The 137788-nt window shown below is 42.8% G+C and overlaps 6 protein-coding genes across 13 annotated transcripts in view; 2 read left to right on the forward strand and 4 right to left on the reverse strand.

Moving 5' to 3' along the window:
* Window positions 1–4004: 4004 nt before the first annotated feature.
* Window positions 4005–22628, reverse strand: zdhhc8a (zinc finger DHHC-type palmitoyltransferase 8a). 2 transcript variants are annotated; one of them, XM_036977466.1, is made up of 10 exons: window positions 22275–22627; window positions 9094–9215; window positions 8623–8780; window positions 7833–8005; window positions 7584–7686; window positions 7371–7462; window positions 7147–7279; window positions 6904–7018; window positions 6129–6241; window positions 4005–5673 (listed from the first exon to the last, which is right to left on the reverse strand). In XM_036977466.1, the coding sequence occupies exons 1-10, from the start codon at window positions 22376–22378 to the stop codon at window positions 4594–4596; spliced, it is 2193 nt and encodes a 730-aa protein (XP_036833361.1). In that variant the 5' UTR covers window positions 22379–22627; the 3' UTR covers window positions 4005–4593. The 2 variants fall into 2 exon arrangements, with proteins under 2 accessions (XP_036833361.1, XP_036833362.1); XM_036977467.1 differs by lacking the exon at window positions 9094–9215 and having other exon boundaries at window positions 22275–22628.
* A 734-nt stretch (window positions 22629–23362) lies between these two features.
* On the forward strand, window positions 23363–24385 carry LOC110522932 (alpha-1A adrenergic receptor). Its single transcript, XM_021601370.2, has one exon. It carries the CDS (start codon window positions 23363–23365, stop codon window positions 24383–24385), a length of 1023 nt encoding a protein of 340 aa, XP_021457045.2.
* A 3223-nt stretch (window positions 24386–27608) lies between these two features.
* Window positions 27609–46786, reverse strand: LOC110523774 (nuclear pore complex protein Nup155). Of its 2 annotated transcripts, XM_021602779.2 has the most exons (34): window positions 46528–46785; window positions 45792–45949; window positions 45489–45626; window positions 45144–45240; window positions 44965–45035; window positions 41316–41408; window positions 38811–39074; window positions 38640–38713; window positions 37081–37172; window positions 36854–36951; window positions 36575–36742; window positions 36391–36491; window positions 36015–36185; window positions 35778–35888; window positions 35507–35687; window positions 35279–35344; window positions 34996–35140; window positions 34755–34821; window positions 34557–34672; window positions 34303–34409; window positions 34007–34140; window positions 32619–32810; window positions 32285–32423; window positions 32036–32171; window positions 31755–31908; window positions 31469–31573; window positions 31180–31334; window positions 30875–31004; window positions 30646–30759; window positions 30409–30529; window positions 29860–29970; window positions 29459–29595; window positions 29133–29239; window positions 27609–28939 (listed from the first exon to the last, which is right to left on the reverse strand). In XM_021602779.2, the coding sequence occupies exons 2-34, from the start codon at window positions 45931–45933 to the stop codon at window positions 28801–28803; spliced, it is 4176 nt and encodes a 1391-aa protein (XP_021458454.1). In that variant the 5' UTR covers window positions 45934–45949; window positions 46528–46785; the 3' UTR covers window positions 27609–28800. The 2 variants fall into 2 exon arrangements, with proteins under 2 accessions (XP_021458454.1, XP_036833363.1); XM_036977468.1 differs by lacking the exon at window positions 35279–35344 and having other exon boundaries at window positions 46528–46786.
* A 1045-nt stretch (window positions 46787–47831) lies between these two features.
* Window positions 47832–98416, reverse strand: LOC110523775 (nipped-B-like protein). 4 transcript variants are annotated; one of them, XM_021602782.2, is made up of 47 exons: window positions 98060–98416; window positions 84860–85010; window positions 73644–73809; window positions 73372–73472; window positions 71915–72026; window positions 71620–71774; window positions 70630–70764; window positions 70084–70229; window positions 69816–69906; window positions 68894–69418; window positions 67438–68742; window positions 66905–67027; window positions 66551–66742; window positions 66038–66106; window positions 65857–65946; window positions 65531–65631; window positions 65340–65426; window positions 65004–65235; window positions 64534–64685; window positions 64361–64441; window positions 63623–63723; window positions 63335–63467; window positions 63157–63239; window positions 62693–62825; window positions 62035–62178; window positions 61840–61926; window positions 61520–61743; window positions 61201–61303; window positions 60988–61086; window positions 56584–56730; window positions 55877–56011; window positions 55641–55739; window positions 55442–55495; window positions 55063–55171; window positions 54799–54935; window positions 54429–54569; window positions 54060–54308; window positions 53865–53955; window positions 53531–53704; window positions 53043–53233; window positions 52768–52875; window positions 52443–52643; window positions 52158–52304; window positions 51646–51983; window positions 51306–51480; window positions 50522–50716; window positions 47832–48915 (listed from the first exon to the last, which is right to left on the reverse strand). In XM_021602782.2, the coding sequence occupies exons 2-47, from the start codon at window positions 84921–84923 to the stop codon at window positions 48553–48555; spliced, it is 8088 nt and encodes a 2695-aa protein (XP_021458457.2). In that variant the 5' UTR covers window positions 84924–85010; window positions 98060–98416; the 3' UTR covers window positions 47832–48552. The 4 variants fall into 4 exon arrangements, with proteins under 4 accessions (XP_021458457.2, XP_021458456.2, XP_021458459.2 ...); XM_021602781.2 differs by having other exon boundaries at window positions 66905–67084; XM_021602784.2 differs by lacking the exon at window positions 70630–70764.
* A 3880-nt stretch (window positions 98417–102296) lies between these two features.
* Window positions 102297–113591, reverse strand: LOC110523776 (excitatory amino acid transporter 1). The gene is made up of 10 exons (XM_021602785.2): window positions 113043–113591; window positions 111929–112081; window positions 110879–111016; window positions 107378–107582; window positions 107210–107252; window positions 106110–106381; window positions 105184–105417; window positions 104712–104906; window positions 104447–104581; window positions 102297–103235 (listed from the first exon to the last, which is right to left on the reverse strand). Exons 2-10 carry the CDS (start codon window positions 112065–112067, stop codon window positions 103031–103033), a joined length of 1566 nt encoding a protein of 521 aa, XP_021458460.1. The 5' UTR covers window positions 112068–112081; window positions 113043–113591; the 3' UTR covers window positions 102297–103030.
* Window positions 113592–130839: 17248 nt separating this feature from the next.
* Window positions 130840–137788, forward strand: part of LOC110523777 (ran-binding protein 3-like) — a 19786-nt gene continuing 12837 nt past the window's right edge. Inside the window, exon 1 of one of the 3 annotated variants that reach the window (XM_036977469.1) lies at window positions 130840–131319. In XM_036977469.1, the coding sequence (XP_036833364.1) occupies window positions 131109–131319 (211 nt within the window). In that variant the 5' untranslated portion in view covers window positions 130840–131108. The remainder of the gene's footprint in view (window positions 131320–137788) is intronic. The other 2 variants (XM_021602788.2, XM_021602789.2) reach the window with 2 other exon arrangements.

Raw genomic sequence — 137788 nt, forward strand, 5'->3', positions numbered from 1 at the left:
AGTGAAAAAAGAGACAAATATTAGACTAAATGATGATAGTCTAATTAGCACTTGCTCAAATGCATGGACATGCTGTGTATTGCTAGCTGTCCCCCTCAATGACTTGAATCTTACAGTAATAGGATGGCTTATGAACGACAGTTTCAAAACATACAGATGAAAATACAAGGGGGACAGCTAGCAATACACAGCATGTCCATGCATCCCACACAGATACACAGCATGTCCATGCATCCCACACAGATACACAGCATGTCCATGCATCCCACACAGATACACAGCATGTCCATGCATCCCACACAGATACACAGCATGTCCATGCATCCCACACAGATACACAGCATGTCCATGCATCCCACACAGAAGCACTGCATGTATGGTACGTACAGTACATTGTACAGTACAGTAGGGGGATCACGCGCTCAAATGGACTCGCATTCTGTCATGCTCAGCGTTACATTCCTCCACATCCATTCATTCCCACGTTCTCTCTATCACACAGACACATTCCCTTTCATCCGTTCTAACCCCCCCACCCCCCCCCCCCCCCCCCCCCCCCCCCCCCACTGCCCCCCAGCCACCTCTATGAAAGTCTGATGTGACCGAGGCTAATTCATTAGCAGAATTAACACGGAGGACCCGCGGGCTTCACAACCCAGCTAGTTTAATGAGCAGAGCAGTTAACATCTAAGGACAGCTAAAATACACTATTATAAGATGTGCTTGTAACCAATGAGATTCAAGTAAAGTGGAATATTGCTGTTGACACAGCAGCAGCGTAGTCCAACTAAATTGAGCCACATCTGGAAATACCAATAAAGGTCAACAGTGAGCCGTAACATGGGACAGTGATCTATACTCAGTCACTGGTGTTGGCCAGTGATTACCAATCTTTTTTGGTTATTGTACCACCAACTGAAGATTGCTCTGCCCGGAGTACCTCTGAAGTATCCCCTCATGTGTATTTTACCAGTAAACCTATGGTCTCATGAGTCTACTCATGTACCCCATAGTACCCTAGGTTGGGAAACACTGATGTAGGCTATGGCAGGACCAGGCAACTAAAATAAGAAAGGGTCGTATATCTGGGGCTTGAGAGAACCCGTTGGGCACAGACGTCAATTCAATGTCTATTCAGCGTTGGTTCAATGTCATTTCATTTAAAACGACGTGGATACAATGTCGATTCAATCAGTGTGTGCCCAGTGGGAAGGAGGTTTTCCAAGAGTGGAGCCAGTAAGCTTGAGAGCCTCTCCGCTCCGACTACTAATAATACTGTGCCCGACGTGCTGTCTTCCAGTTAGAGGTACCTGCAAATCAGAATAATCCACAGAGAAACAGGAAAAGGAACTTCAGGAAAGGAAATTCCCCCGACGCAGACAGTCCAACAAAGGGCAGAGTGAATGTTGAAGTTCTATAGATAATATATGAGATACAAGTCTCTTTGAATTGTGATAAATAATGAATGTAAACCAGGGCGCCCCAGAGAGCTGAACTACACAAGGTGTTATGATTTATACTGGGCCTTCCTGTCAAGTGTCACCACAGGAAACGCTTCATCATAAACAGCCCAGGGAGGAAATGAAACGCTTCAATGGCACGGGAAATCTGAACCTGGCAATCAACAAGGCACTGATGACCCTGATGGATGGGGCATATCAATTAGGAGGAGAGTGTGTGTGTGTGCGTGCGTGCGTCTGATGTGAGTGTGCATGCATGCGTGCATCTGATATAACTTTATCACCATTGGTGAGCCAAACATAACCACAACATGGTGTAAGATAGCACTATTCTGACACCAGAATCTGCTGCACTTCACATACTCAACGAACCACAAACCCTCCTCTTCACAGCGGCCCTCCTAATTAACATTTTACCCCAGGCTACAGAAACAGTGAGGAGAGAGAGGGAGGGAGAGATGGGGGGTAAGAGAGAGAGAGAGCGAGTGAGAGAGAGAGAGCGAGGGGGGGGGGAGATAGAGGGAGTGGGTGAGAGATGGAGAAAGAGAGGGAGAGAGTGGGAGAGAGGGAAACGGAGTATTAAAACTACATCAAAACCAGCATCTCAGAGGTCTGCAACTGGGCCAAAGTTAAAAACACACATGAACAGAACACCAAGATGAATATTTGATCAATGGCCTTTAAAGCGGTCCCATCACTAGACTTCAGACGGTTGGAAGTGTCATGATTCCTACAAGCTGGGTGAAGATCAAAAGAGCTCGTTCAGACTGAATAGACACAGTGGGGTCACGGTTGTAGAGGGCGTTTCAAAAAGAAGGGGGGGGGGGGGGGTCAATCCAGGAGGAGAGAGAGAAGAAAAGGAAGATGAAAGGATGCCCAGAGTCTGAAGAACGGTAGAATTTTACATTTCAAAAATGGATACGTCAAATGAAGGGTGGAAAGACTTCAGTCATTAGTGAGACAATAAGCTATTTGTTATGTGATCTAACCTGAAGAGATGAATGGTCATGAATAGTGCATTGTTTGGGACTCAATACATGGTCTGTGATGTCATAAATGGAATGAGAGAAAAGGCCGGTGCCAACTGCAGAACCATAGAAACTGGAACATGACAGCAGGGAGGGGCTGCTGTTAACCACGGCTGTTCCTTCATTTAGTGTTTTCTGAGTACCTAACTTCTGTGTAAACGGTTGTTGATGTTCTCTGTACTTCTCACTACAGCCCTGCAGTTCTGGAATGATGTCTCAATCTCTCTGTGTCTATGGCAACGATCACTGGCAGTCTGAGAGATATCACCGCATCAGAATGCTGGTGCAGCACACAATCTCAGTGGAATTACCTCAATAGCGAAGGCTTCATTTATGTAAGATATCCAACACATACTTCTCTGAAACCCATAGCTGAGCGCAGCGAGCCTCCCATCAAAAAGTAGGCCTAGAGGATTACCTTCCCACTCATTTGGGTAGGTTGAATCCCCGAGCTGACAAGGTAACAAAGTCTGTCGTTCTGCCCCTGAACAAGGCAGTTAACCCACTGTTCTCAGGCCGTCATTGAAAATAAGAATTTGTTCTTAACTGACTTGCCTAGTTAAATAAAGGTCAAATTAAATATACTCTTTGAATGGAATTTTCTTTATTCTACTCACAGCACCTCAAACAAGTCCACTAGGGGGTACCATTTCATCATACTATTCTGAACGAAAGCTGACCTGAGCTCAGTTCCTGCACCTTGTGTCAAAGCGGGATCCAGGTGGAGCCAAGCTTCAGTACCTCGTAGGTCAGAAGAGAAATCTTGGATAAAAGTAAGCTAAACCAAGGTTATGGGTTAGGGTTGTGTTTAAGGCTAGAGTTAAGAGTTGAACTGGGATGTGGACTTGAAGCTAGTGTTATTAGGCTAAGGCGCCCCATACTAGGCTCGGTTTGCTCATAGCAGAACTCGGCTAGGCGAAGTGAACCTCTTTGCCTCACATACTTCTTCGATTGAAAAACGATAAAAGTAGCACAATTACTGTTAGTCCTCTTGAGACCCCGTAGCAACAACATAGCCAGTATACACTTCCTTAAAATATTAAGAATGAATCTAAGATAAATCAAGAAATATGTAATTAATTTGGATGTTTTCGACCGAGGAGGTCTTAGTCGCACATTTTACCATCTAACTAAGATATTTTGGTATTTCTCAAGTCGTCTCAAAGTTGAATGACAACAAACAATCCCGCCCATAGTTCCCACTCTTACTAGGAGTAGTACTGTTGACCAATCACCGATGAAGGGGCGTAGACTTCGGCTACCGGACTTCGACTTGCCTTAAGAAAAACATTTGTGCGCGAACAGCCGGGGGAAAAAACAGCTGAACACCCAAACGAACTAAAACGTTACCAAATGTAATCATCATAAATGCGCAAACTGCTTCGCTTGGGAAGAATGCGACAGGCTTTATGGTTGTGGATGAGCCTAGGGTTAGATTTGAAACAGGATGTGGACATGAAGCTGGTGGCAAGAACGGATAACAATAACAGATCATAAATAACGGAATGACAACAGCTTAAACAGAAAAAGGAACAAAACAGTGACTTTTTTTATTTGTCAAAACAACCACAAAATATGACTAAAGCATGATTTCTACAGACGCAAAATAATAGAATGTCCCATCATCATCACATAACATTATTTCTCAAAAGCATTATCAAAACACATAAACCAACAATAAAAGATCTGTCCTCTGTACATGTCTGCTGTTCTAGTTGAGTTCATTGATTCCTCCGACTGCATAAAGAGGCACAACTGTCTGCTAATTGGCCACTGTCCTGAGATATCTGCATATGCTGTTGGTTATCACTCACTCTATATTCAACACACACCCTTGTCTACCTAGAGGTCCAAGTGCAAATATCTGTACAAAATGATTCCCATAACTGCATGTTGATGTCCTCTCAACTCCCACACCCTCCCACACACTGACAACCCACACAGACACACTTACACAGTGCTGGGAAGTTGTGGATATACAGGCTAACACTGCAGAGTAGTGTGGTTGGCTGCATACACCCTCCAGGAAGACTCAATAGTTCCTATTTGGGGGCACCCAAGGGTGCTGAGTGCTTTCCCTCCATGGCATTGGTGAGTAAGGGGCATTACGGGGGGGCATCTGGGGGAGAGGCAGAGGAAAGGGTGCTGGGCAGTGTGGAGGAGGAGGAGGATGAGGGCTGGGCCTGCCTGTTTGGGGGGAGGTAGGCTGGGGAGGGGGAACGACCCTTACTCTGCAGGCTGCTGCTGCTCTGCAGGGGGGAGCTGGAAGTCCTGGGGGCTCGGGTCAGAGAGGATGACGAGGCGCTGGAGAGGGGCGACCTCGTACCCCCGTACCCCAAAATACCAGTGCTCATCAGGAACTCCCTGGAGCCGTATGCGGGCGGGGTGGGGCCGCGTGACCCTGGGAGGCGCATGCTGTCTGCAGGGAGGCTGCATCTGCTGGGGATGTCGTACAACCCCATGTCTGGGCAGCCGTACAGGGCCTGGGACCTGGCCTGCATCCGCAGCATCCTGTCCCTCTCTTCCATCTCCCGCCTCTCCTGAATGGAGACCATGATGGTCTTGGAGAGGTTGTCATAGCGGACCGGAGAGGCCTCCCGGTGGATCAAGGCTTGCTGGGAGAGGTCCCTGTGCATCAGGGCCTGAGGGGAGAGGTCCCGGGAGGTGAGGGCCTGAGGGGTGAGGTCCCGTAGAGAGGGATCCCTGGGTGAGGTGTCCCTGGGCTGGGGAGATTGCCTGGTGACCCCCATGAACACAGGGCTGTAGGTGTGTGGAGGGGGCCGCTGCAGCACACTGCCTTCATGTCCCAGGGTCATGAAGTGCGAGTGGTAATGAAGTGGGGGTCCCCCTCGCTGGGCCAGGTAGTGGGCATCACTTGAGTTCACCAGGCTGTCATAGGAGAGGCTGTTGCGGTTGGACAGGGGGTTGTGAGGGGGGAACAAGCCCGGAGATACCTGATGGGAGATCAGACCCTCTGGGTACAAGACCGGCAGCTTGTTGTGGTGGCGATAGGCGTGTTTGAGGGTGAGGGAGCGGGAGTTGAGGGTGAGAGAGTTGAGCTGGAGTGGAGCGGACATGGGACCGGATGGGACGGCTAGGTGCTGGTCCAATGTGCCCAGGATGAGTTCTGATGACAGGTCATGACGTCTACTGCTGCCCCCTTGCTGCTCTGGTGCCACAGCCACCTAGACACAACCACAACACATAACAGACTGTCAGAGAGCTCTCAGAACACAACACGGCCACAACAGTCTGTTAGAGGGTCGACAGAACACAGAATCACATGGCCAGTCTGTTAGAAAGCTCTCAAAACACAGCACACAATCATGATCTGTGGAAACGGCTCAAAATGCAGCACACAATCACGATCTGTGGAAACGGCTCAAAACACAGCACACAATCATGATCTGTGGAAACGGCTCAAAACACAGCACACAATCATGATCTGTGGAAACGGCTCAAAACACAGCACACAACCATGATCTGTGGAAACGGCTCAAAACACAGCACACAACCATGATCTGTGGAAACGGCTCAAAACACAGCACACAACCATGATCTGTGGAAATGGCTCAAAACACAGCACGATAAATCCACAGTGTATCTGAATGGTGTCAGTGCTGTGAATGATATGACTGACCTGATGGACAGGTGAGGGGGGTGGTGCCTTAGATGTGGACTGCGGTAATGGCCTGAGCTGCTGCAGGGTCTGCCCAGAGGAAGGGGTCACTGGTTTGGGATGCAAACCCCTCTCTGGAATCCAAACACAGATGGAGAAGGAAATCAATATTTAACAAAATGTGAAATATATTACCATAATGTCTATTGGGATTTGTGACTGAACTAATCCAGAGAGAGGCAGTGACGTGTCTCATTAACATATAATGCAAGTCTGTCCTCAGAATCACCTTAATTAGCCAAAACATTTGCATAAACAGGAATTTGACTTGGTGAAATGGTGCTGCCACAATTAACAGAATATACAGACAGACGATAAACAGGATATACAGACAACAGACGTAGAAGCATAGTTTACACAAATCCATACGCGGTAGGTATTCTACGTACACTGTAAACTAAGAACTGCGAACTTCACTACAAACACTAAACTACATTCTGAATCAGGCCGGCTCGAATATTCAGTAGCTCATCACGGGTGAAACTTGGTTGGAAATCCACAAGTAAACAAACAAAGAAAAACCAATGAAGACACAAGCAGCAACAAAAACCATGGCTGCCTCTCTGTTGAATAATGTGGCCACCAGGGTGCAGTAGGAGAGCAGTGAGGGACAGCTTGTGGGGTTTCTGGACCATTTTGAGTTTCTTCATGATCATTTGCTCACGTTCTCTATAATATGAGGTGCATAAATACAGGTACTGTCTCCCTGGTTGTCAGATTACTAATGTGACCCTACCTTCAAGTGTTGCTAGGTGTCTCCTCAGCACGTTGGGGTCTGGTTTGGGGGGCAGAGGTGGTGGGGTGTCCAGACGTCGGATGTCTGGCTCTTCCATACCGTCAGTGGACGGGCGCTGAGAGCGGAAGAGAAAGCACTACTGTTAAACATATCTGATCTGCTGATGAAGTTAGTTAAATACGGAGGCTTTATGTGAATCTGGGATGTTCCCTTCTGAGGGTATTTTGGGGTGGACAGACTTACTTTATTTTGGTTATCATGACACTGGATGCCATTATCCTCAACCTTAATAATTGGTATCTGTCTGTCAGTCTCTGGTCTCAGGAATGGAGGAATGATGCGAACTGTTGATTTCTTAATGGGCCTCGCTGTATACCTGGTATGGTCCAAGCAAATAGATAAGCTAATGAGCTCCAATACGCTATGTTAAACATGATGTTTACATAAAAACGTCAAATGCTTCTTACTTTGGAGAAATGGGACTGCATATGAGATACTCCAAGTTGCCACAGCAACCTTGTGTGAAAGGGTTGACCCCTCCTTGAAACTTCCCAGTGACCTGTGGAAAAGAGGGCAACAATTTCCTCATTAAAGTGAGGACTCGACCTAGGGCGGCCTCATGTATTCCAGAATCTTTTATCTAGTCGTTTAAAAACATGAGCTACACAGAGGCGTCTGACCTGTTCATTGGTGGTTCGGCCCCTAGACACCAGGTAGAGGTGGAACCCTGTGAGGCCCAGGACAGGAATGAAGAACAGACCTGATACGCTCATCACCACCAGGCTAGACACAGCAGTCAAGGAGACTCACGGACTCTCTGTAGGGACCTTTAGAAATGAATTACCATGATCATACTGCACATACTGTATGAACACACACACACACACGCACACGCACATAGTACACAGAGTTTGTTCAAGGAAGGATACGTGACAGTACAGTGCAGCTTCCATAGGTCTTCCAGATGGTGTAGGATGTAGAGCAGGCCACCGGAGAGCACGCCCACCATGTGCAGCGTGAGTGACAGGAGAAACAGGAAGAAGTAGCGGTAGTTCCGCCTCCCGATACAGTTGTTCACCCAGGGACAGTGGTGGTCAAAGTCCTGCATGCGGTTATGACACGATGAGACACAGCATTAGATACAACATTCCATCCCTCTGAGAATTATGACAACACACTGTAGTAGCCTACTTTACATGACTCTGTCCCAACATTGTGCATCCCATTCTACAAACAGAGTGGTCTAGCTAGCCACATCCACATGGGATTGATCAATCTTGGCCAGTGGAAAGACATTATCAACAGAAGTCAAATATCATCCAAGTGTTGATAGGCACTGAGCTGTCTAAATATACCTCAGTGTACACACAGAGATTGTCCCAACCATTTTCAAATCTCATCTCTCTCCCCGCTGCGGGGACATTAAGGATCGGGGGAAAGGGATTAACCTGATTAATGTGATCTCTCTCTTCCTCCCCCTCTATCCCTCCATCATCTTCTCCCACCCACCATTACCCTACAGCCACACACACTATTGATCCCCCTCCTCAGGCACCTCCTCCTCCCTCCACCATCAACCACTACCCCCCCTCCCACCCCAAAAACCTGTCTCACATCCACAACTTCCCCCTATCCACCCCTCCCTTCCACTATCCGCCAGCCCTGGCTTGTTCTCCCTTTCCCTCTATCTCCCTCCCTCCCTCTCTCCATCCCTCCCACCTCTACACAGTGGTCACAGACACTGCAGTGGGAGCATCGTGGAGGTCTGTAGAAGTGGCAGGAGGCACACCACTTCATCCGGACCTGGACACCCTTCACGTCCACGTTCTTGTAGAGCGGGGCGCGGAAGTCATCGTCCTTGTCCTCGTCCTCATTAGCTGAAACCCAAACGCACAGCTCGACATGAACTATAGGTCACCGGCACAACACTGGGCATTGGGTAACACAGGATATTCTTGTTTTTATTGTAATGTTTGTCCTGTTTAGTTACACTATAGTGTACAGTAGTGAATAGACCAGTGCAGGTTTTCTGTTCTACCTGATAATTCATTGCACCCACCTGGTGTCCCAGGTCTAAATCAGTCCCTGGTTAGAAGGGAACAATGAACAAATGCAGTGGAACTGGCTTTGAGGTCCAGAGTTGACTTCGATAGCAATAGTGTATAATATAGTAGTTATAGTGTAACTAACCCATGGGGAGAACACCCGCATCCATAAAGGTTGCCATGGTGAAGTTGGCCAAGACAAAGAAGAAGAGGATGCCACTGCATGGTGGCACGTAGATTGACACAGTCACTGCCAGCCACGGGCACCTGGGACAGAGACAAGAGACCTGAAGCACAGTGGACTCACAATACACACACAACACAGTAGTTTTGCAATACACACACATTACACTCATAGTATAGACGTAGAACATGCACCGTAATATGTCTAGGTTGAATTGGTTGAAAGGGGTATAAATCTCCCTCAGGCTCAGTGTAGGAATCAATCAAAAGGAATCGTCAAAATGATTTGGTTCCTCGGCAGGGAAATTTAACTACACTCGGCGACGCTAAATTCAGATTGATGCCCAACTTCATGGCTTTTTCTGGATATGTCCACAGGGCTTATAGAAACCATCACAACCATCACTGTCATTATGCAAATGTGGTTAAAACTGGAGAATTTGATTTGGTGAGAGGATGCTATGATTATATCTCCACAGTGTGAGATGAAATAAAGGCTGTGTAATCAGGTTTACTGACGGGGACACAGGGGAAGGCACGGTGGATTATAATGATTAAAGGTCGGCATGAGGAGCCTATACAATATCCAATCATTTTTTTTATCTGTATAGATTTGAGTCCAAAGCCATGCTGCTGTGGTGATTTTATCTTCACTTGAAAAGTTTACAGCAGAACGGGTTTCAGCATTGGACCGCTTACATTATCACAACTGGCATCATGTCATAATGGCATAATGCTCCTACTTCCTGTCGGTATTTGATGTTTAGGGGCAACAACAGCAGAAGTGTGGTTTACCATTGAAGTGCAGACTGTGTATTAGTGAGCATGGCCGTAACAGTGACTGTAACAAGACCGTGATCAGGGTGAAACAGATACTGGGTGGATTCCCCCCCCCCACACACACACACACACACACAACCCAAACCTGTCTCCCCACAGTTGCAAAGGTGAAGGGTCAGGAGGTGACGAAGGCAGAACGTATATGTGTGAACCCCAATAGACTGACCGTGACTGTGAACACCGTGAAATTGACAACATTTTGAGTCAAGAGTCTCCTTTCCCCAACTCCAGCCCAGCCCAACCTGGCGCAAGCCCCCCAACCCCCACAGAACAGCCCCGGGAAGGATGAGCGCATGGGGGAGAGTGGGGTAGCATGGGGGAAGGGTGGTTACCCCCAAAGGAATGCCTGGTAATGCCATGCCAGCTGCAATCTCAATAATCCCAGGATTAGGGACTCTGGATTACAGCCCACTCTGCCAGCCCGCGATGGTGGAATCCTCCCATCAGACGACAAGCACACAGACCCTACAGCCTGCAGCACACAGCACAACACACAGCCCAACAGAACCTATTCCATTCCTTTAGGATAAAGGAAACCATACATATTCCATTACCTATACAGCTACAACAGCTGCCTTTACAGACAAACAGCCTTCATAGGCAAATACAATACAGTTCTGTACAGTTCTGATCTGTCAGAATAATGCTCCTCTTGAAGGATTTACTTAATTGAAACATTAACACTAAATTGTACTACTGAGTAAATCAGATTAATGAGGGGAACAGAACAGTGGTTCCCCCACAGCTGGAGGTGGGGATTTATATCTTAAGTCCTCTCTGAAGCAAAGTTTCACTAAATGTGTTCATGTTTGAGATGTACTTAAATTGTCATAAGAGAGCTAGATTACATGGATATGTGCAATATACTGCACCCCTGCACTACCCAGAGTCCACACTGTACTCGTCCCAGTACACTGAATACTGTACTAGTCCCGGTACACTGAATACTGTACTTGTCCCAGTACACTGAATACTGTACTAGTCCCGGTACACTGAATACTGTACTTGTCCCAGTACACTGAATACTGTACTAGTCCCGGTACACTGAATACTGTACTTGTCCCAGTACACTGAATACTGTACTTGTCCCAGTACACTGAATACTGTACTAGTCCCGGTACACTGAATACTGTACTTGTCCCAGTACACTGAATACTGTACTTGTCCCGGTACACTGAATACTGTACTTGTCCCAGTACACTGAATACTGTACTAGTCCCGGTACACTGAATACTGTACTTGTCCCAGTACACTGAATACTGTACTTGTCCCGGTACACTGAATACTGTACTTGTCCCGGTACACTGAATACTGTACTTGTCCCAGTACACTGAATACTGTACTAGTCCCGGTACACTGAATACTGTACTTGTCCCAGTACACTGAATACTGTACTAGTCCCGGTACACTGAATACTGTACTTGTCCCAGTACACTGAATACTGTACTAGTCCCGGTACACTGAATACTGTACTTGTCCCAGTACACTGAATACTGTACTTGTCCCAGTACACTGAATACTGTACTAGTCCCGGTACACTGAATACTGTACTTGTCCCAGTACACTGAATACTGTACTAGTCCCGGTACACTGAATACTGTACTTGTCCCAGTACACTGAATACTGTACTAGTCCCGGTACACTGAATACTGTACTAGTCCCGGTACACTGAATACTGTACTAGTCCCGGTACACTGAATACTGTACTTGTCCCAGTACACTGAATACTGTACCTGCACGTCTAGCCACTCTACAGTATAAATAGGGAATATGGATGAAGTTGGTTGATTCAGGGGTAACTCCCAGTCAGTCTGCATGGTCTGGAGCAGTGTTCATGTATCTGCATAACCCTTTCACCATCCTCCTCTACCAGCAAGGCCAATGGGCGGTGGGGAAAACAAGGAGACAAAAAGGCAATTAGGAATAGGTATACTGTCACTGATTATCTTTTCAAAACTCATTATTTAGATGGTCAAATCCTCTTCCCCCTCACCCATCTGTCAAATAATGGATCTATCACAAGAAAAAAAAAACGGTCAAAATGAGCACAATATGGAAGATAATGATATTGCGTTCAAAATAAGCAGAAATCAGTCAAACTCATTTGGGCTGAGTGCGGAGCGTAGAGGACACACCAGATAAGGTGGAGTGCTCTAGAAGAGGGTCGATCCGCGACTGCCTGATTTCTTATCAACGGGATTATTTCTGTGGGTGCCATTGCCTTGCCGTCCGGCCCATCATTGGTTTGTGACCATCTGGAGCACAGCACAGGGAGAGTTCATTATGCTGCAGTGTGGCGGTGCAGGCAGACAAGCCCCTGCCTTGCGCCTAATGAAACAGACAGCAGAGCTGTATTAAATCATCCAGAAGGGTAAGCTGCTGTTGAGGCTGTCCAATCTGCACACTGCCCTGCCTGAGTAAAGCACAGTAGTGGGCAGGCTAGTCATCACTACCAGTGTCTATCGCATCGGCAGCAAGCAGCAAGCACAGAAGAGCATTAGAGAGGCTCACAACTACACTCTCAGGACAAAAAAAGGGTTCCAAAAGGGTTATGTATGGCTCCTAGAAACATCTCATGGATAGAAAATATGAGTGTTAGAAATGCTGAATGACATGCGATCATAAGCCCTTAGGAATGTATGACCGGTCTTCAGCTTCAGCAAACACTGAATGAACACATAACACTGTTATAACAGGGTTCAGAGAGAGTGCTTCCTTGAACTATTAAAACTATGGGCTTGAATATCAGCTATGTATGTCTACTTAAAGGAGACATACGTGTACATATTACATCATTGTATCCAGGGATCGATGCGTATGCGGGCATAAAATAAACTGTTTGTTTGGGGAGGAGTGTTATTCTATAAATATCTGACCCACTATGGGTGTGTATCACATCTGACATCCTCCCCTCTGCACATGGTTGCATAATTAACTCAGGAAGGAAGTAAAAGGTCAAGAAGGCTTCTCCTTTACAGAATTGTGTAGCATCTCAGCTACATCAAATCTTGACATTAGCCGGGGAAGATTGTTACGAGGAAACACCCTTGAAAGAATCTCTGCTTGTAATGGTTCACTTTCGTAGAGTAGTAGACTGCTAGTCTTTGCATGTCTTTTGTGAATTGTCCACAGTAACAGTACTTAGAGAGAACAACGTAACACAAACACAATCTGAAGGCTGAGATGACAGTTTCCGTTTTAGCTCAGCAATGCGGCTGTTTATCAGGCGAAGGATGACCAAAGGTTCCTACTTTCAGTGGTCCCCCCCTCTTGCCAACTTCACAGGAGGGTTTTTGTCATGATATTGAAAAGTGTCCTAAATCTTGCATAGACCAGTTTGTCAGTTTGTCTGTGAGTCGTGTACTTTGATACATCAGAGTAACTGCTGGAGCTTACTCTCCATACTAACAGACTGGGGTTGCATTTGGGCACTTTATTTTGACACGCACATACTCTAAGTAACAACCTGAGGGACCACGAGGTCTGACTGACATTCACTTTGGACTCCCTGCAGCAGCATATAGCACCAAGGACGAATCAAGGTCCCTTTCCCTCAGAAGGACCCAGGTAGGGTTGCATTTGGTCGAGATAACGACAGAATCTGGCATCTGTCCATCACTGCTTTTAAAGAAACACAGACATCGTCCTTGCTGACAGAGCAGACAGGCAGACAGACACAGACAGACAGTCCTTCTCTGAGTAAAAGGCTGTCTAACAGTGATGTAGGCCTACATATGATGTAACGGCAAAATATTGTCCCTACAGATTCCATTTCTTCTGCTACTGCCAACGTGGAAGGGCAAACAAACGAGCATGTGTGATTGGGCTGGAACGCTCTGTTTCAACATGACCTTATCTTTGAAGAATGGCTGTCCATGGAATAGAAACTTCAGACATAGTCTATTTTATCATCGTGAAACATCTCTCAGTGGGAACGTTTTCGGGAATGTTCATCATGTCTCTTGTTGGCGATCTTCAGACAAACCTGCAATAACAGCCACTTGTCCTGGAGCAGTAGAGCTCTAGGGGTTTGTTCTCTTGAAGTGTGGAAGTTCTCTTTACAAATGCAGATACAAGTCTATTGATCATTGATGGAAACGGACCACTCACTTGCCTGGCCGCCAAAGTCATGCTACCCACATACAGCAGCATCCATCATCTGATGGCAAAAACCAACACAGAATCTCAGGGATTATCGGAAGTTGTGAAAACTTTATTTTTTTTATACTTGGGGAAAAAATTATTTTGTTACATTATTTAAGCAAAAAAAATACTGTTTGTTTTTGGAATTTTCTAAATATGTATTATATTATTAATTTGCATGTCAGCTCTGTGCCAGGAAATGCCCTTGTCCAGAACAAAGGATCCCAATTTCAAACTGCCCCCAAAAGTGTTTACAACTTTTAAAACGGGCTAAAATGAATATTCACTGAAAAAGGATCTCATGTAGTTCCTTGCAATAGCCCTCTCTGACTTTAAGGAATATGTTTCTCAAAACTGTGATTCCTAAAAAAATTGTCCAGAGCGTTGGTCAACTCTGTCAGATTTGTTCAAAATCGTAAATTAATTTTAAAAAATGTGTAGGGTCAGCTATAAGAAGCCCTTCCTCATCTTTTAAAAATCCATTGTAGATATCACATGCTCACAACCATAACCTGTCAACTTCATCTAACTACTAACTACTATTACTTCGCCACTATGGCCTATTTATTGCCTTAACTCACTTAACTTACCTCTCATTTACACTCACTGTATATAGACTTTTTGTTTTCTTTTGTTCTACTGTATTATTGACTGTATGTTTTGTTTATTCCATGTGTAACTCTGTGTTGTTGTATGTGTCGAATTGCTATGCTTTATCTTGGCCAGGTCGCAGTTGCAAATGAGAATTTGTTCTCAACTAGCCTACCTGGTTAAATAAAGGTGAAATAAAATAAAATAAATAAAAAATTAACATAGAATATGACTTTTGGTTCAAATATGTTCATTTTAATTAGGTTATAGCAACTGAAGAAAAACAACATTGCTATGTAGTATAGCACTTGAATAAAGAAGAAAAATAAGCAATTTGTCAACTCCGTAAAACATTAACTCAGTCAGATTTTTGTCTAACGTCTGATAGAAGGGTTGGGCCAACTGCAAACACTGATGGCCACTAGATTATCACCAATTGACGCATCGATTTACCGCTCCATAACACGGATGTCGGGGGGTTCTTTTAGTTCTGATCGCAACCAACACATTTCAAGATGATTTCAGCCTCTTATCATCAGAACATTTTAATCTAGCTATTTGAGCAAAGTAAGGGCGATGTATCTATTTGACAATCATTCAGTACGACTGAAATAAAGTATGTCCTTGTTTAGCACGGCAAATTGACTGTGGAAATTTACCGGACATGTTGTATGATTGGAAAACTAATGTTGATGGTGAAGCCTACTTATTGTTTAAGTCATTCCAATTTATGTAATCCATTAAATACAACTGCCTTTGATTTTTTTTTTTAAATGTGTCTGATATGGTCATTTCTTATCAAGATCGAGGGTAAAATATCCCTGGACAGGCCATACTGTGTGACTAAATCAAGTAAATCGTGATTGAGTTATATATATTTTTTTTTATCAAATGAAAATATAGTTTACAGCCTAGATGTATTTTGAATGGCATATACTATTTTGGCATTTAATGTGAAACGTTTTGATGAAATATAGGCCTTTTAACACTACTACTTCTATACTGAACAAACATGTAAACGCAGCATATAACAATTTCAAAGATTTTACAGTTACAGAGTTACAGTTCATATAAGGAAATCAGTCAATTCAAATAAATAAATGGGGTTTAATCTATGGACTTCACATGACTGGGAATATAGATATGCATCTGTTCATCACAATTACCTTAAAAAAAAGTAGGGGCGTGGGTCAGAAAACCAGTCAGTATCTGGTGTGACCACCATTTTCCTCATGCAGCGCGACACATCTCCTTCTCATAGAGTTGATCAGACTGTTGATTGTGGCCTGTGGAAAATTGTCCCACTTCTCTTCAATGGCTGTGCGAATTTGCTAGATATTGGCGGGAACTGGAACACGCTGTCGTACAAGTCGATCCAAACATGCTCAATGGGTGACATGTCTGGTGAGTATGCAGGCCATGGAAGAACTGGGGCATTTTCCGCTTCCAGGAATTGTGTACAGATCCTTGCGACATGGGGCCGTGGAAGAACTAGGACATTTACAGATTCCAGGAATTGTGCACAGATCCTTGCAACATGGGACCGTGCATTATCATGCTGAAACATGAGGTGATGCCGGTGGATGAATGGCACGAACATTGGCCTCAGGATCTCGTCACGGTATCTCTGTGCATTCAAATTGCCATCGATAAAATGCAGTTGTGTTTGTTGTCCATAGCTTATGCCTGCCCATACCATTACCAGACCGCCACCATGGGACACTCTGTTCACAACGTTGACATCAGCAAACCGCTAGCTCACAGAACGCCATAAGGTTGTGAGGCCGGTTGGATGTCCTGCCAAATTCTCTAAAACGATGTTGGAGGTGGTTTATGATCAATTAAGATGACATTCTCTGGCAACAGCTCTGGTGGACATTCCTGCAGTCAGCATGCCAACTGCATGCTGCCTCAAGTCTTGAGATATGTCTGGCATTGTGTTGTGTGACAAATCTGCACATTTTAGAGTGGCCTTTTATTCTCCCCAGCACAAGGTGCACCTGTGTCATGATCATGCTGTTTAATCAGCTTCTAGATATGCCACACCTGTCAAGTGGATGGATTATCTTGGAAAAGGAGAAATGCTCACTCACAGGGATGTAAACAAATTTGTGCACAAAATTTGAGAGAAATCACCTTTTTGTGCCTATGAACAATTTCTGGGATCTTTTATTTCAGCTCATGAAACATGGTGCTAACACTTTACATGTTGCGTTTATATATAAATTCTGCCTGTTGGTTACAATCAAGCCGTTGTGTTTTTGTTGGGGATTGTCAAATGTATCATCCATATTTTAAGTAATGTTTGTATTTACATACTCTGTTTTGAGTATCTGTTGTCACCTTGAGCAGTTGCTTGTCAACTCCTCACTGATTGCTAATCATTGTCCTGAAATATATGCTTAAACTATTGAATACTTTGCTGTGCTAGAAAAAAATATATAATGTTTGCTTTATAAACCTTGTTTTAATTTCTTAATCTACAAAAACATGCCAAAATGCTAACGAAATTAGCCCTGGAGCATTATACAGTGTTCTAAAACAAAACAAAACTATTTGAATAAGCTAATGTTAGAATGAAACAATCAAGGCCTTTAAACACTTGTTGTACAATAAATATAAAAATGAAATGCCTTTTATGGTGTCTGATGGAGTTGACATAAATCTAGTTAGGTACACTTTATGAAAACATGTTTTCATTAGGAGGTTGTTCCTTTACATGGTATGATAGCTGATACTTTGGTTTAAAATATACGTATTTCAAATGTTGTTATTATGAAGAAGAATATTTGTGACAAATGTTTACTGTCTCATCTTTTAAGAATTCCTGATTTACAATCCCAATTAAAAACATCCCCAGAATCAGTCAACAACAGTGGGGCGCCAAGATAATAACGCAATAAACAAGCCTACGCGAAGAGATTCGATTGGCATAGAACTGAGTCACTGACACTTAGCAATTAAACTTCAACAGCAGCAGCTTCATCAGCAGCCAAGAGTTACAATAAAATGGAATGAGTTTACTTTTTTTTACGCATTCACTTATCAGATGATTCATTGTATTGTATTTCCCATAAAGAATTCTAGAATTCCTCATTCCAAACAGCATGTGAATTGGGGGTATGCAGTAGGCATGGCCATGTCAGTTCTTATAATCAGTTGTTATATTCACTGTTGACACTTTCAGATACAAGATACATATAACAGTTCAATGACATGTAAATGACTGAAAACTGTGACTCTTCCATGCTAAAGATTCAGATCCTACCCTACAGAGCCATAGAGGATTACACGTCTCTCTTAAGCCCAGTGTCCATAAGCTCCTTGTCTTTGAACAGCAGGGAGTAAAAGAATAGCAAGGATGTCAGTATGAAATCACTCTTTCCAGACTCTCTTACAAATCATTGGATAACCCCCAGCCAAGTCAGTGGCTTTAGTCCAAATCAACCCAGTCAGTACAGTATAGTACATTTACAACTCAATCCACTGTGGCCCACTTTCTCTTTCCTCACATCAATGCATAATCACGTCACTGAGGATATATCGTTCTAAAATATTTCAGTTAATCAGAAGTGCATGTACTCTAGTACACTTATGCCAAGTTCCCACCTGAGAATTACCCCAGTGTTTTACCCAGAAGGCTCAGACTTTTCTGTTTCCATCTCCACAGATGGCCTCAGTGAACATGCTTCGATTTTAGGGCCAAGGCCCGGCACTTTTCAGCTGCCATTTACATAACAGTAAGTGTGAGCATGAGTTAACATCTTTCTATAGTTAACACCTCCTCATCGAGCGACTGTCTTGATGATGCAGAGGTTGTTGATTCTGCCCTTTACAAGTCATCGATAGTTTACTCCTCCCTGCTCGCCCCAAGTCTTCAGTCACCCCTCGTTCCACAGATGTGGGAATCAGGAGGCATCGATCAGAAGATCGGGATACTAATTGGAAACTTCTCATCTGCTAGAGGATCCACTTGAAAAATTGCTGGTAAAACCAACAGATGTGGAAACTGGGACATATTTGTCTACAGGGGTCAGTATAGAAGTACTGTTCAAATCAAATCAAACTTTATTAGTCACATGCGCCGAACACAACACGTGTAGACCTTACAGTGAAATGCTTACTTAAGAGCCCTTAACCAATAAGTTAAGAAGTTAAGCAGTTAAGAAAAATGCCTACAAAAAATAAGATATAAATGTAACAAACAATTAAAGAGCAGTAAAATAACAATAGCGAGGCTATATACAGGGGGGTACCGGTACAGAGTCAATGTGCGGGGGCACCGGTTAGTCGAGGTAACTGAGGTAGCGTTATTAAAGTGATAATTACAGAGTAGCAGCAGCGTAAAAAGGGGGGGGGGGGGGGGGGGGCAAATACTCTGGGAAGCCATTTGATTAGATGTTCAGGAGTCTTATGGCTTGGGGGTAAAAGTTGTTTAGAAGCCTCTTGGACCTAAACTTAGCGCTCCGGTACCACTTGCCGTGTGGTAGCAGAGACAACAGTATATGACCAGGGAGGCTGGAGTCACTGACAATTTTTAAGGCCTTCCTCTGACACCGCCTGGTATAGAGGTCCTGGACGGAAGGAAGCTTGGCCCCAGTGATGTACTGGGCTGTACGCACTACCCTCTATAGTGCCTCGCGGTCGGAGGCTGAGTTGGAGTAGTTTGTTGGGTGATGTGGACGCCAAGGAACTTGACGCTCTCAACCTACTCCACTACAGCTCAGTCGATGACAATAGGGGCGTGCTCAGTCCTCCTTTTCCTGTAGTCCACAATCATCTCCTTTGTCTTGTTCACGTTGAGGGAGAGGTTGTTGTCCTTGCACGAGTGAACAGGGAGTACAGGAGGAGACTGAGCATGCACCCCTGAGGGCCCCCCGTGTTGAGGATCAGCATGGCGCATGTGTTGTTACCTACCCTTACCACCTGGGGGCGGCCTGTCAGGAAGTCCAGGATCCAGTTGCACACCATAGTGCCCTCAAAGCTTAGTGATGAGTTTTGAGGGCACTATGGTGTTGAACACTGAGCTGTAGTCAATGAATAGCATTCTCACATAGGTGTTCCTTTTGTCCAGGTGTGAAAGGGCAGTGTGGAGCGCAATAGAGATGGCATCATCTGTGGATCTATTGGGACGGGATGCAAATTGGAGTGGATCTAAGGTTTCTGGGATAATTGTGTTGATGTGAGCCATGACCAGCCTTTCAAAGCATTTCATGGCTACAGACGTGAGTGCTACAGGTCAGTAGTCATTTAGGCAGGTTACCTTAGTGTTCTTGGGCACTTAGTGTTCTTGAAATATGTTGGTTTTACAGACTCAGACAGGGACTGGCAAGTGAAGACACTTCAGCGCATGCTCGGAGTACACGTCCTGGTCACACAGTCGTCCGGAACAGCTGATGCTCTCATGCATGTTTCATTGTTACTTGCCTCGAAGCGAGCATTGAAGTTATTTAGCTCGTCTGGTAGGCTCGTGTCACTGGGCAGCTCACGGCTGTGCTTCCCTTTGTAGTGGTATGGTGGTACAGTGGGACTATTCACCCAGGCGCTATTAGCAATCTCTGGGATAATGTTGAAAATGTTGTTGGTGGTATCCCAACAACACGGTAGTGATTCTCACATGACTAAAATGTTGTTTTGAGAACACAAGTACGGTGGGATTCGGGAACCTGTGTAGCTTTAGCCGACCCAGTCTGATTTCTAACTGACTCCTGACTCTAAGCTCTAAGCATCATTGCCCTCTGGAAGAAGATAAAGGGATTAAGGAATCAATGTTCACATACACTCAGAGGTGTGGTTGTGTTCATTATATTTTGAGTCATAATAACATATAATATAATGACGTTTCCGGATTAGGATGCAGTTATATCAACCACTGAACCACATTAATCATCCGAACATTTGAGTTTAGCCTAACAAGAAAATCAGCCTTAGACATAGGCCTAATAGTTAAATAGCCTCTTAACTCACATAGTCCCCATACCAAATTCATATAGCCTACAGTAGCTTATATTAAGAGGATCAACATGATATTAGGCAATGACATGTAACTACTAATAGACAGCTTTGGGTACAGTATTGTTGAACTGTTTAATGAATAGTATAGCATATTGATATGTAATTAAAACTACACCAGAATTTCACAAAAGGGACTTTTTTCAACAACAAATATGTGTCATATTTCACTTCTGTCAGATTGAATGGCAAAAAAACACTGTTCTAAATTCCGAATGTGAAGTTTGCCTTAAAATGTTTATGGGTCGTTCTTGAATTACAGTGGAACTTGGACATGGCATTTTGGACAAAATGTACTTAATTTTTCTTTATTTGATTTGGGTACATCTTCCCATTCTAAATCAACTAATATGGTAGCTTAATGATCTTAAAAAGTGTGTACCTTTATGACAATGTTGTGACATCTGTAGGAGTAGTAACACCAATGATGGTAACACCAATGAGACATTTGAGGTAAATTAAGATTTGCTGAAATGGAGGCCACAATGCTCAAATCTAAGTTCATCAATCCTGTACTTAAGTGATATGATTAATCATTTTTCTCACAATGATATTTCCCTTCATTTAAATGGACTAACCCCAAGTTGGGGCAGGCAGGTAGCCTAGTGGTAAGAACGTTAGGCCAAACAACCGAAAGGTTGCTAGATTGAATCCCGAGCTGACGAGGTAAAAATCTGTCGCTCTGCCCCTGAACAAGGCAGTTACCCCACTGTTCCTAGGCCGCCGTTTGTTCTTAACTAGTTCAATTAAAAAGTGACACTTTGGATTTTGACACTGAATGAATTAACGGAATCCTCAAATGTATGATATATTTAAAGGGTGTGATTAGCTAATCATTTCCTTTAATATAGACCACTCCCTGAAAAAGAGTTTGCCACTGGAGAGAATGCTCAAGGTTCTTGTAGATCTTTGTAATGAGTTATTTTCAAGGTGGTAACCCCAGTGACATAAAACAGAGGGTCACACATTATACTGGTAAAATAATTGGTATTTCAATAGCCTTCTTTGTTTTGATTCATCTATACAATATATGACATACTTTTGTTCACTTTCTAGCATTCAAATTCCCAAAGCATGTCACTACAACTCCCCTACTGTGACAAGCCTGCTCCTAAGTACTTTAAATAATGCATCGACATAGAGGGTTGCAGTATGAAGGATTTTAATGATGTTTTATCATTTATAAACAGTTCAATATAAACCAAAACGTGTATTATCTGTGTTTATTTGTAATTTTCAAGTGTGTTTCATGGTTGCAAAGGCAAGGGATTCAAATGCCAAATCAATTAAAAAACGACCCTTATTCTACACAGTGTGTGAGCGACAGGACCTATTTTATCGTAAGCTTTCCCTAGAGACAACTTTACCGTTTGGAGCAATTGTGCATGCCCATTGGATCTGATACTTCATAGGCCTATATACAGTATATGCAATTCAAATATGTGGACTTGGCCTAGGCCTACTTTAGATATGGAATATAATAGTTTCGAAAAGGTAGGCTACTTTCGTGTCTGGTGTCAAACTACATTTTCAAAAGGAGGGATATCGTCAACTTACGTAAAGACAAAGAATAAAGTGGTGGACCCGACGAGGAGGACTGCAGCGGTGGACACTGGAATAAACGCGCTGGCTTTAATTCTTTCACTGCCGCTGGTGGGCATTCTGTACTTTCCACAAACATCAGCAGTTTATTCCAACGAAACGATTACACCGAGATACAATAAATGATCCATGATACGACGTATTCCCACTATGTTCTGTCCTGAGTCTCCATGGATTAAATGCAACAAATCCATGGTCAAAAAGTCCAACGAGCTGTGCCCGTCTTGGAAATCCCACCGTACAGGACTGGGCCGGACCAACCACCAACTCAGCGAAGCGGCTCTTGATTTGATAGGTGGGGCTATCGCCGGGGAAAGGTAGCTTTGGGACACAACATCGGGAGTCTGTCTATTGGTTGGACTCCGTTTAAAGGAGGATTTACGTGAACTACACCATAGCAGAATAGACTCAATTGTGGTGTATGTTTTCAGTGCTAAATATTATTTTGACTATTTAAAAAAAAACGTATTTCATGTCATAGCCACACTCTTGATTACAAATGTTATTTGCTTCAACATGGAAATGGATCTGTCATTAGAAATGGACAATAATGTTGCTCTATAGTGACAGATAAAAGTATATAATGTACAAATGTTGAATATTCTAACGACATAAATATAGGTTATTCAAACCCTGCTCCTTTACAGTGATCCAAGTTCAGTTTGGTTTTTCGCTTCTGTATTGGGATACTACAAGTCTCTGGCAGGGGCGAACTGTCCATCTGGCATTTTGGGCAAATGCCAGAGGGGCTGGTCCATTTTTAGCCCAGTGGGCCTGTCTAACTTGTTTATTTTTAATTATCTGGCTGTTGATGGGGGCCTCAACAATTAAAAATTGGCCGGTGTGTTTGAAATGCCAGGGCCGGTTTCTGGTCCCAGTCTCTAGTGCTGACCAAGAACTGAAGACTAGATATGTATGGCAAATGTGAGGTTAAGTCTCTAAGGATTTGTTGAGAGGTTGGGCCTGGCTGTAGCATGATATTAACATCCCTTATAAATGTTGAGCCAAATAAGGCTCAGACATAGATAGATGAGCCAGGCGTGATGGATGCAACGGAGTGGATCGAAGCCTTCATCCGAGGGCTGATGTGTCTGCTCGGGATCCTGGGGAACAACTGGCTTTGTCTCCGTTCTCTCCCCGGACCCAAGTCCAGTCTCCGCACCAATGAGGTCCTCTTCATCAACCTGGCCGTCTCCAACCTCATCACCAACTACCTGGTGGACCTGCCCGATACCATGGCTGACTTTGTTGGCTACTGGTTCCTGGGGGAAGCCTACTGCTGTGTGGTCCAGTTCTGCTCTGACCTGTCAGAGACCAGCAGTGTCTTCTCCACCTTGTTTATTTGTGTGTTCTGGCACCAGAAGCTGGTGGGCTCTCTGAAACGCGGAGGAGCTCCAATCCAGCTGGATAGCCTCCGTCTCGTAGCCTGTCTCCTGGCTGGCAGTTGGACAGTGGCTGTGGTATTCAGTGTTCCACAATTATTCTTTGTCCGGTTGGAGAGTGGTAATGAGAGCCACGATGACTGTATAGAACTCTTTCCCTCCCAAACTGCAAGGCAGACCTATGAGCCGTTGTATCTGACCTTCGCTAACGCCCTCCCCATCACTGGTATAGCGTTTGCTAGCATCCAGATTGTGATCACTCTGCTAAGGCACCAGGCACATATCCAGGGCCTGACTTCGGATCATCACAAGGGGACAGCTAATTCTTTACCTAACAATGGACCCTCAGTTGTTCACAGCTCGATCAGTTCCCCCCTCTACCAGGTCGAGATTGGGGACAGCATAGTCAGAGCTCCACCCGATCTGAAGAGGTCCTCTCAGCCTCCAGCTAAGCCCAGCCCAGGGTCAGGTACTCAGGTGAGGGCAGCCAAGAGCGTGGTGGCTGTGGCCACTGTGTTTGTGGTATGCTGGGTGACCCACCTGCTGCTGATGATGGCCAGCAACATCCACACGTCCTCCTTGGTGTTGGAGCTGGCCAGCTACATCGGATCCTCTTACACCTGTATCATCCCCTACATCTTCCTCTATGGAGTAAAAAAACTGTCTTTCTCCTGCAGAGGGTAGCTAGATACAGTCATACACTCATTTTCTATTGAGTGGTATCAAACCAAGTGCTTTGTATAATTGTTGCTATTTTTTAAATTTTATTTAACTAGGCAAGTCAGTTAATAACAAATTCTTATATTCAATGACAGCCTAGGAACACTGCCTTGTTCAGGGGCAGAATGACAGATTTTTAACCTTGTCAGCTCAGGGAGTTGATCTTGCAACCTTTCGGTTACTAGTCCAACACTCTAACCACTAGGCTACCTGCCGCCCCATATGTCTTCAGGACATCTGTGTTGCCTGAAAATAAATGAAATTAGATTGGCATATCGCCATGATTTCATTAGTGTAGTTATACTAGTGTAGACACAAATTCAGTATATACACCATCACGTCTGGGTGAATATCAGTGAACTCCAACGACTCTCTGACAGATCGAGCTAGTGATGGTGACAATTAGAAGTGTGTTTATGATGGAAATGTTGTCAACCCTGTAGAATGTTAAGTTACATAAAATACACTATAGATATATACTCACACATTACTTTGATGTTATTGATTTGCTATAATATCTTATATAAAGTTTGTGTTAACAAGCATTTCAACTTCGAGTTTGATTTAAGTGCTTCATGAACTTGGGAAATCAATGCTGCATCTCTGGATTCAAGTCTGCTTTAATTGTTTTGTTTCCAGCACATTAAAATCAAAGGCCCGTGCCTGAGTAATTGGAGAAAAGCATCTCAGCAATTATTGCTAAGTTGCAGAGACAACAACCAGCCCTGGGGCACAATTATCCTCTATTAAGGGTAATTATTCCAACAAAAACAACAGGCACACAACAAAGTATGAACAACCCTCTACAATGGGGTGTCTGTTAATGGTCAACAGTACTATGAGGCTGTGTGCTGTGGGGCCTTCTGAAATTATTCAGACCCCTTTGACTTTTTCCACATTTTGTTACGTTACAGCCTTATTCTAAAATTGATCAACCCCCCCCCCCTCCCCATCTACACACAATACCCCATAATGACAAAGCAGAGTACTTACGTAAATATCACATTTACATAGGTATTCAGACCATTTACTCAGTGCTTTGTTGAAGAACATTTGGCAGCGATTACAGCCTTGAGTCTTCTTGGGTATGACGTTACAAGCTTGGTACACCTGTATTTGGGGAGTTTCTCCCATTCTTCTCTGCAATTCCTCTCAAGCTCTGTCAGGTTGGATGGGGAGTGTGGCTGCACAGCTATTTTCAGTTCTCTCCAGAGATGTTCAATCTAGTTCAAGTCCGGGCTCTGGCTGGGCCACTCAAGGACATTCAGAGACTTGTCTTGAAGCCACTTCTGTGTTGTCTTGGTTGTGTGCTTAGGGTCGTTGTCCTGTTGGAAGGTAAACCATCTGAGGTACTGAGCACTCTGTAGCAGGTTTTCATTAAGGATCTCTCTGTACTTTGCTCCGCTCATCTTTGCCTTGATCCCCACAGCATGATGCTGCCACCAGCATGCTTCACCGTAGGGATGGTGCTAAGTTTCCTACAGATGTTATGCTTGGTATTCAGGCCAAAGAGCTCAATCTTGGTTTCATCAGACCAGAGAATCTTGTTTTTCATGGTCTGAGAGTGTTTATGTGCCTTTTGGAAAACTCCAAGCAGGCTGTCATGTGCCTTTTACTGAGGAGTGGCTTCCGTCTGGCCACTCTACCATAAAGGCCTGATTGGTGGAGTGCTGCAGAGATGGTTGTCCTTCTGGAAGGTTCTCCCATCTCCACAGAGGTACTCTGGCGCTCTTTCAGAGTAACCATCGGGATCTTGGTCACCTGCCTGACCAAGGCCCTTCTCCCCCGATTGCTCAGTTTGGCCGGGCATCCAGCTCTAGGAAGAGTCTTGGTAGTTCCAAACGTCTTCCATTTAAGAATGATGGAGGCCACTGTGTTTTTGGGGACCTTCAATGCTGCAGACATTTTTTGGTACCCTTCCCCAGATCTGTGCCTCGACCCAATCCTGTCTCGGAGCTCTACGGACAATTCCTTCAAATTGGTTTTTGCTCTGACATGGGACCTTATATAGACAGGTGTGTGCCTTTACATATTATGTCCAATCAATTGCATTTACCACAGGGGGACTCCAATAAAGTTGTAGAAACAGCTCAAGGATGATCAATGGAAACAAGCTTAATTTCAGGTCTCATTGCAAAGGGTCTGAATGCTTAAGTAAATAAGGTACGTTTATTTTTTTTATAACTTAACAAAAATCTTAACCTGTTCTCGCTTTGTCATTATAGGGTATTGTGTGTAGATTTCTGAGGATTCTTATTTATTTAATCCATTTTAGAATAAGGCTGTAACATAACAAAATGTGGAAGGTCAAGGGGTTTGAATACTTTCCGAAGGCACTGTATACACTCAGTGGTCAATAAAGTACACCACTCCCTTAACGAAAACGGTTCACTCCTACAGACAGTGAGTCAAAGCAGGCAGACAGGCATCCAGTTACTGTTTGATTTAACATCAGAATGGGCAAAACGAGTGACCCAAGCAACTTTTAGAATGGTATGATTGGTGCCCGGCGCACTGGTCCAGTATTTCAGGAACGGCTGTCCTCCTGGGCTTTTAACGCATGACAATGTCTAGTGTGTCCTGAGAATGGTGCCAAACAAAAAACATCCAGTCAGCGGCAGTCCTGTGGGCGAAAACAGCTCGTTGATGAGAGGTCAAACGAGAATGGCAAGAATCGTGCAAGCTAACAGGCAGGCCACAAACAGGCAAATAACAGCGCAGTACAAGTGGTGCGCAGAATGGCATCTCGGAACGGACAACTCGTCGGTCCTTGTCACGAATGGGCTATTGCAGCAGACGACCACACCGGGTTCCACTCCTATCAACTAAGAACAACAAGTGGCTCCATTGGGCACACGATCACCATCACTGGACAAAACATGACCTGGTTTGACAATTCCCGGTTCCTGTTGCATCATGCTGATGGCAGTCAGGATTTGGCGTAAGCAGCATGATTCCAAGGCCCCATCTGGCCTGGTATCAACACTACAGGCTGGGGCCGGTATTGTAATGTTTCTGGCAGACGTTAGGTCCCTTGATACCAATTGAGCGACATGTCCATGCCCTGAATAATTCAGGCTGTTGTGGAGGCGTCTCACCCAGTACTAGATGGATGAACTAGATACACTGGACAGTTTATATCACAACAGGACCCATACATGGATATCTGTGAACATTCACTTGTGCAAAGAGTTCAAATCAAAGTGTTTATTTTTTATATACTGAACAGGTTGCAAATTTTATTATACATTTTTTTCCAATACAATCTTAAACAAAAAAACTATGACAAATTGAAATTATTCTATGCATGTAAAATTGGCTTATTTGATAAAATTGCTCACTGCAGGCCTGAGTTCTCAGAGTAAAACGGTTTGAACAGCACCCTTATACAAGGCATGGATCGAGGATTTCGGTCTCATCCCTGAAATCTCAGTTGAGTACAACACTCATACAGTCAAATAAATGCCATTTAACTAGTCAGCCAAAAGCAGACACACTGATTAAGGTGTTAAGTCATTCAGAAAAATAAGAAATACTAACAAAACATGTCAAAGTAAGGTTAAGTTATTACAAACCTTTGGCAGAGAAGGCATTCTTAGCATAATGTAAGGAGTACCAATATTTTACTCTGTATTACAGAGGAGGTTGAGTGGTACAGAAAGCCAAATACTGTCAGCTTAACAGTCTTCTTGACATCTAAACAGTGGGGGGGGGGATTAATCTGGGTTTAAATGAGTGGAGTGATTAAGACAGCGTCCTCAGCTCGCATCAGAGGCTAATGTCCATGGAACAAATACTTAGGCCTGAATCATGGCAGGCATGTAGAAGGAAAGACACTCATGAATGATATCAGCACGATATCCAGCCATCATGTAAGTGCATTTCTCCTCTACATACGTACATTCTATATATTTTACCCACATAAGTACAGTAACTCCATATGTAAATGACAATCCCATCCCTGTAAAGTATTGTCCCCTAATTCTGTGTGTGACAACAGTTCATGTTTACCTAACATTCATTTGTGAAACTAATGCAATTCCCTCAGACAGACACCAATAAGTTGTCTTCACTTCTAGGCTTATGTCACAAAACAAATGCATACTGTACTTATAAAATAAGTTAAAAATAGGATGTAAAAAGTCTGAAGACAGGGGTGTAGTGAGCTGGTCAATAACCCCTTCATGAGAAATGCGGGGGTGTAGTCCTTTGCGACGCAACTGCAGTCTGAGAGACCGAACTGTATTCTCAATATCACTCCACTATCAAAAACCAGCCAGAACAAGAGATATACAGAAGAGTTATGTTATTCAGAACTGTAAACCGGTTTCATTCTGTCTCTTTACTTGCTGATCTTCCTGTGACCCCTGGGAACCTCCTCAGTGAACTTTCTCCAGCTTGGCCTGCAGGGCCTTGAAGTTGCCGATGGTGAGCCGCAGGGTAGAGTTAGGACTCAGGGACTGCAGCTCCACCAGGTAACCACAGATGTTATCCAGACACACATTAGTGAACCGCCGTCTGACAAGATGGGGAAGGAGGAATAGGAGTTAGACGGAGTGTATTAGATAAATTAGAGATACATTTTAAACATGTTTACAAACAATAATTGTCATGACTACGTACGTATACGGGTTGATATGTTTTCAAATGAGAAGCACGGCCTAATGAAGAGAGCAGCGACGGTTAGCACACGTGGTGATTGGTTAGTTACCGGTCATATGTTGGTACTCTGCTGGGGTCCTCTACGTATCCTGACAGCAACACATGTATACACTCTACCAGGTGGAGAGGTTTCTTCAGACGCTGCCAACACGGATCCTGGGTGACACAGCCACAGTTCGAGACATTCAGTCTTTTAAGGTCGACAGAACCTTATTAATTAATCAAATAATGCTCAAGTTGAACAGGTGTAAAATATGATTTTATAATAACCCTTTATTATGAAGAGTATCTTTATCTATTTGTATCCCAAAACTGCCAGCAATAATTGCCCCTCCGGGATGAATAATGGTCATTGAATTTAATTGAGAGACATACCCGTGTCTTGAAGAGTTGGTCGTAGACCTCCAGCAGACGGGGGAGCTGTACTCCTATCTCCTGCATGGTGAAGGTGACAAAGCCCACGTCCCAATTCAGATGACACACCTCCTGCTCCAAAAACTTCACCAGGAATTCTGGAGACAAGACAGTGGAAAAGTACTGTACATTAAACAATTTGCCCATCTCTGTAGTTCAATGGTAGGAGACAACCTAGGACAGGTGTTGGTGGATAATGAAGCAATTACAGATGAAACGTCCAGACCCTATAGACATAACACCTTAGAGACATACATGTTGACATAATGAACTGCTAATGTAATTACACTCAGTATGGATGTCTTACATAGAGGACAATCAGAGAATTGGCTGAATAAATTAAATTAGGCATGTGGTTTTACCTAGTGGAAAGTATCTGGGTGTTCCGGCGTAGATTTTCCCCAGAGACACCAGTTTGAGACTCAGAGCTCTCATCCTGTCAGCTGGACTCATGGCCACACTGTCACCCAGCTCTGGAATAAAGGACAAATAACAGAATTCAAGATGTAGGTTGTTTATCTACTTACCCAGAGCCAGATGAACTCATGGATATCATTTTTATGTCCGAGTGCAGTTTGGAGATGATTGAAGCTAGCATATTGTTAGCGTGGCGCAATTCCGTGAAGTCTCCCGGTACAGTATCCAGCTCCTCTCAAAAGCAGGGGAATAGACCTAACTACTCCAAAACTGAGTGGTAGGCCATTTATAGTCTTACAAAGCTATACATCTAGATAGAATCTAGTTTTTATGATCAGAGAAATTAACATATTGGTAAAATATTGAGAACTATGTATAGCTTTGTAAGACTACCCGTAACCAACCACCCAGTTTCTGAGTAGTTAGGTCTATTCCTTAACTACTCAAGAGACAAACACGAATGGATAACGTCAGGAGCACTTGTCTGTACACACCTTTCTCCATGATCTCCTGCCACAGAGAGTGCACCAGGATGGGGTCAGAGTGACCAGCACAGTGGATGATGGCCAGTTTGCATTCAGACAACCGGAAGTGATCTGCAAACTCCCCATACAGCTAGACAGGAGGACAAAGGACAGGGGTATTAAAACATTTACTGTATGGGAGGAAAATGTATTACCAAACAGAACTATTGGAGTGAGGGGCAATGTTAGATATCCATGCACCGTTACCTTGGTGATGTCCATAAGCTCGGAATCCAGTTGTGACATGGCTCCCTGTACAGAGGGATGCTGGGAGTAACGTCTGCTCAGAGTCTCCTGGATCTGGACCTGAATACGCACCACCTGGGAGGCAGGACCAACAATATCAGCTCGAGTTGACAGAGCACAAATCTAAACCTTGTCAAAAAGGGGCCAAAACCTAAAAATTCAGCGAGGAGTTATTTCCCCTCCCCCGTACCTCCATCTTCTCCTCCAGCTCATGCAGGAACTCCCCTTCAGCTCCTTGAGCAGAGATGCAGGAGGAACTCTTGGCTGACAGGATGGCCCTGGAGATGTACTCCAGCCTCTGCTTCAGGGAGATCTCAGTACTGCACACAGACAGACACACGTATAATATGTTCGCACTCCCTTTTAACGTCGCTCAGAATCTACATGAATGAGGCCATTTTCATATGTCAGTGGTAGCGCCGGGCTCTATCACTGAGTCACACAGTGTGTGGAAATGGCCCATCAAGACTCAGGGGGGGGCCTGTTAGATCGTACCTGTGCATGTCAGCGAGCCTGGCCAGGACGTGAGCTGCCTTGCCAAAGCTACGGCTCTTCTCATAGTACCGCCACAGCAGGTCCATGTTCCGCACCTTACTCTGGTCCTGCTTGATCATGTGCATCAGGTGTTCCTCCAGGTATGGAGAGTTCACCTGGATAGAGGACAGAGAGAGACGATAATAAACCACAATGAAAGATCAGTGTAATGCAATATACTCATCCACTATAAAGTACAGAACCAGGCATCTCAGGCAGTGACTGTGGAACAATGCCAGAAGGTTCTTACCTCCAGAAGCTTGTCGGTGAGGTCAGCCTGTATCAGCCAGTTGTAGAGGGCTATGTGGAAGAGTTCATCCTGTGACCTCTGGGCCAGACCAATGACCTGCTCAAACTGCCGGATAGAACGAGAAGATCATGAGACAGCTCATCCATAGCATGAATGAATTGAGGGCAAAATCTTTGGACCTAAACATTTTCAGCCTTATACTAAAAAAATAATGAAATTATTATTTTTGTAAACAAATTCCTATTATTGTTATTGGGGGTTACAGTCTCCTCCACGCAGCACTTACGTGGGCGGTGGCATCCTCATTACTCAGCATGTTGGGGTCAGAGGTCATAACAGGGGGTCCTGGCTGCTTAGGGACACTGGGAGACTGAGGAGCCGCTTTACTCTGGTTCACCAGCTCCTGCATGGTGTCTGTGATGCACTTATAACATGACAACCTACAGGAGGAGACGAGGGGGTGGTCAGTCTGTCAGCACAAGGGAGAAAATAAAAGGGCCAGGACGTCCCTTAGCAGATATCTATTACCACAGTCTCATGATCAACGTGAACAGGTGGTTAAGTTACCTCTCCTGGAAGGCCAGTGCTCCAGCCTGGTCCTCCTCTGGTTCTCCGTTCTTATAGAAGTGAGGTCCCAGCCTCTGAGGATCCTTCTTATCCGCTGCAGTCAGGCACAGCTCAAGCACCCCCTCATAAAAACGCACTGAGAGAGAGAGAGGAAAAACACACTTAGCATCCCATCCACACTAAGCATGAAGAGTCAAGGACATTTCAAATAGTATTAGTGTGATGGCCAAGGTGTGTGTGGAGCCTTACCCTGTCTGTACTGGGAGCAGACCAGTGGCAGGTCTGTGTGTTGGCTAATCAGCTGGTAGAGTTGTAGTGACTCTCTCAGTGTTCTCTCCTTATCGATCTTAGTCTGGATCTGTCTGGAGCCCTGCAGCAACTCATTAGCCTGGGAGGGACAGAGGGAGGGGGAGATGTAGTTCTGAGATACATTTGTAAAGGGAAAAAGAGGACCGAGGAGGCAACAGTGGATGCTATCAAACTTTGCCCAGGGACTGCAGATGGGAATTAACCTTGTAGTCAAAATCGGATGGGCATCTTCCCTGTCATATAGACAATAACACAGCGCGTGTTTGTAGACTACCTTTGAGCAGACGCTGTCGTCGCTGCTGTACAGCAAAGGACAGATGTCTCTAAGGTGGTTGCTGATGGCGTCGACAGAGGCGGAGTCTTTGATGTAGACGTTGATGAGGGCTGTGATCAGAGCTCCGGTCAGCTCTCGACCCCGGATCACCACGTCCTTAAAACTCGCCCCCTTCATCTGGTCCTGGAACTCCTATTACAAGTCCCACACGGGTTACAAGCAGGAGACAAGGGAGACATCTTTACAAAAGACTTCAGAAATACACCTTCCTCCATATTGATTTGGACAGTGAAGCTAAAATGTAGACATTTGTCTCTATACTCCAGCATTTTGGATCTGAGATCAAATGTTTCATATGCTGTGACAATACAAAATGTCACCTTTTATTTGAGGGAATGTTCATACATAGCAACAGCTCTGGTGAACATTCCAGCAGTCAGCATGCTAATTGCCCGCTCCCTCAAAACATCTGTGGCATTGTGTTGTGTAACAAAACTGCACATTTTAGTGGCCTTTTATTGTCCCATATCATTTGAGAGAAATAAGCTTTTTGTTCATATGGAACATTTCTGGGAACTTATATTTCAGCCCATGAAACATGTGATCAACACTTTGCATGTTGCATTTATATTTTTGTTCAGTATAGTTAAGTGTAGTATTTGGTCCCATATTCCCATCATTCCTTAACTGCATCAAGCTTGTGACTCCAAACGGTCTTGGATGCGTTTGCAGTTCGTTTTGGTTGCATTTCGGATTATGTTGTGCCCAATACAAATTAACGGTAAATAATGTATTGTCATTTTGGAGTCACTTTTATCGTAAATAATAGATGTTCCTGAACACGTCTACATTAAATGTGGATGCTGCCATGGTTACGGGTAATCATGACTAATGATGAGTGAGAAAGTTAGAGGAAAAAAGACCATACCCCACCAAAACGCTAACCTCTCGGCATTACCAATAATAGGGGAGGTTACCAATTTTGGGGGGAGACTAGATACCTAAAGTGCTTACATTTGTAAAAGGTTAAACAGATATCTATTAAAATACCCTCTAATGAACGGTGGTGACATGTTGTACTGTCACCTCATTTTAAACATTTGATCTCAAATCCAAAAATGCTGGAGTATAGACACAAATTTACACATTTTAACTTCACTGTTCAAATAAATACAGAGGGGAGTGTGTGTTGATGATTAACCAATTAGATGAATTAGTCTGACTGACAGCACAATGTAATCCTGCACATCCTGAATATCCAGCGCTGGTTTCACGGACAGATTAAGCCTGGTCCTGGATTAAAAATCTATCCCAACGGAGAATGGACTAGGCTTAATCTGTGTCCGGGAAACCAGTCCCCAGTGAGGTCATTGGTGCTGGAAGCTTACCATGGGTAGTTCAGAGATGATGAGGCTAAACTGGTGGTCACACAGCAGCTTCCACAGTGCCAGGGTCTGACAGGAGCGATGCACCAGCTGCTGGATACCCTGCAGGGACATCTTCTCATAGGCCTGAGCCTCGGCTGTGGACAGGGAAGAGAGAGAAACCGTAGTCACAAAGTACAGAGACCACAAAATATAAGTATAGTGTTTTCTCATTGGTGTTAGGATTCTACTCCAACAATGCGGTCATTCTAGTTGCTCGTGGATTTGGAATGGCAGTTTAACATCCACACATTACTTACTGTGGTACTTCCTCTGGAGTTCCTGCTGGACCTGCTGAGAACTGGCTCCTCCATCAGGCCGCATGAAGCCCAGCAGACGCTGCTGCAGATTGGCTGGAGAGCTGAAACTGCAGATGCGTGGAGTTCAACATGCAAATCAAATACTATTTATTTCACTAGATGACCATAGAAGTGTGGATATATAGTACCTCCCATAAAGCAGCCAGCCCAGGTCTTGGCCATAGGGAGAGGCAGGGTCCAAGGCTCTGTCTTACCTGGCTGCCCCCAGAGACGAGGGGCTGAACTGGGAGTTCTTATCCAGGAAGTCCTTCAGACCACGGAGCTCCAGAAGAACTGACTCCAGATCAGATGAGCTGGCTGTGCTCTCCAACTGGGGCAGAGAGAGAGAGATTGATCATCCTCAAATTAACTTGCAAAGGAGGACTATAATATGCTGTTAATGCAATACTCACAATACTGACAGCCTGATTTCCTTTACTGATGGTCTTCTCAACAGCAAGACTCCCGTCCCAGATATTACTGTTAATCAATAACGTTCACAAGTTAGTAAAGCCACTCAAGTCATGCTATAAGTGAAACATATGAGTAATGTCTCTCAGTCCAGTACAAAGTAAATTTATTTTTTTAAATGCATTTCCCCGAGTCTGGAAGTGAGACCTGAGTACAGTACGCTATCCAGGTGAAGGGACTGACCCCATTATGCGTGCAAAGTAGACACTGATGCCATTGTGCTTCCCTGAGAAGACCACCTCTGGCCCAGAAGACATGCCAGTGATGGGGGCGGAGGGCATGGGCGTGGCTGGTATATAGGGCGTAGACACACTCTGGGGCATCATACCTGAGAGATTGTTGTCAGGGCACACACACACACACACACATTAAACACTTGAATGTTGTTAATATTCAGTGGGTGAATGTGTTGAGTACTGTCGATGGGCAAGGCACTCTGCAAAAAAAAAGAAAAAGGGCTGTGTACCTGGAACAGGCGTTGCTAAGAAACTAGGGTTATGCATTGGACTGCTACCAACCGGCATAGGGGACCCTAAAACAACAGGCAGGCAGGGAGTAAGACAAGTGATGAGCAGTCTAATTGCAATGCACTGTGTAAAACTTATACAGGGGATTTTGACTAGGGCATTATTGCCATGCTCCAACTAATGGGAATTTGGCTTTAAGCAGAAATCCTGCCTCAGATGCGCCTCACCTGGTACAGGAGAGCCGAACAGAGCGCCGACGTTGCTAGGAGCAGAATGAGCCGAGGGGAACCTCATCTGAGCCTCTCCTCCATACCTGAAGAAGGCTCTGGTGGCCCACTGAGACACCTCTCTGTCGCAGGCAGCACTGGAACAGGCTACTATCAGAGCAGTGGCACACGCCTGCTCCTCCTGAGGTGAAGAGGGTTAGATCAACACAGAAATAAAGAGTGTGTGTAGCAGTGCTTGCAGTAACAAGACAATGAGTAATGAGATTCATACCCTGTGCAGTTTGAAGAAGCGTTCGACTTCTTCACTCTCTCCACCAGTACCGCTCACCAGTAGGTGGCGCAGCTGGTCCACCGGCCGCAACTTGTGGAAGATGTGACTTCCCTGGAAAACCATAAATAACAAGCCGTGTATAGACGTTTGTTCACAAAATGACAGACAGGACTGCACAGGTTTCATTGACCGTGTGAATTTACAGTGCCATACTAAGCCGTGAAATCTTGACCGTACCTTGGCAGAGAGAAGGATAAATTTCTGCGGAGGGACATTGTGTTGCTGCACCACGACAGGAGAGTCAGTGAGGGGAACCTGATCCTTATTCAGGGGGGTAGAGATTTTAGGTGCCTTCTCCTCCTTGATGGCACAAAGCGCCCAGGAGTGGCCATCTACATTGGACATCATCTGCAATGATATACACAGACAATATAACTTTAATGCTCTGAAGCCAAACAAATACTACATTTAAAAAGAAACTAAATCATAGCATATGCATTGCAAAGTAAGCCGGGGTTTTGACTACACATATTAGTGTGTCTAATTTCAACTCCAAAGCAGATGGGGTTTTACATCTCTAATTAACTATGACCCTCACTCCCTCAGCTCCCACCTGAGCCTCCATCAGGGGTTTCTTAAAGGGGAAGGAGTCGTGGTTGATGCACCACAGGATGTCACTGTCCTCAGTCTCAGACGCTGCCATCAGGAGAACTCCTGTAGGGATTAACACCAGAGACACACGAGTAAACCTTTAGGTTTATTACAGGATAGCGTATAGACTGCAGAGTGGCTTTTACCTTTGCTGTGCAGAGCCTTGTGGACCTTGGCAGGCTTCTGCAGGGTGGAGGACGCAGAGAAGCCTGGAGGCAGGCGGACATGGACCAGAGCAAGCAGACAAGGGCGTGCCCCTGGCTGCTTGGCATGTGGTGGGGCAAAGGGAGCGGTGCTGAAGTAGAGACGCACTCCTACAAGCAGAGATAGAGACCTACATAAGGTCTTTGTAGATACTTATTCTGCAATGAAAATAATGTCAGTACGGCCTCTATTTCCTCTCCCATGTCAGTCCGTCTCCTTACCTGCATGAGTGACAGCCAGCAGGTGGCAGTCGGACGACTCCGATCTGTCTATCACAGAGATCTGAATGATGGGTTTAAACACAGAGCGATCTATGGTCCTATAGGGAGCGATGTAAAAGAACAAAGAGATTCATTTTGATTTGTTCTTAAGCAGTGATGAGCGTTGACCATCTGAACCATTCACTAGCACTCTGGATTTAACCAGAGGTGAGGAGTAGCTGACAAACCTGGCAACGTTTCCTGCTGCAGCCACAATGGAACTCTGTGACATGGCCGCCACACGGCTCATACCCTGCCCATCTACACCCAGATCATACACCTGGAACAGACATCATCAGCTTTTAACTCAAGGTCCTAATTCAGCGTTTCCCAAACTAGGGGTCGCAACCCCACGTGGAGTCGTCTGATATGAAAATGGGGTCGTGGGAGAATTTCCAAAATCCAGATTTTTTTGCGCATTCAAATGACTTATCGTCATTGTATCTCAAAATCACTGTAACGTGGTTAAACTTAAAAATCTAAATGAAAACTATTCAAATCTAAAACTCAACCAGAGTACCCTTAGATCGGGCGGAAATGAGCTTGTAACTCAAGGCCATCAGACTGTTAAACAGCCACCACTAACATTGAGTGGCTGCTGCCAACACACTGACTCAACTCCAGCCACTTTAATAATGGGAATTGATGGGAAATGATGTAAAATATATCACTAGCCACTTTAAACAATGCTACCTAATATAATGTTTACATACCCTACATTATTCATCTCATATGTATACGTATATACTGTACTCTATATCATCTACTGCATCTTTATGTAATACATGTATCACTAGCCACTTTAACTATGCCACTTTGTTTACATACTCATCTCATATGTATATACTGCACTCAATACCATCTACTGTATCTTGCCTATGCCGCTCTGTACCATCACTCATTCATATATCTATATGTACATATTCTTTATCCCCTTACACTTGTGTCTATAAGGTAGTAGTTTTGGAATTGTTAGCTAGATTACTTGTTGGTTATTACTGCATTGTCGGAACTAGAAGCACAAGCATTTCGCTACACTCGCATTAACATCTGCTAACCATGTGTATGTGACAAATAAAATTTGATTTGAATCGGAATGATTCAAGTGCAACAGTCAAGTGCGGCCTTTCGAGCGCTCAGTGGACATATGCTGCAGACAAAGCATTGACGGGTCCATCACGGAGGAGTCTCTCTCAGAGCGTTAAAACTCATGGTACCCTTTGCCAGCTCATATCTGTGTGAAGCTGGATTAATTGCTCTCGTCTGCATTAAAATCAAATATTGACCCAGGTTGGATGTGACAGCAGAGATGAGGTGCGCACTGTTGACCACGCCCCCTGACTTTCAGCAGCTCCAATGCGACATGAATCAAGCACACCGATCTCATCAGTGGTGATGAGATAGGATACATTATGTCAGTTCAATTAGCAATTGGCTGTTATAGGCCCAAATTAAAAGTATGTGTTTGTGTGTTGACAAGACAATCAGAAATACTGTTACAATGTTTTGCAATTGACTGCAATAGTCCCAAATAAAAAAGTAAACACTGGCTGTTAATCACATCGTTTTGAGAATTTTCAGATATCAAAATGGGGTCGTAGATTAAATAAATTTGGGAACCCCTGTTCTAAATAGTACAACTTTTTGAAATGTCTGACAAAGTTCTACCCAAAACATCATCCTATTCAACAAATAAGCATATTGATATTTAATACAGTGCTACCATTCAAATAGTTGGGTTGTGTACCTGTAGAACCCCCTTCTCTGAGCGGGTGAAGAGTGTGTTACGGGAGTTGTCAATGGCAATCTGCACTACCGGGTCTGTGGGGCACCAAGATAGAAAAATAGTCAAATTCAATTCAAGAACTAGAGCACAAGAAAGTTCCAATTCCACAAGGAGCCTCTGAACTATCCTTACCGTCCTCAGAGAAGGAGAACTGGAGCAGAGAGGGGACTAGGAAGGACAGGCTGCTTTTGGAGTGGTTAATCTTCTTACAGCGTTGGCTGAACCAGCCTGCCTCGGCCTGGTAGGCTACCTCATACAGGCAGCCATCTTTCCCTGCCAGGAAGATGCGGCCCAGGTCGGTGGAGGTGATGGCCAGGAGGTAGGTGTTGTCTGTGGGGATGGAGTACAGCGGGTCTGGTAGTAACTGCATCCCTCCAGACATGCTGTCATTCAACCCTGATAAAGAGAGAGAGAGGGAAAGAGAAGTTGAGAGAGAGTAAATCAATTTCTGAAGTAGTCCATTGTGGGTTAAAGACGTTCCAGTGATTTTTATACTTTTCCTGTTGAAAAGCGATATCCCAGGTATAAATACAGTAAACACACAGACACTAAAGGGCAGTGGTGGAAAAGGTACCCAATTGTCATACTTGAGTAAAAGTAAAAGACAACTTTATAGAAAATTACTCAAGTAAAAGTAATCCAGTAAAATACTACTTTAGTAAAAGTATTTGGTTTTAAAGTACAAATCATTTCAAATTCCTTATATTAATAAAACCAGACGGCACCATTTTATTTTTTATTTAACCGATAGCCAGTGGCACACGCCAACACAATTTACAAACGAAGCATGTGTGTTTAGTGAGTCCGCCAGATCAGAGGCAGTAGGGTAGGGCTGGGCGATATGGCCAAAATATATCATGGTATTTTTCAAATTTTTGACGGTATGACGGTATTTTATGTTTTTGATTAATAAAAGCTCTAAGTTGGCTTTATGAGTAGAGCGTGACAACACATATATTCTAAAGTATTTCAAATGGGCCTTTCTCCATTCTGATTGTTTTATTCTGTTCAATTCAACTTCAACTTAAAATTATTTCCTGCATTTTCTGCACTCATTTGAGATCATTTCCACACTGCCACTATATGGGCAAAAATACTAGGCTTTATTTAACCAAATGTCGCAATTGCGATTTAGATCAAAACCCTTGGGTGAACTTTTGGAATCATGGTAATATAATTTTTTTATTATAATTGTAGTTAGAATATAAATAATGGTGGGCACTTTGAATAGTGTTGTTTGACATGACAACGAATGAAAATGACTTATTGTGACATAGGTAGGAACCAAAGTGGTGTTCAGTGTTTCCTAGGGACCCTATAATCTTTGGCTACATTAAATCTTTATTCGTATAGCCAACATTTTCATGCTTCACCTATTCCTTTTTGATTTAGAAGATACTGTTGGACAAACATGCTGATTTAAGCCTCCACCAGTACTGGTATCAGGCTGTATTAGCCAGCTACGTTTGCTCTGACTCAGTACTTTTGTCAGCTAGTTAGCTAGCCAGCTAACACGATTTAGCTTAACTTGGTAAGGAAATACTAGCTGTTTGCAGATGTAAGAAACACAAACACGGCGTATTACATTTAACAAATCAAACATTAAAATACCGTTATAGAAGGTAAAGTAAAAACCCAAACTGGTCTGTGCATAAATACCAGTATATAGTCAAATACAGTGTACCGCCCAGCCCTACAGTAGGGATGACCAAGATGTTCTCTTGTTAAGTGTGTGAATTGGATAATTTTCCTGTCCTGCTAAGCATTCAAAATGTATTGAGTGCTTTTAGGTGTCAGAGAAAATGTATTGGGTAAAAAGTACATTATTTTCTTTCAGAATGTAGTAAAAGTTGTCCAAAATATAAATAGTAAAGTAAAGATAACTACAATAGTAAAACATACTTTGAATTACTGCTTAAGTACTTTACACCACTGCTAAAGGGTAAAAATATATGTTTTAATAGTGTTCAGGCAACTGCAAAATTCAAGGAGTAGGGCATTCAAGCATTTGGACTGATGGTGAATTTGTGATGTCATCAGCCTCCCCTCTTGCTTGAGGAACAATAGAGAACAAAAAAGGAAAAGAGCACCCCCCACTTGTGCCATGTCATGAGGATACACGGAAGACCTATTGAGATATCCCTTTAACAAATGGCACACTTTGGGATTTTGGCAATGAGGCCCCTTTATCTACTTCCCCAGAGTCAGATGAACACCTGGATACCATTTTTGTCTCTGTCAAGTATGAATGAAGTTAGAGGTAGTTTTGGGGGCCAATGCTAACTAGCATTAGCACAATGATTGGAAGTCTATGGGTATCCACTAGGATGATTAATTAGCAATTCCACAAGAGCTAGTTAGCAACGACACTAAAACTGCACGCAGACAACGATGGTGTCCAGGGGTTAATCTGACTTTGGGGGAAGTAGATAAAGGCCTCATTGGCAAAATCCTGAAGTATCCTGTTAAGTAAATCAGGTGTCAAATGAGGTGAAATGGAGACTGGAGTAGGACTTTAATACTAATACCAACAACACAAAGATAAATCTAAACCAAATCAACCAATTTCAAAACTGTATGTCGAATTGATGACACCGGGTTGTGTGCTTCAGGTCTAGGAGGATCATCATTACTCACCTGCTTGAGCTTTAGGGAAGCTGAGCCCCAGGATCACTACATCCACAGGAGTGGCTAGGACCAACAGGAAGTGGATGTGTGGCTGGAAAATCCCTGTGGAAAGAATTAAGTAATTTGTTCTCTCCCAATGCAGCCATTTTTTTTATTATCTCAATATCAAATGATATTTGGGTAACAATTAAGTACCTTACTCTTAGATTTTTGACCATTTTAAATTGAAAACAAGACACAAAAATAGCTTCTTAGCAAAGAGGAATTTATCAAGCAAGAATGTTTCTAGGACTGTCTGGGAGTGGTCTGTTTTATTAGGTACCCCACCCTGTTCACAAAAAAGGCTCGCTCCTACAGAGTCCATGAACCCATCTTGCCTGCTGTCATTGGTACATGCTGGTGGCGGTGGTGTAAGGAATGTTTTCCTGGCACACGTTCGGTTTCTTGATACCAATTGGGCAACAAACACATTGTAGAATCCATGCCCCAGAGAATTCAGACTATTCTGGAGGCAAAGGGGGGGGGGTCTGACCCTGTACTAGATAGGTGTACCTAATATCTATGCACAGTATAAATCAAAGGTTTGGACACCTACTCATTTCAGGGTTTTCCTGTATTTCTCACTATTTTCTACAGTAGTAGAATAGTAGTGAATACATCAAAATGATTAAATAACACATATGGAATCATGTAGTAACCAAAAAAACTGTTAAATAAAAAAATATGAGATTCTTCAAAGAAAGTCCCTTTATCTTGATGACAGCTTTGCACACTCTTAGCATTCTCTCAACCAGCTCTCTGGTTACAGCCTCATTCTAAAATTGAATAAATTGTTTTAACCCCCCATAATGACAAAGCAAAATTAGGTTTAGAAAACGTTGCACATTTATTACAAATTTAAAAAAAACGTCAATATCAAATTTACATGCGTATTCAGACCCTTTACTCGGTACTTTGTTGAAGAACCTTTGGCAGTGATTACAGCATCGAGTCTTCTTGGGTATGATGCTACAAGCTTGGCAAACCTGCATTTGGGGAGTTTCTCCCATTCTTCTCTGCAGATCCTCAAGCTCTGTCAGGTTGGATGGGGAGTGCTGCTGCACAGCTATTTTCAGGTCTCTCCAGAGATGTTCGATCTGGTTCAAGTCCGGGCTCTGGCTGGGCCACTCAAGGACATGCAGAGACTTGTCCCGAAGCCACTCCTGCGTTGTCTTGCCTGTGTGCTGAGGGTCCTTGTCCTTTGTCACAGTCTGAGGTCCTGAGCGCTCTGGAGTGGGTTTTCATCAAGGATCTCTTTTTACTTTGCTCCGTTCATCTTTGCTTTGATCCTGACTAGTCTCAAAGTCTCTGCCACTGAAAAACATCCCCACAGCATGATGCTGCCACCACCATGTTTCACTGTAGGGGTGGTGCCAGGTTACCTCCAAACATGACACTTGGCATTCAGGCCAAAGAGTTTAATCTTGGTTTCATCAGACCAGAGAATCTTGTTTCTCATGGTCTGAGAGTCTTTAGGTGTCTTTTGGCAAACTCCAAACAGGTTTTCATGTGCCTTTTACTGAGGAGTGGCTTCCGTCTGGCCAGTCTACCACAAAGGCCTGATTGGTGGGGTGCTGCAGAGATGGTTGTCATTCTGGAAGTTTCTATCTCCACAGAGGAACTTTAGACCTCTGTCCGAGTGACATCGGGTTCTTGTTCACCTACTTGACCAAGGCCCTTCTCCCCCGATTGTTCAGTTCGGCCGGGCGGCCAACTCTAGGAAGAGTCTTGTAGTTCCAAACTTCTTCCATTTAAGAATGATGGAGGCCACTGTGTTCTTGGGGACCCTTCAACGCTGCAGAAATGTCTTGGTACCCTTCCCCAGATCTGTACCTCGACACAGTCCTGTCTTGGATCTTCCAGACAATTCCATCGACCTCATGGCTTGGTTTTTGCTCTGACATGCACTGTCAACTGTGGGACCTTATATAGACAGGTGTGCCTTTCCAAATCATGTCCAATCAAAAGAATTTACCACAGGTGGACTCCAATCAAGTTATAGAAACATCTCAAGGATGATCAATGGAAACAGAATGCACCTGAGCTCAATTTCGAGTCTCATTGCGAAAGGTCTGAATGCTTAAGGTATTTGTGTTTATTATTTTTAATACATTGCTAAATTTAAAAAATAAAAAAAAAACAGTTTTTGCTTTGTCATTATGGGGTATTGTGTGTAGATTTCAGAGGATGTTTTGTTATTTAATCCATTTTAGAATACGGCTGCAACGTAACAAAATATGAAAAAAAGTCATGTGGTCTGAATACTTTCCGAAGGCACTGTATACTAGAGGTCGACCGATTAATCGGAATGGCTGATTTCAAGTTTTCATAATCGGAAATCGGTATTTTTGGGCGCCGATTTTATTTTTTACACCTTTATTTAATCTTTATTTAACTAGGCAAGTCAGTTAAGAACACATTCTTATTTTCAATGACGGCCTAGGAACAGTGGGTTAACTGCCTGTTCAGGGACAGAACGACAGATTTTCACCTCGTATGCTCGGGTGATCCAATCTTGCAACCTTACAGTTAACTAGTCCAACGCAATAACGACCTGCCTCTCTCTCGTTGCACTCCACAAGGAGACTGTCTGTTACGCGAATGCAGTAAGCCAAGGTAAGTTGCTAGCTAGCATTAAACTTATCTTATAAAAAACAATCATAATCACTAGTTAACTACACATAGTTTATGATATTACTAGATATTATCTAGCGTGTCCTGCGTTGCATATAATCTGACTGAGCATACAAGTATCTGACTGAGCGGTGGTAGGCAGAAGCGTAAACATTTATTCAAACAGCACTTTCGTGCGTTTTGAAGGCAGCTCTTCATTGTGCGTCAAGCATTGCGCTGTTTATGACTTCAAGCCTATCAACTCCCGAGATGAGGCTCGTGTAACTGAAGTGAAATGGCTCGCTAGTTAGCACGCGCTAATTGTCGTTGTGTTGCTGGTTCGAGTCCAGGGAGGAGCGAGGAGAGGGACGGAAGCTATACTGTTACACTCGCAATACTAAAGTGCCTATAAGAACATCCAATAGTCAAAGGTTAATGAAATACAAATGGTATAGATGGAAATAGTCCTATAATTCCTATAATAGCTACAACCTAAAACTTCTTACCTGGGAATATTGAAGACTCATGTTAAAAGGAACCACCAGCTTTCATATGTTCTTATGTTCTGAGCAAGGAACTGAAACGTTAGCTTTCTTACATGGCACATATTTTACATGGAACATAATGCACTTTTACTTTCTTGTCCAACACTTTGTTTTTGCATTATTTAAACCAAACTGAACATGTTTCATTATTTACTTGAGGCTAAATTGATTTTATTGATGTATTATATTAAGTTAAAATAAGTGTTCATTCAGTTGTTGTAATTGTCATTATTACCAATAAATACATTTAAAAAAATGGCCGATTAATCGGTATCGGCTTTTATGGTCCTCCAATAATCGGCATCGGCGTTGAAAAATCATAAATCGGTCGACCTCTACTGTATACACATACAAAAATCACATTTTTGATTGCACTGGGCCTTGAATCCAAACACCTACAGAGCTGTTGTAATTTTAAATATAGGAAACACAGCTCAGGTGAAAGTGTGTTGCCATTTTACCTGCTTTAGGTTTGACCAGCCCCACGGACAGGATGGTTTCACTGAGTCCGTCAAAATATGCAACGTCCCCCCTGTGGAACAAAGTGATGACAGTGTCCAATGAAAATGGGTCCATGTTTACTGCTCCTGCAATGTTTTTTTGAACAAAATAACTTAATTTATGAGTGCTTGGTACTCACCCATCCTCATAATTCCACATAAAGATATCGTTGTCAATGGTGAGCCATGCTCGACAGATTTCAGGAAAAACTCCCATCATACAATTGCACTGCATATCTGTTAGGGGAAGGTTAAGGACTAGGCAGCTTTTCTGAAATGGTGGTTAGTTTTACACAATTCACATAATCTGGCACAGACATTTCTGAGTTATATGGGTGAGACCTGGACAGTTGGACACAGCTCCCTCTGTGTATTCTGATTCAGAAGGGTTGGGTTCAATGCAGAAGACAATTCAGTTGAAGGCATTCAGTTGTACAACTGACTAGGTATCCCCCTTTCCTTCCCCTAGTCTCTGAAAAGGATACGGCTGAATTGTTCCACCAGCTCAGGGGGTAGGGGAACCCTTCGGACTGCACTGAGCTCAGGAAGGTTTGGCACGCTGATCAGCCCAGGTCCCTGAAGAGGGTAGTCCATGTCTGACCCCCCAGACAAAGATGGCATGTCTGCAACACCGAATGGGGAGTGAACTAAGCCCTGAGTTGTGGCTGTAGCCTCCCTACGCACAGTAAGCTGGCTACAGCCAAAATATCAGGGCTAAAGTGTCTTGTGAGATTAATTGATATGACAAACTTGAACAACATGTAACCTTGCACCGCCAATTGACTTACTGTGTGAGGGGACATTAAGAAGCTCTGAGAGGTCAGGGAAGCAGCGGTCATCCTGGAGGTGTCTGTCTATGAGCCGGCCAGAGCTCTCCAGGGCTTCCGCAAGGGCAGCAGCAGGACTGCTGGGTCCCAAGGTGGACGGCATGTTTGACACTGTGGGACTGATGAGATTCGCATGAGAAGATGAACATATCATTTCAGCACCACTGTGACGTCAGCCGTGGTCAAAATCCAACCACAAACAAACCAGACTGTCACCGCAGGTGCAACTTTACGGCCAGACATGTCCCCTAACTTGCAAACTATACGACAGATGAAAGGCAGTACGGACATAGACGGTTGATTATATGGCAAACACAGAGAGTAGCCAACTAGCAAGCTCTATTTAGCCTGTCCAACCCCGTCACCACGTTCTGCAATGACTCTGTAGGTAGTTAACGTTGGCGAGCTAACGTTAGCTAGCCAATTAAGTTAGTTACACACAACACTTTTGTTTATCAAAATAAGGCTGGTGGAAGTTATAAAAGTACGTGTGAAACTAACTTGTGAAACTGGATGAGTTAGCTATCTAAACTAGTTATATAGTAGGTTAATAGCACATAATAGCACATCTTGCTAACACTAAAATTGCTAAAAACGCGGGCTAAACCCTGTTTATTCTAAGCTGCGAGCTAACGTTCGCTAGCTAACGTTAAGTTAGATTTGTTGAATAACGTTCGCTACTTTTCTTACAGCTTACCGTACAGAAAGCAGTCCGGACGTAATTAATTGTTAACACAATGTGTGATAAGCTAAATATTCTAGTCTTCGGTGTAAACAAGTGTAGCAGCTAGCCCGCCAGCCTCATGACACTTTTGAACAGGGTGAAAGGTTATAGGATGTACTTCCTGTGTAATTTCAAATACGCTTTAGAAGTACATTTCTACATGCTCTCTACACTAATGGCATTTGCAAAGGTGTTGAACTTTTCATAATATTTCGTTGCCCAGACTAAAACGACTGGCCTTTTCACTTTTTTTTCAGCCGATAGAATCTGTTCTTGCAGCACAACGGACACTGTAATTACAATTTATGTCCACTAAGAAGCGCCAGCGTATTAACTATAGGTTTGGACATGGTACACGCATACCAGTTGAAGTGCTGAACGCATGTGCGAAATATCCAAACGCCTCTCCTTTCGGGCAGAAACAGAGCGCTCTGATTTTGGGCGGCAGATAGCATGGCGGTTAGGAGGAGCGTTGGGTCAGTAACCGAAAGGTTGCCAGATCGAATCCCCAAGCTGACAATGTTAAAAGCTGTACTTCTACCCCTGAACAAGGCCGTTAACCCACTGTTCGACGGACGTGGATGTCGATTACTGCAGCACCTCTCCGATTCAGAGGGGTTAGGTTAAATGTGGAAGATACATTTCAAAGCATTCAGTTGTACAACTAACTAGGTATCCCCCTTTCCCTAATGAGCTACTCCCATTACTTTTTTAGCCTGAAACAACAACAAAAAACAGCCTGGCATTCAGCACTTGACAGATTTGTTGGGACAGGCAACAAACGGTTTCTTTACGGCACAAAACCATATTTATATTTTTCTGAATATTAATTTTCTTATGCGGATCGTCCATCACGTTCATAGAGTACATGGTTATACTAAATCCAGTTCATTACAAAAACTGTCAGTGGCATACAGAAACAAGATAACAGATGGATTCACCACTGCTTTTTGCAAGGCCCTCTCTGAAACTGAGTTGATGAGCGATGGATTTGAGTTCTCGGAGTTGCAAACACCTAGGTAATCAAACACCGTGGACAACTAAATTACCACAAACCCAAGACAAAATTGACCATATTACAATTCTACTACTAGGGAATCAAAATACTGTAGCCCTTTCCATCATCCTGGACCTTCCACCTATAATATCAAAAACTAAAACAGAAAAGAACCAACAAAAATGACAAACAACAAATGACAAGTTGACAACAGATACTACATGGTGGCGCACCATCACCATGAAAATAATAAAATAAAGTCAAATGCAAACGAGACAAGTAACAAAGAGAAGTAAAAAAATTTATTGCAGTATTTGCTCCGCCAGAAGTGCTGGGGATGCCTTTTAGTTCTCTTGGGTGACCTAATACATCAAAATCTAAATTTACAAAAAACTCCCCTGCATGTAGGCCACATATACTGCATGCTTCGCTTTCAACCGAATAAATTATATCCAAGAGACTCCATTGTACAGCATGGGTAAACAAAAGGGAATAAAACAAAATAAAAAGGTAAAAGTTTTAAAAGTAGCTTCCCTGGAAACTAAGCTAAATAAATCCATCCGGTGCTAGGTTAAACTCCAAGAACACTTTATTAAGAACATTAACAGACTAATTTTCAACATTCACTTTGTTTATTTTTTTAAACAGAATTTTTGTCAGCGATATAAACATTTTTGTCATTTTTTTTTGTTAAACTATGATACAGTGGGAAAATCAAACAACCGAGTTTGCTGCACAACAGCGAAGGAGCTCCCACACAATGTTTTCCAAACATTTCCTTCTTGTGTTTTTTCTGTTTAACTTAAACATATCCTGGATCCAGATTAAATGTTCATCACAGACCAAAAGTTCACAATACTTGCTCTCTATCTCGTGCTTACATTTCATGTTTTGCGTGTCTGTAGTATTTTTTGTATTTTCTGTATTAGAAAAACGTTGGTTCCTCATAATAGAGTTTGGCTGCAAAGAGTTTATCTGTCTGAGAGTAACCGTAGAGTCGATTAGGAAGTTCCGTCCTTGGCTGAGTACAGTGACCGTAAAGTCTGCACCACTCTGTTCGTCAGCTTGTGTGCACTCGTCAAGGGTATTTTCTTGTAAATAATGTCAGACTCCTTGATAGTGTCCACCCAAGGCACAGTTTTGCGTCCGTCCCGTTTCTTAGCCTCAGCCCAGACTCCAGAGTAGGACCCAGCCATCCAGTGCACCCTGTAGCCCGTGTTGGTCTTCTGGATGACGCGGGCGATCTGTGGCCGGTCCTTGTACTTGGGGCAGCAGAGGGCGATGACGTCCATGGAACCTACCGTCTCGTTCATGTGACCTGATGCCTCCGCAGAGTCGCCGTGCTTCCTGGATCTTCGTGACGACTGAGGAAAGAAACAGCAGTGTTACTACAACACCCAGCTAACTACTGCACCGAGGTCAGTGAGAGCAGATACAGTGCCTTCAGAAATTATTCACACTCCTTGACATTTTCCACATTTTGTTGTGTTACAGTCTGAATTTAAAATGTATTAAAAGTAGTTGTCACTGGCCTACACACAATACCGCATAGTGTCAAAGTGAAATTGTGTAATTAGATTTTTTTTAATTCTTTTTTTTAACAAATTAATTAAAAATGAAAAGCTGAAATGTCTTCAGTCAGTAAGCATTCAACCCCTTTGTTATGGATAGCCTAAATAAAGTCAGGAGTAAACATTTGCCTACCAAATCACATATTGAATGACTATCTCATCTCTGTACCCCACACATACAATTATCTTTAAGTTCCCTCAGTTAAGCAGTGAATTTCAAACACAGATTCAACCAGGGATGTTTTCCAATGCCTCGCAAAGAAGGGTACCTATTGGTAGATGGGTAAAAATGTAAATAAAATAAAAACATTGAATATCCCTTTGACCATGGTGAATCACGCATAGGATGGTGTATCAATACACCCAGTCAGGAAGGAAATTGTTCAGGGATTTCCCCATGAGGCCAATGGTGACATTAAAACAGTTACAGAGTTTAATGGCTGTGATAGGAAAAAACTGTGGATGGATCAACAACATTGTAGTTACTCCACAATACTAACCTAATTGACAGAGTGAAAAGAAGGAAGCCTGTACAGAATAAAAATATTCCAAAAGATTCCTCCTTTTCGCAACAAGGCACTAAAGTAATACTGCAAAACCTTTGGCCAAGCAATTCACTTTTTGTCCTGAATAAAAAGTGTTATGTTTGGGACAAATCCAATACAACACATTACTGAGTGTGTACCACGCTCCATATTTTCAAGCACAGTGGTGGCTGCATCATGTTATGGGTATGCTTGTAATCGTTAAGGACTGGGGAGACTTTCAGGATACTAAAGAAACGGAATGGGTCTAAGCACAGGCAAAATCATAGAGGAAAACCTGGTTCAGTCTGCTTTACACCAGACACTGTCAATAACAAAAAATACAAGGCCAAATCTACACTGGAATTGCTTACCAAGAAGATAGTCTATATTCCTGAGTGGCTGAGTTACAGTTACATCTACTTGAAAATCTATGGCAAGACCTGAAAATGGTTGTCAAGCAATGATCAACAACCAATTTGACAGAGCTTGAATTTTTTAAATAAATAATAATGGGAAAATGTTACACAATCCAGGTGTGGAAAGCTCTTAGAGACTTACCCCGAAAGACTCACAGCTGTAATCGCTTCCAAAAGGTGCTTCTACAAAATATTGACTCTTATGTAAATTAGATATTTCTGTATTTAATTTTCAACAAACATGTTTCCACTATCTGGGTGAGAAAAAAAATCTATTTAATCCATTTTGAATTCAGGCTGTAACAACAAAACGTGGAATAAGTCAAGGAGTATGAATACTTTCTGAAGGCACTGTAGGTTTCAGTAGCCAACATGGCAGTCAACAGTCTTCTAAAAAGTTATTAACAGGGACAATAACAGCTGTAAGACAGCTGCAATAGGCTGCCTGGGGCTCACCCCTGGGGTTTTCTCGTCTCCGTCGCTCTCGTCGTCGTCCGTCTCTATAGGAGCCTGGTGGTGGTTCTTGTGGTCCTGATGGCTGGACCCTCCCAGCAGTGAAGTGATGGCTTTGTTTCTGGCGTTAGCGCTGGCCGACGCCTCACCTTCCTCATCCTCTTCATCAGGGTCCAAGTGCTCCATCAGTAACTTGAACTGAGAGAGACAAGAATATTAACCAGTCTGCTGCGCTCAGAGACAACACTAAGTCACCTTACTGCAGGGATCATCAACTAGATTCAGCCGTGGGCCAATATTTTCTTGAGCGGATGGTCGGAACATAATTTCATATAATTTGGAGACTGCAAATTGACCGCAAGAAGCCCAAAAAGATATCACATTTGACTAAAACAATAATTTCAAACCTTGCTTACATTTTATATGATCACATGTCTATTATGCGTGGGAATACTTGGGAACAAATTTCATAAATTAAAATAACTTGGAGCTGATTTCCTGGTGTTTTTACAGTCTTATGTCCAACAATAAAACATGAAAAAAATTGGGAGGGTTTAGAAAACTTTGGGGGCCAAAGTTGCCAGTTGGCAAACCCTGCCTTACTGCATAACCCTTTTATAAACGACAAAAATAAACCCCATCTGGCTCAATTCCGTTTCAATTGAGGAAATTCAGGAAGTAAACAAATTTCAAACCCAATTTTCCAAAATTCCATTATTTCCTTTATACGACACAAAACAACTAAAGAGACTTTCAGAAAAAAGGAAGCGTGAGAGTGATCTCTTACATCTAGGTACTGTTTGACGATCCTCCTCTTGATGTCGTAGGTCAGTTCAACATTGGCCAGGTCAGAGGTTAAAAAGTCCAATGTCTGACGTGGGCTGAAGTGCACGTGACTCTTCCTGTTCACAGCCTTCTCGTACACCTTAGCCGATTCCGTCGGAGAGTACTTCTGGATTTTACTACATGAGCGGATGAAGAGGTTAAGTTTAGGTTATTTCTTCATTAACTGAGAAATTGGCATGGCAACATAAAAAGACAGAATTATTATCAGTATCATATTGTGATGTTCCTAGCTCGGTCTTGTCCAGTGAGACGGTAAGGTGAGATGTTATGTACTGACGTACCTGTCTGAGAAGCCATAGAGGTTCTTTAGGTGCTGCTTGAGAACCAGCAGCAGAAGGATACCCTGCGAGGCGTTGGCAAAGTCCAACAGCGGGATGGGGTTGTCAGGCAGACGCTGCATCACCTTGTCCAAGTCCTCCATCTCCAGATCAGAGTCAGAGTCAGACTCCACGTGGGCCTGGGCCCGGTGTTTGGGCTTCTTGGGCCTGTGGACCACCTCATCGTCACTGCTGTTGGAGCGGCTGCTGTGACGCCCCTCTTCCTCAGAGTTATCCTCCTCCGAGTGGTACTTCCTCTCTTTCTGCTTCTTCTCCCGCCGCCTCGGCTCTTTGAGAAGGGACTGCAGAGAGGACAGAGGAGTGAGTCAGTCATTCACAACCAAACAAAAGCTAGTGTTGGGGATTATTATAGGGTATAAAACCCACTATAGCTTGTATGTCTTTAAAAGTCACATTATAGGTTGTGTTTTTACAAACCACGTGTGGCTACGTGTGATCTTGTGTGCATGACCTACCTCCTTGAAGGACTGCAGCAGGTTGCTGCCGGACACAGACAGGGTGATGTCTATGTGGTGCATGATGAACAGGGGCTCCTCCTGGCTCTGGTAGGGGAAACAGGCCAGGTTGTCTGCTATGTACAGGAGCATGTTTACCTCCATCTTCTGCAGGGGGGGAAAAGTCACAATAACAACGATTACCTTCACCAAACTCTTACATTTGTCTATCTGTTCATTCTGTCTATGTATACTGCTATAATACTGATTCTTCACAATGTGTATCTAGGGGAAGGAGGGACTCACCGAGCTGTCATCAAACAGGTTGAGCAGTGAGATGAGGAAGGCTCGCCGGTGCTGCCGGTTGGTTCGGACCATAGAGAAGAGGTGGGCGCAGAGGGCCGATGTGGTCTCGTCCTGCCGGTAGCCACGGATCACCGTACCCTTAGCTGACCAGATAGCTTGCTGTACCTGGTAGGACATCTTCATCCCCGCCACAGCCTTCATCTGGACACACAACCAAACACAATGCATTATAGACATTGATAACATACAGTAGATAATCACACTACCAGCCTGTTGAGAGGCCAGGCCGCTCTTTCTACCCCAAGACCGGCCCACAGACACTCACATGGATGAAGCCGGTGTACTTCTTATCAATCTCCACCAGCTGCTGGTCAGCCTTGTTCCTCATGGTGGGCTCTGGGTCCGTTCCCATGGCAATCAGGTAGGGCACACACTGAAAAAGAAGATGGATCAACAGCAGTTACAAAACTGTTGACAACAGTGATGCTTTTCTCCATTATAATCACACATGTATTTTTTACATGGCCAGAGTTTAGGAATGACTTGTCTGAGAAGAGTAGCCCAATGGTATGCTGTTTGGGTTTCTGAAGTGTTATGTACCTGCACAGGATGGATGAGGCCCTGGTTGAGCGTCAGGGCGATGACGTTGAGGGCAAAGTGTCGTACGTTGGACTGTGTGTGGAAGAAGGCCTCCAGCACCTGCTTCAGGTACAGCTGCATGATGGAGCTGCTCATGCCTGACGAGATGTCCCCCATCTCCTTCAGGTCCTCCTGCTTCGACAGCTTCTTCCCTGCAGACGCACAAAGGCGAGAACCATTAGGAACCCTGAGCCTGGTTCAGTCGTATGGAAACTAGCCACTAGACATCATGGAGGCATGCACCTAACTAACACACCCAATATCCTGTGTCCCATTTAACACTTTATTATATTGCTGTGCTTGTGTGTTTTATTTGACCTGTATTGATGTGAATAAATGAACTTTTGCTTGGACCACCAATATGAACATGTATACACTCTATTTTGTAAGTTACTTTGGATAAGGAAATGGAATATATTAGATTGAATAGACGCAGAGGTGAGACTCACACTGTTGGTCGGCCTCCTGCATGCGAGAATCCTCCTCCTGCAGGTATGTCTGCAGGTTCTTCAGCACCTGGATCTTCAGGTTGACGGAGCTCTTCCTGTCCGACAGGATGCCGTTGTACAGAGTCTTTACATCCTGCATGAACATCAGCCCTGGGTACTGGATGAACTGGAAGCCTGGAGAACGGAGAGAGGGGGATGGGGTGTAAGAGAGAAGGAAAAAGATATCAGCCCAAGCACCGAGGAACCAGGGGAACAAAAGCCATTGGTGGTGGATGACAGAAGTTTGTTAGAACAACTTGTGGTCTGTGCTAGGGTGAAGTAAGGTTAGCTTTACCTAGACCAATGATGGCCTTGGTCTGAACTTCCTCATCTTCATGTTTGGTGAAGTACAGCAGAAGTTCCATCACTTTGTCCTTTATCACAACCTGAAGGGAAAAAGCAACAGTGACCGACAATGCATCAAGTATTCAGGTCTTTAAAAATACCCAACAATACAAAAATATATCTCCCTTCTATTTCCTGGCTCTACCTTGCTGGGCCCCTTGAACTCCTCCTGGTCAAAGTCAAAGTGGCGACAGAGCGCCCCCACAGTGAACAGCGAGCGCAGCAAGGCCGGTTTGTTAGCAGCCAGAACAGGGTTGTTGCAATCCTCTGAGTGCTGGGTCTTCAGCTTGGTCAGGGCACCATAGTAACGGTTGAAACAAGCCCAAACAAACTTGTAGTTGTGAGTGACCCGGTTCACGACAGCGCCAAGACAGCTCACACAGTGTTGCACAACCTGCGGAAAAAAAAGATGACAGAACAACTAAAAACCGGTCCTTCACATTTGATTTGGTTTCTTCACGGTTATTTTAGCATTGAACCTGGCTACAAGCTGTAGCCTTTACTAGAGATGTACCGTCATGCCGTATTTGATGGTGAGCTTCATCAGGTCTTCCTCTATGGTGGTGAGGAAGGTCTCAGAGGGGTGCTCCATCAGAGGGATAACCAGCTCCAGGATCTTGGCCACGTTACAGATTACCATGAAGTCACTCTGGGTCTGAAAACAAGATCAAATTCATATTGATACAGTCACAGAGATTTCTAATGTGAGAGAAAGCTTGACCTGTTGGTCATGTTGTTGTATAAAACGTGTACCGACAATAATCAACCACTAGATGGCCCTAGAGCGCTATGTAAAATCAGGTGGCTAATTTTTGCTTGAACTTTCTTACACCGGTCTCAGTGTTTCAACAAATTGAGGAGAGAAGGTTTGCATGGATCCTTACGTTGCACTTGGTGGTGAGGTAAGGCTGCATGGTCATGGCATGTTTGACCATCAGCTGGGCTCGATTCTTACTGAACAGGAAGAGGGTGGTGATGCAGGACACCAGACGATTGGAGTTCACCCCCTTGTTCTCGATATCTGAAACAGAAACACCGATCCTTCCTTCAGTCTCAACTGGACTTTCTATCATATCATAAATCAACAGTACATTGATGTGTCAGGATAAATGGCGATTCGCAATCTAAACTGTGAGTGACCTCCATACCAGCGAGAGACTCTTCGTATTTGAGGATGTGTTCCACTAGATTGTCCACCAGCTGAACGCAGGCCTTTCTGGCTGGTTTATAGGAAGCATCTTCCTCCGTCTTCAGCAGCTAAGTAAGGGGGAGGTTTTGAAGTGAGGCACACAACGTAAATCTTTCGGGAACCTGTTTGTAACAGCTCTCACAAGAGAAAAGTGATATATATGAACAAGTCACAGTAGACCTGGAGTAAACAGCATAACTTCCCCCTGTGCTTAAAACTTTCCACGACCACGAATAAATGGGACAACAATGAACCTGAGCCAATGCGAAAAAAGTTCTGAATGTGACTCGAGGCCAACTACCACCACGTAACACACGACGACAACTGGAAATACTCACGTTTTGAAGCAGCTGCTCAAACCAGTCATAGCCTGTATCTTTGCATGCAGACACCTAGGAAAGATGATGTCATCAGGTCAAGACATGTCGAACAGGCAACCCTCAAATACAGACTGAGATGTACATTGGAAAGATGTACATTGGAAAGTTATTTGACAGTTTGATAGTTGTGTACTCAGCTTTGAGCCCTGGAACTCACCACGTCTGTGATGTTGAGGATCTTACGGGTCATGGCGTCTTTATCGTGATTGGGTGTAGGGGTGAACCAGAGTTTCTGGAAGGTCTCATTCACAAGTTTCTGAAGAAGAAGGTGGGGCAAACTTTGAAATTTGCACGCAAATGCGCACACGACGACAGGTAACGTTCTGCAGCCCTGTGAAGTATCCATCTGCAAATGAAACACGGACTTTATTACAGACGCAGACGAATACACACCTTGATGCCCTCCTCGTCGTTGACCCTGCGGATCATCTTGACACACATCTCAGTGATCTTGTTGAAGGTGGGTTGCTCCAGACAGATGTCTCTCAAGATCTTGATCACCCTCTTCCTCACACTGATACCCGTGTCCTAGAAACAAGAGTGGTGCAATGAGGTCAGATGGGAATGCAACATCCACCATATATTTACACATTTTCACTCCAGGGCTACCTCTGCCTTACAAGCGATCATGATATATATTATCGAAAATAAATGAAACATTAAATAAATAATGTCATATTAACAAAACGACAATCTGAGTTACTTTCGTTGAGTAGAGGAGAAATGATAGCTGTTCAAATGCATTGTGTTTACGTTTGAGAAGCCTGCAGTTCTCCAGCAGAGCCCTGGGTGGCAGTGTGGAGAAAATAATATTACCTTAGGTGAACTTTTACACTTGGAATGAACTCTCAGCTAGAGGTGGGAAGTGTCATTGGCCCAGTTCCATTTCTCACTACTCTGTCTCAGCTGATGCCTTCTCATTCTCCTAGAAAAGGCTCTGAGCCGTGTTATCCTCTTTAACAGCTTGTTTGCGCATTGCTCAAAGAGTTACACTTCACAGCTGTGTTTAGGGTGTCACGCTGTGACTCTGTATCTGTGCATGAAGATGTGTGATAGTCTGCTTGCTCAGGTGTGTATTATGGCGCGTGTGTGTTCGTTACCAGTATTCTCTCGATCAGCATGTCGTAGTACTGCTCTGTGAGTTGGGGTCTGCTCAGCACAAAGCGTCCCAGCAGCTCCACTGCAGCCTCGCGAACACTGGTGGAGTTGTCCATCAGACGACCATGGACCCCGCGCTGCATGTCCAACTGATGAGAGGAGAGGATGAGGACTGAGGAGACACTTATGCACAGACAAACAGGTGTATATATATATATAATTCACCCCCCTTGACATTTTTCCTATTTTGTTGCCTTATACCTGGAATTAAAATTGTTTTTTGGGGGGTTTGTATCATTTGATTTACACAACACGCCTACGACTTCGATGCAAAATATTTTTTATTGTGAAACAAACAAGAAATATGACACACAATAAAAAAACAAACATACATATCTATTCACCCTCCCAAAGTCAATACTTTGTACAGCCACCTTTTGCAGCAATTACAGCTGCAAGTCTCTTGGGGTATGACTCTATAAGTCTGGTACATCTAGCCCATTCTTCAAGGCAAAACTGCTCCAGCTCCTTCAAGTTGGTTGGGTTCTGCTGGTGTACAGCAATCTTTAAGTTAAACCACAGATTCTCAATTGGATTGAGGTCTGGGCTTTGACTAGGCCATTTCAAGATATTAAATTTTTTAACATTTTATTTCACCTTTATTTAACCAGGTAGGCTAGTTGAGAACAAGTTCTCATTTACAACTGTGACCTGGCCAAGATAAAGCATAGCAGTGTGAACAGACAACAGAGTTACACATGGAGTAAACAATTAACAAGTCAATAACACAGTAGAAAAAAAGAAAAAAAGAGAGTCTATATACATTGTGTGTAAAAGGCATGAGGAGGTAGGCGAATAATTACAATTTTGCAGATTAACACTGAAGTGATAAATGATCAGATGGTCATGTACAGGTTATTGGTGTGCAAAAGAGCAGAAAAGTAAATAAATATAAACAGGATGGGGATGAGGTAGGTAAATTGGGTGGGCTATTTACCGATAGACTATGTACAGCTGCAGCGATCGGTTAGCTGCTCAGATAGCAGATCTTTGAAGTTGGTGAGGGAGATAAAAGTCTCCAACTTCAACGATTTTTGCAATTCGTTCCAGTCACAGGCGGCAGAGAACTGGAACGAAAGGCGGCCAAATGAGGTGTTGCTTTAGGGATGATCAGTGAGATACACCTGCTGGAGCACGTGCTACGGGTGGGTGTTGCCATCGTGACCAGTGAACTGAGATAAGGCGGAGCTTTACCTAGCATGGACTTGTAGATGACCTGGAGCCAGTGGGTCTGGCGACGAATATGTAGCGAGGGCCAGCCGACTAGAGCATACAGGTCGCAGTGGTGGGTGGTATAAGGTGCTTTAGTAACAAAACGGATGGCACTGTGATAAACTGCATCCAGTTTGCTGAGTAGAGTATTGGAAGCTATTTTGTAGATGACGTCGCCGAAGTCGAGGATCGGTAGGATAGTCAGTTTTACTAGGGTAAGTTTGGCGGCGTGAGTGAAGGAGGCTTTGTTGCGGAATAGAAAGCCGACACTAGATTTCATTTTAGAGATGTTTGATATGAGTCTAGTCAGACACCTAGGTACTTATAGATGTCCACATATTCTAGGTCGGAACCATCCAGGGTGGTGATGCTAGTCGGGCATGCGGGTGCAGGCAGCGAACGGTTGAAAAACATACATTTGGTTTTACTAGCGTTTAAGAGCAGTTGGAGGCCACGGAAGGAGTGTTGTATGGCGTTGAAGCTCGTTTGGAGATTAGATGGCACAGTGTCCAAGGAAGGGCCGGAAGTATACAGAATGGTGTCGTCTGCGTAGAGGTGGATCAGGGAATCGCCCGCAGCAAGAGCAACATCATTGATATATACAGAGAAAAGAGTCGGCCCGAGAATTGAACCCTGTGGCACCTAAATGTTTCCCCTTAACTTCTTATGGCTGCAGGGGCGGTATTGAGTAGCTTGGATGAAAGGTGCCCAGAGGTGCCCAGAGTAAACGGCCTGCTCCTCAGTCCCAGTTGCTAATATATGCATATTATTATTAGTATTGGATAGAAAATGCTCTGAAGTTTCTAAAACTGTTTGAACTGTGTGTATAACAGAACTCATATGGCAGGCAAAACCTGAGAAGAAATCCAAACAGGAAGTGGGAAATCTGAAGTTGGTCGATTTTCGAACCCAGCCCCTATTGAATACACAGTGGGATATTGGCTATGTTGCACTTCCTAAGGCTTCCACTAGATGTCAACCGTCTTTAGAAACTTGAATGAGGCTTCTACTGTGTTGTGGAGCCGGATGGGAGCTGTTTGAGTCAGTGGTCTGACAGAGAGCCAGGTCCTGGTCACGCGCATTTCACATGATAGCGACTTGCGTTCCATTGCTTCTCTACAGACATAGGAATTCTCCGGTTGGAACGTTATTGAAGATTTATGATAACAACATCCTAAAGATTGACAAGTTTCTTCGACCTGTAATATAACCTTTTGAAGTTTTCGTCCGACGTTCGGCTTTACCTGCACGAGCGTTTGGATTTGTGTACTAAACGCGCTAACAAAAGTAGCTACTTGGACATAAATAATGGACATTATCAAACAAATCAAGCATTTATTGTGGAACTAGGATTCCTGGTAGTGCATTCTGATGAAGATCGTCAAAGGTAAGGGATTATTTATAATGTTATTTCTGATTTCTGTTGACTCCAACATGGCGGCTTCTGAGCGGCTTCTCAGATTATTGCATGGTTTGCTTTTTCTGACAGCGGTTGCATTAAGGAGAGGTATATCTATATTTCCATGTCTAACAATTGTATTTATCAACATTTATAATGAGTATTTCTGTAAAATGATGTGGCTCTCTGCAATATCACCAGATGTTTTTGGAACTAGTGAACATAACGCGCCAATGTATACTGAGATTTTTTTTTATATAAATATGAACTTTATCAAACAAAAACATACATGTATTGTGTAACATGAAGTCCTATGAGTGTCATCTGATGAAAATCATCAAAGGTTAGTGATTCATTTTATCTCTATTTGTGCTTTTTGTGACTCCTCTCTTTGGCTGGAAAAATGGCTGAATTATTCTGTGAGTTGGTGGTGACCTAACAATCGTTTGTGGTGCTTTCGGTGTAAAGCCTATTTGAAATCAGACACTGTGGTGGGATTAACAACAAGATTACCTTTAAAACGGTATAAGATACATGTATGTTTGAGGAATTTTAATTATGAGATTTCTGTTGTTTTGAATTTGGCGCCCTGCACTTTCACTGGCTGTTGTCATATCGATCCTGTTAACGGGATTGCAGCTCTAAGAAGTTGTAAACCATTTGAGTGTTGCTTAAACAGAATGCTTAGGGTCATTGTCCTGCTGGAAGGTGAACCTCCGTTCCAGTCTCAAATCTCTTTAAGACTGGAACACATTTCCCTTAAGAATTTCCCTGTATTTAGCGCCATCCATAATTCCTTAAATTCTGACCAGTTTCCCAGTCCCTGCCAATGAAAAACATCCCCTCAGCATGATGTTGCCACCACCATGCTTCACTGTGACATAGCATTTTCCTTGATGGCCAAAAAACTCAATTTTAGTCTCATCTGACCAGAGTACCCCTTCTTCCATATGTTTGGGGAGTCTCCCGCATGCCTTTTGGCGAACACCAAACATGTTTGCAAATTTTTTCTTGAAGCAATGGCTTTTTTTCTGACCACTCTTCCGTAAAGCCCAGCTCGGTGGAGTGTACAGCTTAAACTGGTCCTATGGACAGATACTTCAATCGCCGCTGTGGAGCTTTGCATCTCCTTCAGGGTTATCGTTGGACTCTTTGTTGCCTCTCTGATTATTGCCCTCCTCCTTTTTTGATAATGGATTTAAATGGTGTTCAAAGTTTCTGATATTTTTTTATAACCTAACCCTGATCTTTACCTCTCCACAACTTTGTCCATGACCTGTTTGGAGAGCTTCTTGGTTTTCGTGGTGCCCCTTGCTTAGTGGTGTTGCAGACTCTGGGGCCTTTCAGAACAGGTATATACTGAGATCATGTGACAGGTCATGTGACACTTAGATTGCACACAGGTGGACTTAATTTAATTAATTATGTGACTTCTGAAGGTAATTGGTTGCACCAGATCTTATTTAGGAGCTTCATAGCAAAGGGGTATGAATACATATGCACGCCCCACTTTCGTTTTTTTATTTTTTCAGAATTATTTGAAACAAGTTATTTTTTTCATTTCACTTCACCAATTTGGACTATTTTGTGTATGTCCATTGCATGAAATCCAAATAAAAATCAATTTGGATTACAGGTTGCAATGCAACAAAATAGGAAAAACTCCAAGGGGGATGAATACTTTTGCAAGGCACTGCAGGTAGATCAGTTTTCGTGTTGGGTAGAGCAGACTCACCCTGGCTAGAATACTGGGGTCTACAGCCACCACCTCAGACAAACACTTCATGGCTTTAGTTCTGACAGCTATGGCACTCTCCCCCAGCACTCTCAGGATCTGTTTGAGAGGAGAGAAAAAGAGATCCATTCTTTACCAACCATACACAAAGCACCAAGTTTACCATATGCTGGTTCACAACACACAGGAATTAAACAAAATCCACCCTCTTACCTGTGTTAAATAAATATCGAAGCTCTGCGCGAACGGCCTCATAGAGGCCAAATATCTGACAATCAGGCAGGAGTCGTCATAGTCCACAGTGTCAGAGTTCATCCTGTGGGGGAAAAGAGACACAGGCCAACATTGAGGATGAGCCACATTTACACTTGAGTCATTTAGCAGACACTCTTACCCAGAGTGACTTACAGGACAAATTAGGATTAAGTGCCTTGCTCAAGTGCTCATCGACAGGTTTTTCACCTAGTCGGCAAAGGGACGCGACCCAGCAATCTTTCGGTTACTGAGTGGGACAGCGAGGGTTGAGTCTTACCTCAGTGTGCTGAACTGCGAGGGCGCGGTCTTGATGATGTTGCGGAGGTACTTCTTGCGGGCCTCAGCTCTCTGCATGATCTCGCCAGTGCTCTCGATGTCCTTGGCGTGGTGCTGGCCTTCAGAAGAGTCCTCGTCCCCTCGCTGGTTCTGAGACTTCATGGCCTTTTCTGTCTCTGTCAAAGTGTCCCTGAACCACTGAGCTATGTAGAACTTCCTGGCAAACTGAGGAGCAGCAGCGGAAATTAAGAGTTACACCTCCCATCTGATATGTAAGTAACGGGCAGTTATTACTACGGTATGTGCATTAAACACACTCACAACTAGAGATGGATCCGTCTCTGCGTTCTCGTCCATGTAGGCCAGCAGGGCTTTCTGTAGCTGCTGGGTCTCATCATTGCCTTGGGTCTGGGTTGGAAATACAGCAAGAACAGTGAGGATGAGGTTGAGCATTGTCATGGTCAACCTAAAAATGTGTGCGTGTTCAGATTGTTCTGTGTTTGACTGAACGTTTACCTCTTTGAGGATGCGGTCAATGGAGCGCTGGTCCATCTGGCTGGTGACAGCGTCTTTGCGCAGGCGGGCAGCGACCGTGCCCAGGTAGTCAAGCGATGCCACCCTCAGAGCCATCTCCGTCTGCTTATTACTGAACTGATGCACCTGGAACAGTGGATAGGGAGAAGAGTGTCATTCAGGCTGTTCTTTTTTTTCCCACAACAGCAAAGAACTCACCAGAGTAAGGACGGGCATTTTAAATAACGTAACTATTTTTGGGGGATATCCGGATAGTCGAACTACATGTGTTTTTAAATGTGTTATGTTTTTAACCTGAGCTTCTGCTACAGCAGCGGGCTGGGGAGTGACTGGTGTGTGAGACGGAGAGAGAGACCAGTAAAGTTGCAACGCCATCTCACGCTAGACAAACTTGTAACGGTTGCCATAGCTTATCTATCTGACAGTTCATGTCTAGACTGCATCAAATCAATGTAGAGATGTCGCTAGCTAGCTATTTTTAGGATTACTCACAAGTAATCCAATACTAATGTATGTTCGGATATCTGGATAAACGTGCCCATCCCTACACCAGAGGAGTCCTATGTGCTTTTTATCTCTACTGCTAGTCAATAACTGTTCGATTTAGCTGAATCTTTGTTTCTATAATGGATGGACTCACCAGTAGACGTCCCAGCAGACTGAGGAGAAGCTCTGAAGCTGGCCACTCTGGTTTGTTCACCGTAGACAGCAGGTCCTGGACAAAGTTCTCAAACAGCGGCCGGTAGTCCTCTTCTCCCTGCTTACTGCCACACCTGAAACACAATTTCGTGATATCCAATTGGTAGTTACAGACTTGTCCCATCGCTGCAACTCCCGTACAGACTCGGCAAAGGCCGAGAGCCTCGCGTCCCCCGAAACACGACCCTGCCAAGCCGCACTGCTTCTTGACACACTACTCGCTTCACCCGGAAGCCAATCGCACCAATGTGTCGGAGGAAACACTGTACAGCTGATGGCTGTACACTGTACAGCCACTAGCACTGCGATGCAGTGCCTTAGACCGCTGCGCCACTCGGGAGGCCACACCGTCTTCTCATAACAGCTAGGATGTAGTTTGATTTTGAGAATGAGAGATCAACTTACTTCTTTAGGAAGACGGACAGGAAGTTCTGAGCTGCTCTCATGGCCGTCTCATAAGAGTTAGTGATCAGGACATCTTGATCCACCTGGGAAAATAAAACAAACTAAATACGGAAGTCTTTGGCTGAGAATTCTGTCGAATCATCACTAGCCCAGGTAGTACATAGCATCTCTAACGTACCTTCTTGTTGTACTCATCGTCGTGACTGTCCCTGTTGCTGGGGAGGTGCACCACACACTGGATGAGCTGAAGCACCAGAGCTGTGACCATCTGGATGTACATGGGCTCCCCATCCTTATCACTGCTGTTCAGCCTAGGGACGCACACATAGACAAAGAAACACGGACAATTCATTTCAGCAGATAAACACGCTGAAAAGAACCAGAAAAGCATTTGAAAAATAAGGACTGTTTCTTGAGAACTACGACATGGTCTCTCGTGGCGCATGTTCTCTACAGGTACAGTTACCTGAAGTTCCTGAGGCTGCGTTTGCTGGTGGGTAATCTGGCCAGAGAGGTGAAGATCTCTTCCAGGATGAGCTGCCTGTGCTTCTCATAGCGAGAGAACACCTAAGGGAGATCAGGAGAAAAGGCTCATCATCGGAGTCATACACACACACTCTATACATACACACACACACACACACAGTAATATTGTAAAGATGATATTGTACATTTGTAATAATAGAGTAATCATGTATTGTATGAGGAATTGTTTTATTTGATGTAATTGTTCTAATCCTGTTTGGACCCCAGGAAGAGTAGCTGCTGCCTTGGCAGCCGCTAATGGGGATCCTAATAAATACAAATAAATGAAAGAGTTACCCTGACATTGCTATACATAATACATACACAATGAAAGGAAATATATTCTAGAACAAATCCAGACTCCATGGGAACCCTGGTTTGAAGCACCACATCAAGAGCAACCCTGGCACTGCTATACGAGGGCTGTATGGATGCACAATAAAGGGAAGTGCATTTATATTGACTCTGTACCGGTACCCCCCCTGTGTATAGCCCCGCTATTATTTACTGCTGCTCCTAAATTATTTGTTATTCTTATCTCTTACTTATTGGGGGATTTTCATAAAACTACATTGTTGGCTAAGGGCTTGTAAGTAAGCATTTCACTGTAAGGTCTACCTACACCTGCTGTATTCGGCGCATGTGACAACTCAATCGGAACCCTGTTTTGGATTCTTACCGCGGTCACTAGTTTGATGGCACACAGCTGTAGCTCACTGACACTCTCCACAAAGAATGGAGTGATGCCCATGGAGGAGACCTGAGGTAAGGAGAGAGGGAGAGATGGGTCACAAGGTGAGCAGGGGTCAGAGGGCATGACGCCCAGGGATAGCACTATGAGCCGAGTCTCACCTGTAGGATGGTGGTGTCCGTCAACAGCTGGATCTCCAGGAGCTCAGAGATGTTGCTGACGATGTCACACACCTTGTTGTAGAGCATGATGATCACCCTCTGCTTGTGTGTGGAGCTCTTAGCTCTCTTAGCCCTGGAGCTCAGATAGCCACCTGGGTGGGAGACGGGAGGAGAGACCATGAGAAAATCAGTTAACAGGGAATGTAGAGCAAAAACCCTTTCCACAGTCAGTCAGGGCAGGAATATGCATAACAGTGGCCCCAGTAGTTCAGAGACGGACCACACTGCCTTGAATATACACACTATGCTTATTCTTTACATTAACTGTCTTTCAAACGTTCTGGGTGCTCTGGTCTTGAACAGAGTGTATCAAGACTGTGACTGGACATTTATATGGCCTGTTCTCGCCACATTATGCTATGGCTTTGCTCCAATTGCTTTTGATAGTAAGGTGGGTTTATGGTGCTGACCTCCATGAGGGTTCACTCTGTAGACAGGGTCATACTGAGGGTAGAGGGTGTTCTGCAGGTGGAACTTGGTGTACTGCAGCACCCTCTCAATCACATCCTCGATGTACACCGCCTTGGGCATGCGGGACGACGTCATGATGTTGAGGGCCGTCAGACAGGCGTCTGCAGACTTGGTCACGCGCTCCATGATGAGGTCACGCCACAGCCGCTCCTCGTCTTCTGCGTCTGCGTCCTGTTGGGACAGAGAGGGAAGACGTTCAGACAAGTGGAACTTGCTTTTTAAGTCAGGAGGAGACATAATCTGTGTCCGGGAAACCATATGAGAGGACAACTTACATGGTTCATCAGTGTGGAGAGCTTGGAACCGTCCTGAATGTTCTTCTCCAGGATGTTCAGGACCTTCACCAACTTATCAGATGGAAGCTATGGATGAGACAGATGAGAAAATACATAACAGAATACCGTATCCAATTTAGGATTGACAAAAAGACTGACATCACCCTGCATCCAGTGTTCCCCTTTCTTACCCTGAAGGTGATGCCCATGGCCTTGATCTTAGCAGATTCGCTGCCCAGCTCGCTCAGCTGGTGTTTCCCCAGCAGAAGCTCCTGTGGGATCTCATCATCATCTGTTGACAAGAGTTCTGGAGTTAGCGGAAGCAGTTCTGTCACCGTCATTTGTCACTGAACATTACTACGGCCGAAATCGAATTACATTTGGAAAATAATTCCAACAATCACAAGGTTATCTGTCCCATCCTTGGTAGAAGGTATTAAAAACACTGACTCAAACCGCTGAGGATAAAACAAATCATAAAAAACACCTGTAAAAGTAGATCATGAATAATGCATACCCATGGCGTTGAAGTCAATGTCTTCCAAGCTCTCCAGAATGTTGTCCACACTGGCTGAGAACCTCTTGAACGTGGAGGAGTCCATCAGTTCTGTTGAGTAAACACAGAGAAAGTGAGTAACCTGCGTTAATGGGACAAAAGTCATACAACAAAGACACGGCTGAAGTTAGGACGAAATTACCTTCTGGTGTCAGCTTGGGCTCGTATGACTTCCTCTTCTTCTGTTTCTCCTTCTTCATCTTTCTGGCAACTGGACAGGATAGATACATGTTCCAGAAATACATTGGACAGCAACACTTACCTAGTGAAATATTACTACAGATCTAAGATCTTAATTTGAACGATATAGTCTAAGCAAAATAATCATGCAGCAACAGGATTTGAATGTTTAGTCCGTAATGTTGCTTGATCGGCGGTTAGGCTATTAGCTGGCCAAAAGTAGGCTGTGTGAAAAGTGCAATACTGTTAATATAACAGTGTGTTCGTGGTGGTTTTCAGTGAATTCGCGTAAACTACAAAACTCAGCAACAAAAGGGTGATCAAATGATGATCTTACATCTCATCCTCTGCATTTCTTTTTTACCCTGCATCTAATGCCCAGGTATAGCCTGCTGGTTTAAACTCTTCAGACAGTGGAAAAGATAACCATTGACACACATGCTGGATGGTCAGTCGAAGACGGTGCCAGACTTACGGTCACTCATGCTGGGTGGTGGGGATTCCTCATCCGATTCCTCTGGGCTGCGTTCTCGGTAGCGCCTGCCAGATCCCTTGCGCCGCTCCTGGGAGCCCCCACTACTCCTCCGGTGCTCTCCTGAGCCTCTCCTCTCCCGCTCATCAGGCGCCCACGTCTTTTCTCGCTCCTTCTTGTGACGCTTCCGTGCAGCTGCAGGGAGAGAAAGAAGGAGCAACATGTCGCAGGATGTTGCTTTAATCATCAGGGGTTTGTTTTCAACCATTAGCCCGCACTACTGGGATTGGAATTAACACAGTGTTGGATATGGCTGTGGGGGGGGGGGGGGGGACAGCAATGTTGTGTGACACTCACACTCCGTCACAGAGTCGTCGTCTGAGTCGTCGGAGTCGACTTCAGCGTACTTGGGCTTCTCGTTGACGGTGCTGCGCTTGCGTTTGTTCATCTTCACTCTCTCACACAGTGGCATGGTGGACTCTATCTCAGCAATGAGATGAGGAGGGAGTTCTTTCAACACTGATTCATCAAGACCTCCTAAGGAGAGGTCACCCAGTCATCTATTAGCCCTTGTATGAAAGGGCTAAATACACTAACAACGACACATTACGCGCCACAATTAAAACCAGTAGTGTCTTGTATACAGGATCATTAGCAAGGCCTCATGACCAAATCAAATCAACCCCAAAATAAATCAGAATCCCTTCAAGGGGAGTGAAATACAGTACGTGATTCTGTGCTGCTAGTAGATCAATGTGCAATGTAATTAAAACTCAAAGTTCTCAAATTAAGTAAAAAAACGCATGATATCAAAACCATAGTTAAACCTTAACTTCACCCACACAATAAGCTGACCCAGTCAGTCACGCAGACAGCAGGATGTCTCTTACCTTTCCCAGACTTCTCATGTGAGTGTCTGCTCTTGGAGGACTTGGAGCCGCGTGCGTTCCTGTCCTCCCTTTCCCTGATGATTTTCTGCACCTCGTCGATGCTGAGTTTCTGCAGCACCACAACAGGTTTGGCTCCTGTCTTCATCTCCTCTACCAGTCCCAGTCGCTCCAGCTTGACCCGGGGCTCGCTCCAGCCCTCCATTACAGGCCCCAGACCAGACCCAGGCTTCCTCATCTCAGCTGCCAACACATGCCCATCCTTATCCCGCTTCATCTTGGGAATCACAAAGTTCTTAAAGCCTCCAGACTTTACCCCCCCTAGCAGGTAGGCAGGGAACTCCTGTTTGCTTTCAGCAGGCTGCTGTTGCTGCTTGGAGTCCTGTCGGTTCCTGCTGCCGTCCCCACTCCTCTTCTCCTCCCCACTCCTCCTCTCCTCTTTATTAGGGGGTTTGAGGTTGGGGCATGGCCGGTCAGTCCTCTGGCGCCCACTGGGGTCCACCCCCCCTCGGCCCTCCTGCTTAACCCGCGGGCTCTCTGGCCTGGAGCGCTGCTCTGGAGACCGGCGGTCCCGTGGTTCCCCTGCCTCTGTCCTGTGTTTCCTCTCCCTGTCTTTATCCGCCCGCTCCCTGTCTCTGTCCCGTCCATGTTTGGAGTCGTGTTCCCCCCTGCTGGACTTGCTGGGGGTCTCTGGCCTACGGATACGGGATGGGTCGCTGTCTCGAGACCTCTCTTCCCTGTGACCAGAGTCTGAGCGGCCCTCGTGCCGTTGTCGTGGCGTGTCAGGCGTCCTGCTGTCAGGTCGGGCCTTGCCATTGTCAGGTTTTCCGTCGTGTCTGTGTTTGGACGAGTCTCTTCTGTTTTCGTGCTTGTGTTTAGGGGTCTCCGGTCGGCCGTCGGGGCCCAGCTTCTTGGGGGTGTCGGCGCGCTGCTTGATGACCTCTGGCCGGCCGTCTGCAGTCTGTAGTCGCTCTCCATCCGTCTTGGACTTTAGCCGCAGGACTCCGGTAGAGTCGGAGCCTTCCTCTGGACCCAGGCGTTCCTCGGGCCAGCGCCGGGCCTCCACGGCTGGGGTGGGGGTGCCCATGTTCACCTCTGGCTGCCCGTCAGCTCTGCCTGCTTGCTGCAGGTCGATGCTGACCATTAGGGCTGGCCGGCTGGCACCATTACTGGCTGCACTAGCCTCCTGGGGTGCCAACTTGCTGCCAACATTGCCCCCTCCCACGCCAGGCTGAGTTGCCCCCGCTGTCCCACCAGCGCCAGGCTCTTGGGGATACGAGTCCTGCTTCCGCTTCTTCAATGGCTTGTCTACAATGAGGAAACCATGGGTAAGGAAATTGACAGACACCCACAACTATCAAGTTCTTTCTCCCATCTCTCTTTATTAAGTGAAAAATATTGCCAGTATGTGATAAATCAGTCAGTGTAAAACTAGATGAAGCAAGATGTACACACTCACCTTTATCCTGAACCTCTTTGGAGCAGCGCTCCCTTTCTATGAGCGTCTCTCGTTCTATTCTCTCGATCTCAGCGAGCGCGTCCATCTCAGCATCGTCGTACACAGCTCCGCTGATCACCCCTATAGCCTGTTTGGTGTTCTGGAGCACAGGGACCTGCTGGTAACCTGACTGCTCCCCCTGGCCGGGGGCTAACCTGTGGGCAGGGTCCTGCTGCGTCCGGGAGAACTGCAGGCTGTTGTAGGCCAGGTCAGTGTCCTGGTCCTCTACCCCGGATAGGAGCTCTCCGGACTGGTCCAACTCAGAGGACTTCACCCGGGACAATTTGAGGGTCAGCTTGGTGGAGTCTTTTGAGGGAGAGCTAACAATGTCGTACATGGCAGCTTTTTCCAACTGCTCTTTCTCCTCTTTAGTTAGCTTCTTCTGCTTCTTCTTGTGGTCAGGAGAGTCCAGGAGGAGGTCGGGAGCGGCGTCACGGGGGGGAGCATAAGGTGGAGGGGATTGCAGAATGAGGCCAGGTCGTGACCCTGCCAAAACCAAAAAGGTGAGTTTATTTTTTAACAAGGATTTTTTTCAGCAGTGGTGGCAAAGTCAGCTTGGTGGGGGAGCTCAAACGTTATTTAAAAAATCTATGGGGGCCCCATGGCATTTTTTAAGTTTTACATTCTCCTTCTGTAGATTTGTTTGAGTGATTATTAGTTCTCAAATAGGATCTTATTTAAATATATATAGCTCCCTTATCTATCCTACATATTTAGATATCTGGTTTAAGTTTACACTGAAAACGTTTTACCAACTTTTTTGTAATCATTATTTGAAGTGGTGGGCAGCGGCTAATAAATGAATATAGGGGAAACACTGCTTGGCATAGAATAAGTAGGTTGACTCGTGATTTCCAGCCCACAGCATGACCATGCATAATACCTTTTGGGGTCCCTTCGCTGCCCACAGGGGAAGAAACAGACTGGGGCGATCGGAGCGGGAAGGAGGCATTTCTCATGGAAGGATCACTCTCCTAGGGAAAACACATGTCACATAAGTATCTATGTTACAGATCATTGAAGCAGCAATGGTGGACACAACAAATACATTCAGGCAGTGTACAAGCAATGAGGATCCACGCGAGAATAGTCAAAATAGTCTCTTTGCTAGGTAGAGTTTCATTTGGGTATGAATCATTTCTTGTGTTTACCTCATTCCCTAGTCTGTGGACTATGTTCATGTAGTCTTCGTTCGAGCCATGTCTGGCATTGTGATTGGCTGAGTTGCTTGAAATTTGCCCGGAGACCTTGTTGTCGTGGATGTTCCGCATGCTAGCAGGAACCACGGGACTGGCAACTGAACAGACACAGACAGACACCCAAATAAATCTCAAATACAATCAATCAATAGTTTAACTGCCTTCCAGCTAGGCCAAAACCCATATTCAACCACTGGTTCACCTGTAAATCTTGTTTAAAAGCTGGAATGAATGCAAATAAAACAAGACATAAAACAACAAAACAAAAGAAAGAAAACGTGAAATATTATGCCAATGTACAGGAATCTTGCAGCAAGTGTGCATTGCAAACCAACACTGCATCCTGTATTGTTACACACAGAGTTTGCGTCGACAGAGCATGGACATTCTGTGCTGCAAATAATAAGGCACAGACACATGAGCCGATGGGTCACAGCTTGGAGGTGATGGGGCAGGATAGCTGATGTTGAACATGATGTCCCCAGGTGACTCCCGTACCTAAGGTTGGGGTGGAGGGGTTCTGGTGGGGGGAGGCCTGGGGCTGGGTCTGCACCTCTAGGCAGGGCTGCACAGGCCTCTTGGGGCTTCCTGAATAAGAGGGTGCAGCCGGAACGACAGGGGAACCATGCAGCTCTACGACCACAGAACATCAACACAACACACCAGGGTAAACCATGGGTATATATCCATGTTAGTTTGACTCGTTATTGTTATTCATTATGCACTGTGTATCTACTCCCTCTTTCACTATTTCTACTTTAATCTTTAACTCTGCTTTGTTGGAAAAGAGCCTGTAAGTAAACATTTCTTTGTTGTTTATGAAGCATGTGACAAATACAATTTGGTCTGTTGGTTTAAGTGTGTTGGTTCGACACAGAATCAACATCCTGACATACAGCACCAGTCAACAGTTTGGACACATCTACTCATTCAAGGGTTTATCTTTATTTGGACTATTTCCTACATTGTAGAATAATAGTCAAGACATCAAAACTAGGAAATAACACACATGGAATCATGTAGTGAGCAAAAAAGTGTAAAACAAGTCCCATAGGGCGGAGCACAATTGTCCCAGCGTCGTCCGGGTTAGGGTTTGGCCAGTGTAGGGTGTCATTGTAAATAACAATTATGACTGACTTGCCTAGTTAAATAAAAAAATAAAAAGCTGGTTGAGAGAATGCCAAGAGCGTGCAAAGCTGTCATCAAGGCAAAGGATGGCTACTTTGAAGAATCTCAAATATAAAATATATTTTGATTAGTTTCCCACTTTTTTGTTCACTACACGTCATTTCATTGTTTTGATGTCTTCGCTATTATTCTACAATGTAGAAAATAGCAACAATAAAGAAAAACCCTTGAATGTGTAAGTATCTCCAAACGTTTGACTGGTACTGTACATAAAAGTTAGGTACAGTACGGTTACCTGAAAATCAGTTTTGTAGGTTTCATGCATCATTTCCCTATACAAACGCAGAGGTGCAGTCTCACCTTGCTGGATCTGTTGGTGCTGAGAATAGCTGGGGGGGTGAGGGTACTGCTGCATGTAACTTGCAGGGCTTTGGGGGGCGTAAGGGCTAGACACAGGGCTGTTCTGCTGGGGCGTGAACCTAGCGCCAGACCCCATCTGTGGAGATGCAAAGCGACTGTAGAGGCAGAGGATGAGAAGAACATGTGAATTCCAAGGGAACTTGTAACTCTCAAAAGCTGACAGGAGTCTTGAATGGACCATCAGAGCACCCACTGTACCATTACACCAAATTGAATGAGAAATGTATCGTTATACCTAGAAGGGCTGTGTGAGATAGTGGATTGCTGGTAGTTTGTCGACGCCGGACTCCCATGCATGGAATTCTGGGACATCTTGTACTGCGGCATTATTGGCTGCTGCATTATATCTTTAAGATGAAAAGAAGAAGTGATTAAAGAGGAGTAGAGAAGGCCAGTGCACAGCACCAGTACGGAGGCAACCTCCAGGCCAAAGCAGAGGGATCCTGTTTATGTCAGTGGGAGATAGAAGACCTCACTCAAAGAACAATTAAGCTACTTCGGGAGCGAGACTGCATGAGATCACTTTCTGATCCTCACTCAGTTATCTGGTGGGTTGACAAAATGCATTTCTTTACAAAACACTACTATTTAAGAGTTCTGGGGAGTGCAGGAGATTACAGTAACAGAACAGTTTTCACAGAGTGTACGACAAAGTCCAATAAACACATTGCACGATTCACTGTTGAATACAACAGCACAGCGTCAGGCCAGAGGTTTGGGAGACATTTCACTGGAGGACATGCAAATGGTCGGGGTCACTTAGCCAGCAGAGATGACACAGGATACAAGTCTGTGTCATCATCATAACACACTTAGCTTGCCTAATCAAGGTCCTTAACCAAACATTAACACACAAAAAACTGCTTGGGAAAACAGAGCATGACAGGGACAGTGATAAGCTATTTCAATTATCTGGATAATGAATGCAACAGCAGCTAGGGAAGAGGTTAGCAAACTCATTTGCATGTGTACTATGGATAACAAACTGTCTCAGACATGACGAGGTTCCAAGTCTTGCGCTGTATCCCAATCTCAGCACAGCACTACACAGTACAGGGGATTCCTACTGGCACCAGCCTCAACCGTCTGTGCAGACACCACTTTCCCCCTATAGCACCAGCAACTAGACACCAGTTTGTCACCAGTTTGTCACTGACTGAAATCGCTTCTTGATCTGCCCATAGATCACAGAGCAATTAAATGTTTTATCAACTATACTCAAGGCCATAAGTACCAAATCAAATATATTTATATAGCCCTTCTTACACCAGCTGATATCTCAAAGTGCTGTACAGAAACCCAGCCTTAAACCCCAAACAGCAAGCAATGCAGGTGTAGAAGCAAAGTGGCTAGGAAAAACTCCCTAGAAAGGCCAAAACCTAGGAAGAAACCTGGAGAGGAACCAGGTTATGAGGGGTGGCCAACACATACCACAAACTCTTTCCAAGCTACAAGTACAGCGCTAACTCTAAAAATCACCCAAGACAACAAAACTTGCCTTGCAATGCCTCAAAACGCTGTTTTGACCCAGAAAACACAATTGACACAGGAAGTGTTACTCAGGTCAACAAATCAAGGCCATAAGAAGAAGGGACACAGTCAGTGCTGTATTAGGCCATACAATGTGCTCCAGAGCAGCGTCCAAGACACTCTTCTCCGTACCACCCTGAACCCCATGCCAGGCTGACTTACTTTTCTCCCTGAAGATGTTGGGGTTCCTAGAGAGCACTGTCTGCAGCAGCACAGGCACGTCACCCTCCGGGTCATCACTGCCCAAGTTGTCCTTCAGCTCTCTGCAATGGGAGGGGAGGGGGGTGGGGCAGAAAGGTTACAGTCAGCACATCAGAATAAATCACACACTCTATATACATGAATCAACTATGGCAACTGTGGCTCATAACATTTCTCTACTCAGCTGTTTTGAAAACTAGCGTAGAAATGTGCAGGGGTGGGGAGGTACTCACATGTGCTCGGTGGAAACCTGGTTGAGGCTGTGAGCCAGCTGGGACACCAGGTTCTCATCCCGGCAGGCCAGCAGACAGTTGACCTCCTCCGCGATCCTCCCATTGTACAGCAGACTCTTAGTGGTGGTGGCAGGGAGAGGGGATGGCAGGGGCAGCTGGTTTAACACTGCAAAGACGAAGAGGAGACTGGTTAGCCTAAGTGAGTGGGAGGTTGGGTGAGCGAGAAGACATCCGCCATAATGAAGAGACACTGAATATCCCTTTGAGCACGGCCAAGTGAATAATCAAGCTGTGGATAGTATATTATACCACCCAGAAAATAAATATCCCACCTTCCTTCCTAACTGAGCTGCCGGGTAAGAAGGAAACTGCCAAGGGATGTCAAGATTTTTTTATTTCATCTTTATTTAACCAGGTAGGCTAGTTGAGAACAAGTTCTCATTTACAACTGCGACCTGGCCAAGATTAAGCAAAGGATTCCAACACAAACAACAACAGAGTTACACATGGAATAAACAAAACATGCAGTCAATAATACAATAGAAAAAGTATATATACAGTGTGTGCAAATGAGGTAGGATAAGGGAGGTAAGGCAAGAAATAGGCCATAGTGGCAAAATAATTACAATAAAGCAATTAACACTGTAGTGATAGATGTCCTGAAGATGAGTGTGCAAGTAGAGATACTGGGGTGCAAAGGAGCAAAATAAATAATAGTATGGGGATGAGGTAGTTGGATGGGCTATTTACATATGGGCTATGTACAGGTGCAGTGATCTGTGAGCTGCTCTGACAGCTGGTGCTTAAAGCTAGTGAGGGAGATATGAGTCTCCAACTCCAGTGATTTTTGCAGTTCGTTCCAGTCATTGGCAGCAGAGAACTGGAAGGAAAGGCGGCCAAAGAGGAATTGGCTTTGGGGGTGACCAGTGAAATATACCTGCTGGAGCGCGTGCTACGGGATGAGGCCAATGGTGATAAAACACCTATAGTTCTCTGTTGATGTGATTTTACGACACCCTTTAACGACACATGCGGTGTATGTGCACTAAAACTAGTTAACTAGGATTTGTGATCATGGTCGTCTCTGCTCGCTGTAACCAACAAAGGCTGAGACAGGAAAAATGTGCATGCAGGGTTTAACGATGGCCAGTGGATCTCATCCCGACCTGGCCATGAACTTTTCTGCTCATTTTTTAGTTCCATTTCAACATTTACCTTCTCTGTCACAGTCTACCATTGAAAACCAATGAAGACCACAGGCAGAATACTCAAGCTATTTGTATTTGAGCAATATGATTGGCCATTCATTCAAGCACCACCATGCTACTGATGCCTTCACAAAGCATACGCAAACTGTCCAGAGCAAAAAGAAACGCACAATAATACATTCGCTGAGCATATACAGTGCCTTGCGAACGTATTCGGCCCCCTTGAACTTTGCGACCTTTAACCACATTTCAGGCTTCAAACATAAAGATATAAAACTGTATTTTTTTGTGAAGAATCAACAACAAGTGGGACACAATCATGAAGTGGAACGACATTTATTGGATATTTCAAACTTTTTTAACAAATCAAAAACTGAAAAATTGGGCGTGCAAAATTATTCAGCCCCTTTACTTTCAGTGCAGCAAACTCTCTCCAGAAGTTCAGTGAGGATCTCTGAATGATCCAATGTTGACCTAACTGACTAATGATGATAAATACAATCCACCTGTGTGTAATCAAGTCTCCGTATAAATGCACCTGCACTGTGATAGTCTCAGAGGTCCGTTAAAAGCGCAGAGAGCATCATGAAGAACAAGGAACACACCAGGCAGGTCCGAGATACTGTTGTGAAGAAGTTTAAAGCCAGATTTGGATACAAAAAGATTTCCCAAGCTTTAAACATCCCAAGGAGCACTGTGCAAGCGATAATATTGAAATGGAAGGAATATCAGACCACTGCAAATCTACCAAGACCTGGCCGTCCCTCTAAACTTTCAGCTCATACAAGGAGAAGACTGATCAGAGATGCAGCAAAGAGGCCCATGATCACTCTGGATGAACTGCAGAGATCTACAGCTGAGGTGGGAGACTGTCCATAGGACAACAATCAGTCGTATATTGCACAAATCTGGCCTTTATGGAAGAGTGGCAAGAAGAAAGCCATTTCTTAAAGATATCCATAAAAAGTTTTGTTTAAAGTTTGCCACAAGCCACCTGGGAGACACACCAAACATGTGGAAGAAGGTGCTCTGGTCAGATGAAACCAAAATTGAACTTTTTGGCAACAATGCAAGACGTTATGTTTGGCGTAAAAGCAACACAGCTGAACACACCATCCCCACTGTCAAACATGGTGGTGGCAGCATCATGGTTTGGGCCTGCTTTTCTTCAGCAGGGACAGGGAAGATGGTTAAAATTGATGGGAAGATGAATGGAGCCAAATACAGGACCATTCTGGAAGAAAACCTGATGAGTCTGCAAAAGACCTGAGACTGGGACGGAGATTTGTCTTCCAACAAGACAATGATCCAAAACATAAAGCAAAATCTACAATGGGAATGGTTCAAAAATAAACATATCCAGGTGTTAGAATGGCCAAGTCAAAGTCCAGACCTGAATCCAATCAAGAATCTGTGGAAAGAACTGAAAACTGCTGTTCACAAATGCTCTCCATCCAACCTCACTGAGCTCGAGCTGTTTTGCAAGGAGGAATGGGAAAACATTTCAGTCTCTCGATGTGCAAAACTGATAGAGACACACCCCAAGCGACTTACAGCTGTAATCGCAGCAAAAGGTGGTGCTACAAAGTATTAACTTAAGGGGGCTGAATAATTTTGCACGTCCAATTTTTCAGTTTTTGATTTGTTAAAAAAGTTTGAAATATCCAATAAATGTCATTCCACTTCATGATTGTGTCCCACTTGTTGTTGATTCTTCACAAAAAAAATACAGTTTTATATCTTTATGTTTGAAGCCTGAAATGTGGCAAAAGGTCTCAAAGTTCAAGGGGGCCGAATACTTTCGCAAGGCACTGTATATTTTACGGAAAGGGATTTACAAAATTAAACTCTCCGCTTTGGCTGGAACTCTAATTGTTAGGGGCTGGCCCACATTTGTATTTTTTTATACCTTTATTTAACTAGGCAAGAACAAATTATTAAGAACAAATTATTATTTACAATGACGGCCTACCAGGGAACAGTGAACTGCCTTGTTCAGGGGCAGAATGCCAGATTTTACCTCGTCAGCTTGGAGATTCGATCCAGCAACCTTTCGGTTACTGTCCCAACGCTCTAACCACTAGGCTACCTGCTGCCCCCATGGGGGGAAATGTAGGGAAACAGTTGATTTCAAATGAGGGATTTCGTGGCTAATTGAGGTAAAACAGTAATTCTGCTCAAAGATTATGTATGTATGAACTACATATTGAAACATCCAGCCCAAAGCGGATGTTCAATAATGTCTTAGTCGCCAAAGTACTGGATAATATCTTTAATAGTTTAATATAGAGAGAAGCATACCAACCTATAGACCAGTGTTTCCCAAAGTTGTTCCTGGGGACCCCAAGGGGTGCACGTTTTGGTTTTTGCCCGAGCTCCTCACAGCTGACTCAAATGATCTAAGTTTGATAATTTGTTGATTTTTTGAATCAGCCGTGTATTGCTAGGGTAAAAAATGAAATGTCCACCCCCAGAGGACTGAGTTTGGGAAACGCTGCTTAAGGCCCTGCATGACCCCAATGCATTAAAAAACTACACCATGTCCGGGCCAGTAGAAATTCTGTTTGGGACAGTACATTTTTGGCCTACTGGCCTGACGAGAAAGAAAATAAGTTAAGATTAGACCCTGGCATGGTTCAACAACATCCCAGCTACTCAACAATATTGGTTTCACTGAATAAGGAAGCCTATATGGAAAAGCCTCCTTCCAAATTAAATTTGAAAAAAAAAAAAAACATTGTACAACCAAAATGCATAGTATTAAGTTAGGGATAAAATCAATACTTCCCATTACTGCATAAAACCATCCATAGTTTTAGGGTGTTTTCACACTTGGTTCCTTAAAATGTTTGTGCTCAGTGCAGTTCACTTCATTTGTTGTGCAGTGTGAACACTCCAAAGGAACTCAGAACCCTCAAAAGAGACCCCGAAGCGAACTGAGACCATCAGGAGAGGTGGTCAGAGTTCGGTTCACTTGAAATCCACGGTCCGGTTCTATTTCAAGGTAATGTGAACACAAAGCTACCCAGGTTTGCTTGTCCTTATTTCCACACCACACACTAGACTATTGAAACACTGTTTCCTCTGCCATTACCCCTCACATTGGTGCCACAAAAGAGAGAAGATAAGCAGGTTCGGAGAGTGATTCGTGATTGTCAAGGAAGCACAGAAGTTTTTAGGTCAAGATTATTTGTTTGCAATATGTGATCTATAGGCTAAGAGAGCTTCATAAGCTGTTTATTAATCATGGGGTTTGAATAGTGTGAGAAGACAACATATTTGGTAATTATCAAAAATACCGTACAAAATGTATTATAGCTGTAAAAGGGTCCAAAGTCTCAAGTCGTGTCCCAGGTAGAACAGGTCGAATCTCGAGTCAAGTCCAAGTCGTGTCCCAGGTAGAACAGGTCGAATCTCGAGTCAAGTCCAAGTCGTGTCCCAGGTAGAACAGGTCGAATCTCGAGTCAAGTCCAAGTCGTGTCCCAGGTAGAACAGGTCGAATCTCGAGTCAAGTCTCAAGTCGTGTCCCAGGTAGAACAGGTCGAATCTCGAGTCAAGTCCAAGTCGTGTCCCAGGTAGAACAGGTCGAATCTCGAGTCAAGTCCAAGTCGTGCATTCTTAAGAGCGAGTCAAGTCACACGTTTTTTCAAATCAAATAAAATAAAATCTATATATGCAATGACTTGTTCAACTAAATCTGTTTCTATTTATTGAGGCTACCAGACATCCATTTTCATAAGTTGGTCTACAACACATTTTGGTTATTTAATCATTACTTTTAACAAATTACACATGTAATATTCATAAGCAAATAAAAAATGTTAAGCAATTTTGACATAACAAAAGAGCAGTAGTCCTATGCTAGTAATGTTTGATTGGTGCCACATTGCTGGTGAGCTTGGAAAGTAAACACTTAGAGATTCTCCGGCACGTTTGTATACATTTTAGCCAATAGTACTGAAAGTAGCGCTCACGAGCCAAAAGGGGTCCCAGGAAATGGCTTACTACATTACATACAGTATGTACAGATACAGTTGAAGTCGGAAGTTTACATACACTTAGGTTGGAGTCATTAAAACTCATTTTTCAACCACTCCACAAATGTCTTGTTAACAAACTATAGTTTTGGCAAGTCATTTAGGACATCTACTTTGTGCATGACAAGTAATTGTTCACAATAATTCACTGTATCATAATTCCAGTTGAATGTGCCTTTAAACAGCTTGGAAAATTCCAGAAAATGGATGTCATGGCGTTAGAAGCTTTTGATGGGCTAATTGACATAATTTGATTCAATTGGAGGTGTACCTGTGGATGTATTTCAAGGCCATCATACCGCTCAGGAAGGAGACGCGTTCTGTCTCCTAGAGATTAACATACTTTGGTGCGAAAAGTGCAAATCAATCCCACAACGGCAGGAAAGGACCTTGTGAAGATGCTGGAGGAAACAGGTACAAAATATCTATATCCACAGTAAAACGAGTCCTATATCGACATAACCTGAAAGGCCGCTCAGCAAGGAAGATGCCACTGCTCCAAAACCGCCATACTACAATTTGCAACTGCACATGGAGATGAAGATCGTACTTTTTGGAGAAATGTCCTCTGGTCTGATGAAACAAAAATTTAACTGTTTGGCCATAATGACCATCGTTATGTTAGGTGAAAAAAGGGGGAGGCTTGCAAGCCAAAGAACACCATCCCAACCGTGAAGCACGGGGGTGGGAGCATCATGTTGTGGGGGTGCTTTGCTGCAGGAGGGACTGGTGCACTTCACAAAATAGATGGCTTCATGAGGCAGGAAAATTATGTGGATATATTGAAACAACATCTCAAGATATCAGTCAGGAAGTTAAAGCTTGGTCGCAAATGGGTCTTCCAAATGGACAATGGCCCAAAGCATACTTCCAAACTTGTGGCAAAATGGCTTAAGGACAACAAAGTTAAGCTATTGGAGTGGCCATCACAAAGACCTGACCTCAATCCTATAGAATATTTGTGGGCAGAACTGAAAAAGCGTAAGCGAGCAAGGAGGCCTACAAACCTGATTCAGTTGCACCAGCTCTGTCAGGAGGAATGGGCCAAAATTCACCCAACTTATTGTGGGAAACTTGTGGAAGGCCACCCGAAACGTTTGACCCAAGTTGAACAATTTAAAGGCAATGCTACCAAATACTAATTTCCTGTATGTAAACTCGGAATGTGATGAAATAAATCATTCTCTACTATTCTCCTGACATTTCACATTCTTAAAATAAAAGTGGTGATCCTAACTGACCTATGACAGGGAATTCTTACTAGGATTAAATGTCAGGAGTTGTGAAAAACAGTTTAAAAGTAGTTGGCTAAGGTATATGTAAACTTCCGACTTCAACTATATCTGCGTCATTGCTCTGTATCTACGTCATTGCTCTCTCCCTCTCGCAACGCTGCTGTGTGGGCATCTTGCTTGCTGTCACTCAAATACTGAGGGGATGATGCTCATTGGCTGGAACTAGAATTGCTAGGGGGCTGGCCCACGTGGGGGAAAATGGCGCAGCACAGCTTTCAGTAAAAAGTTGGTTTCAAACTCATAAACACCGCCCATAGGCTAATCAGCCGATAAGACTCATTTTCAGCCAGCTACTTTTCCACTTCATATTAACTAGGCTACTTTTAACTTAGAAAAGTATATGTTGCTAGTCCGTCAAACCCTCTCCCTTCAGAATGAACGATATGCATCTTCTAGCAATCTATTGATAGGATAGGCGACTGTCAGTCACAAAGCGAGTGAGGACAGGGAGAAAGTGAAACTTTCCTAGGATGTCAGGGCTTGCCATACAGTGACGCTAAAGTGAGTGACTCTCGCCTCGTCAGTCAGTATAGCCTACCGAATTGAATCGGTGAGAGAGCCGTTCATAGGCTATTGATAGGCCTAGGCTTTTTGGCGAGTATCTGCAGATAACTTATGAACGCATTCGATGAAGAATCAATACTACAGAAACTATAAGTTGAGGAGAGCCTAATTTTGGTCCAAATAGGATAATTAGGGCCCTCGCGGAATCCAGGCATTAAAACGGAATTCAACAATATTTTTTAAAATGTATTGACCTTATTAGGGAATTAACTACAGCGCCTTCAGAAAGTATTCACAGTCCTTTACTTTTTTCCCACATTTTGTTGTGTGTTTCAAAATCGGATTAAAATGGATTGAATTGTAATTTTTGGTCAACGATCTACACAAAATACGAACATTTTATTATTATTTATTTTTAATATGAAAAATATCTTGATTAAATAAATATTCAACCTCTTGGAGACAATACATGTTAAAAACACCTTTGGCAGCAATTACAGCTGTTTGTTTTTTGGGGTAAGTCTAAGAGCTTTGCACACCTGGATTGTACAATATTTGCCCATTATTATTTTTCTAATTCTTCAGGCTCTGTGAAGTTGGTTGCTGATCGTAGCTATTTTCAAGTCTTGCAATAGATTTTCGAGCTGATTTAAGTCAAAACTTTAACTAGGCCATTCAGGAACATTTAATGTCATCTTGGAAAGCAACTGCAGTGTATATTTGGCCTTGTGTTTTAGGATCTTGTTCTGCTGAAAGGTACATTTTTCTCCCAGTGTCTGTTGGAAAGAAGACTAAAATTATTTTGCCCGTGCTAAGCAGTATTCCATTTCTTATTTTTTATTGTAATTTTTACCCCACTTTTCTAGCCCAAATTCGTGATTACGATCTGGTCTCATCGTTGCAATTCTCCAACGGGCTTGGGAGAGGCTAGATCACGACTCCTTGTGGAACACCAGGCTGTAGTGACGCAGCAACACTGCAGTGCCTTAGACTGCTGTGCCACTTGGGAGGCCCTTATTCAGTTTCTTTTAAACCTAAAAAACGACAAGCATACCTATAATATGATGCAGCCACCACCATACTTGAAAAAATTAAGAGTGGTACTCAATGATGTGCTGTGTTGGATTTGCCCCAAACATGGCACTTGTATTCAGAACAAAATTTGCCACTTTTTTTGCAGTATTACTTAAAGGGATACTTTGGCAACGAGGCCCTTTTCAACCTTCCGGTTACTAGTCCAACACTCTAACCACAAGGCTACCCTGCCGCCCCGTATTGTCAAAATTCAGGCTGTAAAACAACCAAATGTGGAAAAAGTAAAGGAGTGTGAACACTTCCTTAAGGCAATGTAAATGTATTGAAAATTTATTAATTTGCCCAAGTTTGTCATAAGACATGAACAGAACGCATCAGTGATTCGTATTTCCTGCAACTTTCTAAAGAGGCAACAAGCATGCCCCTGTCTGTGTCTGGTGTGTACGTCTACCACTTTTTGTAGCCGCTAGCGATGATGCTAATGAAAACAGTCTTCTGGTAGATATAAAAAGGCTTTCCCAAAACCTTCTCATTTAAATATGAACTACAAAGTAGCCTATGCTTACCTGGCAAAAGGATATATTTATTATTTTAATCAATCCAGTGGGTATTTCCTTTGCAAACTCGGCCATCACGTGCACTACAAAAACACTTCTAAACAACAGCCTCGTGCTAGGTGCACACTTGAATTAAAGGGCAACTACACCCAAAAATCAAAATTACTTACATTTTTTCCAGGCCTCAAACGTTAGCTCCTGACGTGGTGTAAGCATTGTTGTGGACTTTGAAAAACAACAACAGTGGATGTTCTATAAAAAAGCGTGGTTTTTAGAGCGAAAACCATAAACCTGGAAAAACAGAATTTCGGAAAGAACAAAACGGAACCAGGCAAAAACTAACCATGCCTAAATGTAAAATGTTTCAATCATTTAGGTTATGCAAATCAGAAATAAATAATACTTAAGACTGATATAACTCTTTTATTTTTATATATTTGACCTTTAATAGATTTTTCAAGATAATGTGGTCTACATAGCTCATTTTTCAGTTGTAATAAATTACATAATTTCAAGAGCAAACATTATTGTGGCAATTCATATCTTGCAGAAAAATTGTAAATAAGACTAATCAAGAAAAGACAGATTAAATGTTTTTAAAAAGGCTTAGCAGTCCTGATCAAATAGGCCTAGATGATATCCAAAACAACTACAATACACTGAAAGTTTTTTGTCATTTAAATTGTAAAGTCATTTCTTTCTACACAATACCCCAACAAATTGTTCCAATCTGGGAAGTAAATCATTTCGCTATGTATCCTATTTTGGATGGAATCAAGCCATTAGAATGTACCAGGGGGGGGCAAGACCCCCGCCGCCCTCCGGGCCGGGGGGCACCTGACTAACTACTTTTTCCATCTGGCTGGTGTGTCCTTGTGGCTAATTGAGGTAAGACAGTAATTCTGCTCATAGATTATGCACATGTATGAACGACACATTGGCACGTCCAGCCCAAAGCAGGAGATTTAAAAAGTACTTACTAGTCGCCAAAATTGCGGAGCATGTCTTTAATATTCTTGATCACCAATAATATTAAAGACAGAAGGATACTATCAACAAACTACTTGTTGATAAGCAACTGCTTGTTAGGGTAACACTTATAATAAGGGTAAAAGTTAAGGTTAGGGATAGTAGTTAGTTGAAGTGATAGTCTGTAGAGCATCTACAGATGGAGTATCCAAATAAAGTGTTACCCATTTATGGCAATCCTCCCTCCCTACAATTTGACGTTTGCGCTGTACAGCAAATCAGCAATCTGTTGGCTAGCTCACCAGACCTGTGTGGATTGACAGTTTGCTGGTCCAATCAGAGGGCGTTCCACTAGCCAAACTGTTGCAAGTTGCTGTTGCTACTGTCTGTGGCTGAGTGGCGAGTAATCCACTGAGACTCTTCCTCAAAATGAGTGTCAAAACGTTATACAAAACCTGGCCAAATCATTTCAAGTCATCAGTCTCAAGTCAAAGTCTAATCCCAAGTCTTGAGGCTCAAACGTGACTCCAGTCAGACTCGAGTCCAAGTCATGTGACTCTAGTCCACACCTTTGTGGTGGCGGCATCATATAACAGGTATGCTTGTTATCGGTAAACTTGGCAGGATCAAAAGAAAATGAAGAGAGAAAAACAGAGGCTAAATAATAGAGCAAATCCTTCTGCAGTCTGATAAAGACATTATGTTGCGAGAAATCCACTTATTGGCAGGACAAAAACCTAAAAGCGAAATTCAAATCTAGGGACTGTTTGGCAGGTGGATAGGAAATCCTGAGTGATAATTCAAAGAAACGATGCCCTGGCACACTGTACTTGCAAAGACACTTGTTTATTTTGTGCCAACGTTTCAGCCTCGTGGCTCGTCGTCAGAGGTCATATCTGTATTCAAGCTACCTAGCTACTGGACTACTAGCTACAACCTTATGAACTGTCAAACTCAGGCAAATGGTCACGAACAATGTAAACACATGCCACGCATGCACAGAATGTTTGCCTAGATTTGTAACCCAGAGACATTTACATCCAGGCTTGGACACTTAACCACTGTGTAATGAATTGCATTGAAAGTTGAGGCACTAAGGCAACAAAATGTGCAAAGGTGGATACTTTCTTGATATGGGCACTATACATCATATTCCACTACCAATGCAATTCTAAAGCAAGGACTATGGAAAAGTGCCATCAATCATACTCAGTTGTAGGAGTGTCCTAAATACCAAGACTGCAATATTCATGTAGTGAACATTAATGCTTTATTACAACAAGGGGAAAAAAAGGAGTAATCAAACAAAGCTCAATTCAAAATCAGGCTAACTTGGTAAATGAATAATCTAAATAACGAGCTTTGCGGCAGGCAGCACTGACCATAAAGCAAGCAAAATGGTTGTGATGTATTATTGTTTAGAGGATTGTATACATTTAGAAAAAAGCGTTGTATACTAAAGATGTATTAGTATAAAAAAGCTTGCAGCGGGAATATAAATGTCAGTAGACTCGGTACATCAAAAATAGCTTGGCCCCACCAGCATCGTTTCTCTTGCTTTCCAGGAATCCACCATATCAGTAAATATGTGAGTGGCAGTGTAATACTTACAGTCTGTAAGGCTAGCGATCCCAGCAAGAGTAGTAATGGGAACATGAGGCATATCCCCATTCATGCTGAAGATGGGGGTGGGGGAGTCGTGTCGATGCACAGGTTTGCTCAATGTCGTCGCTCTCCGACTGTTCCTCACATCTCCCGACCGCTGCAGAACACAGAGGGCTTCATTAGAACAGCCAGCGGCAACGAGAGATGGACAATTCACAATATCACACAACACTCCTCAATGTGCAACACTGCTCAGAAGAGCCGCCGCATGTTAAACCAAAGCCTTGGTGAACATAGAATCAGGGGCTTTCATATCAAAAGTCAAAGTGATGGAGGAAGAATTCTCAGGGATGAACTAACGGGGCTATATTAATTAGGCACCATTGTTAAGCTAAGGCTGAGGGGAATGACACAGATGTGAAAGTAGTGCAACAGGATACAGAGGGTTACACACTGGTTGGTACAAGGATATAAAGCTCATACAACACTCACTGACAACTTTCACTCAGGCAGCAGCTCAAGGTTTTACTTGCATTAGAAATATGACCTAGGCATATTCCATTATGGAAACAGGAGCAATAGAAACATCAATTAATAAAATCGCATGTGAAGTAAAATAGGCTACTTGTTGTGCAGATGGAGAAATAGGCTACTTGTTGTGCGCATGGTGAAATAGGCTACACAGGGAAATTGGTCAATGGCTGCTAGAGCAAACACACTAGTAGAACACATTAGCAGACATGCATCAGTGGGGAGAAGGAATTGAAGAAAACCGAGTACAGTACTGGTGGTGCCCTTACTCTGACAAGTTCCAGGGGTGTCATCAAAAACAGCACATACAAAATAGTCAGATCCTTTCCTACTGATAATGCAGTGGCTTTGAAGCACGCAGAGAGTGTTTTTGAGTAGGACTGAGTGAACCCCAGTGCATTTAAAAAGTGTGTGCACTTCTTGCATTTGGACAGAACACCTCATTATCATTCACTACTATTATCCTTGGCCACCGACAAGACAGCCACTGTCAGAGAAGGCAACAGGAGGAGTAATTATATCCCTATAGAATGATCAACACCAGACTGACAGTAGAGACCAGGAATGGCAACACATAGCAATAGGCCTAGATGACTTGACATGGCACAGGTCTATTATCAGTGGTTACTGGAGTAGTACCTTGATAATCCTAGGAAGAAGTGTGAACCCATGCATGCTTAAATGAAAACAGCTACCCCTTTCCGGACCCAAATGCTCATGGTCACTCTGAAGCTGTGCTGGCTGGGTAGGAAGGTGGACAAGCAAGCAGCATATAGGATTATCTGGTTTAGGGAAGGAAGGCAATTTCTCTGGCGCTGCAGAATCTTCTTGAAAACACTTGACTTTATATGTATAAAATGTGTCCTACCGCGGAGAAGTTATGATATCTGCCACAGAGGAGAAAACCATGCACACGCTTCAAAAAACATATTCTACTTATTGTTTTATCTATAAAAATGTCTTGCACAACTAACTTCATTCGTTTTTATTACTTTACGATCAAACCATGTAAACGTCATGACGCGCAAGTGGAGAAGGACCGTCTCATTTCAAACAAGCGCACTTCCGTCCTCGTTCACCGGCTCTCTTTGATTACCTTTGACCTTTTTCAAAATGAGGTGAGAGAGGTCCGAGAGAGGACGCAGGAGATGAGCAAATCCAATTGAGGAAAGGCCCCTGTCTGTGAGTGCACGTTTGTCTACGACTTTCTATAGCCGTTAGCAATGACTTTAATGTATTGACAAGTCTTCTGGTAGATGAAAAGGCTTTCCAAAAAACCTTCTCAATCACGAGTGCTACAGAAACATCGCTTATCAAACAACCGTCTCAGGTTGGTATGCAGTTGAATTAAAGGGCAACTCCACCCAAAAACAACATTTCCTCAATTGTGGTGGTCTTCTGATGTGATTTAAGCATTGTTGTGCACTAAGAACATCCTTTTATTTTTTTAAGTGTGATTTTGAGAGCGGAAACTGAAACCTGGAAAAATAAAACAGAAAACGGAATCAGGCAACAAAAAAAAAACAGATATGCTCCCTAACTGTGAATTTGCAGCTAGCTACTGGGCAATTCCATGGTAATTGAATTCCATTTTAATTGTATACCAAACAAAAACCATTGATTTCAAAGTTTAACAAAATCATACAACTATCTGCACAAGGACTACTTTTAACAAATTACACTGAACATTTGACAAAAACACATTTACTGGAAGAACTGAGCAGATGAAAAGTTTGGTAACAGAATTCCTTAAAATCTCCCTCAGATTATGTGCCCATGTTTTCCAAAAACGTGTAAAATATCTGCTCTGAATTAAGCTCTGAAGTAAGATTCAACGATGTCTGCAGAAAGAATGGGGTGTCCTCTATAACATGACACAATGGCTTTCAAAAAATCTCTGTTGGTTATTGAACGAGAGTAAGTGAACTGGATTTACACATGGTAACGGAATTGCGGTAATGTCATCATGTGTCCCTGATCTGCACTACAAAGAAATCTTGGTCGCCCGAAAGTAGTCTGTTCTTTCGACCAATTGTTAGTGTATTTTTCCATATAAAATCAACTATATGCACTGAGCTTGTTTGATACTTTAAACACACCGTTTGATTAAATAATTAAGACACACAAATGACTTGAGCCAGCAAGTGCCTTAGACTGGGCCTTGGGGTGAGTTGTTTGAGCCTTGGGGTGGTTGTTTCCCTTGCTCTGCATGGTTAACGCTGCTTCGATGTGGTGGCTGTTGTTGTTGTGTTGCTGGTTCGAGCCAAGGGAGGAGCGAGGAGAGGGACGGAAGCTATACTGTTACACTGGCAATACTAAAGTGCCTATAAGAACATCCAACAGTCAAAGGTTAATGAAATACAAATAGTATAGAGGGAAATAGTCCTATAATAACTACAGCCTAAAACTTCTTACCTGGGAATATTGAAGTCTCATGTTAAAAGGAACCACCAGCTTTCAAATGTTCTCATGTTCTGAGCAAGGAACTGAAACGTTAGCTTTCTTACATAGCACATATTGCACTTTTACGTTCTTCTCCAACACTTTGTTTTTGCATTATTTAAACTAAATTGAACATGTTTCATTATCTACTTGAGGCTAAATTGATTTTATTGATGTATTATATTAAGTTAAAATAAGCGTTAATTCAGTATTGTTGTAATTGTCATTATTACAAATACAATTTTTTTAAATATTTTTTTTATTTTTTATAAATCGGCTGATTAATCGGTATCGGCTTTTTTGGTTCTCCAATAATCGGTATCGGCGTTGAAAAATCATAATCGGTCGACCTCTAGTTGGAACAGTGTAAATAATGCTAAATAAATTACGCGTTTCAGAGTCTGTTCTAACGGGGATTTTTTTTAATGCAATTATTACTGCAAAGACTAAAAACAGTTGCATGCATCCGTGAATGCAATTGCTGACATGTTGCAGTTCATTTGTTGTTTTGGCTAATTATTCGAGAATCCCTTTGTTATATCATTTGTAAACTAAAATACTTGATTGCATTTCAAAACATGAATGACTTGTATGCTGTGTGATGACATGAACGAATGAATGATTGTATGACGCCCTCTTAGGCCATACAGCTCGGTGGTGGTTATACAAGGCTACTATGCTAAGACTACTAATGATAATGACATTACTTATTATTATAATAACAATGATCGTAATAACAATTGTAATAATAACAATAAGAAGGAGGTCAAGAAAAGGAGGGTGTAGGAGCAAGAGCTGCGTGCGTATTGTGTGTAACAAACAGGTGCTGTTAGGTTACAATCGGGGCATAAAATACATTTTGTGGTCCACCAGCTTGCTAAAATTACACCAAGAAAACGCAAACAAAGAAAATTGATGAGCATGCTTTGTAATGTTTCTAAAACAATAAATGTATTACTAGTAAGAAGTAATGTGCGTATATTGATACAATTTATTTTTTTTGACCCAAGACTTTTAACTAAAATATCACAGAGAAATGTTCAGGGAGGTTATCGTGGTAGCACAACTCGAGTCATGTTTGTGCCTGTGAGATTTGAGTCTGACTATTACAAGCGTTGTCTTCTCTTCCCTAGCAGTTGATCTCAAACATAGAGAAACAACCTAGATTGTTTGTTCACAATGTAAATAGCCAAGAAATACAAGGACAAATTCTCACTTCAGTAGACTTTCCTTTCAAGTAAATTAGACCAACTTTTATGCCTGTGCGCAGCACTTCCGAAAATGAATATTTCACTTGCTTTATAGCAAGTGAAAATGAGTTTTTCACGTGCTTTATAGATCGGCAGGTAAAGGTGCTCTCGAGCGGCTAGAATTTCTTTACCATTCAGCCATCAGATTTGCTACAAATGCTCCTTATAGGACACAACACCGCACTCTACACTCCTCCGTAAACTGGTCATCTCTGTATACCAGGCACAAAACCCACTGGATGATGCTCATTTATAAAGCCCTCTCAGGCCTCACTCCTCCCTATCTGAAATATCTACTGCAGCCCTCATCCTCCACATACAACACCCGCGACTGAAATGAGCTGCAAAAAACACTCAAACCAGACAGTTTTATCGCAATCTCTTCATTCAAAGACTCAATCATGGACACTCTTAGTGACAGTTATGGCTGCTTCGCGTGATATATTGTTGCCTCTGCCTTTTTGCCCTTTGTGCTGTTGTCTGTGCCCAATAATATTTGAACATTGTGTTGTGCTGCTACCATGTTGTTGTCATGTTGTGTTGCTACCATGTTGTTGTCATGTTGTGTTGCTACCATGTTGTTGTCATGTTGTGTTGCTACCATGTTGTTGTCATGTTGTGCTGCTACCATGTTGTTGTCATGTTGTGTTGCTACCATGCTGTGTTGTCATGTGTTGCTGCCATGCTATGTTGTTGTCTTAGGTCTCTCTTTATGTAGTGTTGTGGTGTCTCTCTTGTCGTGATGTGTGTTTTGTCCTATATTTTTAGTTTATTTTTTATCCCAGCCCCCAGCATTGCAGAGCGAGGTGGAATAGGCTATATAGGATTTGTAGTTCTTTGATTTTGTGCAATTAATGAATTTACCAGCTATGAAACTAAACAAGAGAAATACTTTGAAAACAGCTACTGCAGCATTTATTTTCTATAAATGTGATCACACTTAACTATTTTTAATCCACAAATGTGAGTGAAATGCTCCCACTGTGGAGCCCTGACCACCGGCCAACGTGGCTGGTGAAATAGACATCTTACCCACCAATGCCAAAATCTACCTGCATTTGGCGGGTGTTAATTATAGGCCCTGATTACAATATGATAATCTTTCTGACCGTTTGGAACAGTGTAAACAGCACTAAATAAATGAAAAGCAGCCTATACCAGAGATATAAATCTTAGCAAAGAGTTGATTTTTTAAACTTGCGAAATTGCTTTTGAGTGTTGCAGTGGCGTGAGGCTTGGAGCTCACGGAATCAGTAGGCTATTAAACAAACTCAAACACGCAACAGAAGCAGGATGTGTCTTATTTCTATAGATATATATATGGTTGATTTAGCCAGGCACATTTAACAGATAGGCTATTGATTAAAGACCTAATTAAGTTGGGGTTTCCTCTCTCCTCAATTTTCATAGACATTTAAAACGCCTCACTCCACTGCTGCCTCCTCCGCATTGTTCTCAACACCATTATGCTGGTTAACTTTGCTATTATGCACATAGCAACATGGTCTTGGAAAAGGCGGCCATTCAACAGCGCACCGAAGATTGTTTCAGAACCGCAGACAGCAACCGCTATCCAATGCGGGGAAAACCGCATTTGTTATAAAATATATTTTTTTTATTGGTGTTGCACCATTGTTTTTAAATAATATAACCATATAGATTTTCAGTAGCATATGTCAGAGCGATGGACTATATATATATATATATATATATATATATATTTATGATTGCTCGACTAAAGAAATCTCAGTCGACCAACAGCCTAACAAACAAACAATCAACCAGTCAACTAAATGGGGTCAGCCCTAACAAACGCATAAATATGAATGTCATTCTCTTCATGGTGATGTATCCTAAATAGGTACACAAAAGGTATAAATATGCAATATCCTCCTTTGCATATTTGGGTATTATTCTACACAATGGCTATTATTCTAATGAGCTCTGCACCCAAACAAGACCAAATTTGGTTGGTCCTGACCGTACCAAATCTGAACAAATCATAGAGCTCTATGTTTCACAAGTTTGGACATCCAAGTGCAGCACAGAGAGCTCAGTAGAGTACAGTAGAGCTCAGAACAGTAGAGCTCAGTAGAGTACAGCACAGAACAGTAGAGCTCAGTACAATAAAGTAAAGTATAGTTCAGTACTGTAGAGTACAATTCAGTAGATTATAGTGTACTCAACTCTAGTGTGCTCTACTGTGTACCATACTGAACTCCTGTGTTGTACTGAACTATACTCTACTTTTTCTTTACTGTACTCTACTGTCCAAACTTGTGAACCCAACTGTGGTTTGTGACTACTATGATTTTCTATTGTAGCCAACTCAATTGCAAAAATTCCATTACCACATTTTCAGAAATTTCGTTACTGAATTGGTAACAGATTTTTTTTGTTTTAATCACTTAAAAATTCATAAACAAAATTGATATCAGTAAAAACTAGAGGTCGAGCGATTAAATCTACATGGCCGATTAATTAGGGCCGATTTCAAGCTTTCATAACAATCGGTAATCGGCATTTTTGAACGCCTATTATGGCCAAGTACATTGCAATCCACGTGTTACGCTTTTTTTTATTTTTATTCGATTTATCATCGAATCACAGCCTACTTCGCCAAACGGCCGATGATTTAACAAAAGCGCATTCACGAAAAAAAGCTAAATTGTTGCATTAATGTACCTAACCATAAACATCAATGCCTTTCTTAAAATCAATACACAAGTATATTTTTTAAAACCTGCATATTTAGTTAAAAGAAATTCATGTTAGCTGGCAATATTAACTAGGGTAATTGTGTCACTTCTCTTGCGTTCAGTGCAAGCAGAGTCAGGGTATATGCAGCAGTTTGGGCCGCCTGGCTCATTGCGAACTGTGTGAAGACCATTTCATCCTAACAAAGACCGTAATTCATTTGCCAGAATTTTACACAATTATGACATAACATTGAAGGTTGTGCAATGTAACAGCAATTTTTATACTTAGGGTTGCCACCCATTCGATAAAATACGGAACGGTTCCGTATTTCACTGAAAGAATAAACATTTTGTTTACAAAATTATAGTTTCCAGATTTGACCATATTAATGACCCAAGGCTCGTATTTCTGTGTGTTTATTATATTATAATTAAGTCTATGATTTGATATTTGATATAGCAGTCTGGCTGAGCGGTGGTAGGGAGCAGCAGGCTCGTAAGGATTCATTCATACAGCACTTTTCTGCATTTGCCAGCAGCTCTTCACAATGCTTGAAGCACAGCGCTGTTTATGACTTCAAGCCTGTCAACTCCCAAGATTAGGCTAAGAACATCCAATAATCAAAGGTATATGAAATACAAATGGTATAGAGAGAAATAGTCTATAATTCTTATAATAACTATAACCTAAAACTTCTTAATTGGGAATATTGAAGACTCAAGTTAAAAAGAACCACCAGCTTTCATATGTTCTCATGTTCTGAGCAAGGAACTGAAACGCTAGCTTTTTTTTTTACATGGCACATATTGCACTTTTACTTTCTTTTCCAACACTGTGTTTTTGCATTATTGCAACATGTTTCATTATTTATTTGAGACTAAATGTATTTATTTTATGTATTATATTAAGTTAAAATAAGTGTTAATTCAGTATTGTTGTAATTGTCATTATTACACACACACACACACACAGACACAGACAGAACTGACGATTAATCGGCATCGGCTTTTTTTGGTCCTCCAATAATCGGTATCGATATTGAAAAATCCGTCGACCTCTAGTAAAAACACTAACTAATTGATAGGTCTACCTTTACTTGTTACTTCTGTGAACTTTTATTATCCTCCCTCCTCATAAGGGAGAGACATTTTTTAAATATCTTTAAAATATGTGGGTTTTTGGTAACGGGATTTCAAGGCACATGGCAATGTTCCTTAAACTTACAGAAGGCAGAAAAATGTATCTAAATGTATCCAAATATAAGTGTTGATATTAGTTGGCAGACATCTTTACTTCAACATGTATGTTTTGATGCATTTCTAATACCGTTTAAGACTTTCTGATATATGTTTTCTAAAAACCCTTTTCCACCAGTTTGACCAGAAAAAAATTATAGACTCTTATCTGTCATTTGACACCCAATTTGATATGCTCCTATGAACTTCACATGTTGGTGCTCATGAGAAATTTCCTACTACTATAGTTGTTACTATTATTTTAATGTGTATTTCTTTCTGGTCGATAACCCTCATTCAAGCAGTAACATTCCCCCATAATCAACATAATCAAGTCTATACAAAACTTTTACACCTACTTTAATACAACCTACATTTGCCATGAATACAGCAGACCTGCAGCCTGTATGTGTAGACTAAAATATGTTGGTAAATGAAAAGCCAACACTGTAAACAAATTTCAGTCATATGGGATAGTCACAACATTTTCCACAGATAATGGGTCATTTAGCTTGCTTGTGTACTTGGTAGATGAATTCGATAACATTGAAAAAGTAGCTATACTCAAGTTAAGATAATGCACGGATACCGTGTCTAAGTGCTAGCTACTAGCGAGCAACATACTACGTTTCCATTAGCAAGAAAGTCCTCTTCCCGGCAGCATTTTAGACGGGTGATCTTTGCCATCATTTGCATGCACTACTAAGTAAACATGGTGCATAAATAATGAGGTTGCTAATTTAGCTACGGTGTGCACACAAGCTTTTTTAGGTAACTACCTAGCATTAGCTGCAGAACTAACTATTTAATATATTATAATAACATATATAATACATTCCATTTAGCAGACATTTTTACCCAAAGCGACTTACTATTACGCGTGCATACATGTTATGTATGGTGGTCCCGGCAATCAAACCCACTACCCAGGCCTTACAAGCACTATGCTCTACCCACTGAGCTACATGCCTAGCATTGGCCAAATTAGCCATCTAGCTAGCAAAGTTGAATGGTGCTGAATTGTATTTCTGCTTTATCCCAGGGATGCTTAACCATTTAGCCAGTTAGCTAGCTAGTTACCACCTTGACAGAATCCGACTTCTGTTAATTTCTTCTCTCTAGTCGGAATGGTGCTATGCCGAAATGTGGACAGCCAGAGCGGTATATGGCTTGGAAAACCAACCTCAATCCAAGGATGGAATATGTCACTGTACTACTAATTATCCTGAAATGATGAATCGAGAAGATTGGAATACTGCTAGTTTTTTTAATTAAACTGCTGTTTTTGGCAGCATGCTAGGCTAGCTAACGCTATAGTAGCCCATTCGATTCTGTGAAAATGCAACGCCTAGCATTGGGATGAGTAGCTACTGGAAGTGTTGTCAAATCCAATGGGCTGCTTTAGCATTAGCTAGCATGCTGACAAAAATGGCAGTTTAATTAAAAACAAGCAGAATTTCAGTCTTCTCAGTGTATCGTTTTGAATAATGGGATAATTAGGAGTACAGCGCCCTCTCACATCCCTGGATTTTAGGTACATTGTCCGAGCCATATTTCGCACCGTCTCCACGGTGTTCTGATCACAGCTGCCTACCATTCAGACTAGAGTTTGACCGATTAATCGGAATGGCCGATTAATTAGGGCAGATTTCAAGTTTTCATTACAATCGGAAATCGGTATTTTTGGGCGCCAATTTTGCCGATTTTTTTTATACCTTTATTTAACTAGCCAAGTCAGTTAAGAACATATTATTATTTTCAATGACGGCCTAGGAACAGTGGGTTAACTGCCTTGTTCAGGGGCAGAACGACAGATTTTCACCTTGTCATCTCGGGGGATCCAATCTTGCAACCTTACAGTTAACTAGACCAACGCTCTAACCACCTGCCTCTCATTGCACTCCACGAGGAGCCTGCCTGTTACGCGAATGCAGTAGAAGCCAAGGTAGGTTGCTAGCTAGCATTAAACTTATCTTATAAAATACAATCAATCACTGGTTATAACTACACATGGTTGATGATATTACTATTTTATCTAGCGTGTCCTGCGTTGCATATTATCGATGCAACGCTGGGGGATGATTTAACAGAAGCACATTTGCGAAAAAAGCACAATCGTTGGACGACTGTCCCTAACCATAAACACCAATGCCAATCTTAAAACCAATACACAGAAGTATATATTTTTAAACCTGCATATTTAGCTAAAAAAAAAAATCCAGGTTAGCAGGCAATATTAACCAGGTGAAATTGTGTAATTTCTCTTGCGTTCATTGCACGCAGAGTCAGGGTATATGCAACAGTTTGGGCAGCCTGGCTCATTGCGAACTAATTTGCCAGAATTTTACATAATTATGACATAACATTGAAGGTTGTGCAATGTAACAAGAATATTTAGACTTAGGGATGCCACCCGTTAGATAAAATACCGAACGGTTCCGTATTTCACTGAAATAATAAACGTTTTGTTTTCGAAATTATAGTTTCCGGATTCGACCATATTAATGACCAAAGGCTCATATTTCTGTGTTTTATTATGTTATAATTAAGTCTATGATTTGATAGAGCAGTCTGACTGAGCGATGGTAGGTAGCAGCAGGCTCGTAAGCTTTCATTCAAACAGCACTTTTGTGCGTTTTGCCAGCAGCTCTTCGCAAGCACAGCGCTGTTTATGACTTCAAGCCTATCAGCCTAATGGCTGGTGTAACCGATGTGAAATGGCTAGCTAGTTAGCTGGGTGTCTGCTAATAGTGTTTCAAACGTCACTCGCTCTGAGACTTGGAGTAGTTATTCCCCTTGCTCTGCAAGGGCCACCGCTTTTGTGGAGCGATGGGTAACGCTGCTTTGAGTGTGGCTGTTGTCGATGTGTTCCTGGTTCGAATCCAGGTAGGGGCGAGGAGAGGGATGGAAGCTATACTGTTACACTGGCAATACTATAGTGCCTATAAGAACATCTAATAGTCAAAGGTTAATGAAATACAAATGGTATGAGAGAAATAGTCCTATAAATACTATATTAACTACAACCTAAAACCTCTTACCTTGGAATATTGAAGTCTCATGTTAAAAGGAACCACCAACTTTCATATGTTCTCATGTTCTGAGCAAGGAACTCAAACGTTAGCTTTTTTACATGGCACATATTGCACTTATACTTCTCCAACACTTTGTTTTTGTATTATTTAAACCAAATTGAACATGTTTCATTATTTATTAGTGGCTAAATTGATTTTTACTGATGTATTATATTAAGTTAAAATAAGTGTTCATTCAGTATTGTTGTAATTGTCATTATTACAAATAAAAATTAAAAACATTTATTTTTAAATTGTCCGATTAATCGGTATCGGCTTTTTTGGGTCCTGCAATAATCGGTATTGGCATTGACAAATCATAATAGGCCGACCTCTAATTCAGACCTTACAGGGAAGATCTAATTACAGTGACCGTACGGTCTGAATCTTTAGACTAGTTACAACCTAACCTAGTCAGTTACCTCATTCACCAGCACCAATTTACAGAGCAGTGCAAAAGAGTCAAAACTAGTTAATGAGAGCTGACTTAGTCAGTTGAGAGGGCCTTCTAAGCATAATTTTCTAGTCAGGAGGCTAAACATAGTCAGCAACAGAGACTTGCTCCTTGAGTAATGTTAGCTGGATGTGTACATAGTTAGTTAGCTCACCTATAGTTTAACTATGATCACCTAGATTGAAGGATAACCGTGTGACAAGCTGGATGCATGATTACAGACATGATTATTCTCTCTGCTGCTCTGGCTGACAACATAGCCGCACATCTGTCTCTCTCTCTCTCTGGCAACACAGTAATCAGTCAGATACAGTAGGCTGCTAATTGCTCACCCAACACCAATTAGGGTCCAATGTATTTAATCAACTTTCTTTTCATCAGCTACGCAATAGTCTAACATAGCCCTGATTTATTCATATTTGTGTTTTACAATAACCCAGTTTTTCACATTCCTTTTCCTGATGATCTAGCAAACTTTCCAAGCAAGGTGGCTATATTTATTTGCTTTATCAAGTTACATTAATATCTACAACATTGGATAGATTGCTAATTTCCCTGTAAACAAATGAATCTAAGTTGGTTGAAGTTGCCAATCCTATGCAAAGGGAATAGCTATAGGTATATTTAACATGTTATCAACTAGACAAGGGGTGGTGGTCTCATCACGAATTGTTATGTTAAATCTCTGTGGTGTATCTGATGATTCCATTTGATAGATTGTAGCTAGCTAGATAACTTGGTGGATAATACATCTGCAGCTATTACTTTATAAGCGACTAGGTCAATTATGCTTAATGTGTACAATTTGGTAGCCTCTAAACGGCGAATAGCAAGCTTGCACAGTTTATTAGGCAAACGTTTAAACCAGTTTAGTTGACATTGCAAAAAAATATACTAGCCACTAGCTAGTGTGTAGCATTGGATAGCAAGAGCCTATTTCTCAGAACATCTGACTCCAGCATAAAACGTCAGAAAACATTACCCTGCTGAGAAAACACTGAAGTTGCACTTGTTAGTTTTGTCTAAATGGCTAACAAGTAACGTTAACTAGCTAGGTAACGCTACGCACATACTGTAGCAGCTAGTTAGCTATATTATTCTAACCTTTGATAGCTAACAAAAGTTAGCTATGGCTAGCTAGTCAACGTTAGCTACCGAGACTGCAACCGAATCCATGTTTTCCTTGACTCGCCCACACATAATCATTCCTTTGCAACCGTATGACCATTCCTTTTGGTTTGTTATCATGATTGCGCGTGCGGATTAGGATTTTATTTTCAGTTTCAATGGCCTACATCGGCCTATTAGCTTGCTAACTGGACCTCGGACTCGCCTGAGGAAGCGTAACCCCGACCCGACGCCTATATGAGCGGATACAAGGCAACATAAATGTTAAAAACACATATCGGTGCATTCCACAACGTCTATCCAGTTTCACTGAATATAAACAACACCCGTGTAGCCGATCGGAATTGTTTTGTTATGGTACTCCTAAATCTATATTGTACAATCATATTTACCTCTGGATGTGTTGATAAAAATAAATGGTTGCAAGGGGGTTGGATCCGTGTCTCTAGCTCCCTCTCCGTTCTATCGCTCGAACAGCTCCTCCGAGTAATAATATAACAACAATAATCCGGTTCGGGAGGGTTCGTTCTTCCTTCTCACTGCAAACATCTATGCTTGGAGAGGGGCAAACATTCCCATAACCAGTCCTTGCACCGGTTTATCCCCAACACCGGCAGAAGATGAGTTTAAATTCCAACGGGTTTCGGAAAACAATCAAATGTGAAAAACAGAAATACTATTGACGCGGTGATAAAAGGGATCCACTCAGACTCTCCTCCTTCTCTTGCAGAACAAAATGCCGACCGGAAGAACTGCTGCAGGAATAACTCCCTCCACCGGCGCCAAACCAACTAGCAGGAGCAACCATAGCCAGCAACCCAGTTACTTCCGCCGCTTTCTGCATTACTACTGTACACCGATCCCATCCATTCCACACAGCTGCTGTAAATATTTTGGAGGACGAGGTCATCCTTGAGTATGTAACCAGCTAAACCAATGTAAGCAGTTAATAAAATAAGATAACTAGCATAATGATAATTCAAATACAAACATAGTACTTGTGTATGAATTGCATTATTTGATGTAAAACTTTTTTTTAAAGATATTTGGAATTTGGGCTGACATGAAAACCTATCAGTGCTTGGCTCAACAACCATCAACACACACACACACACACACACACACACACACACAGTTGCTTTAAGTTGGTTCTCTAAAAAATAGAAGCATGATGACCACCATAGTAGCAGAGAATTCCAGATATGTTGGTGTTGTCTCCTGCTGCATGCACCCACAAGCACCCACTTTCACACTTACCTTTGATTGACAGGTAGGTAGTTCAAGTAAGATTCTACCTATGACAAATAATGAACAATAAGAAAGTTAATTTAATAAGCATAACATTGATGGAAATAGGGAAAAAGGCAAAGGAGTCAACAGACATGAATCGATCAAGGTATTAACAATGCCCAAACAACAAGAGCTGTTGATCTCTCGTGGAAGAAAGCGAAAGTGTGCGAACTGACATAATTGATTGAACAGGTCTGATTTCAGAAAATCAATAAACAAATAAATACTTTTACTTTCTGTCTTACCTTTATTTGATTTCTTCCTCGCGCTTGGCATCCCATTAACATGGATGGGCCAGCTGTGTATTCAGTTAGCTAGAGACCTGGCAAAAATGTCTCCCAGTAAGATCGTTGTTAGCTAACTTCAGCTAACGCGTTAGCTAGCAAGCAAGCAGAGAACGGACTTTTATTTATTTAACGTTTAACAAATGGACACTGAGAGCAAGTAACAAAGTTAATTCATAATTTACCCGCAAAACAATTTTGCAACCAGATACAGATAGCTAACTAGTTTAAAACTGTTTCGGCGCTAGCTAGCCTGGCCAGTAGCTGTTGTCCTCGGGATATAATTCTATTTAGGAAAGGATGTTGTTGAAAAAGTCGCGCTCTTCGATTTTCGGTGGAGTCTGGCATAATTCTCGTTGCCAACCAACGTTTCAGCAACAGCATCTCTGAGGCTTTTCCTCTCTGGTTAAAAACTATATAAGGCTACCATATACAAACACAAGTTGAAATGTGGTAAATATGGATATTTCGTGTAAGTATGAATGGTTTTATCTGATGTTACCTTCTGCAGGTGCTTTGTCAGCCAGAGCATCGGCCAGAGTTGGGTCAACATTTGAATTAAATGCTAGCTATGATGCAGTCTACATACCGGTAGATATTTAACTATAGTATGTAGATGGCCTGCCCTGCTCCTTTATTTCTATGTATCTACACTTTTGACAAGAAAACACCCATGTTGAATTTGATCTCATATTTCTTGTGACATTGCTATCACCGATTCATACCCATTATTGACTTGAAATAGCCTACAGTTGTACCATTATGCTGTTTCCGTAAAGGTTCATAATAGGAATGAAAAACCCAGGGGTGCTTGTGGTGTCCCCCAAAGTTATCGCCACAGATGAAAGGGAGAAGTTTGCATTAAGTGCTGCTCAAATCTCACCACAAGATGGCAGCAAACGTCCACAAACGATTCAGCCGGCTTTCCCAAGAACAGTTTCATTTTTTTATTTTATTTAACCTTTAATTAACTAGGCAAGTTAGTTCAGAACAAATTCTTATTTACAATGATGGCCTACCCCAGCCAAACCCTAACGACACTGGGCCTATTGTGTGTCACCCTATGGAACTCCCAATCACCACCAGTTGTGATACAGCTTGGAATCAAACCAGGGTCTGTAGTGACACCTCTAGCACTGAGATGCAGCGCCACTCGGGAGAATAAAGAGGGGGCTATCTCCTTTCTCTTTCAAACTTCATTTTATTTTGCCAGAAAAGTCACATTGATATAAATAATCTGCTTTTTTTTCTTACATCCATCAAAAATATAATTTGATATTTTTACATACACATCTATGCCACTAGATTATTCAGTGTATGATCATCATTACATTACTAGTACATTACTATTACATAACAGTATATTACTTTAGCCTATTAAAGCCACAGTCTGTACGTGTCCGGTCATTTCAACTAATGAAATATACCCCTTGATTGAAAAGACCACGACATGTAGTTCGTACCATAGTACAACTGTCTTTATGACCTCATCATAACCAATTCAAATCAAGACCTAGGCCTATTACTCCATTAGTATGGTTGTATTGTCATATTGTGTGCCGTGTAAGATGATATCCACAGTTATCATTTATATAACAAATGTTATGTAACTGTTTATTACTGTATGTGTGTCATTGAATACAAATCACCCAAATCAAACCCTGATTCCTTTAAAACATTTATTCAAAATTGTATTCACCAAAGACAGATCTGACAGTCTATTTCCCTTTTCACCACAAATGATGCATTTACAGAAAGTGAACAACAATATCAGAAACCATAAAGGGAAAAAAATAAAATCACAGTTTCTATTTATCACACATTGTGTTCCTTGATTTAACTTTCCAAGGCTTTGGAGTGGCATTTCAGCCCTGAAAAAATGAATGTCTTTCAACATTTAGATGAAAGAAAACACATTCAAGTAAACAAGTATCAAGTTAACTGTATTCTATAGTTCATTTACACAATAGTGTCATACAATCTCTCTACAGGCAGAAAAAATCTTATACACCTGCTATGTTAACATAATTATATACTAAATAGTGAAGGATATTTCAAATACTAATTTGTCTTAGGGCCGGCAACAAAATAGTAAATATACTGTATAGTGATAACAATGGGATTGTTGGATACACCTCATATACATTTTAACAATATTGTCAGCATCACAGCACCAACTTCCCAAATTGTTTAAATCCTAATAAAGTAAAAAGAAAATTGGAGTTGTCATATTGACAGCATGAAGAAAGGGAAAATAATAAATAACAATCCTCAAGTGCTGTGCATTTTTTAAATTTAAATTACTCTTTATTGAACCCACGATAAGAAGTTGTTTATATTTCCACAGAAGCCATTTACACTACATGGCCAAAAGTATGCGGACATGTGCTCGTCGAACATCTCAGTCCAAAATCATGGGCATAAATATAGAGTTGGTGCCCCCTTTGCTGCTATGAGGAGGCTTTCCACTAGATGTTGGAATATTGATACGGGGACTTGCTTCCATTCAGCCACGACAGCATTTGTGAGGTTGGGCACTGATGTTGGGCGATTCGGCCTGGCTCGCAGTCAGCGTTCCAATTCATCCCATAGGTGTTCAATGGGGTTGAGGTCAGGGCTCTGTGCAAGCCAGTCAAGTTCTTCCACACTGATCTCGACAAACCATTTCTGTTTGGACTTCGCTTAGTGCACGGGGAGCATTTTCATGCCGAAACAGGAAAGAGCCTTCCCTAAACTGTTGGTGAAGCGTAATTCATCACTCCAGAGAACGCGGTTTCCACTGCTCCAGAAGCCAATGGCAGCGAGCTTTACACCACTCCAGCCAAAGCTTGGCATTGTGCATGGTGAGCTGAGGCTTGTGTGCGGCTGCTCGGCCATGGAAACTCATTTCATGAAGCTCCTGACGAACAGTTGTTGTGCTGACGAAAAATTCACGTGATGACGTTACTTCCAGAGGCAATTTGGAACTTGGTAGTGAGTGTTGCAACCGAGGATAGACGATTTTTACGTGCTACGCGCTTCAGCACTTGCTGGTCCCATTCTGTGAGCTTGTGTGGCCTAGCACTTCACAATAACAGCATTTACAGTTGACTGGGGCAGCTCTAGCAGGACAGAAATTTGAAAAAAACTGACTTGCTGGAAAAGTGGCATCCTATGATGGTGACACACTGAAAGTCATTGAAAGCCACGAAGCTCTTCAGTAAGGCCATTCTACTGCCAATTTTTGTCTATGGAAATTGCATGGGTGTGTGCTCGATTTTATACACCTGTCAGCAACGGGTGTGGCTAAAATATCCAAATTTGAAGGGGCGACCACATACTTTTGGCCATGTAGTGTATGTTAGGGCCTAATGTCATTAGTATCAAATGAAATGTGTTCTCTGTTGCATTTTGTGAAGGATATCGCTTGTTCAGTCATTCAAACATATGTTGTCTTTCGATCTTTTTACAAAATACCTTTCTGACACCAACGCCCTGATCAACTTCCTCCTTACTTATACCATTATACCACGTACTTATTCTAGGCCAAGATGACTTAACTCAACACAAAAATAGCCAGAAAAACCACAAAAACAGGAAGCCTATCTATCTTGTAGAGCGGCAGCAGATGTAAGCAATTTGATTGGGCCACTTCAGGGAGATAATTATTCGTTTGTTTGTAAAAGGGACTTTATGAATGACAAAACAACAAAGGAAAGGAAATATGGCACAGTGGCAATAACTGGAAAAATATGACAAAGAATAAAAACTAAACTAAACCAAAACGTGTATATGTGTGTGAGCATTGAGCTACATCTTGGTTTCAGTGCCCGGACGTTTGGCGTTCTCGTAGTCGTTTTCCTGAGAGATGAGCTGGTATGGTTTCTTCCTCTCCTCCAGTACAGCGTTCCCCATCTCCACATCCTTGGCCTGCAGCTCGTGTCGAGATAGGAACTCCACAATGCCTGCCCCAATGGAATCGCCCAAGACGTTTGTCGTGGTACGCAGCCGGTCACTGCAACCCAGAAATAAGGGAAGAAGAAAAGGTTAACCAGGGGGAGGGAGTCATATACAGTTGGAGGAGAGGTAGAGAGGGTTGCGGGACATTCATTCATTTAGAAAATAAAACACTATGTCCCCTGGGACGTTTGGTCATGTTAAATGGAACAGTCAACAACTCAAAACCTTCACCTATTTTCTGCTTTTGTTGAAAGATAAACTAAACTCTTTAGAATTCTCAGCAAAATAATGTAGATGGGAAAATTGGCCACAGCGCTATCAACAGGGATATTTACCATCTACTGTGAAAGAGTAATCAGAGCACTCTCTATAGGCTATCTCATATTCTAATCACTGTGAGAAACATCCATGTTTTCAGTAAATTAAGCTTTGACTCTGTCTTCACATTCCGTCCATCCTAGTTTAAGGAGAGTGGGGTTTTTTCTCACTACCCAATTAGCTGTGTAATTTATGTGAAGGGGATTCTAATTGAAATTATTAATTTGGGCAACCTAATTATGTTTCTATGTTAAAACTCATTGCAAAAAAATATGTAATTCAAAAAAAAAAGTGGACCAAGACCCTAGGGATAGTAGTTAAAGGGATAGTTCACCCAAATTACAATATTACATATTGGTTTCCTTACCCTGTAAGCAGTATATGGACAAGGTATGACAGGATTCCATGCTTTGGTTGAGTTTCCCTGGCACTGTTTCCAAATGCTAACGTTTTAGCATTTGTGGCACAAATCCCATTCAAGTCATTGGACCGATATTAGCATTTTTAACACATCATGTTCAAATAATCTATAAGTGACTTTGTTGAGCTTCACATTCAACTTTAGATATTTTTGGACTTTTGAAATGCTAATATCGATCACGACTTGAATAGGATTTGTGCCACAAATGCTCAAATATTAGTATTTGTAAACATTGACTGGGAAGCTAAACCAAAACATTGATTGCTGTCATACCTTGTCCATAAACTGCTTACAGGGTAAGGAAACCAATATGTAATTTTGGTGAACTAGTGTCAAAGGGTTGTAGTTGATAAAAAGTTTGTCCTTTAAAATGAAAGATAAATGATTTTCGTTTCAGTTCAGGTCATTAGACAAATTGTATTTCACAAAAACTTGTATGTGGATTTGCACCATAGTAGCCTAATCATTAAGAAAATATAGTTAATTTATTCTAATTTCTCAATCTGAAAATGGGAAAAATTACTCACAGGAACCAATCAACCGCAATGATGAGGGTGATGTCATCAGTGGGAAGTCCAACAGAGGTCAGCACAATCACCATGGTGACCAGTCCAGCCTGTGGGATCCCAGCAGCTCCAATACTTGCCGCAGTGGCTGTGATGCTGTTTGATAACAGAAAATGACACGTTAATAAATCTTGATAAATCATGTAATTTAATTGTAAACATATCAACACCCTTTGATTCTGTAAACATAAACCTTAGCTTATAAACCTTGGATACTCATTCGCACCTGATTGTGATGATCTGACCTATGTTCATCTCCATGTTGTTAACCTGGGCTATGAAGATGGCTGCCAGAGCCTCGTATAGTGCTGTTCCATCCATGTTGATGGTGGCGCCCACCGGTAACACAAACCGTGTGATGCGCTTATCCACCTTGTTGTTCTCCTCCAGACACTTGAAGGTGATGGGCAGAGTTGCTGAGCTGAGATAAAGATGGAGAGAAACAGGTAGTGTTTGAGTTTGGCGAGTTGTTGTTGTTTCTATTAAATCTATTATCCGTATTCGCCATATAAACAAACGTAAGTAATCCCACTAATGGGGATGATGATGCCTCATAGGTTTTTATGAACCACACAATCTGAGCAGGAAGCTCTACCTGGCCCTACTACTTTGATATGAGTCGGCCAAGTGAGGCATGGCTACAGTGTCGGTAGTCAGAGTAGACCAGGGAGAATGGCAGCAGTGTTCGGGGAACCTACCTGGAGGAGGTTCCCAGGGCTGTGATGAGGGCCTCCACTAGCCCCATGATGAAGATGAAGGGGTTCAGCCGTGTGATGGCGAAGTACAGGCCTGGGAGAATGATGAAAGCGTGGATGGAAAGGCCTATGATCACCGTGATGGTGTACATGGCCAGCTGACCACCCATCTCAGTGATGTCATCCATCTCCACGATTTTCCCCGATATGAGGAACAGGATACCGATTGGGGCATACCTGTAGAGCAGAGGGAGGAGAAGGGGTTATGCCAGGGAAGGATAAGGTCACAGTTCAAATGGCCCTACATTCTCGGGATCTTACTAATTTGTATGTGTAATAGGCCTGAATAGGAAAACAATTAGTGAAACCATCAGTGCCTTGTGAGACTGCAAGCACAGGCTATGAAATTGCCTTTATTCATAAACAATTTGATGTATATCTGTCAGATATCTGACTGGGAATATTTTGATTTAATTGGCACAGTGAACATGTCACTGGTTTTGATTGCAAAGCCTTGTCATTCAGCTGTGCAACCACTTAGCATCAGGAAGTTATGTCCTGAGGCAGTTCTGTGTTGGCCAATTATTAGGTGGTTCTCATGCAATTATCTCAGTAGACCTAAATACCTATATCAGATCTCACCTGTATAGAGTTACTAGAGAATTCACAGCAATGCCTCAAGCAAGAGGCTAAATGAAGCCATTTGATTGAATTGAGAGGGAGAGATAAACATAGTACCGCCCCAATTCTGCAGGGACTCCATAGACTTAGCTTTCCAAAGCATAGATGGAAAGATTTCTCTGTAACAGATGCATGGGGTTCACATACACACTCACCTAATGAAAATGGGGATTATAAGACCATCATCATAACACACACACACATCATCTTTATAAACACCCACACACAAACACACACCAAATACTCACCACATGATAATGGCGACCAGCCTCATGATGGCCTCATTGAGACTGTCGAAGAACTCCCTGAGGGGCTGGCCCTGCTCCTTCATGTTGCCGATGATGAGGCCGAAGCACATGGAGAAGACCACCAGCCCCAGGGCGTTGACCCCGTTCACCGTGCCCGGGATGGGGATCACCTCCTCCCTGGTGATCTGCTCGGTCAGGTTGGTCAGGTTGAAGACAGAGTCGTTCACTGTCATCGTCACATGGACGATTCGCTTCCCGTATTTGGTTTTGAACTGGAGGGAAAGAGCCAGTTGTCGTAAGTGATGGGTTAACATTGTCTCGTTAAAGTGATGATAGCATGTCATCTCCTTTGGTGAAAATTGTACTGAAATATTGTCTTTTGTAATGTTTACTTTATAATCGTTCAGCCATCTATTCAGTAGAGCTCATAAAAAGCCAAGCTGATAGATAAGGTATCGAGGGATTGTAGTCAGACTAGAGAGCAAAAAAGTCTAAAGGCGCCTGCTCCGCTCACCTCAACCTCATGAATTAAACAATAGGCCTCTGTATGGCTGGAGTAGTATTCTGTAAGGTCCAGCTGACTCACTGACAGCCCTGTCTGGACCACAAAGCGTTTAGCCCCCCGTAGACATGGTCTCCCATTACTTATATGGTCCTTCCCCAGCAGCCTCTATATCTCAGTTTCCGGACCATCCTGCCTCCACCATGCTACTATTGGAAGTTGGTCCTGCCCCAGCAGCCTCTATATCTCAGTTTCCGGACCATCCTGCCCCCACCATGCTACTATTGGAAGTTGGTCCTGTCTTCTCTTCCGCTGGTGAATTGTTTTTATTTACACATGGCAGCAGAAGTCACATTTTGTCATTTGTTCCGAGTCGTCAGAATATTTCTTCCAGTGTAAGTCAAAGCCCCCCCCCTCAGTCCTGGGTTTCTATGTCTCTTAGGGTGGTGATTTATCGCTGCTCAGAAATGCCAAAACCAGCAAGTTTCCTCTCAATACAAGCATTTCCTTTGGCAGAATTTGTCAGACCATTTTCCCTATCTGCTTATTGAATGTGAAAATCTGTTTCATTTAGTAACAAAGTCATTAGATGCTTTACCTGCTGTGTGCAGGCCTGGATCATGTTTGGTGGAAACATGTTCCTGAAATTAAAGAGCACGATCATCACAACCAATGAACACTCCAATATTAAGGCAGGAGTACAATGGCAAAATACAGTGCATCTTTCCTCCACTAAACCCCTGACCCTCTTCCTACAGTAGCAGACCTGATGAGATCCAGGAAGGCGTCGGCAGGGCTGATGTCCTCTATCTTCGACTGTTTCATGAACTCATCCTTAGATCCTTTCCCAGGGTGGATGATGAGCACCACGATGATGCCTATGATGACAGCGATAATGGTGGTGGTCATGTAATACACCACAGCTCGCATGCCCATCTTTCCTGAAGCCTTACTGTCCAGCGCTGCCATGCCTAGATGGGAGAGACAGCGGAGATGTTGTTTAGAAGAACAGTATTATCCCTTTGTGCAATAGTTCAAACATTTCTTCATAGCAGTGGCATGACAACACTTGAAATAGCAATTGCTTGTAGCCATGTTAGCCATGCGTTCTGGCTAGCTCATGAAGCTATGCTGATGTGTTGGATGTTGTCTTCACTGACATTTTCAACCTCTCCCTGACTGAGTCTGTATTACCTACATGTTTCAAGCAGACCACGATAGTCCCTGTGCCCAAGAAAGCGAAGGTAACCTGCCTAAACAACTACCGTTCCGCAGACCTCACGTCGGTAGCCATGAAGTGCTTTGAATGGCTGGTCGTGGCTCACATCAACACCATCATCCTGGGAACACTAGACCCACTCCAATTCGCATACCGCCCCAACAGATCCACAGATGGCGCAATCTCGATCGCACTCCACACTGCCCATTCCCACCTGGACAAAAATAACACCTCTGTTCATTGACTACAGCTCAGCGTTCAACACCATAGTGCCCACAAAGCTCATCACTAAGCTAAGGACCCTGGGACTAAACACCTCCCTCTGCAGCTGGATCCTGGACTTCCTGACGGGCCTCCCCCAGGTGGTAAGGGCAGACAACAACACATCAGACATGCTGATGCTCAACATGGGGGCGGCTTAGGGGTTCGTGCTTAGTCCCCTCCTGTACTCCCTGTTCACCCACGACTGCGTGACCAAGCACGACTCCAACAACATCGTGAAGTTTGCTGATGACACAATGGTGCTAGGCCTGATCACCAACAATGATGAGACAGGCTATAGGGAGGTCAGAGACCTGGCAGTGTGGTGCTAGGACTAGAACCTCCCCCTCAATGTGAGTAAGACAAAGGAGATGATTGTGGACTACAGGAAAAGGTGGGCCGAACACGCACCCATTCAAATCGACGGGGCTGAAGTGGAGCCGGTCAAGAGTTTCAAATTTCTTGGTCTCCACATCACCAACAAATTAAGAAAGTCGTGAAGAAGGCATGACAATGCCTTTTCCCCCTCAGGAGACTGAAAAGATTTGGCATGGGTCCCCAGATCCTCAAAAAGGTCTACAGCTGCACCATCGAGAGCATCCTGATCCAGTTGGATCACCGCCTGGTATGGCAACTGCTCGGCATCCGACCGTAATGCGCTACAGAGGGTAGTGCGTACGGTCCAGTACGTCACTGGGGCCAAGCTAACTGCCAACCAATACCTATATACTAGGCGGTGTCAGAGGAAGGCCCAAAAAATTCAGCCATAAGACTGCTGAACAATTCATCAAATGGCCACCCGGACTATTTGCATTGACCCCCCCGAGCTGCTACTCGCTGTTTATTATATATGCATAGTCACTTTACCCCTACATACATGTACAAATGACCTCGACTAACCTGTACCCCCACACATTGACTCTGTACTGGTACCCCCTATTTATAGCCTCGTTATTGTTATTTTATTGTCTTCTTTTTTTCATTTTTTACTTTAGTTTATTTAGTCAATCTTTTTTTAACTCTATTTTCTTAAAACTGCATAGTTGGTTAAGGGCTTGTAAGCATTTCACGGTAAGGCCTACACCTGTTGTATACGGCTCATGTGACAAATAAAATGGGATTTGATATTTATCATCTCATGATAAATATATAAGATATAAGCTGACCTGCTGGAGGATGTAGCCTAATAGAAAGAGTAAATGGGTGTGCAAATTAATGGGCTGCCTGACAGTCATCTGACAGAAGTCCTAGTGCGATTGCAAACCAGGCTAGTAGCAAAACATACAGGCAGGTGAAATAATGATGTTCTGCATCTGAAAATAGATCATGGTTATGGTTAGCTTCTGCCTACTGACATCTCTCTCTCACAATCTTACAAAAAGGTCAAGGGGGAGAGAGACGGACAACGAGCCATTATAGAGACCTCAACCTCACAAAGTGTTGCAATAAAGTTAGCTTTGGATTTTCCAAGGTGTCAGGGGCCGTTCTGGTGTGTTTTCCCCATTCAGTGGGCTGGAGTAAGTATTTTGTTTGTGTAAGCGAGATGTATGTGCTCTTTTAATCCTGTTGGGGGCACTGCCATTAGACAAAACCCTCCCACTCTTTCACACTCTTTCAGCTTCCACTCTCCTTCTTCACACCTCGCTCTCCCACAATTCACCTGTTCCACTGTGCTGCTCTCTCTGTCTGTCTCTCTCTCTCTACATCCTCTCTCAGTTCCGGGAAACTTGTCCACTTGCCATGCGCCCATAACAACATTGCCATGGAAACTGCAAACAAGCCTGTGTGACCACTTTCCCAGGACTAAAGGAAGGACTCACATGGCTTATTTTCAAGGGTTACGACAGAGGGAGGATGAAACAAAACTGTACCCCACACATACTTCTCCTTTTCTGCCTTTCTCTCCAAAGTTCTACTTCTCCAAGGCAAAAAAATATATATATATTTTTAGGGTGTTTCAAGTGAGATCAAATCTAAATATACTTAATAATCATTCACAACTTCTTTCAAGTGAGTGTTAACACAAATTAGGTTCATTTAAAAAGAGGTTAGTTTAAAAAGAAAATGAAGTACAGTACAGATAAGCTCAGTCTTTGAGAAAGGACTAGAGCTTGCTGCTCCAGGTCTAGTTTCAAGATCATGCTGCACATCATACCAAGCTGGGTGCATCATGTGGATCCCAACCTTGTGGAGGACTCCAGATAATAGATGGCATAGTTACATGTCCACTTGTGTACCTGGGCAGTGTGCCTCTTTTCTGGGCTGTGACCTCTTACCCCACCACTCTCCAAACCACTTACGGTATTGTGGTGCTGGGTGGTCATTTAATTCCACTAAACAATACAGCTACGAAGGAAGAGGCGGAGGGGCACTTTGCGTGCTTTTATCCGTGTGAAGCGAAGCAGGAGGTAGAAGTGCAGGGGGGTACCCATCCCAAAGCCAGCCTCTCAGACCCACAGGCAGTGGGCTTCCGACTGAAAGCTACCTCATCCTTCCCGTCTCTCCTCCCTCATTTTAATAGCAAAGAAGCACAATGAAGTAACTGTCTTCGTGCCAGAAAACTAGAGGACCAAGGGAATCTGGAGAAAAATGGTGGCAAGAAATTTCACATGGATAAAGCATAAGTTACAGTACCTGAAAAGTTGTGCCTCGAGCTCCATTGGCATTTCCCCTTTGGGCATCCACACCTGTCTTTCAAACACCGCCAAGTCTACCCCTCCTCTTTATCATATGTCTTTATTATATCTAAATTTGCTTCTGGCGGAGGGCATCAGTGACTTGGTGTACCTGTGATGAGACTGGATACCAGCAGGGGAAGCACCAGCATCTGCAGCATCCTCATCAGCAGCTCTCCAGGGAAAGAGAAGTACTTCACCTCTCGGTAGGTCATTTTATAGGGACGCAGTGCAAAGCCAAGGATTATACCTGGAGAATTAGAAGGGCTGATCAGTGTGCTTGAAACATGAACATGCAACTGCATATAAAGCAAATGACAATGAGAGGATCTGTCTCTCAGTCACATCTAGAATGAGGTTTGTAGGTGAGTCCTCCCTATGGGATTGGGATTACAATAAGAGAGCATGTGTTTCGAAGTGTGTGGGTGTGTTTGCGTGAGTATGTTGGCCCATACTCCCCTATGTATTTATTTGGACAGTGAAGCTAAAACTTTTCATTTGGCACGATACTCCAGCATTTGTACATTCATCTTGATGCTACCATGATTACGAATAATCATGAATAATGATGAGGGAGAAAGTTATAGATGCACAAAGATCATGTGCCCAAAACAGGGAATGTTTTTTGATTGGGTATGAGCTTTGTTCCTTTAACTTTCTCACTCATCATAATTCACTATTCATGAATGATTATCCATAATCGTGGTAGTATTCACATTGATGTAGAAGTGTTCAGAAACATCTTATATTCATATTTAAAATGAAAACGACTCGAGTGACACAATACATTATTCATCGTTCAGTTCCTATCGGGCAGAAAAATATCACCCGAAACACAAACAAAACAAACTGTAAATGCATCCAACAAGTGTGTAGAGCTGCAATCTTGATGTAGTCATTACGTGCTAGGAGTATGTGACAAAATAATAAACCTTTGACTACTTTAATACACTGTAAGTACATTTTCCCAAATACTTAAATAAAACAAACAAAAGGTGACATTCAGTGCGATCGCCTCATAAGAAACATTTGATCTCAAATCCAAAATGGTGGTGTATAGAGCCAAATTTACACATTTTAGCTTCACTCTCTAAATAAATATGGAGGGGAGTGTGTGTGAGTGGACTGGGGTGTGGTATTGGAGGTGTGTGTGTTCACTCACCTACAACGACGGCCGCTACAGTAAAGAGCACAAAGGCGTTCTTCTTGAAGAAGGCCTGGACGTCTTCCTTAGAGATGTCCTCCACTTTCCTCTTGGCCTTCATGGTCCTTATGTGGATGCCCTCCCGGATCCGCTGCATCCTGGTGTGGGAATCTGAAGCCGGAGGGAGGGGGGGCGGGGGGGGGGGGGGCTTAATTACTTATGGTCATGACTACAGACAGGACTAGGAGTGTCTCACACACCTTTTAGACAGCCAGACAACCTGAACCAATGGGTCTGACCAGCCCTTACTCTGGTGATAGGTACTGGAGAAGAGATTAAATGACACTGAACAAGACACATGCAGTTGAAATGACACATGCAGACATTCACATTGACATTGCAATGCGGTTGACAAGATTAGAGAAAGAAAAATAGCTTATTTTTTCTTATAGCAAATCTGGACCATGTGGTGTGTCGTCAAAATAACAAATGTTTTCATGATAAAATAGTCACACAATCTTGAGAAGAAAGCAAGTATTTTATTCTTAGATAAACGCTAGCATTTCTTCACCATGGTGAATCCCTCCATGACAAGCATCAAAGCCCCTGAACACAAGAAGCATGGAACCCTGCAGGTGCAGATCTGCATCCCTAATACACCCTGGCAACTCATCAGTCTATCCTGGAGAATATTGATTCATAAAAACACTTGATGAGGAAAAACATATGCGCACCTGAATAATGGAATAACAAAAACAATCAACTGCGCTTTCTTTAAAGAGATGTACTGTATACTCAACTAAAAGCACCCTACACAACACAACTATGTATCCTTTCATTGGAAATGCTTAATTTTTCAATCAATTGCTTGATTGAAAACGCCAGTTGGTAACACTCTGAACTAACTGCAAATTTTGCTACAAAGATTTTGTTTGCACTTTAATGAATTTAGAAGACGTGGACATGAAAATCTAAACAAAAGGATGATAATTTTCATGCATGGCCACATCAACAGTATGGACCCCTGGCATACAGCTAAAACATCACAAGGGCCACACAGACCTGGTCATTCCATTGGACAACAACACCAACAACTATCTCCTCCTCAAAAGTGGCAAAACAAAACACTGACCTTTCACCAGTGTAGATGTTCCTTTATTAGACAAACTCCTCTTCCTGATGAGTTATCCTCAGCCTGAGGACAGGTCAGGCAGGCAGAGAGCAACAGTGGTAGAGGCAGGCAGTGGGTCCAGAGGCAGAGAAGGGAGGAGAGATAGAGACTGGGAGATGGAGTGAGATAGACAGGCACATATAGAATGGGAGGTGTACATATGTTCTCTGAAGACAACTGAGGCAATCCCTCATGCTCCCATTCTCTGAAGAGGGAGGAGACTTTCAAACTCAGAAAGAGAGAGGGAAAGATAGAGAGAGGTAAAGGCAGAGGGAGGAGATGGTAGCCCTTCCTATCTCTTTACAATTTGGGGGATGTTATGTCCCTCATTCATTCCAATAAAAGAGTGCCCTGAGTGATGCTCAGAAAGCATAAATTAGTAAGAATATACAGTAGGATATGCTGTATGCTACATGGAACCCAATAGGGTTCTACCTGGAACCAAAAAGATTTCTGGAAATAAAAAAAGTTATCCTATGGGGACAGCCAAATTACCCTTTTGGAACCCTTTTTTTCTCCTCTCCTCCCGCTCCCATTCTCCTCCAAGCTCTCTTTTCCTTTCCCATCTTCCCTCCACCCCATCCTCTCGTCTATCCTCTTCCCCTCTTTGTCGGGCTATTCAACCCTTACTGGAGTGCTTCAGAAACAGATAAAGCCGTGGACCCGTAAGCAAGATCTGCTCGAGGTGTTAGGGCTCTCTCCCTCTGCTTCAGTGTAACCTCTCCCACAGTCCTGACAAATAGGAGCTTTCATCACCAGCAGCAGTGGTTGCTGGCCAGGACTGGACAGTCAGTGCCTAGGGCCATGGGATCAGCATTAGTTTCAAGATACTGTACTTTGAAGTGTTGAAGTATCATTCTGAGTGTTTCCCAAAAAGAACTGTGATGTGCGACAGCGGTGCACCATTTCAAATGTGCAGTAAATCTCTATGTCAAATTGGGGCGGCAGGGTAGCCTAGTGGTTAGAGTGTTGGACTAGTAATCAAAAGGTTGCAAGTTCAAAAATCCCAAGCTGACCAGGTACAAATCTGTCGTTCTGCCCCTGAACAGGCAGTTAACCCACTGTTCCTAGGCCGTCATTGAAAATAAGAATTTGTTCTTAACTGACTTGCCTGGTAAAATAAAATAAAAATACTGAGCTCTACAACGCTCACCTGCGCAACTAGAGGCGAAAAAACTCAAGATCACCTTTACTCCATACACAGAGATGCAAACAAAGCTCTCCCTCGCCCTCTATTTGGACCATAACTCTGTCCTCCTGATTTGAGCTTACAAGCAAAAACTCTTAACAGGAAGTCCCAGTGACGCGCTCAGTCCGATGAAGTGGACCCAAAGCTACAGGACTGATTTTGCTAGCATATCATGGATGGCATTGCAGTATTTACCACATCAGTCACTGGCTTCATTAATTTACTGCAGGGGATCAAATCAGGTCACAGAGTGTTTCTTGGTAGCTCTAAACAAATATACCTCGAAACAAAAGTATACACCTCACACACATGGTAATGGCCTTAAACGTTATTTTAAATAAGACACCTGTACCATGTCACACATAGAGTTGAACTGTATGAACATTTGAGTTTGCATTCCAATATAAGACTTTATATACATCACAGAAGACTGAAATATAACAAAACCGTTTGACATAAATAGACTTTTCATGTTTATTAATGAAGAAATTATGAAAAATATGAATAACAATCCACCCATGAGGCCACTAGAAGACGCTTTGATCAGTAGACTGAAGGAAAGGGCTACTAAGTGCATCTACGTGACCATACGTACATATCACAACCAGAAGCCATGAATTACCGGCAACAGCCACACTGAGCTAAAGGCTAGAGCTGACGATTTCAAGGAGCAGATCACTAACCTGGACCCTTATAAGAAATCCACCGATGCCCTCCAAAGAACCATCAGATAGGCAAAGTATCAATACAGGACTAAGATCGAATCCCACTACACCGGCGCTGACACTGGTCAGATATGACAGGGCTTGCAAAATATCACAGATTACAAAGGGAAACCCAGCCACAACCTCCACAGTGACATGAGCCTACCAGACGAGCTAAATACCTTCTATGCTCAGTTTGAGGCAAGCAACACTGAGCCATGCGTGAGAGCACCAGTTGTTCCTGATGACTGTGTGATCACACTCTCCGTAGACGATGTGAGTAAGATCTTTAAACAGGTTAACATTCACAAGGCTGCAGGGACAGATGGATTACCAGGACGTGTACTCAGAGCATGTGTTGACCAGGTGGTAAGTGCCTTCACTGATATTTTCAACCTCTCCCTGACCCAGTCTGTAATACCTACATGTTTTAAGCAGACCACCATAGTCCCAAAAACGCCAAGATAACCACTCTAAATGACTATTGCCCTGGAGCACTCACATCTATAGCCATGAAATGCTTTGAAAGGCTGGTCAGGCTCACATCAACACCATCATCCCATCATCCCCACCATCATCCCACCACCATCCCTGGACCAGCTCCAATTCACGTACCACCCCAAAAGATCCACAGATGACGCAATCTCTATTGTACTCCACACTGCCCTTTCCCACTTGGACAAAAGGAACACCTACATGAGAATGCTGTTAATTGACTACAGCTCAGCGTTCAACACCATAGTGCAGTCAAAGCTCATCACTAAGTTAAGGTCCCTGGGACTGAATACCTCCCTCTGCAATTGGATCCTGGACTTCCTGACGACCACCCCCAGGTGGTGAGGAAGGATAGGCAACAACACAGCCGCTGATTCTCAAAACGGGGGCCCCTCAGGGGTGCGTGTTTAGCCCCTTCCTGTACTCCCTGTTTTATCAGTTTTTTTATGAAAATATTTTGAGAACTCCATTACAGTAGCTCAAGCAGCACACAAGTAGACTACAAATGCATGCTAGGCCGAGCATGCACAAAGAAACTGATAAAACACACAGGTGCAAAATCAAGGTGACTTACAAAGGTAAGGACCAAGATCATGAGAGGGAGTGCAGTGATGTAGGGTCCAGAATTAAAGAATCATTGTGGAATCTGAAATTACACATATTGCAAAATCATGACAGTGTACTTATTATGTGCACGTGCTAATAGAAAGGAAGGAGATGGGTAGCTAGTGAAGTGTGTCATAGTAGCAAAGTATTTCTAAACAAAAAATCCGATCTCTTAAATGTTGATTTCATTTTTGTTCTATTATCTATATAATAGGCTATCATAGACTTTGGCTCAATAGGTCTGACACCTTACCACTTTCAAGGAGATTTTCCATTTTGATAGGGTTATTTTGCCCAAAAACCTTAGGCCTACCTATATAAAAAATAAAAATACAACTCTGTATCCCTGCCAGCATGGCAAGAGTGGCCCGTAGGGTGTTAAGCATCCCCAGTGGCTCTGCAAGTGCAGAGAGGATATTCTCTCCGCTGCTGGCCTGCTCTCCAGGCACCATGCATGACCCAGACTCTGACCAAACGGCTGTTTCTAAAAATGAATTCAAAGGCACTGAGCCTAATAAGGCATTTTTCGTAAGGCACAGGTAAGACACAGGTTATGTGCGCAATTTATAGATTATAATGATTTAATACAATTAAATGTTGAAATGCTTAGCACTATAATGTTCCTTTCAGCCTAGTGTGTCGCACTAGCAAATGCTTCACAATATATCTTTGTAGGCTATAGCCTTAAAATCATTGAAATAATAGGCTAATAATGTAGCCTAAATAATTGTATTTCCTTCTTAGGCTGCCAGTCTGGCTCCTGACCTATTTTGAGTGTTTAAATGCTGCTTACTGCGACATGTAACATGATGAGCGCTTCTTACAGTCACCTTTTCATGTTTATTAAAATGTTTTTCTTTCAAATCACCACATGGTAGGTCCAGGTAGTCACAAAAAAATGGATGGTTGTTGGTTAAATGGTCATTTTAATGAATGGAGCGAATTTGGAGTGGCACTTTTTTCCCATGTGAGCGAGGAGCGTTTTTTTTTAGCGGAGAGGTTGGAAAGGACTTGGTGTCATGTCCTGACCATAGAAATGTTTTATTTTCTATGGTAGAGTAGGTCAGGGCGTAACTGGAGGGTTGTTCTAGTTTATATTTTCTATGTGGGGTTCTAGGTTTATTTTCTGTGTTGGTGATTTGTATGATTCCCAATTAGAGGCAGCTTGTAATCGTTGTCTCTAATTGGGGATCATACTTAAGTAGCATTTTTCCACCTGTGGGTTATGGGATATTGTTTGAATGTATGTGTTTTGAGTTATTGCACGTAGCATCGCTGTAGTCACTGTTCGTTGTTAGTTTGTTTATTTGTTTTTGTCTTTGCTTAGTTTCACTTTCTTCATTAAATAATGTGGAACTCAACAGCCGCTGCGCCTTGGTCCGACATTTATTCTAACGAACGTGGCACTTGGAGCGCAGGAGCGGTGTGCAAGCACTGCTCCGTGATCCGACCGCTCAACTCCGCTCACATACTCTGGTGGCCGTGCACGACTCCAACACCATCATTAAGTTTGCAGACAACACAACAGTGATCATTGAAGACGATGAGACAGCCTATTGGGAGGAGGTCTGCCAGGACAGCAACCTCTTCCTTAACATCAGTAAGACCAAGAAGCTAATCGTGCAGCTCAGGAAACGGAGGGCAGAACACGCCCCCATTCACATCGACGGGGCTGTAGTGGAGCGGGTAGAGAGCTTTAAGTTGCTCGATGTACACATCACTAAGGATCTATCTTGGTCCAAACACACCAACACAGTCGTGAAGAGGACACAACAATGAAAATATTTGGCATGGGCCCTCAGATCCTCAAAGTTATACAGCTACACCACCGAGAGCATCTTGACTGGCTGCATCAATGCTTGGTATGTTAACTGCTTGGCATCCGACCGCAAGGCGCTACAGAGGATAGTAATGCCACCCAGTACATCACTGTAGCCAAGCTCCCAGCCATCCAGGACCTCTATACCAGGCGGTGTCAGAGGTCAAAAAATGGTCAAAGACTTCTGCCACCCAAGCCACAGACTGTTCGCTCTGCTACTGCATGGCAAGCGGTACCAATTCTTTGAGTCTGGAATCAACAGGACCCTGAACAGCTTCCACCCCCTAAGACTTCTAAACAATACTGCTAAAAAGCTAATCAAATGGCGACCCGTACTACCTGCATTGACCCTTTTTTTTTTGCAGTAACTCACTAACTGCTTTGCACATACGCTGCTGCTACTTTTTTAAATGATATATCCTGTTGCCCAGTCACTTTAACCCTATCTATGCTTTATGTACAGTACATACAGTGCCTTGCGAAAGTATTCGGCCCCCTTGAACTTTGCGACCTTTTGCCACATTTCAGGCTTCAAACATAAAGATATAAAACTGTATTTTTTGTGAAGAATCAACAACAAGTGGGACACAATCATGAAGTGGAACGACATTTATTGGATATTTCAAACTTTTTTAACAAATCAAAAACTGAAAAATTGGGCGTGCAAAATTATTCAGCCCCCTTAAGTTTATACTTTGTAGCGCCACCTTTTGCTGCGATTACAGCTGTAAGTCGCTTGGGGTATGTCTCTATCAGTTTTGCACATCGAGAGAGTTTTGCACATTCCTCCTTGCAAAACAGCTCGAGCTCAGTGAGGCTGGATGGAGAGCATTTGTGAACAGCAGTTTTCAGTTCTTTCCACAGATTCTCGATTGGATTCAGGTCTGGGCTTTGACTTGGCCATTCTAACACCTGGATATGTTTATTTTTGAACCATTCCATTGTAGATTTTGCTTTATGTTCTGGATCATTGTCTTGTTGGAAGACAAATCTCCATCCCAGTCTCAGGTCTTTTGCAGACTCCATCAGGTTTTCTTCCAGAATGGTCCTGTATTTGGCTTCATCCATCTTCCCATCAATTTTAACCATCTTCCCTGTCCCTGCTGAAGAAAAGCAGGCCCAAACCATGATGCTGCCACCACCATGTTTGACAGTGGGGATGGTGTGTTCAGCTGTGTTGCTTTTACGCCAAACATAACGTTTTGCATTGTTGCCAAAAAGTTCAATTTTGGTTTCATCTGACCAGAGCACCTTCTTCCACATGTTTGGTGTGTCTCCCAGGTGGCTTGTGGCAAACTTTAAACAACACTTTTTATGGATATCTTTAAGAAATGGCTTTCTTCTTGCCACTCTTCCATAAAGGCCAGATTTGTGCAATATACAACTGATTGTTGTCCTATGGACAGAGTCTCCCACCTCAGCTGTAGATCTCTGCAGTTCATCCAGAGTGATCATGGGCCTCTTGGCTGCATCTCTGATCAGTCTTCTCCTTGTATGAGCTGAAAGTTTAGAGGGACGGCCAGGTCTTGGTAGATTTGCAGTGGTCTGATACTCCTTCCATTTCAATATTATCGCTTGCACAGTGCTCCTTGGGATGTGTAAAGCTTGGGAAATCTTTTTGTATCCAAATCCGGCTTTAAACTTCTTCACAACAGTATCTCGGACCTGCCTGGTGTGTTCCTTGTTCTTCATGATGCTCTCTGCGCTTTTAACGGACCTCTGAGACTATCACAGTGCAGGTGCATTTATACGGAGACTTGATTACACACAGGTGGATTGTCTTTATCATCATTAGTCATTTAGGTCAACATTGGATCATTCAGAGATCCTCACTGAACTTCTGGAGAGAGTTTGCTGCACTGAAAGTAAAGGGGCTGAATAATTTTGCACGCCCAATTTTTCAGTTTTTGATTTGTTAAAAAAGTGTGAAATATCCAATAAATGTCGTTCCACTTCACTTCATGATTGTGTCCCACTTGTTGTTGATTCTTCACAAAAAAATACAGTTTTATATCTTTATGTTTGAAGCCTGAAATGTGGCAAAAGGTCGCAAAGTTCAAGGGGGCCGAATACTTTCGCAAGGCACTGTAGCTACCTCAATTACCTTGTACCCCTGCACATTGACTCGGTACTGATACTCACTGTATATAGCCATGTTGTTTCCGAATTCCTATACATAGCCATAATTTTTACTTGTTATTTCTATAAATTATTCACTGTGTATTTATTCCTTGTGTCACTATTTAAAAATAAATATATATATTGTATTTTACTCTGCATTGTTGGAAAAGGACCCGGAGTACCCGTCACTGTTAGTCTACACCCGTTATTATTATAGTTCAAAGTCAATCCACAGTGTAACTGACAGACAAAGTCAATTATAGTTAGTTGAAAAAAGTGTAACTTGTGCAGTAGTGGGTGACCTCACTGTAAGGAAAATGTATTCCCCAGTGACCTGGAGTATAATTAGTGAAGAATACCCCTGAAATCAGGCCACATATCTACACACAAATAAAACTGTCAGATTAATGAATGAATAGGAATATACTCCAATGGGGATTTATGTTTTAAGGGATCCAAAAATTATACTGACACGGAACTTTCTTGAAAATGTATGAAATTATAATTGACGTTTCATGACTTTGAGCCCTGCACAGTGAAAGTATGAGATGCAATGCCTGTAGCCAATCCTGTAAACTTGGCCGAACTAGCAAAGTTTTTGAGGGGCAAATTTCAGGAGGGCCAACCCACATTCTGTGCATATTAATAGCCCAGCCCCACATCACCACCACCAATTACTAGTGAATTTGCAAGGGAACCTTGTTCTCATCGTTTATTCTTCATAGTTCCAGTCCAGACAAACTCAAGTCCAGGTCTAAATGTCTTTGCGTTGTTAAAATTCAAAAGTGGGGCTGCCAATAGCGGAAGAGTGGCAATGGCACCATTAGTTTGCCAGTCACACACGATGCCTTGGCAGAAGAATCCAGACTGGGCAGACCAGCACTGTCCAGGAGAGCAAGACAGTCGCTAAGGCTTATCGTCTTTGTGACGTTCAATGTCCATGTTAGAAGATCTAACAGCCTTAAAAGCTATACCTCTCCAAATCAAACAAAGCCAACTCCTGCTGGGCCCAATATGAGACTGCAAGGCCATGCACACCACACAGCTGACCAATTTTCTTTGTAGTAATAGGTTGTTATCTAAAAATCCATAGTAGCCATTTGTCATGTCTTAAAATCGGGTCCTCTGTGTGGGTTTTTCCACCATACTCCATTCATCTCCCCATCCCACTGCTGACGGATTTACATCATGGCACCGGCTAATGAAATCCGAAATGACTCACACAGAGCTAATACGCAGGAGGAGGGAAGAAAGGTTTCAATACCCTCACCCCACACCCTCAGAATGAATGGCCAAAGACCCAGAGCTGGGACGGTGCTGTGCTGTCATTCACTCTCACATGCAAGGAGCTCGCCTGTACAAGCCCTTCCGGAGCAGCGAGCACATCACTAACATGTCCTGTTGTTGACCTGTCAAAAGCCCAGACAGTCAAGCAGGGAGTTTTGCCACCGCCTGTGCAAGTTCAGGTCCTTCTTGTGGCCAGAATGAACTACTTCTATTGGAAGTATTTGAAAGTATTTTCAAATCATTTCTAGAAATAACCTGCTATTTTAAATTATTTTCAAATACTTTTATAAAATACTATTTTGAAATACCTGGGTTAAAGTATCTCTACCTGCACATGACCATCTGATCATTCATCACTCCCATGTTAATCTGCTAAATTGTAATTATTCGCCTACCTCCTCATGCCCTTTGCACACAATGTATATAGACTCTTTTCCCCCTTTTTTTCTACTGTGTTATTGACTTGTTTATTTTTTACTCCATGTGTAACTCTGTGTTGTTGTCTGTTCACACTGCTATGCTTTATCTTGGCCAGGTCGCAGTTGTAAATGAGAACTTGTTCTCAACTAGCCTACCTGGTTAAATAAAGGTGAAATAAAATACAAAAATAAAATAAAAATGAGTGGGAGTGTATTTCAGTATTTTCAAATACATGCCAATACGTTCCAAATGTATTTCCAAATAAATTCCAATATTCAACTACTTGTCTTAACATTAAAAAAAAAGGTTACTTTGAAATGTGCATGAAAATAATTTAGATACTTGAAATAGTATTTGAACCAAGGTCTGCTGTCTTAACACCCTCCGACTTGAACACGAAGTCCATTAAAAGATACAAGCAGAATCCCATAGACTGATAGTTGTCTATGACCTGGTTTACTTTCAGTGATGTGAATGAGTCTGGCCTTATTCTCAGCACGTAACAAGTCATCTGTTGGCCCCACCTGTGGTCCAGGGGCCTGGCCTCTCACTGAGGTCTCATGCAGTCAGATTAAGAGGACATTGTGTAGATATATCTATGTGCCTTAATACCAACAGCAATATAATTACTATTATAACTCTAACGACGTCTGGCGCTCTCTTGGGTGTGAGCGATTTGGAATGCACAGATAACATATCTGTTAATTATCAAATAAAATAAATGTTCAAATCAATTCAAATGTTATTAGTTACATGCGCCGAATACAACTGGTGTAGTCCTTACAGTGAAATGCTTACTTACGAGCCCCTAACCAACAATGCAGTTTTTAAAAATACAGACAAGAATAAGAAATACAAGTAACAAGTAATTAAAGAGCAGCAGTAAAATAACAATAGCGAGACTATATACAGGGGGGTACCAATACAGAGTCAATGTGCGGGGGCACCGGTTAGTTGAGGTAATATGTACATGCAGGTAGAGTTATTAAAGTGACTATGCATAGATGTTAACAACAGAGAGTAGCAGCGGTGTAAGAGAGGGGGAGAGGGGGGGTTGGCAATGAAAATAGTCTGGGTAGGCATTTGATTAGGTGTTCAAGAGTCTTATGGCTTGGGGGTAGAAGCTATTTAGAAGCCTCTTGGATCTAGACTTGGCTCTGTCCTCTTTTTCCTGTAGTCCACAATCATCTCCTTTGTCTTGATTTAATGATATGATTATGACTGTGTAATAACAATTGTCTTTCAATGTACCAAGACTAACTGTCTTCTGTTATTAGGAGAGCCTGCTAAAGGAATAGTGAGCAAGTATGAACTTGTTATTGATACACTAGTGTATGGCCTAAAAAAGATAGGTGATTTTTTGCATGGAGGCCATGATTATGCAGCAAGACAACGGTGTCACCATGTGGTGAGAAGGGGAACTTACACAACTACATAAAAGGTATAATAAGATCCTGTGCAAAACTGGGTAAAGTTAGAAGTTTGAGTCATCCCATAGGATAGTGATATTTCAGTTTATTTCAGTTCATTGTCCTGCTAGAGAAACTGTGTGAAGCAAGTCAAGTTAGTCTTTAGCATCCCAATTAATTGTAGACTACTTTAAGCGCCCTACTTCTGTCTGGCCAAAACTACTCTCTCTCTCTTTAGTTTCTCTGCTCCTTATGCCAGGCTTCTTTTTAGTCTTTCTCTTTAGTTTTGGCGATGGATAGGTTGGCTATGAGCTTTAAATGCCTCTCTGGGTTGTCAAGGAACACAGAGGATCCAGTTTTCTTTCCAATGGTACATAAGGGATTCAATGAATCTGTGATTGTTAGAGCATTGAAACATAATAATAATAATAATAATATAATACTCACTAAGGAATGGATAACTGTGTTACTGAACCACATATATATTAAGCAATATCAAAGTAGCACAAGAATGTACACAACATAGGAAAAAGAATACTGAGAACCTTTCACCAGTAGATGGCAGTGTAGTCAACCAGATGTTTTCCTAGCAGCCTATCAGTGTGGTCTTAAAATATCCCATGGGCAAAATTGTCATAAGCACTCCCATCAAATCCCAGGTGTAGTGACTTATGAGGAACTCATCTTTTCTGCAAATGTAGTGTTTCACTTATTTCTCCCTCATTGCATACAGGTAAATGACCATAATTCATACAATGTTCACATTTAAAACATGAACATGACTGAATATCCCTTTCAATACTGTAATATGATGGTTCAGTGAACTCTGTTTTATGGGTTATAATGACCCTGGTCACACCTGAGCATTGGAAGGGCATGTTGTAGGCCTCACACACACAGCGGTAGTCCTGGAAAGATAAAGAGCACTGTGCCAAGGTCAGAGAGAGACACAGTGCATTCGGAAAGTATTCAAACCCCTTGACTTTTTCCAAATGTTGTTGCTTTACATCCTTATTCTAAAATTGATTAAGTTGTTTTTTCCCCTCATCAATCTACACACAATACCTCATAATGACAAGGCAAAAACAGGTTGATATACATTTTTTGGGGTATAACAAAAACAAAAAACTGAAATATCACATTTGCATAAGTATTCAGATCCTTTACTCAGTACTTTGTTGAAGAACCTTTGGCAGAGATTACAGCATCGCATCTTCTTGGGTAGGATGCTACAAACGTGGCACACATGTATTTGGGGAGTTTCTCCCATTCTTCTCTGCAGATCCTCTCAAGCTCTGTCAGGTTGGATGGGGAGTGTCGCTGCACAGCTATTTTCAGGCCTCTCCAGGGATGTTTGTTCAAGTCCGGGCTCTGGATGGGCCACTCAAGGACATTCAGAGACTTTCCCAAAGCCACTCCTGCGTTGTGTGCTTAGGTTTGTTGTCCTGTTGGAAGGTGAACCTTCACCCCAGTCTGAGGTTCTGAGCACTCTAGAGCAGGTTTTCATCAAGGATCTCTCTGTACTCTGCTCTAGAAAGAGTCTTGGTGGTTACAAACTGCTTCTGTTTAAGAATGACGGAGGCCACTGTGTTCTTGGGGACCTTCAATGCTGCAGAAATGTTTAGGTACCCTTCCCCAGATCTGTGCCTCAACACAACCCTCAACACAATTCCTTCAACCTCATGGATTGTTTTTTGCTCTGACATGCACTGTCAACTGTGGGACCTTATATAGACAGGTGTGTGCCTTTCCAAATCATGTCCAATCAATTGAATTTACCACAGATGGACTCCAATCAAGTTGTAGAAACATCTCAAAGATGATCAATGGAAACAGGATGCACATGAGTTCAATTTCCAGTCTCATAGCAAAGGGTCTGAATACTTATGTAAACAAGGTATTTCTGTTTTTTATTGTTAATAAATGTGCAAACATTTCTAAAAAGCTTTTTCCGCTTTGTCATTATGAGGTATTGTGTGTAGATTGATGAGGGGAAAAAACAACTTAATCAATTTTAGAATAAGGATGTAAAGCAACAACATTTGGAAAAAGTCAAGGGGTCTGAATACTTTCCGAATGTATTGTATATAGAGAGAGACCAGATGGTTGTTATCAGGTGAGATTGAGGAAGGGCAGAGAGGGTTGTGTAATGTGTAATGGACCTAAAGAGGAGAGTAGAGGGGGAGCCTGGCACTGAGAGTTAAAAATTGATTGTTAAATGCTCACAGTCCGAGCAAACACATTCAGACAACACATAGACAAGCACACAGACACAAGCCCCAATTATATAAAAAACAGCATGTGAAAAAAAAACATGAAAGAACGGAAGAGCGCATACATACACACATAAACACATACAATCAGCCAGAGTAGCTTTACCACTACACACATGAAGTAAACATTAATGCAGTCACACACAATCAGCCAGAGTAGCTTTACCACTACACACATAAACACATACAATCAGCCAGAGTAGCTTTACCACTACACACATAAACACATACAATCAGCCAGAGTAGCTTTACCACTACACACATGAAGTAAACATTAATGCAGTCACACACAATAGCCAGAGTAGCTTTACCACTACACACATGAAGTAAACATTAATGCAGTCACACACAATCAGCCAGAGTAGCTTTACCACTACACACATGAAGTAAACATTAATGCAGTCACATACAATCAGCCAGAGTAGCTTTACCACTACACACATGAAGTAAACATTAATGCAGTCACATACAATCAGCCAGAGTAGCTTTACCACTACACACATGAAGTAAACATTAATGCAGTCACACACAATAGCCAGAGTAGCTTTACCACTACACACATAAACACATACAATCAGCCAGAGTAGCTTTACCACTACACACATAAACACATACAATCAGCCAGAGTAGCTTTACCACTACACACATAAACACATACAATCAGCCAGAGTAGCTTTACCACTACACACATAAACACATACAATCAGCCAGAGTAGCTTTACCACTACACACATGAAGTAAACATTAATGCAGTCACACACAATAGCCAGAGTAGCTTTACCACTACACACATAAACACATACAATCAGCCAGAGTAGCTTTACCACTACACACATGAAGTAAACATTAATGCAGTCACACACAATCAGCCAGAGTAGCTTTACCACTACACACATGAAGTAAACATTAATGCAGTCACATACAATCAGCCAGAGTAGCTTTACCACTACACACATAAACACATACAATCAGCCAGAGTAGCTTTACCACTACACACATAAACACATACAATCAGCCAGAGTAGCTTTACCACTACACACATGAAGTAAACATTAATGCAGTCACACACAATAGCCAGAGTAGCTTTACCACTACACACATGAAGTAAACATTAATGCAGTCACACACAATCAGCCAGAGTAGCTTTACCACTACACACATGAAGTAAACATTAATGCAGTCACATACAATCAGCCAGAGTAGCTTTACCACTACACACATGAAGTAAACATTAATGCAGTCACATACAATCAGCCAGAGTAGCTTTACCACTACACACATGAAGTAAACATTAATGCAGTCACACACAATAGCCAGAGTAGCTTTACCACTACACACATAAACACATACAATCAGCCAGAGTAGCTTTACCACTACACACATAAACACATACAATCAGCCAGAGTAGCTTTACCACTACACACATAAACACATACAATCAGCCAGAGTAGCTTTACCACTACACACATAAACACATACAATCAGCCAGAGTAGCTTTACCACTACACACATGAAGTAAACATTAATGCAGTCACACACAATAGCCAGAGTAGCTTTACCACTACACACATAAACACATACAATCAGCCAGAGTAGCTTTACCACTACACACATAAACACATACAATCAGCCAGAGTAGCTTTACCACTACACACATAAACACATACAATCAGCCAGAGTAGCTTTACCACTACACACATGAAGTAAACATTAATGCAGTCACACACAATCAGCCAGAGTAGCTTTACCACTACACACATGAAGTAAACATTAATGCAGTCACACACAATCAGCCAGAGTAGCTTTACCACTACACACATGAAGTAAACATTAATGCAGTCACACACAATCAGCCAGAGTAGCTTTACCACTACACACATGAAGTAAACATTAATGCAGTCACACACAATCAGCCAGAGTAGCTTTACCACTACACACATGAAGTAAACATTAATGCAGTCACACACAATAGCCAGAGTAGCTTTACCACTACACACATGAAGTAAACATTAATGCAGTCACACACAATCAGCCAGAGTAGCTTTACCACTACACACATGAAGTAAACATTAATGCAGTCACACACAATCAGCCAGAGTAGCTTTACCACTACACACATGAAGTAAACATTAATGCAGTCACACACAATCAGCCAGAGTAGCTTTACCACTACACACATGAAGTAAACATTAATGCAGTCACACACAATAGCCAGAGTAGCTTTACCACTACACACATGAAGTAAACATTAATGCAGTCACACACAATCAGCCAGAGTAGCTTTACCACTACACACATGAAGTAAACATTAATGCAGTCACACACAATAGCCAGAGTAGCTTTACCACTACACACATGAAGTAAACATTAATGCAGTCACACACAATCAGCCAGAGTAGCTTTACCACTACACACATAAAGTAAACATTAATGCAGTCACACACAATCAGCCAGAGTAGCTTTACCACTACACACATGAAGTAAAAATTAATGCAGTCACACACAATAGCCAGAGTAGCTTTACCACTACACACATGAAGTAAACATTAATGCAGTCACACACAATAGCCAGAGTAGCTTTACCACTACACACATGAAGTAAACATTAATGCAGTCACACACAATCAGCCAGAGTAGCTTTACCACTACACACATGAAGTAAACATTAATGCAGTCACATACAATCAGCCAGAGTAGCTTTACCACTACACACATGAAGTAAACATTAATGCAGTCACACACAATAGCACACCACAGCATAACTCATGCACACAGACAGCCCCTCTGAGCAGAGAGCCTTTGCCCCCTTCAAGGCTGCTGCCTGGTTACACACAGTGGAAAATTCCTCCCGCTCCAACTGAGCATGCTCAAAAAACCAGCCTGTTCCAGTCCTGCACCCTTCACTCAGAGTCTGTCCTATTCCTCCTGTACGCGCTTAGAAAAAAGGGTTCCAAAAGGGTTCTTCGGCTGTCCCCATAGAATAACTATTTTTGGTTCCAGGTAGAAGGACTCTTTGGGTTCCATGTAGAACGATCTGTGGAATGGGTTTTACATGGAACGCAAAAGCGTTCCTGAACCGTTTTAGGTTCTAGATAGCACCTTTTTCTCTTAGAGTGTATAGTCATGCATCACAATCACCAGCTGGGGGATCTCACGTGACAACCAGGCAGGCACCAGCATGGGACTGTGTGTTGTAATGCTGCTTGGCATTTGGAAACATCTCATGATATCAAAGTAGTCCATGCCTGGCCTCTAGCACCTTGTTTACAGAAGCCTAATAAACAATCTTTGTTGATGTGTTTAGCAATTCCTAAAACTACTCTGAATAGAGGCCATATTTTCAAAAACAAAGTACACACAGGTATGTTGTCTCGTGTTGGACAGATGCCCATGCTGATGCATAATTCATATTATTTAATGAAATAGAGTAGTAGCCTATAGCCAGCAGGCATCCACTCCAGGTTATTAATAGCTATAGGCACTGGGCAGTGCTTGACTTGGGCAGGATCTCACTGGAGCTGAGTACCAGCACCTAAAATGTTCTACTGCTTGAGCTCCTGGAGCTCAAAGTATTGTGGAGCTCCTGCACCTAAATTTAAACAGTACCAGCACCCAAAATTAGTACCGGCACCTATTTCAATCCAAGTCAAGCACTGGCACTGGGCCACATTTACGATTCCTTTCCCAGGGTAAACTACACACTGAACAGACAAGACCAAGTTAGGATCAAGGGGAAGACAGAATGCTTTATTAAATGATGTGGACAAGTGTGCTAATAAGTGTTATGCATCTACTAATATGAATCAACGCTCTGTGTAACCATATATGCTGTAGTGTCAATAATAAATAAGTAGGACAGCTACTATGGGAACTTGGGAAGAGTGGGAATAAAGTTGCAGCACAAGGTGAAGTTGCCAGCAGCACTCTTTGCTCTCATAAAGCAAAGGCTACACAGAGCACTTATCCTTATCCTGTTTCTCCCTCATGATTTGGGGAAAGAATCCAACAACAATTGAAAGCAAACTCGCTCTGGACATTTCCCAAAGTTCAAGCTAAGCATATTGCAAAAGTCCAAGCCAAAATAAGGCATTATACGAAAATACTTAGAGGTTGCTCAACTGCCATCCAAAAGGTTAGAGAGATGCATATAACTCAATTACAGTAGGCATGGCTTCTCATTCCCTACAGTCTTTATTATTATTATTTTTTTTTACCTATTTGGTTACTGAAAAATGCTATTCTGTGTGACCTACTTGGATTCGGGTGATCTTGGGCAAAGTTCCATAAGAGTGGGGTGATAAGGCAATAAATAACACATTGAGCAGGGATCATCAACTAAATTCAGCGATTTTTTTCTTGAGCGGAAGGTCGGGGGCCCGGAACATAATTCCATATAATTTGTAGACTGCAAAATGACCGAAAGAAGCCGAAACAGATATCCTATTTGACTAAAACTTAATCATTTCACATCTTGCTTACGTTTGTATAAGATCACCTGTCTTTCTCTCTATTATGTGTGGGAATAGTTGGGAACAGATTCCTGAAATTAAAACACCTGGAGCTGATTTCCTGGTGTTTTTTTTTTACAGTCTTTAAGTCCAACAATGAAAAAAGTTGTTTTGCTCAGTACTTGGGGGGCCAAATAAAACCAACCGTGGTCACCAGTTGGGGAACCCTGACATAGAGCATCATGCCCATGTTCATTCATGTTTCTTATGGAGCAAAACCTTTGGAATTTCCACAGTGACAAATGTACCTTTTTTTTGTCAAAAGAGAGTTTAGGCACTTCTAGAGCAATGGTAGATACATGCTATTTTCTTGATGTGGTATTATACTTCCTCAATTATGAGTCACATAATGAAGGAGGTATAATACAACATAAAGAAAATATACTCATAAAATGTAATCTTATCTTTAAATAATTTAACCACTGCAATATCAATAGTGATATATTAGCAAAGATAATCTTCTTTGCTTTATTTAATTGGGCTCCTGAGTGGGGAAGAGGTCTAAGGTGCTGTGTCTCAGTGCAAGAGGTGTCACTATAGACACCTTGGTTCATATCCAGGCTGTATCACAACCGGCCGTGATTGGGTTGTCCATGTGACAGTGTTGTCCATGTTTGGCCGGTGTAGGCTGTCATTGAATATAATAATTTTTCTTAACTGACTTGCCTGGTTAAATAAATAAGAAAATTACTTTACCATTCGTTTTGACTGAAGTAGGTCCTTTGCATATCTGCTCCAGTTATCCTGTTATAGTATTACTTGCCACGTGCTCTTTTGGAGTAACTAACTATGTTGGTATAGATATGGATTCCAATCTCTAAATGCTTTCCGTTAAGCTTATCTGTTTTTTTTTATGCCATTTAGAGTGCATTCATTTAAGTACAGTTACCACAGCACTATAAACTGGTTGAGGGGGTTAACCCGGCTTATGTCGCTCACCACGCCCACATTTTCCAAGCAGACAGGAGCCACAATGTGGCGCACGCTCGGTAGTGAACACGGTATACGACTGTTCATTCATAAACACAGCGAATGCAAACTGACTGACAGTTGAATCGAGAGTAAGAAAATCAACAATTCCGGACAATCAAGCTTTTGACACCAAGAGAGCAAATCACCACTTTTATCTGGGCGTTTCTTCCTTTTCTTGAGGTTGTGTTTATTTCACTAGTTTGTCACAGCTTCAGATCCGAAGAATGAGAGGGAATCTTTCCCAGAACGAAGATATTTCAGCGTATTATTCAATGATGCCAGTCTCGGACTTCCATGAAAATGTTCCCTGTACGGTGGAGCCCGCGGAGAGTGTCTGTGGAGCGACAGAACCTGTCACCTCTAGACCGCGGATGGGGAATACCTCTCTGGCGCAGGATAGAGGATGCGCGCAGGACGTAGCTGAAGAGTTAAAGGGTAAAGTTGTAATTTCAGGTCTTGACTGTTAGATAATAATCTAAATGTAATTGTAAACTTAAGACAAAAATAAATGTATTGTCATAACGCTACACAGTACTGTTATTCCCTATATTCTCAATGTGACAAGCCTTTTAATAGATAGGCCCTGCAGCAAAAATGGAACTCATTTTTTATTTTTATTTTATTTTACCTTTATTTAACCAGGTAGGCAAGTTGAGAATAAGTTCTCATTTACAATTGCGACCTGGCCAAGATAAAGCAAAGCAGTTCGACAGATACAACGACACAGAGTTACACATGGAGTAAAACAAACATACAGTCAATAATACAGTATAAACAAGTCTATATACAATGTGAGCAAATGAGGTGAGAAGGGAGGTAAAGGCAAAAAAGGCCATGGTGGCGAAGTAAATACAATATAGCAAGTAAAACACTGGAATGGTAGTTTTGCAATGGAAGAATGTGAAAAGTAGAAATAAAAATAATGGGGTGCAAAGGAGCAAAATAAATTAATTAATTAAATACAGTTGGGAAAGAGGTAGTTGTTTGGGCTAAATTATAGGTGGGCTATGTACAGGTGCAGTAATCTGTGAGCTGCTCTGACAGTTGGTGCTTAAAGCTAGTGAGGGAGATAAGTGTTTCCAGTTTCAGAGATTTTTGTAGTTCGTTCCAGTCATTGGCAGCAGAGAACTGGAAAGAGAGGCGGCCAAAGAAAGAATTGGTTTTGGGGGTGACTAGAGAGATATATATACCTGCTGGAGCGTGTGCTACAGGTGGGATATATACTTATGCCCAAAAAATACATAGATTTCGAAAAAAAAAACAATTTTTTTTACTGTGTCACATATCATGTGATCTTTGCTCTTACAGTAGTGACATTTATATTTAATCATATGTAACAGTATTGCTGTTACACATCAACTGCACACATCAACAACAGGCACCTTGGAAGCGTCGTTACCCATCGCCCCACAAAGTCGGCGGCCCTTACAGAACAAGGGGAACAACTACTTCAAGGTCCTCAGAGCGAGTGACGTCACTGATTGAAACGGTATTAGCGCGCACCACCGCTAACTAGCTAGCCATTTCACATCGGACACACACACACACACTGTAACCTGATGCAGTATCTCTAGGGTTCTTGTTTAACTTCATAGAGTACACAAGCTTAGACTTTCTGTGGGCTCTGGTCAGGTTCTTATCTCAGGCCTGTAAAAGGTGGGAGGTATCAGTAAATACACTATATATACACAATTATGTGGACACCCTTTCAAATTAGTGGATTCGGCTATTTCAGTCACTCATGTTGCTGACAGCTGTATAAAATCAAGAACACAGCCATAGACAAACATTGGCAGTAGAATGGCCTTACTGAAGAGCTTAGTGATTTTCCAACAAGTCAGTTCGTAAAATTTCTGCCCAGATAGAGCTGCCCCAGTCAACTGTAAGTGCTGTTATTGTGAAGTGGAAATGTCTAGGAGCAAAAACAACTCAGCCGCGAAGTGGTAGACCCCAAAAGCTCACAGAATGGCAGAGCCAAGTGCTGAAGCGCGTATAAAATTGTCGGTCCACGGTTGCAACACTTACTACCAAGTTCCAACTGCCACTGGAAGCAATGTCAGCACAATAACTCTTCATTGGGAGCTTCACAAAATGGGTTTCCATGACGTTCTCTGGAGTGATGAATCACTCTTCAACATCTGGCACTTCGTTGGACGAATATGGGTTTGGTGGATGCCAGGAGAACACTACCTGCCCAAAATGCATAGTGCTAACTGTAAAGTTTGTTGGTAGGACCCTTAATTCCAGTGAAAGGGAAATTTTAACGCTACAGCATACAATGACATTCTAGACGGTTCTGTTCTTCCAACATTGTGGCAACAGTTTGGGGAAGGCCCATTCCTGTTTCAGCATGACAATGCCCCTGTGCACGAAGCGAGGTCCATACAGAAAGGTTTTGTTGAGCTTGGTGTCGAAGAACTTGACTGGTCTGCACAGAGCCCTGACCTCAACCCCATCTACCACCTTTGGGATGAATTGGAACGCAGAGTGCGAGCTAGGCAGTATCGCCCAACATCAGTACCCGTCCTCACTAATGCTCTTGTGGCTGAATGGAAGCAAGTCCTCATAGCAATGTTTAAACATCTAGTGGAAAGCCTTCCCAGAAGAGTGGAGACTGTTATAGCAGCAAAGGGGGTATCAACTCCATGTTAATATCTGTGATTTTGGAATGAGATGTTTGACGAGCAGCTGTCCACATACTTTTGGTCATGTAGTGTAGCTGATCAATCAGCACTGATGATATCGCTGATGAGAGCTTCCACACAACTATGAAGCATGGAAGCTTTTTTAGAGCATCCCTCTGGCTGTAAAGAGAAACAATTGGCATGCTGATTTTATGGGAAATGATGCAGCAGGATGAATGTATGGTTCAGTAAATGAACTGATTTATAATACTGCTTGGATCTTAATAAATCTTTTCTTGTTGATGCTCTTGAACCAAGCCTGTAAACCACTTAAGGTTACAGAGTCCACTTATTTAAACAAGAACCAGATCAGGCTAGCTAATTCTACACCATGCCCAATGCCTAGCCACTTTCTCAAATTCGAGCGTGAAACCCCCCCCCCCCCACCGTCCTCCATAACTCCAGCCCCTCTCTCCCCTATAGTGTCATGTTCCAGACTGAAGATATGAAAACCCATACTAGATCATTCTATTGCAACAAGGAAGTGTTTTGTCAGGTCAAAAAAAACATCTGCAAGAGAAGCAGAGCATTTTCAAGGTTTCACAGGGTTCTGAACGAGAGATATTTAGCATTTACTGTACTTTCAATGATAACCCATTCCCAGCTGTTTGCTGTAAGGGAGACAATAAGCATGGTGAGATAAGTGTTGAGGACGAGGCCATCAAGGTAACCAAATTATTAAAGATTTGTTCAATAAACCATCGTTAAATTATGATTCCTGATTTTCCCAGGAAAATCACATGCTCAGACCTTGTTTTCCCCTACGTTCCCAGTAAAAGTCTGTTTTCATCTAGAGCTGCAAAGCTAACAAAGTTATGACAAGTGATTAATGAGCCTGTGACTGAGATCTCAGTGAGTTAGATATTCCCGTGCCCATAGTTGGAGGTTGTAAGTAGCCTCGCATTCTTATGGGGCGAAGCACTCTGTTTAATAGCCTGTTAGAGGCCCAGTCTGGCTTATCCCCCAGCAGTCAGAGAGCATCCAGGGGGGGCTCCAGGACTGTCTGTGTGTTTAGATTTGTAGACCCTTTGGAGGGGGTCCTTGGCTGGAATCTGGGGAATCAGCAGAGCCACGGTTTTCTTGCAGTATTTCCTGTTCTAAATTAGAATGATGACGGTGACAGAGAACATTTGACAAAAACACATTTACTTGAAGAACAGCGCAGATGCAAAGTTTGGTAACAGACTGACGGTTTGTGCTGTTTTGTGTGACGTCATTCTGTTACCGAACACTGCATCGACACTGTTCTTCAAGTAAATGTGTTTTTGTAAACATTTCTGTGGAAATTGTTAAAAAATAGTCATTTTGCATAGAGTTGGTTTGTTTAACTTTGCAATCATTGGGTTTTGTTTGACATACATTTTAAAATGAAAAATCTGAGTCTTAGCATTACTCGGTTACTGTGGAATTGCCCATAGTTCATTATGAGTTCATAGTCGTTCTGTACAACAGAGCTAAATTTAACTGACATGCGTGGAGTGTTTGTGTGCAAAGCAATTAACATATATTGGCGAGTGACACTTATTAGTTGTGGCCAGTTGCTGCTGAAATGCACACTATAAATATGATTTTGTTAAGTTCACGAATCCAGAACTCACATTCTTGTATTAGAAGATGAATGCTGTTTTTGTCTGACTAGTTTATATCCATGTCTGTAACCATCTGCTTGCCCATTATGCTGTGATGCAGCTGTATGCTGGCCATGTTTTCTGTTTGTGGTCTTTCATGTTGGTTTTTCTAATGTAATCCCAGCTGCCTAAATGAAGCCCAGATGTACTGCTAGACTGAGCTATTGGTGTGTTCTTGTTTGGGTGATCTGAGAACAGTTATTGTAACCACTAACCACTGCAACTCCAATTGGGCCCGCAGCCAGCAAGTGTGTGAATAGAGGCTCTCTTCGCATGGAACATGTGACAGTGGGTACGCTCTATCAGGGGGAAGACAAGGGGAAGCAAGGCAGAGTTATGAGGGGGATGGTGGCTTGGTGGGGGTGGGCCCTCTGCCCCTTTAAATGAAATGTTTCCAGATTTCTTTGAAATATGACCTAAAATTACTTCTTTTTTTTATTACAAAAAAGTGTAATTAAGTATGTTAAAAAAACTGCTTTTCTGTGTTGGAATGGTGTGGGCGTACCCCAAGAAAAGAACGGTGTGGGCGTATACCCTTGATAAAAAAATATTTATGCGAGTAGACCCCTGATTGGCCAGCTCATATTTGTGACCAAAGCATACTGTAAATTGGAGAAAACCTCAGGAGTATGACAGTTTGAGGTGGGGTTTTCTCCAATTTACAGTAGGCTTTGGCCACAAATATGAGTATAGGAAGAATCAACAACATTATTAGGTATGAGATAACAGAAACTTTTAAACGTTAGATTTTCACTGGACAGTTTATTTAACCCAGACTAGCCCCTGAGTGGCATTCTGGAGTCCAGAGTGGCCCAGTCTGAGGCAGCTTAGGGTGAGTGCCCCCTCCTCTCCCCCATTCCTGCTCCTAACAGAGACAAGGACATTTCTGAAACTGTGCATGTGTTTGTGTGTTTTCAATGGGCTCTCCTCTGGGTATCTTTGTCAGGGCAGAGGTTTGTGGAGCCAGCTACAGCTCGAAGAGAAGCACACTGCCTCTCTACAGTTCCATTACATTAACCCTAGCAGAGGACAGAGAGACCATACTTTAACAAACAGTTCCAATCTTTTACCTGTGTATTCCAAAACCAGGAACTAGGGAACATCAAACAATAATATTTAATACAAAATCTGGATGAAAAATTGATTTTAACCAAATTAAAGTATTACCCATGGAAAAGCTACATGGATCGCTTTGAGTAGGCTTACTGTTGTTTTTGCCTCTGCTGCTGAAAGGCTCTGCTAAAGCAGTGTGAGGTATCTACAGTAAAGACAAGTTAGTGTTTCTTCCTTATACAGTCTGAAATAGAATGATTTAGCTGTGAGTCAGTACAAGTGTTTGGCCTATGTAGGCCTGTACCACATGGCTGTACCGTGTGGTTATTGTTTCTGCAGGGTGGATTAGCTGTGCGGGCATGAATCTGTGCGCATGCGCGTGCTGTGTGTGTTTCTGCCTGTGCTAATCTCCGAGCCCGGATGCCTGGTCATCACAGGGTTGGATGGAAGACCAACGTGACTGAGGGAGAGCACAGCACACAGATCCCATGATGATTCAGCCATCCATCATTCTCTCTGCTGGGTTCTCCTGACCTTGGTGTCGTTCAGCTAGTACACACACACACACATACACACACGTACACACACACACGTACACACACACACGTACACACACACACACACACACACACACACACACACGAGGCAGACATAACTGAAGGAGATCAAAACACAACGACACACACATACAGCTTGTCCTGTGGCAGGGCTGAACACATCTACAGTAGCAACTATCTCTGTTGTGAAGCTGAACTGCTTTATCAAAGGGCAGCTTTGTCTTGGTTGGATCTCATCATGATAGATGCGTTCATTCACTATGAGAGGTCTCAGGAATGATTCACTTCTGCGCTGAGCATGGACAGGGCATGTGCATCTCTATTGACGTCACTCTTCATAGATCACCATTGTGTGGTCCTCTGGAGCTTGCCACTGCCAGATTGCAGTGCTCCTCAGCTTTTTCTACCAGAGACAGGCATGTAAGGGGTTTTTCTGAGGATCACTTTTAAATAAAAACTTGAATTTGAAAACGTATTAAGTTAAGTCATTAACTTAGACAGACCTTGTCTGCAATATTCCAGGGAATTGTCAGAGTGCGTGCTCTTTTAAGCTCAAAGGAAGCTAGCTTCTTTTCTTTTTAATACTGTTTATTTAATACCCTCCTCTCTAACTTATGTAATGACCCTTGTAATCCGTGATGTGGAAAATAATCGTCTTTCATAAAGAGTTGGCCTGCCTGCTGCTCTCTGGCGTTAGCCTGACATTGCTTATTGGAATTGCTCATGACGTGTGATACGTAGGGCCCTCGGCCGAGGTCAGGTGCTGCCTATCCTCTGGATGAGCTGGCTGACCTGTGGACCCTCAGACCTAAGGCAACAGCAACATTACATAGTTAATATAACACTGAGAGAGTGTCTGCCCATACAGAGGATAGGAGAGGAGGAGGGGTGTAGGGGAGGAAGAGGAGAGAGAAGGAAGGAAGAGGAGGAAAGTTTGGGGAAGAAGAGTCGAGATGGGTGGAGATGCAATGTGTAAAAAAAA

Source organism: Oncorhynchus mykiss, chromosome 5 (genome assembly GCF_013265735.2).
Source record: "Oncorhynchus mykiss isolate Arlee chromosome 5, USDA_OmykA_1.1, whole genome shotgun sequence".
In the NCBI taxonomy this organism is placed as follows: Eukaryota; Metazoa; Chordata; class Actinopteri; order Salmoniformes; family Salmonidae; genus Oncorhynchus; species Oncorhynchus mykiss.

Coding starts and splice junctions, on each gene's coding strand:
- LOC110523774 (XM_021602779.2), bottom strand. CDS start 45,933: ATGCCGTCCACCTTGGGACCCAGCAGTCCTGCTGCTGCCCTTGCGGAA. Junction 38,714..38,810: donor GTTCTCCTTCTCTGAGGACG/GTAAGGATAGTT, acceptor GGTGCCCCACAG/ACCCGGTAGTGCAGATTGCC. Junction 35,141..35,278: donor CTTAGCAACGCCTGTTCCAG/GTACACAGCCCT, acceptor ACAATCTCTCAG/GTATGATGCCCCAGAGTGTG.
- LOC110523776 (XM_021602785.2), bottom strand. CDS start 112,067: ATGCAGCGGATCCGGGAGGGCATCCACATAAGGACCATGAAGGCCAAG. Junction 107,253..107,377: donor GCCTTCCTGGATCTCATCAG/GTCTGCTACTGT, acceptor CTTTAATTTCAG/GAACATGTTTCCACCAAACA. Junction 104,582..104,711: donor GGTCAGATCATCACAATCAG/GTGCGAATGAGT, acceptor GTTATCAAACAG/CATCACAGCCACTGCGGCAA.
- zdhhc8a (XM_036977466.1), bottom strand. CDS start 22,378: ATGCCCACCAGCGGCAGTGAAAGAATTAAAGCCAGCGCGTTTATTCCA. Junction 7,463..7,583: donor GCCGAACCACCAATGAACAG/GTCAGACGCCTC, acceptor TCTTTTCCACAG/GTCACTGGGAAGTTTCAAGG. Junction 5,674..6,128: donor CCCCCTCACCTGTCCATCAG/GTCAGTCATATC, acceptor GGTTGTGTCTAG/GTGGCTGTGGCACCAGAGCA.
- LOC110522932 (XM_021601370.2), top strand. CDS start 23,363: ATGGATGCAACGGAGTGGATCGAAGCCTTCATCCGAGGGCTGATGTGT.
- LOC110523775 (XM_021602781.2), bottom strand. CDS start 84,923: ATGAATGGGGATATGCCTCATGTTCCCATTACTACTCTTGCTGGGATC. Junction 69,419..69,815: donor CAGCGAAGGGACCCCAAAAG/GTATTATGCATG, acceptor TGGTTTTGGCAG/GGTCACGACCTGGCCTCATT. Junction 66,107..66,550: donor ACCACCCAGCATGAGTGACC/GTAAGTCTGGCA, acceptor TATCCTGTCCAG/TTGCCAGAAAGATGAAGAAG.